General features: G+C 38.1%; 2 long non-coding RNA genes across 2 annotated transcripts; one reads left to right on the top strand and one right to left on the bottom strand.

The window, feature by feature from the left end:
- Positions 1 to 9855: 9855 nt before the first annotated feature.
- LOC103552028 (uncharacterized) lies at positions 9856 to 88550 on the bottom strand. The gene is made up of 4 exons (XR_545146.2): positions 88192 to 88550; positions 77934 to 78076; positions 67594 to 67687; positions 9856 to 11339 (listed from the first exon to the last, which is right to left on the bottom strand). It is a non-coding gene; the product is annotated as an uncharacterized lncRNA (long non-coding RNA).
- LOC139083336 (uncharacterized) lies at positions 63670 to 69852 on the top strand. The gene is made up of 3 exons (XR_011539976.1): positions 63670 to 63803; positions 65047 to 65186; positions 67521 to 69852. It is a non-coding gene; the product is annotated as an uncharacterized lncRNA (long non-coding RNA).
- Positions 88551 to 144179: the final 55629 nt, after the last annotated feature.

Consider the following 144179-nt stretch of genomic DNA (forward strand, 5'->3'; position numbering starts at 1 on the left):
CATATTAATGTATGAGACCCCAGATCCCACTGGTGTTGGTAGATAACATATGGACACATGTGCAACGTCACCTTCCAAAATACTAACAGTTCTGAGTGATAAAACACGTTTTACCCCAAGAATTTTGGACACAGGATTGTGGACCAAATATATTGGAAGATAGGAAGTCAGAAAGGAAGAAACAATTAGAACAATAAACAGTCGAGTTCTATTTTATCTCTTCCCTGATTTCTTGGGAGATTCTAGATCTAGACTTGCATGCAGATCCCCATTATCATTTTTTATTGAAGTTTACTGTCAGTAGTAAAGTGCAAAATCTTAGTAACATAATTGTGATTTCTACTCAGATATATCTTAAAGGTTTTTATATAAAACCTATAGCCTACATTTTGTTTCTGTATCCAGAAACATGCCTCTCTTCCCTCTATACCACTGATGACTATGACAGCACAATTCAAAGCTTTAGAATAATAGGACAACAAATATGTTTGAAAACCAAGTGTACATTCAGTTTTAGCAAACTTAGATCCCAGAAAATAGCCTGACTAATTATATCTTCTAGGTTTCAATTTTAAACATTACATTTATGCTCTATGCATTTACCTCAACATGTTAAGATCTCATTAAAATAAAGAAGCAAGGCATTTAATTGTTCTTTTTGAAGATTTCCAAGCAATACTGCCAGCCAGCAGATGGAGGTCCCAGAAACTTACTTATACCTGTAACTCTCAAATAGCGTCCTAGATATACAGGCATTCAAACATAAAGTGTGGCAAGCTATACTCATTTAATTTTTAGAAATATTTTCTCTTCTCTCATTTTGGTTGCTTAGTCTCAATCTTCAGTTTAAATATCTCCTGTATTCTCTTTGCCCACCTTTGCATTCTTCTACACACATGTACACACGTGCCTCATACACAGCGAATAAAGCTTGAGGGGTGAGACAGATGTCTTCATTCTCCAATGCTCACCCAATGCAAGACGAAGGGTATTTTAATTGAAAAACATACTGGAAAAGTATACAATATTTTTAAAGATATTAGATTTTTTTACCAGATAATCTAGATGTTTAAAGAAATTCATTTTTTATTTACTTAATCGTACTGAATATTATGGTTAATAATTTCTTTTTTGAATGTAAAAATCACAGCACTATGAGCAAATGTACTCAAAGATGCAGTGGTACGTTTTATGGCCATTAGTGATTAGCCTTCAGTCATTATTTCTGTGTGTCCTGGTTTTTGACATAGACCCAAAGTGTGTGTATGGTGAGAACATCAAGCAGAAACAGAACATAGGCAAGTTCCAGACCATCCTAAATCTCAGTGTCCTTTTCTGTAATGTGGCAGTCACAATACCTACCTCATAGAATTGATGGGAAGACTGTAGGAATTTAGGCAAAGTTCCTGGAGATCTCCATCCATGGTAGCCTCTGCACAATAGCAATTGCAAGATTAGCAGAGGCCAATATTTTTGACAACCAGTTAATCTCATCAAATCTCGCCATGCTAATTTTCTCTACAAATATCATGGCTTATATGTCAGTTCTTTCAGAGGGCCTAAATCAGGTGTGAGTGAGACAGTTTTGGATAAAGTATTGTTGGAGGCTTTGAGATGTTTTGGTGTAAGCAAACTGCTTTCATCATAAAATGCTTAATTGTCTAATTCTGTGTGAAAAAGTAAGAAATGTGAGGTTAAGAATAAATTAGGAGATTATAAGGAAAGAAGGAAGGAAGGAAGGAGAAAGGGAAGGAAGGAAAACCAAGGAAAGACATTTCAGTCTGCAGGAGCCCCCATTAAAATGTTGAATGCTTGAGAATTGAAAGAAGAGACGTCGGGCGCAGATTCCGAGATTCTAAAGCTGCAATCCAATTACATAAAAGCATAAATTTAAGTCTAAATCACTTGGGAGAAAATATTTAAATATCCCATATTTTTGTTTAGAGCTGACATCTATAAAAATCTGTTATGTTACACCGATCCATATTATAGAGATTATATATACAAATATTTTATTACTTATGCATAAAACATGATTTGTTGGGGGATATAAACTATAGCTTTCTCAGGTATCACTGCTACTTGATTGTTCTGAGTATTGGCTTTCCGACAGGGTTTGGAATGAAGCCATTTTTATTAATTTAGTTATTTTTGCTGATATAAAAGGCCGTCTATCATGTTAATGATGTATCGGTCTGCGGTCCCACCGAACAATAATTACAGAATGTTCCTAATAGTAAATCATTTGTCACAATCACAGCTCAGTACAACAACCTTTTGTTGAGCAGTGGAAGACATTATCTGAATAGCAATACACCTTTATGGGAACCCCTTAGCTGGGCCTGCACCCAACAGCCCAGCAAAACCCAGAAAGTATCAAGTCTGAAATGTCCTTCCCCAAATCTCATCTCGGAGATGTTCACTGTGGCCTGCTGAATTTTCGGCGGTATTAGCCTATCAGATTAGATGGAACCAAAACATTCTGAGGAGAGAATAGACTAGATTTCGCAAGAACCTAAAAAATAAAACCCTCCTCTGAAAAGCGGGCCAAACAAAATGATCAGAAAAAGAAAAATGTTAAAGGTTTTACTAAATCTTCTTTATTTTCAGTAAGAACTAGACAAAGAAAGCATACAATACCAAAAAAGAAAAATTGGGATTAACAGAAATGCATCAATATCTAAATTAAGTGAAAATTGCATCATCAGAATAATGAGGAGGCTCTCCTTTGTAAAGATTCACACTTGATTCAGCTTTCTTGAGCAATATTGGTAAATAATAAAAGCAAACATTCTTGAATGTTTCTATGTGTAGGAACTCTTTTTTTTGTTGTGTTCTTTCTTTTTTTTAGTAGACTTTATTTTTTGAAGTTGCTAGCAAAATTGAGGGGAAGGTACAGAGATTTCCCACATACCTCCTGCCCCCACACATGCACAATCTCCCCCATTATCAACATCCCCCACCAGAGTGGTACATTTTTTACAACTGATGAAGCTACACTGACACATCATTATCACCCAAAGTGCATAGTTTACCTCAGGAACTCTTTTAAGCACTTAATATGCATTAAGTCCTTTCATAGTTTCAAAAACTTTGATATTAGCTCCATTTTAGAAATGAGGAAACTGAGGCACAAAAGAGTTAAGTCAGAGAGCTGGAAGAAAAATGGGCGAGTCCTGCAATTGGGCCAATTTCAAACCCTAATCCCATTGATCAACCACTGTTCATTATCGAGGTACCTCAGTGAAATAAATCACATCATTTGTTGAGCACCCATATGTTTATTGATTTTTGCCAAGGTGCTGTCACCCAGCCTCCTCCCGCAATAGTATCCCCATTTCATAGACAAGGTAACCAAACCTCAGAAGAGGGAAAGCCAAGATTTCAATAACGGTCCTTTGAGATGAAGCCTGCATGCACTATGTCATACTGCTTCTGTCCCCATATTTTGAAGGAATAACTGCCCTGGAGCTGCTAATGAATAACTGAGTGTTGTGTAGCTTTGCTTGAGTGACTGTAGTTTATATAACGTTGATATCCAAACTTGAGATCCATGGACTTTGTTTAAAAACAAAACCAAAAAAACCCTTCACTTTAAAGGAAGATTTCTATTCTTCACGTTTCTAAATATGTGGGTTCTTGGTTAGAAATTTTATTGAGAATGGAATAGAATGAGTGTATATATAGGAAAAAGTTCAAAAATACTTTCTCATTAAGCCCAGTGATTTGAAAATATCCTCACGATCAATTAAAATGAAGAGGGCAGAGGGAGCCATGAGCTGTCAAATGCTTCTAAAAGACCAGGTAGCAGAATAAAGACGTTTTCTTAAGCATCAACAACGAAAATTATTCTAGAAGTTTATGCAGAAGAAAATGGTGAGGGGTGCAAAGCCCAAGCTTTCCAGTTTTCTTTGGGTTTTAAAAAGCCACAGATGAAGCTGTTTGATGGCCCAAAAGTCAATTGTAAGCCTCAAATCATCATTAAATGGAATATCTTGTGTGTGCCTGCCCTCTCCCCTCAGGTGTTCACCACTTCTTTTAACATCTAGAATTCTGTGAAATGTATCTGAGGACTCCAACAGGCATGTCATGCTTGCATTTCTAGTTTCAAATGCAAAATAGTGATTAAATAGTATAGCAAAATGCATATTCCTATATATTGTTGACAGCCACTGATAACAACGAGGAAGTCCTTAGCCAAACTTGAAATCAGGTGTCAGGGGACACCAGAGGACCAGAAACTTGGATTTTGCCAAGACTTTGCATCCTCCTTTCCTCACGTTCTCCAGATAGCCTGCATGCAGAACTTAGGGTTGCTTCTGGAAGGAACCGGGTTCAAACACACAGGCATCCTTGACATGGCACTGCTTTTCCAAATGGGAGAAAGTCCCGTTAAAAAAAAGAAAATCAAATGGCTTCCTCTTGCCCCAACCCCACTGTCCCCTACCCCTATGTTCTGTCCAGAAGAAAAATCCCTCAGCCGCAATGGTTGTTTTTATTAAATTCTCCTCAATAAAAAGCTCAGGCAGGATTTATTAGGTACTCAGGGCGGACGTTTAGTATTTCGCCAGTTATTAAGTGAAAATCAATAGAAAGCAAAGAAAATGGAAGTCACTGCACTGTTAGCGCACCGTTGTCGCCCAGATATTATGTCGGCTGTCTCGTAGATTCATGACAGACGAAAGAGGCCGGGAGAGAACTTTCTGCTTACATAGCACGAGCCAAAGTGGGGTTATTCATTAGAGCAGGCAGCCGGCCAGATGGATTTCCAGTTCAGTTTTACCATTTATCTTTAAAACGCCTGTATCGAGTGAGAAAGAACACTGATATTATGTGATATCAATGGCAGGTTTATGTATCTAAATCAGGATTTATTGTTATTTTGTTCCAAAGACCTTTTTTTCTCCAGAAATACCATTTCACTGGAAGAAAATAATAGCTAAAACCTTGTCAAAGATAACCTTTCATGCTGTCCGTGCACCACTAGCTGTAAAACAAATAGAACCCAGTATATAAATAGTTTTAACCACATCCTTACAATTCATTTCTTCTGAATCCGTTTACCCCATTTCAATATTTTTTTTTTAACGTCGTAAACATGATTTTTGGTCATTTGATGTTTTCTTTGCCAGTAGTTTAACTCCAAATAATGTCAGCAATTGTTTTAATTGCTTTTAAAGGGTTTAGCTGTTTTACGTCCTTCCGGGGAATGCTACGTTTTTCAAAAAGCATTCTTTCGAAAGGCTGTTGTTGTTTTCTTCCTCCGCCTTAGAATGAGCTTGGGGTCAAAAGCAGCCATCACCTTTATTTCAACAACTTCGGGGTCTTCAAAAGCAAACACCTGTTTTCCTTTCACTTGAATGGACTTTTTCCAGAGATTCCGGTTTTTCCATTCTGTCTCATCTAAAGGACGGATTACAGCCGACCGGATCAGATGGGACCTACAGTCAGTCCTGCTAAGTAACTAAGATGGCCAAAGACCAGGATGAACAACTGTGCGCTCTTTATAAATAGCTCTTCAGAAAGAATACAATCCATATATTTGTAAAATGTCATTAGCAACACTTTATGATTAGGAGAAAAATCTGAGTTTGGATTGAAGCTGTTGCTAATAAGAAATTGTGAACATATTTTTAAGCTGCTGTATTTTTACTCTTTTTTTCCTTTATGTTTAGGAAGAAAGAGACTGTAACTTTAGCTTTATGTGGACCAATATTAAACAGCAGCCAGATACACATGGTTATTTAAGGATTGAAATTCACTAAGTGACACCAACTTAGAAAAATTCTATAAACAGCAAGTGAAGCTTTTTGGTCCCATGGAACAAAGTGATATATTGTAGAGTAAGAAAATAGAAGTATAAAAAGGATTACAAAATATTTGTTCCTTGGGGCTGGCCCCGTGGCCGAGCGGTTAAGTTCGCGCGCTCCGCTGCAGGCGGCCCAGTGTTTCGTTAGTTCGAATCCTGGGCGCGGACATGGCACTGCTCATCAGACCACGCTGAGGCAGCGTCCCACATGCCACAACTAGAAGAACCCGCAACGAAGAATACACAACTATGTACCGGGGGGCTTTGGGGAGAAAAAGGAAAAAATAAAAATCTTTAAAAAAAAAAAAAAAAAAAAAAATATTTGTTCCTTGATATCCTTCTTTATTGAACAAAGTAAATTTGTCAAATTGAAGGGCTCAGTTTTCCTGGAAATCTCTTCTTGTATATTCCTATTTAGACATGGACACAAGTTTTTCTCTTTTTAAATGTGTTGACACTCCAAACTGCTTTTGGCACATAGATGCTACCCTCAAAAACACAGGAGAATCTTTCCACTTTCCTTGTTTCTTTAGAAATGTGATTCTAAACTTCTTGTGTATGTATAAACTTCTGTGTATACGTATTTATGTGTCTGTGCCTGGACCTCTTGATGGGGAGGCGATAAACAGCATGGGTTTAAGAAATGGGCTCTGAAACTGGATTGCATAAGCTCAAATCCCAGGTCTGTCATTCGCTGGCTATATGATTTGGATAAGTAATTAGTCCTGTGACTCAATTTCCTTATCTGCATAATAAGGATAATAATCTTAGAGGTTTCTTACCAGGAACAAATGAGTCAATGTACATAAAGGTCATAGAATATTGCTTGCCTGATATTGAATCCCCTGAATGTACAAAATCCAGAACGTAAAGTTTCCTATTTTGGTATGTTAGTTTTTTTAACAAAATGGAATATAGTCTCATTGGGGATTCGATTAATCCTCTATTTTCGTATGTGCCTGTGTATTTGGACACTGCAGAAAGACATAAAATCTTGTTTTAGTTATACTGAGATTCTCACTTAACTAAAATTTTGTATTATATATGTTTACTTTAAAAAAAAATCTCTTTTTTGTGATAACATTCAATCTGAAATAATAACAATTATAACAATAATAACAGTCTATGAGGATAACCTCAGTATTGATTTATTAATAGCTATAGTAGTACAGTAGTAAGGAGGCTTAATGTCTGAGTGGGGACCTATTTATAGACACCATCTTAATTTGTTGAAAACAATGTCTAGTTATTTCATTATCTAACAATTAACATCAGTAACACATGCCGCTATAGAAAGAAACGATACTGCTAATTAATATGACTTGGGTGTTCAGAAAACTAAAACATTAAAGCTAAGAAAAATCAAAGTCGATGACACAGATTCCTTGCCCGTATGCATCATGTCACTTGAATTCTTGCCAAGACTGCCTCACTCGGACTTTACAGTGTGAAGCCACTGGCCTCTCACCTTCCTTCGCTGCTCTGCACATCAGCTTTCTTAACCGTAGAGCGTGTAGTACCTTCTTTATTCACACTCCAGTTGAGAGCTGAAGGGAGAGAGTGGAAATCACTGATTAAAAGAAAACAATGTTATATAGTCAGGCTGGCGGGAAAACTGCTACAATTTTAAAACGCAGTGATGTTATGGGAGAGTACCTACTGTCTACCTTAATGCTTGAGACGCGACATTTTTTCAGCAAAATTGTGTGAGCGCTAACAACAGGTAGGGTCAGAGCCTAAGCATTGGCGTCTGGATGCCTGGCCTTGCAGCCACTCTTCCTCTTAAATCTGCAAGACCTGAGTTAGTGGGTTACCTCTCTGTGCCTCAGGCTCTTCGTTTATAGTATTGAGATAACAAACAGTAGCCACTTATGGACTAACAGAGATAAATAGTACTTACTTACGTATTAAGTGAGATCATACATATAAAGTGCATAGAATGGGGCCCAGTAAACGCTCAATGAATGTTTTTGCTATGATTTACTTTCTATGGGCACAGTATGATGCTGATCGATACTGTAGACGAATTTCTGACCTCACTGAGCTCATGGTTGATCAGGAAATTCAGAGAAGCACAAAGGCAACTTTCATGTGGTGGGATATTAAAGAGGACAATCAAACTCTTCTTTAAGGCCTGGGGTGGGGTTAGGCAAGACTTCCTGTGGAAGTGACGTCTAAGCTGAAAGGTTAACGAAGTCAGAAGGTGGTGATCTTCTGATCATGGTAGACCTATGGTGTCCAAGAGAACTCTCTTGCAGCGATGGACCTCTGTAGCTGTGCTGTCCAATATGATGGCCACTAGCCACATACAACAAGTGAGTGCTTGAAATATGGCTAACGCACAGGAGAAACTAAATTTTTGGTGTTATTTGCTTTTATTTTTTATTTAGGTTTAAATAGCCACGTGAGCCCAGTGGCTAATATGTTGGGCAGCACAGCACTAGACAGAGAGAAAAACACATGTGAGGATCCAGAGGTGAGGGGGTTCTTAAATATTGAAGACCTGATATTTTGAAGAGCAGATTTATGAAGGATGAGACTTTGGAAATTAGCAGAGGCAATGCATGGCTTACTAAAATGTTCAGGCTTTTCCTGAGGGCAGTGAAAGCTGTTGAACAATAGTAAGAAGGGTGAAATGATGTGATTTGCGCGTTACTAAAATCACTCCAGCTGTAGCATAATAATAGCTTGAATTATCAGCGCCTTATTATTTAGAAACTTTTCCAATAACCTGACCTCATTTAATCTTGCAATCAACTATATAAGATATATTTCTATCTTCTTTTATATATCTTTACTTACTTTATCTTCACCTCAGCAACCTATGTGCGTACACTACACCCTCACAGAAGACAAACTTGATAAAAGTACGACATTCACATGATATTTGTGCACAGATTCACGTGTGAGAACCTTCCATAAATCAGTTTGGAAAACAGCAGCAGGTTACTTCCAAAGAAATGTTTGAGAATCTTTTTCCCAAATGTGACCTGCCTTTGGAGGTCCAAATCCATCTGGCCGTGGTCCCATGGGCCACCCACCACTCCCAGCACATTAGTTATCTTCTCTTGCCATTGGTGGTGATGGCGCTGAGCTTCCTCCTGCACACAGGGGGAGTGATGAGGGATGAGCCTGCTCACCCCGCTTCACAAGTACTTCCTTTCACTCACACATCCATATGCATCCTCTCCTCCCAGATGAGCTGAAACGAGAACTGGGCTCGACAAGCAAGGATATCCACAGCAATATGCTGACAGTCCGCGCTTGCTGACCTGACTCGCCATGTCAGGTCTGAGAAGATAAAAGATGGCGTCTTTCCAAGTGGAAATGAGGAATGAGCACAGCCACTCCACGCTGGAGCCAGCTCCTCTTTCTGTGACACACATGCAACTCTCACTCGGCAATTCCCTCAGTAAGAACATTTCAAAAAAACACCAACATCTAATTTGATTAGATCAAGTCATTTTCTTTTTTAAAGAAGGATTATTAATAAAATCACACTTCCTTAAAAAAAAAAGACAGGGAATGTAAATGCTGCGCTAATTTAATTACACTCTGGCTCTGTAAGACACTAATGTAAATATTCTGGTGAGTAGGCCTAAGACACTTGAAGCAATTACTTAAGGACTCCCTTTCAAAGAATCTCTCCCTTTTTTATTAAATGCCTTTTAACATTAGCACTTTCTTCCTGACAAATTAAATGAAATTTCATTACTCTCCCTGACTTAATGGCGTGAGGCTCCCGCTGAGGTGTGAGTTAACCCTCCCCGGACAGCTGACAAGGGCTCCTCGTTCAGTCAAAATGCCAGTGTCCTGTCGCACAAGAGAACGGAGGCCTCGAAGAATCCTTTGTGTGTTTACCAGAGCGTCCAGATTCCTTCATTTTGTTGATGTTATTTCAGGTGCGATCCTTACAAAAACCTAAGAAACCAGTAGTATGGTTGTTTTCCAGTGTTCTCAAGTTCATAGCAAGAAAAAAAAAAAGTGTCATCCACCAAGACCCTAATAATGGCCAAAACGAGGACAATAACAAAATAACAATAGCAAACAGTTATATAGTATTTATTAAATATCTTCTAAGCAATTTACCTCTTTTAACTCATTTAAGCCCTCACAAAATTACTCTATGGGAAATACTATTATATTCCCACTCTGAGATGAGAAAATTAAAATGCGGAGTAGTTAAGCAATTTACCCAGGGTCACACAGCTGATAAGCAGCAGAGCTGCGATGCAACTCACTCAGCCAGCCATTATCACACACTTTTATATACACAGTTACTGAATCCTCAAGCCAGAATAGACACAGAATTACTTCCAGATCGCTTTTTGCTTTTGTGCAAACTGAGACTCAGAGATATTATGAAAAAAGTCCAAGATCCTGCAGCTCGTCTGGATCCATGATGTCTTCTCAGGCAGGTCTTTGAAAGAATTGAGTTTCAGAACTAAGTCCCAAAAGGTGGTCCCTGAAAAATTTTATTTCTAGACCTGCATATTAAACCTATTAAGGAAAAAAAAATAATATAGTAATTTAATTCTGAAAGACAAAAAAAGAAACAAATTACTTATAAGGTTGAATTTATTTTTGATATCTTAGGAATCAAGTTAGAAAATTACAGAATAACCACTCAGGAACTGTGGAGCTGAGGTCCTTGTCCTAAAGGTCTCAATATGAACTAAGGATAAATTTTTGTTCATTTTTGTGGAAACAATCAAGAAAGGCTTTTCAGAACTAACCGTGCCGAAGTGGCTCTGTTTTGAGAGAGAAATTGTGGTCGAGGCTACGCCAGAGGGAGAATCCTGAGATCAGCTTGATGCTGATAAGAATGATTAGGGATGGGCTCCTTAATGGGTGTCTCCCGCATTTTTTATTTTGCTCTGTTTTTCAGAAGAAATGGTCATATTTTCTGCCCACCAAGTTTTGCCTCTAATCTTTTTGAAGACTACTTGTTTTTTCTTGTTTAGACCTAACTTTTGCTTCTCAGCTTTATTTTGGGTTTCAGCATATTCTATCTTCCATAGTGTCAACACATTCTGAGGTCTGACTGCACAGATTCATGAGGAGAGAACATTCTATCTGGTCAACTTTGAATTGTAAGAGACTTGGCCAATTTTTAATGAGAACGCATTATGATTTGGTTTCCTTTCTCTATTTGACCCCCTGATATTTCTCTTTGGCTGAAACTGCTTTCTCTAAGCACAATCCTTTTTCCTGTCCATGTCACCAGTAGCTCGAACTTGCCGATGTCATGTTCCATCTTACCAAAAGGGTGTCCTTTCTAAGACCCCAGGCCATGTGGAAGAAAAATAATCAGCTCAAAGTTCAGAAGACAAATGTTGCAGGGGGATTTTTTCCTCCTCTTGGTTGTTCTTAAACACATGTCGTTCGAAGGATCAGTATGTCAGTGTTTTGAAAGAAGCAAAGACTTGAATTTATTTTGGTGCCGCTATCAGATTTTGAGGAGCTGGATCATTTGTTTTCCTCTTGTGAGGTCCAGGTAAAAGTTCATTCCCTCCATGGCCGGGTGCTTCTGACAAACAAAAATCAAGGACCCAAAATAAGTATTTTATCTAAAAAATGTGAACTATCCCAAAACAAACATGAAAAGGCACAGCTGCCAAATTCCACAAGTAAAAAGAGTTGGAGGTTGAGACAGCTCAGAAACTCGCTGGGGAGTAATGGGTAAAGTTTGGCCAGCTGCCCTCAAGGCCTTGAGGGACACTCAATCCAATTGCCGTGTCTTAGCGGATGTGAATTTCAAGGTTACACCTGGGTGTTCAAGGGCAGGGCCAAGTGTAATCGGCACTTAGATCATAGATTAATCTTATTTGCCATCTATTAGGTTTGATTCTTCTTCCCTCTCTCCCTCCCTAAAGCCAGGATTATTGTGATAGTTTAAGATAATGGATTCTAACGGAAGAAAGGTCACGCAGGCATGGAGATTTGGAACCTTAAGATAATATGATTAATCTAAAAGCTTCTTTCTCAAAGGAGGGGGGGCACACTCTTCATATGTCTAATTGAGAGAGGAGAGCTGAAAGACTGAGAAAGAGCTACAGAAAAGGGAGCACAGAGGAACCGAGTCCTTGTCAACAACTGCAATTAATTATCATTGTCAGGATGATCTTTCATTAGTTTTCACACTAATAAGATAGAATTGCCTCATGCTTGAAGCTGATAAAACCTTATTGGCAATGTTGATAAGACGATGTCAGTATGGAGAGCCATTCACGGACATCTTCATTTTATTTTATTTTTCTAATTTTCTGAAACTAAATGACTTGATGGATATTGCTAAAAGTAACTCAATCTCGGTGGTTGGGACCATGGTAGGCAGGAAAAGTCCTTAACCCAGTGGTCAGCTAATGTAAGCAGTAGGTAAATGTTAACTGTTATAAATGCTACAAACACATGAGTACACGTGATTTTAAGATGTTTAATCCTATCCCTTTTAGATATTTCAAGATACCCTAACCAACATGGAGAGGTCCATAGAAAGAAAGTAAGAATGGTATTTATTTATTAATCATGATGACTCAAGAAAAGAAACTATTAGTCTTGATCCATCTGCAAGAAAATTGGAACTCAAATGTGGATTTTTCTACTCTTATTTTTTCCCATTCTTCTAGGACAGAAACTGTTTTGTTTTAGTCTTTATTTATTGTAACCGCCAAATAGTTTCATCATTGTGGCTCACTGTTATTTCTGGGTTATTTAAAATGTGTAGAAACATTTACATATTCCTTTGCTTTATATATATAATTTGCTTGATATTCACGTATATATAATTTTCGGCATATACATATATATCATAAAACCACTTCTACTAAATTCAACTTACCCTGTTTTCCTCATTTCTTTTAACTAAGTAAAAAATGTGCTGTTAGATTGTTTAAGGCAAATAACAGAGGAGAAGGATAGCCCTCTAGCGGGGCTGACTCCCTCCAATAGGCTCAGATTTGTAGCCCTAGGGAGAGTAATAAGAGATTTTAATTTGTAATTTCATAAACAGTGTCTTCCTTTTACCAAATGGAGCTTCCTTGATTCATTCAGAAGGAAAAAAAGCAGGCAATGTGGTGTTTCTTTAACCAAGATGACAGACGGAATAGGAGAGGAAACCATTCGTGGACATAAGGGACCCAAAGCAAGGAAGGCGTGCACAGTGGCACTGCAATTAGGATGTGAGATATGGCCGCTTAATACAACCTGTGAGATAATAATATACGTCCATCATCATTCGTTGGGATTCTCAAGACTCTGAAGAGTATTAAAGCTGTATGAAATAATTACTTGATACGTAACATGTAGCCTAGCATCAAAACCAGATGCAACATGAGTGGAAGTGTTTGTGTTCAAATCAGACTAACAGACAATCATTTCAAGATGAAGTAGAGAGAAGCTAGAATAAATTGATGTCGAACATATGGAAAAATAAAACAGATCCCTCTGGGTGAAACTTCCTTTTACTGAAATTTTGAAACTTCTCACTAAATACTGCTGTAATTCATTGACTTCCCAACTTAAAAACATAGCAGTCACTAATTCATTCTGTAGCTCCGGGAGAGAAAAAGCTATTTGTAATTTCTGGAACAAAAAATCACTTTTCCGTTCTCTAAAACAAAAGTTGATTTTTTTCTAAAAATCTACTTTTAAAAATGTGTAAAACAGATCATTTGAGAGTATGAAAAGATGGAATATGTGGATTCAAATACTGACTCAGAGAAACTAGTCAATTCTCAACCATTTGTTAAGAGTAGTTGAGACTGAAATGTTCCAAATTAACTTGCGATATCAGTTCTTAAATGTTTTGTTCAATTTCAGGTTTAATAATTGGAAAGAGAAATAAATAATGTGTGCCCTATCCTATTTCTCTTTTCAGAGTGACCATCACAAACACACCAAAGCAAAAATGAAACCAATACCGCCTTTGCCCACTCAGTTTATTCTGAGCTGGAGTATTCCAGGAAAACTAGCTGGACCCCTGTCCTTAATAATCCTTCCTACCCTAATCTCATTCCCACTTTCTGATCTTCTGTATCCTCAGAAAGAGGTGTTGGCATTCGGCAAGCCCCATACATCAAAGCTTTACCTAATATATGATGTGTTTATTCTTCCCAGGCCACAGGCCAGCTCACTCTCAAATGACTGACAACAAGTCTAAAATGAAGTGGGCCTGAGGTGGGCTCTAATAGTTATGGGAAGCTTCTCTAGTCAAACATAAAGCAAATTAATGTGAGCCCCTCCTGCACCTTCAGCCTGGAAATGTCATAAAGTAATAAGCGGGGAGACCCTCGCAGTGTGGAGGGCTGGATTTCAATAGATTTACATATTAAAGGTACAGGACGCATTTCACATGCTTTAACATCAAACGTAGAAGTTTCTAAATCCTAAATTCTATATTTTAAAAGTCAGGCCTTACTGTAGGCTGAAGGTACAGATGAGTAATGACACAAATGCAATTATGCATCCATCTCATTCACTATAATGTAGTTTTAAAGAATGAAATAAAGCGAAGACTTAGGAATAATTTGTATGGTTATGCGTTACCAGCATTTATATGGTGTCAGAAGGTGTGTATGTGTGTATGTATGTCTTAAGAAAGTGGTGTAGAAAAACAGAAAAACAAAGAAGAGAATACAGAAAGGTACAGTGTGAATTGACAATACGTTTTTAGATTTTTATATAATTCTAATTTTACCTCACTCCACCAGTGCTGGGGAGAGTGCTCCCCTCCCCACCAAATGTGATGGACTCAATGATTGATATCGTTTAGGAGACTTACAAAAACAAACTTGTAATTTTTATTAATCTTTGAACCTCTAATATCCTCAATGTAGCACAAAGCCATCTATTCTGTGATGAGATGGCTACAGAACGAATACAACTTCTTATCCCTGATTCTCAGCTTTCTCTGGTAAATTCCCTTGTTCCCCGGTTATGTTTGGTCTGGCTTTCCTATCATGTCCGCAATCAGACCAACCAGGTGAGTTAGCAGTATGCAAAGCGAACCCAAGACATACATACACATACACACATGCATTCTTTCTCTCTCTTTCATACACACGCAGACACACGCACACAATTTTTGATTATTTCTTCTGGAAGCAATAAAAACATACCTGAGCACTGCGCTTAAAATTGGTAATTCAAAGGAGCACACAACCAAATTTTTCTGTTCTTTTGTTTTTCAGTTGCGACTAGGATGTCCTAGAAGAATTATTTATGTCAAATGTTTTGAGTCAGTTTGCAAATAAATTGCAATGTAAGGTTTCTTCTGAATGAAAATAAGGCCATTTATTTCTTATTGAAGAAACCGAGAAGGGTTTTCAAACCCTGATCATTTTAAGGAAGAAAAGAAAGAGCTGTGGAACATATATTCTTTTAAAAAGTTTTAAACACTTAGTAATTTATCCCCAGAAGCTTTCATTATTTGGGATTTTTTTCCCTTTTTCTTTCTTTATTTCTACTTTTTTTCCCAATTCCCTCAGAGCTTAGGCTTAATAAGAAGCAAAAGGAAGTAAAATGCAGTTTCTAAGAAAACCTTTCAAAACTCAAAGCCAAACAGTTGCATCAAAGTATGAAAACAAAACAAAACTGCACCTGGCATAGAATATATTTTAATAAAGGATTACTCCTATTTTCTTAATTTTTCTTCTTTTTTAGATGATTAGCTTTACTTAAAAGCTTATGAGATTATTGTTTATGAAATTCAAAGAAAACCTCTCTCTCATTTCTGACATTTTTAGAAACTGAAAGATTTTACTATCATTTGTGTGTGTTCATTGTGTATGTGTGTTTGGTCAAGCGATAATTTTGATCCCCGGAACCCAGTATATTCGTTCTTTTGTAGGACGATACGTCGGCATCCTGTTAATTACACATTTAAACGAGTGTTTTCTATAAAATAGTTTCTCATTTTCTTTATAGAAAATAAAATAAAAATAGAAAACAGTTCCTTCCATATGCCACAATAAGTAAACTCTGCTGTTGTCACTTGGCTTACGATTTTTGTGTTTACATTAATTTTATTAATTTTGTATTTCTTTGAGAAAGCATTTCTGCTGTTATATTTAATAAGAACTTTCCCTGTGAAAAGAACGTTTATTTAAGATCTTAATAAAAACTTGGCCTGACAAAGGGAACATGTGTTAAATATTTATGCCTTTAAAACAAAACTCATCTTGTCTTGTTTGTGAGTCATCTTAAAAATTTAGAACACCAAGAGGGTTAAACAAAAGAAAATCTTTTCAATACACCAAATTGTTTAACGAAGCGTTCCTGAAGTGTCACTGCAATAATATTTAATGGCATGCATGGTCGTTCTAAGGTGCTGTGCTGTATACATCTAGTTTCAAAATGTCCTAATTAGATGAAATCCTAGAATTGATATTTGAAAAGAAATTCGTAAGACTTTGCCTATTAATAGAAATAAAAGCCTGGAGCTGAACACTAAGGAACCTTAAAAGTCAAAAGATCCTTCTACCTTCAAGCCCCACAAGGAGAAAAATGATCAGAATCCAAGATGACCTTTTGAAAAGGAGAAAAAGACACACGTACGTTACAGAACATCTTATTTTTAATGCATTTTATACTGAAGTATATCCGAAAAATGTAATGAGAAAATATAGATGAGTTGGCGTGCCTTATGTAGGGGATTGTCATGAGGTTTTTTGAGAGAGAAATTATATCTCCCATTATTTCTGTGGACACACAAATAGAAAATTAGCTTTTAATAAAGAGATACAACATTTTAAGTGTATATCTATTTTTAATCAGTCACTCTTTGCAAGTTAAAGCTTTATTACTTCTGAGTTCTTGACAGGTGCTTGAAGAAAGGTCACATAATAAACTGTGCTTATTTCTCATTGCAGAAAAACAATAAGTCATCTCTGCATCCATTATTTACCAAATTGTCTTCATTTTTCTTCACCTGCTGGGTTTTCAGCAATAAAGATAAATAATGTTATAAAACTAGCCTACATATTTTCACAATTATCCAGAATTTGACAGTGAGCTAGTCTTTTGGAGTTGAGGAGAGTAAAGGAATTAGGAAGAATTTGCTATCCAAGTCGTTTACTAGAAATATATTAAAGGCTATTTTTCACGGAAAGATACATCTGGAACCACAAATATACATATTGGAAAAAAACACTTTTAAATAGAAAGTGATGCAAAAAGTTTTCATTATACTATTTTCTTTCAGAGATTCTATTTTTATAGGTAAAGTACCTTCTTTTCCAACTCTTTCTCCCTCACTGCTCTATCATTAACTTACCAGCCTGACTGCAGTCCTCTTTAGATAGCAAAGAAATATTTTTAAATGTCTTAGCAAAGCAAATAAAGTATTTAAATGTGTTCCCTTACAATTGGAATAACAGTGGTTACGAGCCTGTGCTCAAGCGCTGGACTGCAAAGCTATGCCCTTATCCATGCATACACCGAACTGGTTATTTAACTTCTCTGTGCCTCAGTGGTCCTATCCAAGTAAAATGGTGGTAATGTGGTTTATAACAACTGGTGTCAAGTAGATTGCCCAAGGTCGCGTAACAAGCAAGTTGAAGTTGGGATTTGAATGTAGACAATTTGGATTCAGCATCTGTGCTTTTAACCAAGATCTAGCATGCCCCATGTCCCTTCAACTATAGCAAAGAGCCTCGAAAAACAATCTTGTTCCACGCCCTGCCACAAAACATTATTCCATTTGGCTAGTGCAACCTAGCTCAGTCAGAGTATCTCATCACAAATCACACTGCACAGACCTCAAATTAAGAGCACATGCAAACTCAGGAGTGTGGAGCATCCATTGTCTGCCATGGTCAAGGAGACAATTTGTGGAGAAAGAGAACAAAGTGGTTAGCAGATCTGTAAACAGAGAGACCCACAAGGCCCAAAGAGAGAAAGGAACGGAAGTCTCCTGGGTCCCTGAGAGCCTTCCAGGCTTCTTTCTTCCATGATGTTTGTGAGTTTTCCTGAGTGTACTTCCTGGCCTTGGCCACTAGGAAAAGCTTGTGCCCTTGGGTGGTGTGTGTGTGTGTGTGTGTGTGTGTGTGTGTTGGGGAAGATCATGAGATTTAAGTTAGTTTCATTGAGTTTCTATTCTTCATATACATAAAATATCTTAAAGCATCTTGGTAATACTTTTCTATTCTGATTGAATTTCATTGTTTACTTTTTTCTTTGATGGTTTCACAATTCACGTGACATAAACTTAATAATTTCTAGCTTCTCCTTTCAAGTTTCTTATTCCCTGCCCCCAAACCTCCCTCTGCCCCCAATTCCTCTCTCACTCTCTGACCCTCCTTGGTGGGCTCCAGCATCTCTGGCTCTGCTCCACTACTTCTTTCACTGGCATTTCCTGCTCCCAGATTTGTTGGCAGTCTCCTACTCAGCTCAAAACTCAACAAACAAAATATTCTGTCCTCTGCAATGTCCTCCTGAAGAATTCAGGACGAATTAATAATTTTGCGGTTGCTCTTCCCACAGCACTTTATATTTGCTTTGTACTATCTTATCATTAGTGGTTAAAGTGTCTCCCTCCCAAGGGCAGAGACTGGGCAGTCTGTGTATTATTTATCTTTTTAACTCCATCACTTAGGATGGCGCCTGGGACATAATAGGTACTCAAAAAAACCAAAATGTGTTTCTGTATGACTGAACTCAGCAAACATCATGGGAAATTTACTTATGTATACGTAAGATTTTGTGAACTCTGGAAACAAAGTGCGTCTCCCTGAAGTAGTGTAAATAGATATTATAAGAACTCTATACAGCACATGGTACTTAGGATAATCAGCATATCTAGTGATTAATGAAAACGGAGGAATATGTTAAAAGGAAGTTTTTTAAAAAACAAAAGGCAAGCTAGTGTATACTCTCCTTTTTTCTTATAAAACTAGAATATTAATTAAAAATACACAGCTTAAAAAAGTAACTGTTTGAACTAGACTTACTTATTCAAATCAGAAGATGGATTCATTCTTCATACTATTAAGAAATATGCTTATTTGGATGTGCACGTGTGTATTAAGGTTTTAAAATATGAAGTGTACATTATTTTCCTCAGTTCAGGTAAAAATGTTCTTAAAGACTTACTTTCCCTTATTTTATTATTATGAACACATTGGATTTGGCAATATATTAATATTTTATCACTGGATACACATCCTGGTAAGAAACTCTTTTTCCATTAGCACTTTCTCTATCAGACTATTCCTGGCCAGTGGGAATATCACAGAACATTCCAGACTAGCAGCCGGAAGATCTAACCCTGGCCCAACAGGTCGCTCTGTGAAAAGTTATTTCACATCTTAGTTCTTCAGGCTGGAGTACGGCCCTCCTCTTAGCTCTTCTCTACTTAAGTCTGAAGGTTGTTTTGAAGATAAAATAGGATAATGTGCATGCTAGTGCTTCAGAAAGTATAAACCGCTATATAAATGTAAGATGTTATTGTAAAAAGCGGTTTAAAACTATAGCATAAAAAGACTTGTTATAAAAATAAAATAAAAGTGACTCTAGTCACTTATTTTTATGAGGTACTTTTCTCTCTTTGGAAAAATATAATTTACTAATTCAAGAGAGAGCTATTAATTTCTCAGTCCTTCACAGCCATTAAAGCAAGGATGATGACTTCAATTCAGTTTACAAATGGAGTGGGCATACTGCAGGGGAATGGTACTCTCAGGTTACATATAAATGGAATTAAATTAAATTAATGAAAAGAGAAGAAAAGCATGTGTAGATAAACAACACATCCCCTCTGAGGTTCAATGGATGTCTAAGACACCAGTTAAAATATATTAACTTTTGCACATCTCCTTCCCATGCTCCTTCAGATCTCATTTGGAAATTGCATCTAGAATACTAAATATTAATAAAAATAATATCTGTACGGCACCTGTAACACTCATGAGTAAAATTATCATCAGGTTTTAAATCCAATGGGGCATAATGAGCCTCTCACTCACCTACAATGATATATTGATGGGGGGACTTAACGATTTTGTGCAGTGTTTCTAGAATCCACAGCACAAATCACCCAATGTCAGAAAGTCATTTGAAGACTCTTGTAACAAACTGCTTTGAATTTTTTTTACAATTTCCAAAACAAGATGACAGATCGAAAGTGTGGAATGTAAGAATAGGGAAGTAATTCTCTAAAGGACTCGAGTCTTCGTTTGTTTGTTTCGTAAGTCATCGTCTGATGCAGCCTTCCCAGTGATAATTGGCTGTTGGCAATAAATCCTGATGAGTTAGAGAAGCATGAGGTCTCTGAGTGACCTTGGGAAAATCTGTGAGCCTCTCTGTGACTCAGTTTCCTTATTAGCAAAATGAGGACATTGATCATTTTCAAGCTCTTTGTAATGCTTGAAAGTGTTAATTGTTATAAACCAAATTATGCAATGCCTCAAAAAGAGTAAGCTCTAAAAAATGTAACTTTTATTACTCTGCACTGATGTTGTGTAAATATATGTTAAGTGACAGGTTCACCGGGGTACTTGGGGCATGTCATAGGACTCTCTATAAATAGCTATCTGTCGTGTTTTTGTCAATTACTTGTAGCAAGATACAAGACATTAATAGAATCTGCTGATGGCATAAAAAGAATAGTATCAAAAATTAGATAGCTGGTTGATACCCCAAATTAACTCAAACTAAGAAGACAAAATTTACAAAAATGTAAGGCCTTGTACTTGGGTTTCAAAATCCAAATTCTGAAAAATAGGTTGGAGAGAATGTGGCTTAGCAATAGTAAGACTATCTATATCTGTCTATTTATCTATCTATAAGCTAAAAGAGAAAAATATTTAAGGGCTTAAATTAAGAGTAAGCATTATTTAAGTTATCAGAAAGATGTGGTTACAAAAGTACTACGATTTTTTGGAGAGGTAATAAAGTATTTATATCTGGAATAGTCCCACTGTATTCAAAACTAATCAGACAAACCTGGGAATATTTTGTACAGTTCTCGGTACTAGGGTTTTGGAGGAAAAAAGACAAACTAAAATATTTTAAAAGAGTAAAAAGAACATTAGTAATAACTGCCATAAATTACGTATCAAACCTCTACTAAATCTTTATACAGATTATTCCATTCATCCTTCACATCAGCCCACTGTGGATGGTATCACTTTTAGCCTCAGGTTTGGAGAGGTAAATAACATTCTCATAGCCATATAGTTAGCAAGTGCTGGTGCCAAGTTTCAAGCTAGGATGTGTACCATCAGAAGTGATGCTGTCAGCTTCCAGGTCATTCTCCCTGTTGCATGTGATGGTATACTATAGAGACTCACCTGTGGAAGATAGTTAAGAAATGAGGAGTCATTTAGCTTGGAATAGAAAAGGCCCAGGGTGGGGAGAGGGGGTGCTGAACATCATCAAATATGTAAAGGTCTGTTAAGATCAAGGGGATGAAGCTGAGGATGGATTCCTGTTAAATATAAAGTGGCCAGTCACAGGTGAGAGAGAGATTGATTCCATGGGGGAGGTTCAGCATCAGATCGGAGGCACAACATAAAGACTCTCAGCTTGGGTTTTAGCATCAAAAGACCCATAAAAAATTCCAATATTATCATTTACTAGTCTTGAGATCTTAGTCAAGAGATTTTAAGTCATTAAGCTCAATGTTTTCTTCTCTAAAATGAAAGTAAAATACTATATGTCTGAGATAATGCATAAAAAAATGGAGACTTGTTCAATAAGTGTTAATCCAACAACAGCATTTGGATGCAAGAGTTCATAACAAGTGGGAGATTTTTATCATTCCTCAGAAGCAATGGCAGAGCGTCTTCTTTCATTAAAATTAATTTAGCTAAACTGGACGAATGTAAAATTTTGATTCTCCTCAGCTGCATGGACAAGGTCAGCAATGTGTGACTGATGGATTGAAGAGAATGAATGCCTCTTGGCGCTTCTGAACGAGTCATTTGTTTATTGTGGCATGTTCAGATGTACTAGGAAGGTTCTCTCGATGGCATAACATGTTCATGACCAGCACAGTTTTCAGATAATGATATTATCTATAGCTTCTGCTGAGGAATCAATTGCTTCTAAGTCCTCCTTGTCTTTTCTGAAGATAAACCTGATTTCTTGAAATGGACCATTTCAACTTACCTTTCATATAATCTACCTCTAGCATCTACTGAAAATAGTCTCTAAGCAAAAGTAGCTGTGTACAGTCTCAGAAATAATTGAGAACAATCACGACTGAGGAAAGCTTTAACTTTCAACAAACTTCATATACTCTTAGTTGTCTGTCTCTTTTTTTATTCTTAATATTTTGATTACAGAAAGTTAAACATCTCCCTTTATAAAAACAAGCAGGCCATGACAGTGGGAAAGCCTGTCAGTCTCTACATTGTTTAGTTTTAGCTTGAGTAAAATCTATTGGCTTAGTGATTTTATTTTCAAATCTGATAACACTTTCAAGCTACTGTAACTTGCTTTTTGTTTCATTTAATTTAGTGTTCTGGCTTATCCACCCATCTGTCTAAGGCTTTCAGCAATGTGACAGCTTAAAAATACATAGAACAAAATGGTAGACTAGGAATCTCCGAGCTTTTTTCCCCCCAAAAGAAATATCAAAAAATAAAACTAGTGGAAACTGTCTGAATTGACTTTGTCATAACTCTAGAAAACTGTCAAAGCTTTCCAGCAACCAAGTGAACAGCCAATCAAGAAAAAGACATCTTTAAATGGGAGGAAAATTCTGTGGCATTCTAATTCACCCTTGCCCCACTCTCTCCCCTGCACAACAGTGGTCTTGATTTTGAAGTGGCATCAGCCTGGTTCTCAGTTCCCTCTTCAAACTAGAGGGAGCAGAGCAGACCTTATCTGCAAATTATTATGGACATCTGTTCTAATCTCTTCAGGGGATACCCAAAGGACTAACACAATGCGCTTATTTCTATTTTGCCTAATCTAGAATTCAGGCAGAAAAGCAGCAGGGATTGCTTGTAAAAGCTACAGACCCACAGATACCTGGAACAAAAGATTCTGAATGGACTATAGACCATCTAGGGCCTGGAGGAGAAGCTGGAGTAAAATTAGGGAAGACAGAACCTTCAAAAGAAGCTGTGCTAAAAGGGTAACTTAGAAGGCCAAGCACACGTCAAGGCAAAATGAATGCTCAGAAAAGTCTTATGAAGACCTTAAGATTTAACCTTGGGCTGATTGTTAGTTTCATGGCAGGCCTAAGTAAGTGTTGATGGAGTGGCCCAGAGCAGAGTCAATCTGCAAAGACTAGAAGAGCTCCTGGCATTTAAGGAAATCTCTGTCAAAACATTAGCTGAACATAAGCCAAAGGAACAGAGACTTTAGTGATCATACAGGACAAGCAATAGTCTTTGAAAAAATAATTTGGAAAAGTCTCAAACAAGTAGACTATTACAGCCTTCAACAATCAAACACACACACACACATGCTAACAAAAACAGCAAACTCTGTGGAAGAGGGAGAATCTGATTTCCAGAATTAACACATTATAATAGTCAAATGTCCAATTTTCAGCAACACCAAAATCACAAGGCATATGAAGAAACAGGAAAACATAGCCCATTCAAAGGAACAAAATTAAATGACTGAAATCATCCCCAAAGAAGTTCAGACATTGGAATTACTAGAAAAAGACTTTAAATTAACTATCTATATGCTCAAATAGCTAAAGAAAAATACAGACAAGTAACTAAAGCAAATGATGAAAATAACATATGAACAAAATGAGAATATCAATAAACAGAAATTCTAAAAAAGAATCAAACAGAAATTCTGGAGCTGAAAATTACTATAACTAAATAAAAAATTCACTAAAGAGTTTCAATACCAGATTTGAGCAATCAGAAGAAAGGATCAGTGAACTTGAAGATACGACAATTGAAATTATTGAGTCTAGGATCAGAAACAAAAGGAATGAAGAAAAGTGAACAAAGTCTAATGGGCTTGTGAGACACCACCAAGAAAACTGACATATGTACTATGGGAGTCCCAGAAAGAGAAGAGAGAGGGAAAGGGGAAGAAAGATTATTTGAAAAAATAATGGTGGAAAACTTACCAAACTTGATGAAAAACATGAACCTACAAGTCTAAAAAGCTCAATAAACTCCAAGTAGGAGGAACTAAATAGACATACACAGAGACGCATTATAATCAAATTGTCAAAAGACAAAGAAACAATCTTGAAAGCAGTGAGAGAGAAGTGACACGTCACATACTATATCCAGCAAAATAGTCCTGCAAAAATGGGGAGGAAATTAAGACATTCTGTGAGAAACAAAAGCCGAGGGAGTTTATCACCACTAGATCTGCCCTACAAGAAAGTCTAAAAGGCATCTTTCAGGTTGAAATGAAATGAGGCTAGCTAGTAATTCAAAGCCGTGTAAAGTTATCAAGATCCCTGATAAAGGTAAATAGAAGAGCAAACATAAAAGCCAGTATCATTGTAATTTTGGTTTGCAACTCTACTTTTTATTTACTACAGGGTTTAAGAAAAAAATACATAAAGAATATAAATCTATTCTTTGGGCCACACAATTGTATAAAAATGTAATGTTTGTGACATCGGTAACCTAAAGAAAGGGGCATGGAGCTGAATAAGAGTAGAATTTTTGTTTGCAATGGGAGTTAAGTTGGAATCAATTAAAATTAGAGTGTTATGCCTTTAAATTGTTATATGTAATCCCCATGCAAACCACAAAGAAAATATCAATAGAATTTACACAAAAAGAAATGAGGAGGGAATGAAAACATGTCATTACAAAAAACGAACTAAACACAAAAGAAGGCAATAATGGAAGAAATAAGGGACTAACAAGTGATGAAATATATAGGTAACAAATAGCAGAAAAGTGAAAGTAAGCCCTCCCTTATTAGTAGCTACCTTAAACATAAATGGATTTAACTTTCCAATCAAAAGGCAGAGATTGGCAGAATGAATAACAAACAAGCATGTGGGCTAAACTCTATGTGGTCTACATAAGACTTCTTTCTTCAAAGACGCAAAGAAGTTGAAGGGGAAAGAATGGAAAAGGATTTTTCCATGCAAATAGTAACAAAGGAAGCTGATGTGGCTATAACAATATCAGACAAAATAGACTTTAAACCAAAACTATTCTAAGAAATGAAAAAGAAAATTATATATTGACAAAAGGGTCATCATGAAGATATATCAATTATAAGCATATATGCACCAACAACAGAAGCAAACATTGGCAGAATTGAAGGGAGAATTAGACAGTTGTACAATAATGGTTGGAAACTTCTATACCCTACTTTCAATAAAAGTCCTCTCTTTCTAACTGCCAAATTATGGAAATCCATCTATGTTCTTCATTCAAAGTGAATGAAACTTTGAAGAGTCTTCAAAGTGAAGACTCCTTCCTCTTGTTATTATTGAGAAATGCTCTTATCACATATTTGTGAATTATCCAGTTCTCCTTCTGCTATTGATTTTGGTTTCATTCCATTGTGATTGGAAAAGATACTTTTTATGATGTCAATCTTTTAAAATTTATTAAGACTTGTTTTACGGCCTAACGTATGGTCTATACTGTAGAATGTTCCATATGCACTTGAGAAAAATGTATATTCTGTTCACATAGGGTAGAGTATTTTATATGTCTGTTAAGTCTAACTGGTCTATAATGTTGTTCAAGGCCTTTTTTTTCTTATAGATCTCTACTGGAAAATAAAATAAAATACAAATACAATCCAAATTCCACGTCCTCCTCCAGATTCCCTTCCTTTCACATGTAACTTTTGAAAGGATAGAGATGGAAAATCTAAGTGACTTTACCTAACTGGTAGTGAGGCAAAGAAGGCATTTCTTTGCAAAGCTTATTTTTCTGAGGAGGATGTGAAATCGTCTGCTATAAATGAGAAAGAAGTTGGGGTGTTACAGATGCTAGAGGAGAGAGAAAAAAGTCTTCAAGAGTTGTACAATGTAATGTTTGACCAGTATTGACAGTAATTGGAAGTTAGAATGTGTTTCCCTGATTATAATAAGTGAAAACTCAATATAATATGCTGTAGGCCCTGAATACATGATTTAGAGGCCGTTCTCCTGGATGAATTATGGCACTATATCAAATTTATGGCTTATTATTTGTTTACTATACACTTTCATATAGTACAGTTCTACAAAATTTTAGCTTAAAATATCAAGCATCTTTTTTTATTTTAATTGCCCTATTTCTCTAAAATCCCAAAATTAAATTTTAAAAATAAAACAAATTTAAACATTATGAATACCATAAAAATATATATTCATATATCTGGAATCAGTTAGTTAATTAATAAATTTAGCCAGAGTCTTCCTGACAGACAAAGCAAAAGGGATATATATTGAAATATAGGTTTCTTGTCATCAAATAAAGGAAATCACCTGAGAAAAAATTATTTTTCTGGTGCCAAATGTCTAGCACAAAACATATCCTATAAATCTTCATCTAAGGGACATTAGTAATATAGTGGGCAATATCTTCAACTCTGATCTTCCAAAAGCACAGAACATTCTTCAAAAAACATTTGCTACAATATCCTTCAATGAAAGCTCAGATCATAATATTAAATCTCAACTTAGAGAAGGCATTGCTCTGGAAAATTAACATGTTTTTCCCTGGTAATTGCAGTCTGACATTTACTTTAATCTGGGAATAAAGCTTGAGGATTCTAGAGGGGTAAGGGGATGGCTTATTTGTGCCCTCAACCACTCTTCTGAACTACCATGTCTCAAGATTGTCCTTGGCAAAAGTTAGTGTAAGATCAGTTTCTAGTTGAATACTCTGACAGGGGCTTATACAGTCATGCCTCACTTAATGACAGGGATACGTTCTGAGAAATGTGTCATTAGATAATTTCCACATTGTGTGAACATCATAGAGTGTACCAAAGGGGAACAAAATTTGCCACCCCAAAATGCATTTCTTTAACATGAGGATTATTTTAGGCTGATTATTTTTAAGAAACAAAAGACCCAGAAAGTTTTTCTTGTTACCTCCTCCTAAACTGCCTAAAAGGATTCAGATTAAAAAAACAATCTCAGGAAGCAAGCGAGCTATCACCTTAGCATAACATGAACTAGGTGGTAGACAGGGAGGAACCTAGAAAAGACTGTTTGTTGGGCTCTCATCTGTGTCCTTCTGTTTCTGTGTGGCCAAACACTTGTTTTTCAAACTTTTGCTTCTTTTCACCTACCTATGAATTGCCTTCCTTCCCTTTGAAGTCTCTGATTCTCCCCACCTTCCACATTTTCTTTTGTCTTTAGCTGAGGGTGGTATTTAAGGCAGGGGCTTCAGCCATCTTGGCGAGTTGCTCACTTTTGCTGAGGTTCTCCCAAGTGTACATTATTAAACTTTTGTTTGTTTTTCTCTTGTTAATCTGTCTCATGTAAACTTAATTCTCAGACCAGCCAGGAAAACTTTAGAAGGGTAGAGGAAAATTTCTCCCTCCCTTATAGTGCTTATACAAACCTAGATGGTACAGCCTAGCACACACCTAGGCTATATGGTGCTAATCTTATGGGACCACCATTGTCTATGTGGTCCATCATTGACTGAAAAGTCATTATGTGGAGCATGACTATATAAGTATTAGACAGTCTTTAGATCACTAAATGTGTTCTTTAGTTGTGCTTAGTCTGTTATTTGCTCATTGGATTGAAACTGTATTACTTTATTTGTAGTATTAATAATAACAATATTTTTATCATCAGGATTTTCATTTCCAAAATCTTTAATTGCTTTTTTAGTGGATTACATAGCTTCTTACGTCTCTTTTAGGATTTTAACAGTGCTTATTTTAATACGTTGATCTGTTTTCTCTTTTAACTCTCTTTCTTTCCCAAAGTGTACTTTGTGGAGGTAGGTGCCCTCCTTGCCTTTGCACAACCGTGTTTGTTTCTTGGACATGTGCACAAGTTTATGTATCTAATTACAGAGGTATTCCTCCAGCAATGGTGTGGATACATATTATGAGTTGCCCGATGACGAGGAAACACTAATACTTAGTCTTCTGAGTATGGAGGGGTCTCTTTCAGCCTAGGTGTCACCATACTTTGTTTTTTGATGCCGTCGCAAAGGTTGAGAGTTGGAGTGGGCTAGGTTCCCTGAATCCTTCTGATGTGGTAACCAAAGTGTCACTCCATGGGGTGACCCTTCTGCCATCTCTCTTTGCAGTACTTGAGGAGATAATTCCACCTTCTACAGTAGTTCTTTCCTGTTAAATTTCTGGTTCTTGCCTCATTCTTCAGTCCAGTTCCACATCCCTTTCATCTTTGAGATTTATTTTTAATTTCTGATGCGCTATGAGTTTCCCCTCTTTTTTTCAGGGGGAGTTACTATTTTTTAAAATATATATATTTATTTTGTGTAATTGCTAGGTATTTGGGGAAGGATAGGATGAGGACATTGCCTCATGGGTTAAGTCTGCCATATTGTTCAAATCCTTCATGATTCCCGTGGGGTTTAGAATATTAAACAAATAAACACTTAATTAAATGGCTCCCTGAAAAGATATTTCTGATGCGTAGAAGCACCAAAATCTGATTTTAAACATGACCAGATTTTAGTTACAGAATAATATAAAGGATTTACTCTATTGATTCATGAAGCTGAAAATGAACAAACCTAACATTTAAATTATGATTTTCTGTAGCTGAGATGTCTCTTTCATAGCTCATTGAGTATTTTGTAGAGTATAACTGCCTGCACAGAAAATCCTCATTCAGTGATATTTATATGGATCTTTCCATGTAGAAAAATAGTCTTCAACTGTTTTTATATTCAAACCTTCTGACAATTAAGTTTTATTTTTCAGATAATCTAAATTCTTTTTCTCTTTTACAGTACTTCTCATAACAATGATGCTTACAGTAATTTAACAGGAATTTTACATTTGTAAACTATAAAATGCTGTTAAGAGATGACACGCCATTTTAGTTTCACGGGCTGCAATTGGAAAATTTGATAAATCTGTTTTTTGATCAATTGTAAAGCTTAAAGAAAACAGGCAAATTCTTTCCTTTCACAGGTAATATGGAAATACTTATTGAAGATACCAGCAGTTTTCAAGCATTTCCAAGAGCATCTGGGTCACCACACCCACAGCAGAGAATGAGGAGCAATAGGGTTACTCTCTCCCTGTCCGCTGTCTCAGGGATGGGTAACTTGGTTTCAGCCATGTTTTTCCTCTAATCTTTCTCTACCAAGTTCATTTTAAACACACAAACTTTCCTACGCACATTAAGGAAAATGATGTCAATCACATTAATACCTTTTTCTTTTCCCCGGTATAAAGGATCAGAAACCTGAATGAAGAATATTCACAAGACAGATCTCATGTTAAACAGGAATGTATGCTTTCAATATGAATAATGGTTTCTAAAGCTGGAAAAGAGTGCCTGCTTTCAAACACAGGTGACCTAGTCAGCACTTTATAAATGACTTGGGGAACTCAGTTTCTTCTTCTGGAAAATGGAATTGATAATATTAAATATTTGGTGAAGGGCTACTTGGATGTGGAACTGCATAAATGATATCCATGATATTGGTATCTGATAATTGCATTTCCAACAGGAATTACAATTAAGACCCTTGCAATATGACATACTTTTGATCATTTTAATTTCCTTTGTGATTGCAGAGAATGATAATTCTTTGGGGGACCTGACTCCAATTTTCATGTTACAAAAGAAAAGTATGGATAATAGAATAATGCAGAGATGAAGGAAGTCTTGATCTCCAATCTCTTATTTCTCCCATTCCTATTTCTGCCGTAGAGATGCCACCTGTGTTCTGCTCATTATAAAACTTTTAGCAAGAGGCTAATGAAATGCAAAGCTTTCTATAAGACCAGCACTAGCCTTCCTATCAAATCATCTGAAATATTTATTTGCCCTCTTGAATAATTGATAGGGGCATCAGCTCTCCCGGTCAATTGATTTATTAAGGGACTGTTTGGAATTAAACAGCTTAAAGATATTAGATTTAGCAGTGATCTTGCTTGTTAGCATATTCATTTACCTACGGGAGCCCCCATTAGATATTGTTAATACATGACGTTTCCAGTCACGGCCTGGATCTCCTCAAATTGCATTAACGCCAGACTGTTTAGCCACAGAATAACAGGTTTGATTGAGTGCTTGGGTTTGGTGTAATTAGATTTTCCTAGAAAAGGGGGGACTACTTTAATGCCATGTGCATTAAACTAGATATGTCATCAGCATTACTGTAATTGGTGAACAGGAACGCCGGAGACCTGGCTGCGTCTGAATGTTTGTGTTTATGGCTCACCCGTCCATTCTCATAGATGGCACATAATAGCCGAGCTTACTTACATATGCATGACCCTGAAAAAAAAAAAAGAGCTGACCTCTTTAATAAGCATCTCTTTTGAAAAAGGTGGAAAATTCTATCCTGAGTAATGGGATCAATTTTTCGTTTGTTAAAACTGCCAATTATTTCCCTTACTGAAAAGGTCATGTGGCTGGTTAATCAATGACCAAAATAGTATGTGGATATATGTGGGTATATTCATGCATTTGATTTGCATTTCACTCTGAGACTATCTGCTCCAGTTTCAAACTGCTCTTCTGATTAAGGGCCACAACCACACCAGGAGAATTCTCTTCCACCAATGCTTTCTCCTAGGAATTATATCTTATTATTAACAAAGGTGCACATAGGGAGTAAAATCATTTTTGATCACTTTTTCGTAATGGAACGGATTCATTTTGTATGCAGAACAGCACTAACTTTGTCTATTAAAGGACAGTGAGCCACCATGTGACAATCTGTATAGTGGGATAATTTAGGAATTTGGGTGAAGTTGGTGCGAGAAATTGGGAAGTAAGCCAATTTTTCTTGTCGATTTCCATTTCTATTTACCTTCTCTCTTCTCCAAGATTAAAGTGCCCTTGGATAACATCTTAGTTGTCCGAAACTTAAACTGGGCTGCTCCACTTGGCTCTGCCTTCCTCTTTTTCTAAATCCCAACTTAAATCTATAAAAATATTCTGGCTTTCTTTTCCATTTCCTTAGGTTTTTGACCATGGAAAAAATATAACGCTATTTTGTTTTATGTACTTTTATACTAAGTAATAGTCAAACATGTATGTCAGTTTGTAACTTACAAAGCATGGATACACAGGTATGTCATTTATTGTTCTCACTTCCATATTTGGTTAAAGAACCTAAGGATCAGGGACATCAAACTACTGCTCTAAATTCACACGGCTGATAGAATTAGAATCAGCATTTGAGTCACTTAATGTCTATGCCCTTTCCACTGTAACATGATGTCACCTTAATGACATTGACAGTCATTGGGTATTTTTGTCGTCGTCCTTTGTTTGTTTGTCTTTTTAATTATATAAGTGCTTTTTCAAGATGCTAAATTGTTTTCCTAAAAACATTTTATCTTTTTTGAGGAAGGTTAGCCCTGAGCTAACATCTGCCACCCATCCTCCTCCTTTCACTGAGGAAGACTGCCCTGAGCCAACATCTGTGCCCATCTTCTTCTACTTTATATGTGGGACACTGCCACAACATGGCTTGACAAGTGGTACTTAGGTCCGTACCTGGGATCTGAACCCACGAACCCCAGGCCGCTGAAGTGGAGGGTGCGAACTTAACCGCTGCACCACCGGGCTGGCCCCTCATTGGGTATTTTTTTAAGACGACTCTTTAATGCAAAAGAGGAACTCAGATGGGTTAATTTTGGGGAAAAGATAAGCTAATATAAAATGGCCCTTCCCTTGGCTGGTGTGAAAGATTGACTTCTAGGGTAAAGAGGTGTTTAGAGAGGGATCATCATAGCTGGTTCTTTTGATTAATGTCTGATATTTTTGGGTGGGGAGAGGTGTTTACTTTGAAGGCTTGGTAGGTGGCCTAATGTCCTTTCAATTCTGTATTAACAACTTTGACTCTCTTAACATTAGAAGTTGTTGATGGGGAACAGTGGCAGCTCCAAATGTCTACATGGGAGGGAATTGGGGTAGCAATCATTGGAAGGAGGTTTGTTTTGAAACCATGTTTACACAGCAAGGACCCTGCTTCTGCTTGGACTTGGGATTACATGGCAGAGTTGAAAGACTACCTGCCACCTCCACCCCTGATCATACTCACACTTTGAGAGAGAAAGAAGCTTGGCAAGAAGGCAAGAGTTGCCTCAATTTACTGCCACTGACCTTTTGTAGGATTGATATTATCCTGCCTGGTTGTAAACAGTATTAACGTAAATATATTTGCAAAAGGAGTCTTCAGTTAATTTGTGATGGCATTCTAGATCTCCAAATGAACTTCTCAAAAGCAAAATGATTCCTAAATTTTTTTTAAAAAGCTTATAAACAATGAGCTACATCAGTGATTATCCGTGAGTAAGGGAGAAATCAAATGAGAGTAAAGAGGTGTTTGAAGCTATTATATTCCATTATGTTATCAAATTATGATGGTTTCAAACTTATTTACCATTTCTCAAAAATATAATTTTAATGGGACACGTTCTCCCTAATAATTGCTGTGTAGTGTGTTACTGGGTTTGTCTATTAATATAAAGACTAATGAAGATGCCACTTCCTAGAAAGGTAGTCTTCTGCGAATTAGAACTCAAAATTGATATAAGCTACTTCTTTTAGTAAAATATATATATTTAAATACATATATCTATAATACTATATATATATACTATTAATAATTAATAATACTCTTACTGTATGTAAAGGAAAGCAATGACTTTCAGGGATGAGCCTATAAACTGGCTCCCAAACGTTGATATGAGGCAGCCTTGACCTATTCTGAGTATTGCTGGAAATAGTTCATAGCCTCATAAAAGGCCTAACATTCAGGGTAGCATTTACTTGGGACAACTCTGCAATGTTTATTTTATCTCAAAATAAAAATATTTTTTAAACTTTCCAGAAAAGTTACTGTACCATATCTTACACAGACAGACACACACACACACCTCTGCAACACACACAGCCGGCCTCATGGGCAGAGCAGGTCTCCATCCCAGCATAGTCCTCCACCTCCCGAGAGCCTGGGCGCAGGTTTGGGGAGGGTCGGGATAGGAGCATGACCAGCGAATTCCAGGGACCTGTTCTGGCCGCATTAGGGTGAATTTCCCTGGCAAATGGGCATGGGCCAATCTGGAAACCAAGTGCATCCCAGCACAGAGGTTGCAATCCATTGAGGATAGGCGTGAGAGTCGAGGGCTGTCCTCTGTGTACTAGGTGGCCCATGTGCCCTTGGGTAGAGGACTTCTAGGTCCTCAGTCAAGCCTCGTATTTTCATTTTTCACCAGACTCTACAAATTAAATAGCCAGTCCCACAAGTACACACTGGCACAAAGGCACAAGATGATGGCTGCCGTCAAACATTAACTAGCCTCACCACGTCAAAGGGCTTCAGTAATTGCTGATGCTCTAACCACCGCTCCCAACGTAGACACGAACCCAATTTAGACTGAGAAATAATAAACCTTGTAATGGTTTGGTGATTTGCCTATGTTTACAGAATTTTCCTAATACATTTGTTGTTAACAGGGAAGCGATTAAATGCTAGTCAAAAATCCCTAGAGATAGTGGGTTAGTAAGTTAGTTCAGCACTCTTCTGGGGCTGAGATTTCTCATGACCAAATTGGAGATATGAATGATTGTTAAGGATCAACAGAGTTTTTAACATTTTTGTGAATATTATTATTTTTATTATTTCTGCTATTACTATTACACCACACTGACAATTCTGGATCAAATAAAAGAAATCAAGATCCCCTCGTTCATTCATAGCCCCATCGCCCACATCACACCCTGGAAGTGTCATGATTAAACATCCATAAGTGTGCTTAAACTCTTGTTCTTTCTTCCTTCTCCCTCTTGGCCTTTCTTTCCCATCTCTTTATTCCTCTTTCCTCTACCCTCTGGTTTCCAGCACTCAGTGCCATGTATGAACAGTGTCAGCATTACTGTAGGGACCACAAACGAAGATGCTGGGCGCCCCTGATTTTGACAGTTCCTCCGACAAGACAGAGTTGCTTTTCCTAAACTGCCATTTCTAGAGGAGTTTAGTAAAGAATCTGTGCAAATATTTGGTAATTTCCTTCAAGGACTATCATCTACATATGTGAAGACATTCAGTTTTTGAGATGTCGTTGTCCTTGTTTTTCCCTTTTGATTAAAAAGTCCTTCTTCCTCAACTCTTTGTAAGTCACCCTGGACCATCCCGCTCTGAACCAAGATCAGGATTACATCCCAAGCTGATAGTCTAGGGCTAGAGCCAATCCCTCCAAGGGCCTAGCAGGGTGCAGAAATTTCTTGTGAGGCCACTAAGCTATACAGGTTCATACTTCTGATTCACGGGCAGCTGGTCAGTGACTATGAGCCTTAGCTCCCAGATTTGTGTAGTTCATTTTTTTTCCTCTCTGATGTATGACTCTCCACTCAGAAGACCTCATTCTGCTTGTTTCTGACCATTTCTCCGAGTTGTCAGAGTCTTTTTGAATTATACTCCTGTGTTCTAGAGTTCCAGTCAGCCTTCTCTGTTTGGTTCAAAGCACAGGTACAATGAGTATGCTCCAGGTAAAAACATTTTTATGATGAAAACCAAACATGTTTTCAATTATTCTGGTTATATCATTATAAAAAAGATTAAAAAGTAAGATATATGTTTGTGTATATATATATGCGTAAAATCTATCTATGTCTGTAAATAGAAAGATGGCTTGATATGAATGTATATTTGTGCATATGGAATTCATTCTTCTGACCTAAGAAAGCAATTCAATGAAGTGACATGTTTCTACTAAACAGCACACATCAAGGCTTGTCCTGCTGCTTCTGATTTCTCCCACCTATTCAAGGGATTGAGATTATGTTGTGCATATTACTGAGCCAGACAAATAAGGGAGTGGGTGTTGAATTGAACAGACTACTGCTTCCATTCATTGCTTGATGTTTTATTTAGAAAGGCAATTCTCATCACAAGTCCAAAAAAACAAAGTGAGGGAATTGAATATCCTGAAATCTTTATTTTATTTTTCAAGAACACAAAACATCTCACCTCCAAGGAACATGAATTCTTTTCTCTCCCTAACTTCTCACCCTACGCCCTCTAGATCTCAGCTTTGGCTAGACTGAGATTTTTCCTTTCGTTTCTTTGTGTGTGTGTGTGTGTGGAAGGAGGAGAAGCCATGTGTCTGAGGTGGTGACAACAGTCAGTGGAGCCAGAGCCTTAATCACTGTTTACTGATTTAGTCCATTTTACTAGCAGGCAGTGCTTTTCCAGAGAGCTGTTTTCCTGGCAGGGTGCAAAGACTGCTTTCCAGGGCAAAAGTGCGTGTCTCGATGCTGTCTCGCTCACCATCCCTGGCACTGTCTTGCCACCACTGGCAGGGCCACTGCACCCAGGCAATGGGCCGGCATGTCAGCCTCTGCCTCTGACGGTGCTCATCTGGTGGTGGTGTTAATGAGAGCTAGATAAAAGGGGGAGGGAGGGCACAAAGGACCCGATGGGGCATCAAAACAATACCGATGGCAGGCAGAGCCAACACATTTCACACCGCGTCTCCGCTCATGGGGTGAAAAGAATTGAAAATGACAGATTGAGGATTTTACCTTCCCCTCTGATAGGCTTTTTTGTTTGGTTTGTTTACACTGTTCTGGGGTTGCGTGGCTGTTATTGTCGTTGCTGTCTCTCCTCTCTGTGTGTTCTTACAATCATGTACATGTTACACTTAAAATAACAGATTCGACACAAAAAAGAAAGAGGGCCAGTTAGGAATTGCTGGTCCTTCTCAAATAGTTTTTCATCACCTTTAAGATTCCCCTTCCCTATTCCCCCATTGCTGTGTTCCACTCTTGGACTCCTCTGTCTATTGGCAAATCCAGATAATTGTAGAGGTGGGTGGGCTGACCTGTGAAATTAGGGCTGCAGGTAAAACAGGAATTGAGTGGCAGGAGCCTTGGAAACACTGACGGTATTTAGTAGCCGAGCGAACATCTAAGGTGTCCCTGAGCTCTTCTAGTTAACTCCTCTGAGTGCTAAGCACATGGCTGCAATTCATCCCCATTCACGCATGTCATCTTAGAATCTGTTCAGGATGCAAGGACCAATCAGTGGTCAGATGTGGGGGCTTTCACTGGTCTTGGACATGAGAAAATTCAAGGGCATGTAGTTAAGCCAGAGATGGGACCCAGAGCTTTGTCTAAAAGGAGACATGCCAGTCCCATGAGGTTCACTGTTATAATAATCCTCAAAATGAAAATGTCCCCTCCCTCTCAGGCTCCTCAGTCTTCTGCTGTCTAGTCTAGATGCTTTGAAGGTGGTTTCCAGTCCAGCCCTCCTTTCATTTATTTACTTAAAGGAGCTATTTACTCATCCCAAATAAAATGTTCAGCATTCGGTTGAAAAGCCGTCAGTCAGGATCCACAGTAGTGACTGATGTGAGATGCTGAGTACTTTGGGACTTCCTAACATGACGTCTCCATTCTCTTGCCGTCCAGGAGACCTTCTCACAGAAGCACTGGACCTCCTCTGTCACACTCACTCCCCAGTCACTGTCCTCCCCCTCCCACCAACAGGACCTAACACATACACAATATAGGAAGTCCATTATTCCTTTCCAACAGACAGCCTCCTAGGCCACCTAAGAACTATCTCTACAGTCTCCCCGTCTCCCATTAACTCACAGGACTCAACGAGATTTGGGAATGACGTGAATGCCTATGGAGCATCTTGAAGACATTCATTGCAAAGCGCACTTGCTGTCTTAAAACATTCTTTACATTCTTAAAGCATCAGTTTAAGAAAGTGTGCTGCTTTTAATTCACTGGCATTTATCATAGCCTATGCTAGTGATGTACTCCTTTCCAACTTCAATAAAAGGCCCTCTGATTTCCATAGTATCATCATTATTAATATTAATATAAATAAAATATTCCTAATGTCTCTGTAAATAACCATCAAGTGATGTTATTTCTAAGGACTAAGTTTTGGAAAAATCAGAGAAACATCTGGTAAAGTGAAGTCTCTAGTCTTGCTTTAACCAGACTAATCACTACCCTCACCTGTGTGCACAGGCATTGATTTCATAAGTGTTAATATGAAATGCAGTTGAACATCCACCAGATGTATATGGTTAGAGACCTGAGTGGTCCAGAGGCAGACACTGGAACTCTATTTCTGCTCTCTCGATTGTGCAGGTAAGTGACACGGACAACAACATAAAGGGCTCTGATTAGCCGGGGACGTTGTTACGGATGTTAACCTCTTTGCTCGAAAATTCAAAGCAATAGCTGATCTAAAACAAACCAGAAAGATCTCTCAAAAGTATCCACCTTCTCTAAATGAAGCATAGCAGTGACATGACACCACTCTGGATTTTTCCAGGACTGAACTATCACGAGGATGTCCTTGTCTTCATGAGTATCCACAAAAATGTCTCAGGTTTAAAGTTTTTATTTTCTTGTTTTCCTACACAAAGTAGATAATATTTGAGGTGGAGGGCAGAGAGAGAGAGAAAGAGAGAGAGAGAGACGAGAAAAAAAATGAAGTGAGGAAAAGAAAGGAAGAGAGAGATCACCTTTAAGTCTTTTCTTTTCTCTTTCTTTCAAATGACACAATAGAATTTTTTTCCTAAAGTTGTATTAGGGATTCACTTAAGCAGAAATGAACTGTAATATGCAAATAGTTCTAATTGGACTGCTAATAGAGCGTGTCTCTGTTGTTTTTTTGTAGGGAGTTTTATGCCTATGTAATCAGTGCAGACAGCCGTTAAGTAAATGAAGAGGCAACTAACAATGTCAGAAAAGAGACCGGGCGGTTCCGGCTGACACTACCCTAATCTTCCAGGACCCATTAAATGGCAGTTTCAACGCATTACCTACCATAACATCCTTGAATATCACTGATTTTATTTGCAGTATCAAACATTCCATTTCATGCCCCATTAACAGTGGGAGCCTGAGCTTTTTGACGCAGCTAAACATTTTACTAACTACCTGGACTAAGTAACCAATTAACTTTTGGAGACAATACGGCCAATTAAGCGCGAAAAGGTAAGGCTGTCATCCCCCACGAAAATTGAATTTCCTTTTCCTGATGGCACTTATTGTCGCCACTCAATTGTTAATGGGGATTCGGTCCCTATTAAAGTATGAAGGCAGAGCGGAATGGAAAAGTTCAGAGGACTTAGTTCCTAAAGAGTAGGTCACCAAGTGTCCCAATTGGCCACTAATTCAGTTAACTTTTCTTCATGCCAGATTACTTATTGGATGCGACTATAGCAGAGCTCTAATATGACATTCTGTGATAGTACATTGCACAATCTGGTAGCTTCTGAGGAACCCACAGGCCCAGGGCTGTAGTTTGGGACCTTATATGGGAGGTTTAGGGGAAAAAAAAAAACAACTATGGTTTTTTGTTTTGTTTTTTTGACAGCAGAAATATCAGTGTCGGACAAGATATTGCCCTGGTTATCACCGGCTTGGACTCTTCAGAGATAAAAACAAACCCTTGTATGGAGAAGTGTGCCCCGAATTAACCCTCTGTGGTTTGGGAAATCATTTTCTAAATGGCAGGCAAGGTCGCGGGTGATGATTCTGCTTGGATTTCGCTCCAGTTGACTGGAATGGCGCACAAGTAATGAAGGTGGATATCACATTTTGAAAGCTTGAGGCAAATTTCTTCCCTTTGGTAGGAGTCTTTCATCTTTGGAGGTAAAGAAGAAAATCTGTGCTGAAGGGCATCTTCCATGGGCCCTGTCTGGTGAAAATGTGAAGCTCATATGAGAGTCATAGCCCAAACCGTGGACTCAGATTCACCTGTTTCTTAAAAGAAAGAATCGGATCACATCAGCTTTGTGAAAATGCAACTGTTCTAAATGTGAAGAAAATCAAGGATTTTGAAAAATGGGGAAAGAATAGAATTCCAGTGATGATTATTGGAATCTGTGTTATGAAAAATTTAAGGCTTGCATATTCAGCGTTGTCAAACCATTCCTGCAGTAATACAACTTTTTGACATTTGTTTAAAGCCTGTTCACCTACGTTTAAAATCTGTTTTGAGCCTGAAAACTCGTAAGCAAAGCAGTGATCTAAATTGTGCTCAGAATTATTAGTTTCCCATATTGCTTCAATGTTAAAGGGGTTTGGTCCCCATAGAACAGCTGTTGAATTGCCATGGGAAAAAATACATGGATTCCATTGTTACATTAGTATTGTAAGTTCATAATTTTTTATTTTTTCCGCCAGATTCTACAGTGATAAAAAGCAGGAGCAAAAAGAATTAATGTTGTATCCTTTCAAGTTTAAGTGCCTTTTGAAGAATTTGGTAAAAATTGTTACTTCCAAAGAAGATTTGAATAAGAAATGGATCTCCTATATGAGTATGGATCAATTAATAACATTGATCAAAATTTCCTTTTGAACATTTCCTGGGATTTTAATATCTTTTCTCAAGAGACACAATTTTCTTTACAGAAGCCATCTCTGGGAGCTATTTATTTTAGCCATTTTCCCATGGCCGTGGATGATTTAAAAATGATTACAATAGTTTGAACTTCCTGTTATTTAAGATAGAGGAGTAAAACCAGATCTCAAATGCTTCCCACTCCCACCCTCCAACATCGCTATATGAGAATAATGAAAACAAACAAGCAATGACAAAATGACGTCAGCAGCACTCAAACCTTAGAAAGGGCTGCTGGCCAGAAGTTTCCAATAATCCTCATCACTAAGTAAAGGTGGCAGGAAGCACTGGGGGGAGCCGCCCGGCATCCACTGGAGCCAGGACACACTGCTGGAGCTTTCTGCTTTTCTGAGGCAAGGAAGGGGCAGAGAGGCATTTTGGGAGACCCAGGTGCTGTTCCTTGCAGCCCTCTCCATTGGTAAGGGAGAGGTCAAAAGTCTTTTGCCTTTTGGGTTTAAGAGGAGTGAAAAATGAAGAGAAGATTGAGCAGTCCATGCTATCTCGGATGCAGATAAGTCTCCAGGTCCTACACTATGTGTGTCTCTTACTAGAGTAAGATACATCCTTGAGACACCAGCCTTGGTGCTGGACATTTAACAAGATGAGAAGGAAGATAGCAAGTCTAGCAACCGCAGTTACATAGAAATCCTATCCCTAATTTTCAGGCTACAGAAACCCGGCCCTCAAACTGTATCTCCTAGGAGAGGATATATGGAGTGTTGAGAATAGTGGGTGTGGTGGGGGGTGTGGGAGGGGTGAGAAGGGAGTAGGTAGGGAGGACACTGGCTAAATATATGGAAAAACAAAGCTAGGACCTCACATTATATACACCAAAAATATGAATATAAGTAAAATTAAATTTCTTTTTAAAATCTGGATGCATCAATCAATCAATAAACCATTCAGAAAAAAGCGTGGGTAAATTTGTTTATCATTTTGGAGTAGGTAGGTCTTTCTAATAAACGTAAAATTCAGATGTTATACATATACTTGACTAAAAGTATTCTGGATAACAACAACAAAACAGACACCACAATTTTTAAAAGTCTAAAGATCAAAGCCAACCTAGGAAAAGAATATGTTCATCATTTGACAAAGGTCTATTTTTTTAATTAATAAAAGCTTAAATAAATAGATTTAAAAAATGGAAAACTGGCAGTTTACAGAGAAACAAATACATGTGACCAATAAATAGATGTAATTTCTCAGTTTCACTTACAATTTAAAAAATTACAAACCAAAATAACAACAGGTTACCATTTTCCATCTCTCTGGCAAACCAAATGCCAAGGTTGGTTTCTCCCCAGAGCTAGAAAGGGTGAAGACAGACTACCAGCTCCTCTAAACTTTCCAGAGAGCAATTTACTATCCATTTCCAGATTCAAAATAAAACTCTGCTAGGAGTCGTACAAGTTATACACACATACAAACACATACACACACATATATACATACACATACATATAAATATATCTTCCGTATATAATTTTGACAACAATCAGGGAATCTATCAATAGAAGAGTGTTAAATTACGATAAACTCCATTGGATAGAAAGATCCTTTGACATATTAAGTTAAAAAATCAAATGCACCATGAGGTATATGATTTCTTATGTGTGCATTCTTCATCAGGCATGCATATAAACGCAGACACAAATATCGTATTTCTACTATTATGTATAAATGTAAACACATATATATATACATGCATATATTGCATAAAATAATATGTTCACAAATGTTGCTATCTTCTGGAAGAAATCACCAGAAATTACGGGCACTAGTTGGAACTAGGGTTTGGTGGGATTGGTTGAGAGGGAAGTTTTCACTTTCTACTTCGGTTGTTTTGCATTTTTTAATCATGCACATGTATTCTTTTATCTTATAAATTAACATCAACATGGTTAGAGTAATAAGCTTATGGAGATGTGGCTTATTTGACTGTTTTCTTCTTTAGTCTCTTTCTTACTAGAAACAATCAAAATTGTTTTTTTAAAATAATAGCTGTTTTCTTGCTCCCTATGTGGTCATATATTCATTGTGGAAAATTTAGAAAACACAAACTTTTCCCACCATCACAGCCCAAGATTATTTGTCCTTATGGATGTCCCTTGAAGGCCTGGTATGCCCAGCACTGCATTAAAACACAAAAAGATCTCCGTCCTCATGAAACTTACATTTCAGTAAGGAATACATATTCTAGTAAATGATACAGGTGATGATAACAGGGTTTGGTTAATAATCCTTTAAGGGCATTTGCAAGATTGCTGTGACAAGAGATAAATGAGGTGCCTAATCGTGTGTGGACTTGAATTAATATTTAGCTTTTTGAAATAATAATTGCATGATTAATAAACTAACACAGTGCTCATTTACAAAATTTAGAAAAATGCACATGGGTCAAAAAATGTCCAATTTTAAGCGGTTTTATATCTTGCTGTTGCAGTGAACGTTTGAAAAAGGAATGTGGGTAAAGGGCCGAGCATTCAAAGAAAGCTCAGTACTCATATGACTATTCCTATTAATATCATTTTAAAAGCATTGTATCATGAACTTTTCCTCATAGCAGTAAATCATCTTCAGAAGCGTAATATGCATGATTCAGTGATGTAATATAACTTATTTGAACAGCTCACGGTTGCTAGACCACATTTTGAACTTTATTTTTTCGTAGACAAGAGACTTTTTTTAACTGTAGCTTGCACAAGATCTTTACTTTATAGAAACTTACTTACTTAGTGCCTCTTTAATGAGGCTGTACCACTTCTGAGAAGGTAAATAACAAGACAGAGGTGGCCATGTGGTAGAATAGGATGAGGCTGTCCTGGCAGGCCTCGACTTGTGTGTGGTCCATACACTCCTCTGTGACTTCCCAAACAAGCTTGCCCCACCTGTGGCACTCACAGAGTCTTATATATACATTGCAGGTGGGAAAACCTACATTATAAAAATAATGTAAGAAAGCGCTGTTTAAACTGAATGCTTTAAAACTTTAGCGTTGTTTGTTTTTTTGAGGAAGTTTGGACGGATAACAGTATGCAATTAGGAGAAGACAGACAAGTCTGAAAGGTCATTCCAGAAATGACTACAGTTTATATAGGCGTAAAGTGGAGCAGGTTTGAAGCGATGGGAACAAAATAGGAAGGAAAAGACAGAGTCAAGTGTGAAGGAGCACCGTGTGGGACTGGCTGGCTAGGTCATAAAGGATGGGCATGAAGGAAAAGTTCACATGGGACTCCTGGATTTCCGGTCTGGGTAACTTTCTAACATGATCTTGACAGATATGGAGAAATGGGAAGGGAAAGTAGGGTTAACAAAGCATGTAATCACAAACACGAAGTTAACTCCTTATTCAGAGAAGTTGATGAGTTACAATTTGATGTAAGAGGGAATTGAGTCTCTAAGATTTTTAAGCCCCAAAGGAAAAGGAATTTGACCATCATGACTGAAGAATCTAGAGTCCAGGGTCTGCAATCTTAGACAGCAAGCTTCTAGTTTCCATCAGGAGTAAGATGACGAAGCTTAAAGCAGATCTGTAACTGTGGAAGTGGATAGAAAAGAGTTGATATGAAAGGAGCTGTGGGAATACTGAGAACTGGGCTAGCCTGAGCCTTTACAGGGAAGAGTGGAATATGAGATAACTTGAAGTTCTGAGGATGAGCATAGGGTTATAGGACCATAGACGAAATGGGAGCAACGGAAGAAAAGACTTGGGCATTTTTTTGCTATGGTATTGAATTCATTCAAAGTCACTTAGGTTGTAATAATGAGTTTCATTTAAGACCTGGGACTTGCTGAAATAATATGGTTAAAGCCATGAAACATTAAGAAGGTACTTGCCATAACAGAACCCGTTTGGGCTATTATTAATCTAATCTCATAAGTGCACATAATACCCAAGCAAGCAAACCAAAGATTTGAATTTGGTTTACACTAATAGTAAGACTGTCTTGTGGGCTTTTCACCGGGATTCTCTGTCCCATTAAGCAATTACTAGTGGCTAGAACACTAGCCCACATGTCGCTATTTCTGGTTAGGGGATTTTCCTGCCTGCCTGACTAAATCTTCCAATTAAATGCAATGGTACTACATTCATTTCAGGTCTTCATTTACAATGCACAGTGGAGAGTATTGTTACTTTAAGTAAGTAGTTTTAGAAGCTGTTGAGCCACACACATAGAATTGCTGAGTTTCACCATCCACCGTGATAGGATACCATTGTGTAACAGATGAAAAGCAAGACCTAGAGACAAAGAGAAATCTTTTTTATTGAAATAACAGCAACATCTTTATTAACCAAGATACTCCATCCAATGACACCGTCCAACTATTTCTTTGCATTCATCTCTGTTCATTTCATCAGCAGAGTTATATTTCTATTTAACTTGTTCTATTCAATTAAATTTAATTTGTTCTATTTAAAATTCCATTTAATTTTGAAGCCCAACACAGCACAAAGGAGTATAGCTAAAATTCCTTCTACAATGTTCATCATAAATAAATTTACAAGTTCTAAACAAATCATGATGATAACAATAATAGTTTATGTTTATATGGAGATGCAAATTAAAAAAAACAGGATTTTTTTTCCATAAACAGATAGATCCATGCCTGAAAATTAATATAGTTAGTGGTAGAATCAATTCTTGAGTCATTTTTGGTTATTTATAGTGAGGATCTTTCTTTCCATAAAGTCATAATGATATATTAGATCAATATATAACTTTCCTTCAAATCTCAGAAAACCAGTACCAAGAGATAATTTTTGAAACACAGGGTAATAATTAAGCATGGGGACTATTAAAATCTTAATGTCTGAATTCATAACATAATCTAGCATCAACTAATTTTGTAACCCTGGGATATTTACTTATTCTGTCAATGCCTCAGATTTGTCTGTAAAAAGAGAACAGTAAGAGTATTTACCATACAGAGTTATTGTGAGAATTAAATGAGATCCTAAATTAAAGAGCTCACCATATTAGTTTAATCATTTATAAGCAAGTACATTTTTTTTTAATCCTAGGTACTATACTAACGGTGTAAGATAAGATAATGAATATATAAATATTCAAGGGGATTTAGATAAAATCATAGATAATAGTAGCTCCTCATGGTTTTACTAGATGAAGTCAAGGATATATGAGACGTATTTTTGGGTTTTAATGATATAATCATGGAAGTTACTAGAATCCCCGAGAAAATGTCTCATGGTGTTACAACCTGAGAGGAACAACGAATTTAAGACCCATTGATCCTATCCAGAAAGATGTGTCTTAGATACCGGTAGAAAGATTTATTCATCAAAATTTGAATTGGATGAGTATATATTTATATGTTAAAAACATCCTCCTTGCCCCACCACTGTACTAAGAATGTCTCTACTTCTCATTTTAAATGGACAGAAATACTTTTCTCTGTCTGACTTCTGACAATTTAATAATACTAGGAGCATTCTGGGTAAAATTTGTGGTATTTTCAAACTTTTGATAAAGTAAATGATATTCTGAGTGTTAAAAATTAAATATAACCCAAATTCTTTATTGTGGTGCATCTAATGCCTCTAGAATTCCACATTGGGCTACTGCTTTATTCGATTACCTCTAAGAATCACTCTTTTGGCTGTACGAAAGTGGATGGAGGGAAGAGAGAGAGAGAGAGATTCAACCAAAAGTATTTCTTGAGCTTCCTGGCAGTCTTTCTTACAGTTAACTCTTCTCTTCAGACACACCAATCTAATGCAATTAACCACAGTTAACTCACATTTTTGCTCTCCTTTCTTTTGCTACAGAGACTTTATTATCTGACGGTTTAAATTTTCAGAGACTTTCTCTCTGCTCTACAACGTTTTTTTTTGGTTCAATCTTTGACTTTAAAAAGAGAAGCCCCAGATAATTATTTTAGTTTTGCTTTTCACATTCAGGAGTGATGCCCAGTGATAAAGTTTTGGGAGTTTAATAAGATAAGAGGAACACTGTTTCTCATTATGAAATTTTATAACTGTTTCTTCCTACTTCTTTCCCAAACTAAAAACCTTATTCTTTCCCTTAGAGCCTGGCCAGAATGGAAAACTGGAAGGCCCAAGCCCCGGCGTACAGAAGCATTGGGCATTGACCCTGTGGCTTCCTAATAGATCTGCAAAGTGCTTTGTTCCTGGAAATCATCCGATGAGTAGTTCAGGGCTATTGTATATCTTGTTAGAGCAGCAGAAGTGCCACAAAATGAACTAAAATCTCCCTGCAGAGTTGCTGCATCATATGCTGAGAACATTCTGAACTTTCAAGAAATTCATGTTACGATCCTGGGTAGGCACGGTTAAGTCTGTACAGGGGTTAAATGAGAAATATGGGTCTGCTGTTAAGTGTCTTTTCAGAGTGACAAAGCTCTGGGCGTAAGGGGTAGGAGAGGAGGGATTCCCTCTCAGCCCTTTCCAGCCCTTTCCAATTGTATCACAGCCAGAAGGAATAACGCGAAGGGACTCTGGTACTGACCTCTCTGTAGCCTCACAGCCTCAGGCAGGACCAATGACCCTCTCTACCTTGGCATGCCCCCTTTGTAAAATGAGGACCCTTCTATATTATGGAGTTTACTGTGATAGCTAAATAGCTGAGAAGGAAGACAGCCCATTTGTTGTGGCTATAGTCTCCTCTCTGTCTGTCTATCTATCTATCTATCTATCTTCTCCCTTCACCTTACCCCTTTGCCCACAGGGAGTTGCTGGGGAGGGAGCTTGGGTGGGCTCCAGGAGGCGCTTAGCATCCAGAGCCTGCCCCAATGCCAGGGCTGCCTGTCTTCACCCACGACAAGGACGTCCAAGGTGGTACAGGGCATGTCCTGGTGAGGGGGCTGCTGAGGGCGGGCTACAGCTTGCTCCTCATCTGGTCCCCAAGAAGACTCTGGGGCCACCAGGTGATGACAGCTGGAAAAACAGGTGACAGGGTGTGGAAGTGAGGCTGAGTTGGCTGGGCTCCCCAGGCCCCTAACAGGGCATCCTTGAAAAGATGGTCTGGAGCAAAAGCTGTCAGTGCCTCTGCTTGCAAGATGTGCAGAAGTGTGACAGACCCAGGGGAAATTGTGGCAGTGTGGAGATATGAAAAGAATATGGGTCTTTAATGACATCACAAAGCCAGGGAATCAAGTCAAGCAGGATCCTGCCCATATCTGAACTTCCATCTGGGGAGAGGTTGGGACCTGGATTCATTTCCTGAGGGCTTTGTTATAAGGGCTGAGATCAGTGCAAGTTTAGGAAGGAGGAGCCTCTACCTTACACCCCATCCCATCTTTGAGCCATGGGCCTCTTCAGACGCTGTGAGGTGTGCCGCAGGCCCAGAACATGCCTGCAGGCTCCCGGTTGTGCTCTATCCTTGGGGAGCCATGTGCACACGTCCTGAGATTCATTATTGACATCACCGACTCTCTTTTGATGAGACCTGGGACCTGAGGAAAAGATTGGCCTCCCCAAGACTCAAACACAGGAGGTTGATGGGGATGCTCATCCTCGGGACATCTGATCAGTGGTTCTGCCAGGTGTCTGGCAGTGGCTCTGGCCCAGTTCCACGGGGTGGTTGCTGGTCACAGAGTCACCTGCGGAGGCTTCGGCTCAGCACAGGGCAGGGCTTAAACACGGCCCCATGGGGCCCCCAGCCCCAGGCAGGTGCAGAGGAGACAGCAGGGTGGCAGAGGGGCTCCATGATTTGTCCAGGGCCATTCAGCCAGCCCTGCTGGTCTCGTGGTTAAGATTTCGCACTCTCACCGCCCATACCTGGGCTCCTTTCCCAGTCAGGGAACCACACCACCTGTCGGTTGTCACACTGTGGATGTTGTGTGCTGCTGTGATGCTAAAAGCTATGCTGCCGGTATTTCATATACCAGCAGGATCATCCCTGGTGAACAATCGTCAGCAGAGCTTCCAGACTAAGATAGACTATGAAGAAGGCCCTGGCCACCCACTTCTAAAAACCTCGGTAGTGAACACCCTATGAAGAGCAGCAGAGCATTGTCTGATATAGCACCGCTGCAAGGTGAGAGGATGGTGCAAAAAAAACAGACAGTGCTCCGCTCTGCAGGACACAGTGTCGCCAGCAGCAGAAATCCACCCCAGGGCACTAGCAACGAAAATCTATCATCAAGAGCAACAGATTTCTTCCCTTTTAAAACATTTAATTGCCAGTTGCTCCATTTTTTTTTTCTTTTTCAGTTTTGGGGACTATCAGGCTTTGGAGTCCAACCCATCCCAATACAACTAGTGCTCCTTGCATATCTCTAAATAATCGTTTTATTGAGGCATAAAGTGGCCATAATCAAAGGACACGTTTTGATACATTTTGACATACAGATACACCTGTGAAATCATCGCCACAGCCAGCACCTCCAAAAGTTTACTTGTACCTCTGAACTTTTTCCTTCTGTCCGTCGCTGCCCGTCCCTCACCTTCAAGCAACTGCTTGTTTGCTTTCTGTCATTTTCGATTAATTTAAATATTCTACAGATTTACATAAATAAAATCACTCAATGTGTGTCCCCTTTTCTCCGGATTATTTCACTCAGCACAATTATTTTGAGGTTTAGCCATGTTGTTGCATGCATTGATGCTTCATTCTTTTTTGTTGCATATTCTTTATGCTTTTTTGTACTAATCCATTTTATGGATACATCAAATTTTATTTATGCAATCCCATATTGATAGGCATTTGGATTGTTCCTAAGTTTGGCCTATTACAAATAAAGCTGCTATGAACATTTGTATACAGTTATTTTTATGGAATGGCTGGGTCAGATGGGAGATGGATGTTTAACTTTTTAAGAAAATGCCAAACTGTTTTCCAAAGTGGTTGTACCATTTTATATCCCCACCAGGAATGGATGAGAGTTCCAGTTCCTCCATATCCACAAAAACACTTCCTATGATCAATTTTTTTGGCTCCATGGTATTAGACATTTGAATTGGAATGTAGTGGTATTTCATTGCTGTTTTAACTTTATTTCCCTGATGACTAATGATGCCAAATATTTTGATATGTTCATTTGTCATCTTTATACTTTCTTCGAAGTGTTGGTTCACCGTTTTTGCACATTTTTTAATGAGTTCTTTATTTTCTTATTGTGAAACTTGAAAATTCTTCCTATATTCTAGATACAAGTCCTTCGCTAGTCTGTGGCTTGTCTTTTAAATTTTTCAACAGTGTATTTAGAAGAACACAGTTTTAAATTTTGATGAAGCTAAATTGTCTTTTATTTCATCTTTATGGATCATGCTTTTGGTTTTATTTTGAAGAAATCATTTCTAACTCAAAGTCACAAAGATTTTCTTTCTCTCCTCAGGCCACCTGGAGTCTCTGAACTACCTAGGATGGCCATTAGTTGCTCAGGGGCTTCTAGTACAAGAAACTGTTCCTCTTGGCTTTATGCAACGTACCATTAAAACAGTTGGTAGCTTCATACTGGGCTCTCCTGGAAATGGAAACTCTTACAGACCCTGAACCTGTGACTCTCCATACTCAGCTGCCCATTATACTTTGGGTCACGGAAGGAGCACCTCACAAACTCAGCATGGCTATAGAGGCCTCCTCAAGACAGGATGGAGTCATATCTGAGCCCTCTGGCATATTCCACCTATGGGAGGGGGTGGCTTCTCCTGTCCTCAGTCCCTTGGCAGATGCCTTGGTGGTGAAGGAGGTTACCCCTCCCCCAGACAGCTTAGCTACCTAAGAAGCCCCTTGGGATTAACCCAGCAAATAGCAATGGGAGTTCTTAGACTATGTGATTCGTACTATTGACTATCATATGTGATGGAGCTCATGGAATGTTGTGGCTTTCCATTGATTGGCCAAGATATCCCTGATAAAGGATAGGACCCAAAAGGCAACATATTTAGTTAAGTTCAGGCAGTCATCTTAACACTGGATGCCCTGGCCGATTAATGGTTCCATTTTCACATTTATTATAAGCTATTTGGCCATTACCGAAAAATTGTCCCTTTTGAGGTAAAAGACTCTGGGAACCTTGCCTCACACATACCCAAAATGTAAATCAAAATCTTACACGTCTCTTCATATGCTAAGGCCACAATACAAGGCCTTGTCAGGACATTCCTTATTTCTTTTAGGATTAGAGACATCATTGGTAGTACAAACACACATTTCACTTTTCAAAATATACAATGCAGGGCTCTTAGAAAAGGTCTTCAAAACTCACATGTCCCTAGTAGGTCCCAAATAGTGGGTTTAACTGAGGGACATAGGAGTCTCCTCAAAAACTCTTTTTGAAATCCAGACCATCAGAGAAACCCCTAAACAAGTCTTTATGTTGCTCAGACTTTAACTTATCTTTACAAATTTTTGAACCTGCCTGGATCTCATCAGGGCTGGAGGCCAGACTGAGGGCACATGCTCTGCTGGGATATATTAGCCATAGATTGTGCCATGAGCCAGGTAGCTATTTATCTGACAGGCGACCCATTTGAACCTAAATTTCGACCAAAACAAAAGAAATCCTGTCAGGCACAGCCACACACCATTCCCATGACTGCTGGTCTTACTACTCCCAGTCTGGGTGTTTCATTGATTTACAATCTGGAGGCCCAAATCCTCCAAATAAGCTGTTGTTTCAACCAAACATGGCAAATGCTGAGACCCACATCAACCCAAGTGGGTATTCACTTAAAAAAGAAAACTCCAGTCCCACCTCACAGATGGACTCTCCCTGGCCCGGAAGCTCACCACTGGCGACGACACCAGCTGAACTCAAGATCTCGCCACTGGAGATGCCTTTTTCCTCTGCACTGGAGACAAATTCATTCTAGATGCTAAAACCTCTGTCGCAGAGATACCCATGGGCTGCGTCTCCTAAGGCACAAATTGGACACGGGACATTTTTGCATTTCTTCCTTTGATCTCAGCAATTCTATTATGTTTCTGAGCTTGCTGACCGCTTATCCTGTGATCCTTGCTCTTTGCCAAAACATGCACCCTATACTACCAAGTCTAAAGAGAAATCTGGTAGACAGTACTACTATCTGTATCATTCTAAAACTTAATGGGGATTATTATTTTCCCCAGAAGGCACCTGCCTCATACCAGTCAACCCCTCAACTTCCTGGGAGAGGACCACTCACTCCCCAGGGCCTTCTCCTACTCTCTTTTCTTCCGTCAACTCTTGTCCTGCATCTCAAAATATAACCACTCCTTTCCCTTGGTAAGATCCAAATATCACTACCACTAACATTTACATATACTTTTCTAACATCAGTTAATACCCTCCAACAACATAACTGTCAGACCTGTCACTTTGACCTGAATGTAGTTAGAACATACTTTAAAACTCCACTAAAATATGGTTAGAGGCAAAAATTCCAAGTCTATTTTCCTGGCTAATGCCATATAAATGGAAAACTTTAGATTTTCTCAAATTTTAGATTTGTTTTTTGTGGTAAAAACAGACTCCTTTCTGTTTGCAAGGTCATTTCTAAGTTACAAAATTATCCCCCTCCCATGGTTTTAGAATTCCTATATTCCCCCTTTCAATCTTGGCTGCTGCACTCAGAGACAGGAAGCTCACAGACACTTTTTTCTTGCATCTGTAGTGAAAACCTTAGCAGCAGAGAGTAACTTCTCTGGCTCTGTCAGATAAATGCCTTCATTTTTCTCTTTTAAGAGTCTTTTTTCTCAGTGTGTTTTATTTTGGAGTGTTTCTACTGCCATGTATTAAAATTCACTAATTGTTTCCTCTGCTATGTCTAATCTGCTGCTAATTCCACTACTATGGACTAGATGTTTGTCAAACATTTATATTTCGAAATCCTAACCCCCAATGTTTTGGTGTTAAGAAATGAAGCCTTTGGGAGATAATTCGATTTAGATACGATCATGAGGATGGTCTCTTCATGATGGTATTAGTGCCCTTATAAAAAGAGACCAGAGAACTAGATCTCTCTCTCTACCATGTGAGGATACACCCAGAAGACAACGTCTGCAAAGAAGGAAGAGGATAGTCACCAGACACTGAATCCACCGGTACCTTGATCTTGGACTTCTCCACTTCCAGAATTGTGAGAAATAAGTGTATGTTGCTTAAGCCATGAATCTATGGTAATTTGTTATAGCAGCCCAAGCTGAGTCAGATACCCATCCAGTGTGTTGTTTTTTTTTTTTTTGGTGAGGAAAATTGGCTCTGAGCTAACATCTGTGCCAATCTTCCTCTATTTTTTGTATGTGGGACACCACCACAGCATGGCTTGATGAGTGGTGTGTATGTCCGCATGCCTGGGATCCAAACCCATGAACCCTGGGCCACCAAAGTGGAGTGCACAAACTTAACCACTATGCCACCAGGCCAGCCCCCATCCAGTGTGTATTTTATCTCAGACTTTATAGAATTTTGTGCCCATATTCCTCTATTTTCTATGTGGGATGCCTGCCACAGCATGGCTTGACAAGCAGTGCATAGGTCCACACCCGAGATCCAAACCTGTGAACCCCAGGCCGCCAATGCAGAGCATACGAACTTAACCTCTGCACCACTGAGCTGGCCCCTAGAATTTAGATTTGGGACTTTGTTATATCTCCATGTTAATACTTACCATTTGAACATATGAAATACAGTATATTTGTTTTAATGTCTGTGTCTGAAAATTCTAAAATAGGTGTCAGTTCTAGGTTAGTTTTAATTGATCGATTTTTCTCAGGAAAAGGATTCCTATTTTCTGGTTTGCTTGCCTTTTGAGGAATGTTTGGTTAGATGCCAGACATTGTGAATTTTACCTTGTTGAGTCATTTTGTATTCCTATAAATATTCTTGAGGTCTTGTTCTAGGATGCAGTTAAATTACTTGGAAACAGTCTCATCTTTTTGAGTCTTACTTTTAATGCTTGCCAGGCAAGGCCAGAACAGTATCTAGGGCCAATTATTCCTCACTACTAAGGCAAGCCTCTTCCAAGTACTCTATCCAATAATTTATGAATTATGAAGTTTCCCAGCCTGGTAATAGGGAGCAAGCACAATTTTCAACCCTGGATGAAAGGGTGCCATGTTGGATACTGTTCCCTCTGTTCCTTTCAGGTGGTTCTCAGCATTGGGTAGTTTCTTCACACACATGTGCTGATCAATATTCTGCTAAATGCTCGGGGAGCCCTCTGCAGATCTCTGGAATTCTCTCTTCGTATAGCTCTCTACTTTATGGTTCCTGTCCTGTGAACTCTCAACAAACTAGTCTCTCCAGACGTTCATCTCTGTCTCCTCAGCTCTGGAAGTCAGCCATGCTCTGCCTGGCTTCCTCTCGCTGTCCACAGCCTGGAAACTCCCTCAAGGCAGTAAGCTGAGGCAGGCGGAGGATTCACCGTGTTTGTTTCCTATCTCTTAGACATTACTGTTCTTCTGTCTGGCATCCAATATTATGGAAACCATTGCTTTCATCAATTCTGTCTGGATTTTTTGGTTGTTTCAGGCAAGAGAGTAAATCTGTCCCCTGTTACATCCCCTTGGTTAGAAACCAAAGTCCTCCCTCACCTTCCCTCTAGCATAACTCCTAGTACTGTTCCTGTTTGAATACTGTTACCCTGCTATCTCTTCTCTTTTCTCTGGGTTTAATTACACCATCACCCTCTTTTATGGAATTCCATCAAATACAATGTTCTGTCTTTAATTTCCATGTGTTTGAGCCAATTGACTTCTTTCTTTCTTTGTATTTTGTCTCTTTAGCTTCCAAAGTAAAAATTTTACTTGTCTAGTGCCAATTCTCTACTTCTTTTATTACGTAGCCAGTTGGCAAGTTAATACATCAATTAAGGCAGCCCGTTCTTTCTTTATTCCCAGTGTACATGCACAAAGAAGAGAATATTTGTACTTGATATAAAGTTATGTTATCAATCAGGAATATCTGTTGATTCTACCATGTGCATCACACTAGCCAAGAGGATGGCTGGCATACAGATACCATCTTCTAGGAATTTAGACTCATGTGAAGAGCGACAACCCTTCAAGTTTCTTCATATTTCTGATACAACATTAATTTTTTGTCACTGCTCTAGTAATTATATATATATAATAGCAATTTAATATAGTAAATAACTATGGTATTATAATATAGATGCGTGAGGTGGGAAAATACTTTTAAAATCAGAGATTGCTGGAATTAAATGAGATAATTTAAGAGTTCCTAGTAGATTAGTTAAATAAATGATGGCATATCCATAAAACGGAATGTTTTAGAGATTTACAATAATATCATAGAAAAATATTTAATGACTTGGAAAAGTGCTCTTGATATTGTTAAGTGAAAACTTCAGTTAAATTGCTTATGTGATATGATTGATATATATTGATATGCAATTATCATAGATAATTCTGGAAGAAATGCCATACATTAAGATTTTAATGTTGGTAAATAGTGAATTTACAGGAGATTTTCAATTCCTTTATTCCCACATATTTTCCGAATTTTAGAATATGTAGCAAAAATTATTTTCATTACTTTTTTTGGTAGAAAAATAATGAAATTGTTTTTTTAGTTAGAACTTTTAGCACAAGGTCTGTCATAAAGTAAGCAGTGAATAATTTTAGTTGTCTCATCTCTTTCATATCCTCCTCCCTTTCACTGCATAAGTTGTTTATTACATGCTGCCTTTATTTTTAAGTGTTGTCTATGTACACATCTTGAATAACGAACAAGACTATAAACTACCTGAGTAGAAGATCATAGCCCTCCTAGTATTCTTGACTTCAACTAGTACAGTGTTGGGCTTCACATATGAATTCAAAATATATTTATAGATCGTTTGGGTTTTTTTTTTTTCTTATTTTGCCTTTAAATTGTTTTGTACATTAGGTATTAAGAATCGAACAAGAAACTGATTTTTCTTCAATATTTTATAAACTTTAAAAAGATGGGGAAGTTTATGATACTTCTCTTTGACAACCAAATTCATCCATTTATATGCCTGATACTTTTTATGCAAAGAAAATGTGATCTTAACCACATATCAGAAAGTTGCAAGAAGCTCTCCATTGGGAGTGAATTACTTTTGATTCTATGTGATTATTTGTTTATTTCCCGTTCCTTTTTTACACAAGTCATCAGATTTGTTTGAAGTCATTCCAGGCATAAGGCTTTTTTTAATCTACTGACAAAATTCAATTTCTGCCTGCCGTAATCCGGATGAAGGGAGAAAAAAGCACATGAGGAACTTGCCACTTCATGAAATAATTTCATTCTGCAGCCTAAAAATGTTACTAACGTCTGCAACACTTAATTAATTGAAATGACTCTGGCCGTGGGATTCTGTGGTGGAGAGGTTCCTAGCAGTTACATGTGATTCAACCTGAAATTTACTTAAAACCGAAAGACACTTAAACATACATTAATGAGTGAAAAACGAAGACCCTGTTGAATTTAATCAATCAGTTGCCTATTTTTTCTTCTTCTCCTATATGTTGTTTTCCTTTGGGATTTAATAAATTTGTTTATTTTCTTTTGCTAAATGAAGATCCAAAATACGTTTGGTTTGCAGACGTTAAAGATGGTAGTAAATGTCGATAAATCTTTGTTATAAGATAACTTTTCTCAGTTAAAAAATACCAAAGTACGTATCCAATTCATGTCATCAAAATGATATCTTTTAGATCAATGCTCAACTGGTCTGATAAATGTGGCTATGGAGAGTGGCATCCATACCACTGATATGAAATTCTCGTTTAAATAGCTCTGTCAACTAAAGAACAAACCCATTGCCACATATTCATATCTAGTTCATCAAGATTTCTAGAACTTAGACCAAGTCCAGTGTAACTAAAGCTAACAAAATAGGCTTCACCTTTGAAATCTTACCATAGCACCTGAAAAAGAACGGCTGACATTTAAAGATGGAATCACAATGGTAATTTGATGTTTCTTCGGTAACATCTTTTTTCTCTTTCCCTGAATTTTTATTCCCACATCTACAATTGGAGTTGAGGCTCCTATTAATTTGCACAATATCTCCTGGCTTCCTTCCTTATCCAGGACTTGTACTGCTTTCCACCTGATTAGTCTTCATAAAACCCTTCTTCCACCAATCTCAATAAATATTTATTGTTTTCGGATAAAGTCTGAAGAATTTGACCATCTATTTAAGGCCTTCTCTCATCTCCACCAATCTTCAATTTATATCCAGTGTTTCTTGTTCCAATTCATTTGGTCAACTATCTCCTCAAAAGACTTTGCAGAAATATTCCTCAATTGCTTAGAATCAGCTGGAAACCATGCTGGGTCCTGGAATTGTATACTTGAAAAAAAATGGTCCCTGCTATCAAGAAACTTAAAGTGAGGACAGAGAAGAAAAACACTGGATTGTTTCAGCATAGGCTCCAAAGTTTTATGGGTGAGGAGTGTGTGCAGCCTGCTGTCAAAGCACAGAAAATGGACAAATAAGCAAGGTTTTGGCAATGGCAGCACACATCGAATCTGACAAGATTTTGTCATTTTGCTTGATCAATGAAAGTAACTACAACAAGTACATGAAGATGGGTGTAAACCCTTAGATGTGAAAGCAAAAATGACGCTTCAAACATGTAGGAGGTATGGTTTGTAAACTCATAAACATGAAACACACCTTTTTTGTGTTCTCTTTTAATTGTTACTATTTTGTTGAATCCAGAGAGTGAGTTGGGGGTCACGGAATTTCTCTGGATGGCCTCTTCCCACTCTCAGAAACCCTAAAAATGTGATAAAATTATAAAATTAACAAAACAAAAAAATGAAGAAAAAGCAATGGGGAAAAAAAACAGTGCAAAAAAATTTAAACTGAATTCCATCTTCCTGAGTTCAATAAGAAAAGTGACTCCTTACATTTGTATTTCACACTTTTTTTGTTGTTTCTTTTTGTGAGGAAGATAAACCCTGAGCTAACATCTGTTGCCGATCTTTCTCTTTTTGCTGAGGAAGATGGTCCTGGAGCTAACATCTGTGCCCATCTTCCTCTGTTTCGTATGTGGGACGCCACCACAGCATGGCTTGATATGCAGTGTGTGGGTCTGCATCCAGGATCTGGGCCCATGAACCCCAGGCCACCAAAGAAGAGCAGGTGAACTTAATGACTATGCCACCAGGCTGGCCCCTGTCTCTCACAATTTTTAGTTTGCTTTCCCCACTATGAACTCAAATGAGTACAAAACATGCACAAGTTTTTATAATCCATTTTTTTTAAGTGAAGAAAAGGAGAAATTGGGACATGTCTAAGGGCACCCAACTTTACACGTGATTGTCCAAACATGCTTCACATCCAATTTTTCCTGCCAGGAACCCAGTATTTTTCTATCCCATCCTCAGGTGTGATTGGAGAGACTCCTTTGGACAGTGTCAGCTGTAGAGTTCCAAGATTTAGTGGTCATACTTTCATTAAGTTCAACCCATAATTGAGATGTAAAATAAAAGGCATATGGGACTTCGAATCAAAATTTAATAACAATTGACTGAATTTATATGATTAGTGTGATCTTGATTTGAGACATAGATTCAGTAGCCTAGAAAGATCTGAATCTATTGATTGCCTCAATGGATTTTAGCTATGTATTTATCTAGCTATGTATTTATCTCTATCTGTGTGTATTTAATGAGCTTCAATGAAAAACACAACTGTGTTCCACTTCATTCCGTCTCTAAGATGCAGTTGTATAAACAAGCAATAATAGCACTTGCTTTTCAGCAAGAGTTGTCCCAGACAAATGGAGTCAAGAAAGGTTCACATAGTGGGCAGTGTAAGTGTCACACAGTGGATGAGCTGCTCAGAAGGAGGGAAACTGTGGAAGTGGCCATGCAAAGCAAAAGTGCAAGTGTTTGTAAGAGAGCTCAGAGTGGTTCTTTTTTTTTTGCTTTTAATTCAGGTAGTATTCTCAGACTATAAAAAATGAAGTGATGAACAATTATAATAAAGAAATGGTCAACATATTTCAACCATTCTTATACCAGGGCCATTTTGAATGGTTTGAGTAATTTTTTTCCTTTCTTTTTCTTTTTGGTGAGGAAGATTTGCCCTGAGCTAACATCCATTGCCAATCTTCCTCTTTTTTTGCTTGAGGAAGATTAGCCTTGGGCTAATGTCTGTGCCTATCTTCCTCTATTTTGTATGTGGGTCAACACCACAGCATGCCTGATGAGTGTTGTAATGCTGTGCCCTGAATCTGAACCCACGAACCTGGACCACCAAAGTGGAGCACACTGAACTTAACCGCTATGCCACAGGGCTGACTCTTTTAAATAATTTTATCAAAATTGTAAAAGTAATATGATAGCATTACAGATACTTTGATAAACCAAAAAAACTTTTTTGTACCATTAGCCTACAAATACAATCATTCATGTTTATCATCTGAAATATTTTTATCATAGGCATATGTATTTTAAATTGTAATATGGTGTATATACAACTTTGTGTTGTGCTTTTACACATTTAATTATATAAGTACTTTTTCAAGATGCTAAACTATTTTCCTAATTACATATTTAAATACTGCATTTTATTCACTTTATTCATCCCACTTTGTTGACTTTAGGATTATAGGTCTCAGTTTTTGTTTTTGTCACTTTTTTTTGCTTTTAAAAATAATATTGCTGTGTTGTATACAAAGGTTTTTTCCAAATTCGTGAGTATTTCTTTAGGATAGACTCTCAGAAATATATGTTCTCTGCCAAAGAGCCTGAATATTTTACAAACATTTTTAACATATGTTGCCAAAATGACGCCTGAAGAGTTGTTGGTTTAGAATGTATTTATATGAATGGGTTGTTTACTTATAGTACAGATGTTTTACAGTAAAATCCCAGAAACATTGAAATGAAAACCATTATCAAAGCTAAAATACAATAAGCAGCAAAGAGAGAGAAGAAAAGAAAATAATCGTATATGCAAAAAACAAAACAATGTTGGTTTAGCAGGAAGCCAGGGAATTATCAAAGACCAGTGAAATTATATCAAAAACACTCAAAGATCTAGCCTGAAGAGGTCAAAGATGGGACAATTGGAGCACTAATAAAAGTGCAATGGGTTTTCACGTCCTTCCTTGGATGTATCCAATCTAAGATCACTTATTTCATTTAGGTATGACATCTCTTTTTAATCTCTGACACTTTTGAGGAGCCCTGACCACTAATTGCATGACTTATATTTAAAATAAAAGATAAACTGATTAAAAATTCCGACGAGGATTTAGAATTTAGTGTATAAAAGTCACCTTATAAATTTGAAAATACAGGGCAGAGCAATAGCTATCTTGAGGAAACAATAGCTTTTACTGCTCTGAGATAAACACCATTGGTTGCCTGTCTTAGATTGTCTCTCTTAGTTAATCTAATCTGCATATGATTTTATTATGTTTCAGCTGATAATGAAGAACTATGCCTAATCCCATAATATCAAAGTGTCTTCTCCTAAGGAATTCAAATTGTTCTGCACTTGACCTAGTGGCACTAAAGACATGGATAGCATTTGTGTGTGGAGATCTTGCCAGGTCCTACACTGTGTCCTGTTCTCCTAGTTTATATACCAGGATCCCAGAATGATTCTGAAGACTGTAAGTTCTGCAGAGCTGGTTGGATGGAGTGTGTGGTTCTCAGACTTTAGTGTGCATCAGAAACAGCTGGAAGTCTTACTAAAACACAGATTGTTGGACTCCCTGCCCAGAGATTCTGGTTCAGTAGATCTGTGGTGACCTCAAAAGTCTATTGGGCAGAGCATAGCCTGAAAAGATGAGGCTAATCATTTGTTCATATTTCTGCAAAGCCTCCTATGTAAGAATGTGCATTTCTAACAAGCTCCCAGAGGATGCTGAGCCTATCAGACCAGGGATCATACTCTAAGAACCAACAATGGGGTAGTACAAAGAGCCTCAAAGTCAAATGAGCCGGAGTTCAAACCCATATTCCACTACTTAAAATTTACATGAGCCCAGCTTCCCCTTCCCATCTGTAAGTGGGGATTCTCGTGCAAACTTTGTTGAGAGTATTATGATGAGTCAGCTGAATCCAGTTTCTAAATCTCATGGATCTCTGAAAGCAACCAATACTTCTGCCTGCCTGTCAATCTTACAGCCAACCTGGGGCTACAGGAGGCATGACCTGCAGAATTCAGTCCAAAATCTGAACATTTAGCATGACCACAGGTGATGACCTGAGTTTGATTTGTGTTTCAAAAAAAAACCAGTTCTCGAGTGGAATCAGCTTCCTATCCATACCAACCTTGAAGACCATCTTACCTCAGTTCACTTGGGGGCCTCACCTCCTGAAACTCGGGGTAAGTTCATGCTCCCAGAGGTTTCAGAGGGTCCCTGAGTATCCCAAGGATGCAGAGACCCAAGCTCAAGTTCAAGAAACCCAAGCGGACATTTGCAAGTCTCCTAATTAAGCAAAAGTAGCTGACATTTGGCCATTTGCATTATAACGAAGGGTAAGGAGTGGTCACTCCCATAACATTTGGTCTTTAAATCAACTGCGATAAAACTATCCTCTTGCCTATATGCCTTTTATGTCTTTCAGTGAGTCTCAGAGTTTTAGGTCCAATAGTCGCTTTGATTTTTTAAAAATGTTGTTGAATCCTCCATTAAACTCAAACAATAACATGTTTGCAATAACACATCCTTCTCCACTTTCAAAAACCTCCTCCATGCCCACCTGTTCTTCAAAGCGCTTCCTCTTACAGTAATCACCTAACCCTTTGTGTACGACTACCGTGCATCCGTCCCTATTGTTTTGGCCTGTGCTGTCCCATATCAAGTCTTTCATCTGGAAGTTCCCCGTTGAGTTTTTGTTCTTTGGGCACATTATAATACCCCTTACATAGCCCCCGGAACATTGCTCTGGTGGATAATAACAGTGATCTTAATAAGGACCAACAGAAAATAACAAACACGACAATAGATACAATATCATATGACAACTCAGATCACAAAATCAGCCTTGCAACCGGAGTCCTTCGGGACTGGTCCAAAGCACTTTGTGAGAAATGGCAGCAGTGGGCTCTCTGCAGGAGGGGTCCCCGACCTAGTCTGTGATGTGGCAGAAGTGCTTGGCTCTGCGGAAGACAAATGCAAGGCCACACTCTGTGTTAGGAAACACTTTGGGCTTGGTGCTATAAATAATAATAAAGATAAATAATAAAAAAAGTGAAATGTTTTAAATGAAAGGTGATGCACTGTGAACTTAACACACTGGCCCTTTAGCCTTTCTGTTAACAAGGTAATCTGATTGCCATTGATTTTTTTCACCTCTGTTACTAAGAAGGTGATGAAATGGTGTCCCCACAGATGTATTGAATCAGATACTAAACAAAGAGCAACATAAAGAACAATTATCAGCAACCTTGCTTTCAGCCTGCTGATTATGACATTACTGGGAAGACAAGGTCTGGGTGACTTAAAAAATAAAGCAGGGGGAGGGGTGCGTAGATAAAAGGGACAAATGCAGGTAAGTTTCTTCTGAATAGACAAGTGTTCATTTCAGAAGAATTTCACAAGGAGCTTTTTCTCTGCTCCACAGCTTTAAAAGGGGCCATTTCTACTTCTGCAGTTTACTGATAGGCATTCTAGTGTGATCTAATTAACTACTTTTATTACGCCACAGAGAAAATAGCACAGTAGAGATGAGTGACTAATGCACATGTTTATGCTGTATAGATTGTGGCTGAGTATTGTAAAGAAATAATTGTTTATTGGCCTATTGGGGTTCTCTGAGTAGCCCCCAAGAGTGAAGTAAGACCCTAAAATACTCTGCAAGAAAGGCCACACTTCTGACCTGTCAATGAACCTCATAGATGATATGTGATGAATGATTAAGAGATCTTGTTTGAAATGTATGGCAAGGGTGGAATTGCTTATGAATGCTGACTTCATGGCCTCTGCTGAATTAATTTCCTAATCTCAAATGTTTTCAGGTTTTATTGTTTATTTCATTCTCATTAGCCCAGTTGCTAAAGTCCGTGGTAAAGATATGTATGTCTAAGCAATTTTCAAACCTTTGAGCGTTTGCTTTTGCTTCCATAAGAATGCCTCCCTTATCTTATTACCTTTGATGACGTATGCTTCTATGGCAATCTCTCATCATGGCATTTTCTCAAGGGCAGTGCTCCAATTCTTCTGCCCTGCCCAACGTTGGCAGCCATTACTAATTGACTGTGAAAGTGGAAAATGCAGTGGTGTGAAGAGATCTCTTTTTGGAAACTCCAGTACAGTTTGGGAAAGGTAGTCAACTGAAGCGAAACAAGTTCAATAGTGCTATCAGGCCATATGGTGGTTCTAAAACAATATAGAAAAACTTGCAAAGGAAACAACTGGTCACCACAACTGATGACTACAATTTCAATGCAAGGACTGAGTGAGTCAATGAAAAGAGCAGAATTAGAATTGTTGGCCCTATCCCATCATTCTCTTCAATCTCTGCAAGGCAACAGTCTTGTAGATATCAGACTTAACAATAGGGGAAAATATAGAAAGAGGTGTAAGAAGTCAGAAGATATACTCCAAGTAGGACAGACAAGGAGAAAAGAAGAAAACTGGAAGTCGTAAACAATTCATGTACTATGACTCAGAAATTTCGGCTTGGGAAACATAGCATAAGGAAAATGATAAAGCTAGAAGAAAAGAAGATTATGCATAAAGATAATTGTTCAGTCTTGTTTGCATTATCCAAAAAAAGGAACGCTGAGTAAAAAGAAATGATAACATCCATTACAACACGTGTTAAACGAGAAAAATAAAATGTATTTGGAATAAGATTACAACTATGAAGAGAGAGAGAAGTGGTTTTGGTTTTGCCTCTATCACTGACTAAGAGAATGACCTTGAATCAGTGGTTCTTCACTCTGGATGATTTTGCTGCACAAGCGACATTTGGTGATACCTAGAGAAATTTTTGGTTGTTACAACCGGGGAGGGAGTGCTCCAGCACCTAGTGGCATGGAGATGCTGCTAACCACCCTTCAAGGCACAGGGCCACCCCCACAACAAAGGATTATTTAGCTCAAAATGTCAATAGGGCTGAGAATTGGAAACTGCCATAAACAAATTCCGTAACTTCTCTAAATGTGTTTTTTGTTTAAATCTAAACATCAAAAACAATAATACTTACTGAACAGGATTGTTTGGGGAAGTAAATGAGATGATCTATACAGAAGATCTGGTTTGGCTTTTAGTGAATTCGCAACGCAGTTATAGGATTTATCTATTACTATCATTCCCATTTTTCGGAGTAGAAAAAGGAATGCGGGTAATTAAATGACTTTTATTCTTCCCTCAACTGTTTAATTTTTTCCAAACTTTCTCCAACGAGCATAATTAATTTTATAAAGGACAAAATATTTTAAATATTGTTTTTAAAAGAAGAAAGACTTTGTTGCAAAGACAGTAACCATATGTCCATTTTTGTTATTATTAAGGAAGTGGGGAATTTGAGGACTTGCATGGCAAAGGAAACTCAGCCAATATCTTTTTCATTTTGGAAATCATCCAACTGTTACAATATAGCCAGTGAAGTCTGCCAGCATCTCATACTCAACCGCAGCGATTTATTTTCGAGTTAAACTTTGAGATAATGAAGGTTCTGAGCATGTCAAAGAGATATTCTTAGGCATCGTTTTATGCAAAAGCATTCTTGTTACAAGAAGAGTGATTGGTTAATACATAGTTCCAAACAGATAATGGCCACTTTATTGAGAATTTGCAATGTTTATGGGGGCCGATGGTGAAAAAAAGTGAAGTAGCGCTTATTATTATTTTTTTATTATTATTATTATTATTGAAGAGAGACAAAGAACTACATGTGGAGGAAAAGTCTTTAAATCTTAACTCTAATGCTACAGAGTCTAATTACGGTTAAGAATGGAATTGTGGGGGAGAAAAAATAATTTTCCCTCTACCCTTCTGAGTTCTTAACTGAGGTCCCAGCAATAAAAGACTGATTTATAAGAGAAAAGTGAACAGAAGTTCAGTAGCACGTATACCTCATGTAAACAATGAACATAACCCGGAAAAATGAGTAACTCAAAGAAGTGGCTTTGGAATTCAGGATTGTATACCATCGTGTAGAGAAAGGGAGATATAGGCCTCTTAGGAGAGAGTAAATGATATTTAGGAAGGATAAATGGACCCATAGACGACTAGGTGAGAGTATGATAGTTTGCGACAAACTTGGAGTGTAACGTAGACTTCTAGTCTCCTCTCCTGTGGTAAGGGTCAATCCTCCCTAATTGATGAAACTGCCCAGGAGGGGCTTCATGACAATGGAGTTCCTTTTGGAGGATTTATCTTTAGGCAGATGAGGGGAGTTCAGAGAAAGCCTCTCCCTGCATTTGCTGTTTTTCCGGTGCCTACAGCTCAAAATGATCAATAACCGAAGCAGAATGTTTGGGGGTGACACATTCCGCTACCCTTCAGAATCCTGCCATAAGCCTCTGTCCAGTTGGCAGTGTTCCTAACGCAGCTCAGGTCATGGCAACAGCCCTACCAAGTTGGCTGGTAGTGACCACAGTTAAGTTTTGGGCTAGGAAAGAGAAATATTTGGCTAGTCAATTAAAACCGAGAAAGCTGGTAGGTAGAGTAATAGAAGCTTCTGGGGATTATTTCAAGGAAAGAACTCCCCAGATTAAAGACAAGTGGGCTGGAGACCCTTGGCGGGTGGCTGTATGGACCTGGCAAGTGTGCACTAGAACAGGCTGTGTACTTGCTCTCCCCGTTCTCCTCACGTGGGCCTGAAGGGTCAGCTCAAAACAAAATACGCTGGAGGAGCAGGGCCATTGACCAAACTTCTTACCTGAGTATATTACGCCTCTGTGCATTTCCATATTAGCTTTTTTGTATTAGTTATAGAGGAGGTAGGGAGAAATATTTTTAGAAAATGTTCTCTTGGTATTTTTCAAGCGGACAAAAAAAGCAAATAACACCAAGTTTAAAAGAAATTGTACTTGTGGGAGTTCCAGACCATTTTGGTCAAGCTAACCAGGCCTGATATTTTGGACACGGTTAAGACACGTACTTGAACTTCTGGGTGGCTATCTAATTCAAACCTTCAGCCTTATGGAAGTTCCTTACTAAATATTAGTGTTAGAAATGCCTTGTCTTACGAGAGCCTCTGATAGGAAAGCTCTGGAAAAATGCAGGTCTAAACTGGGAAAGGCTTTTCGTTATTTTTTTTTAAGCAAATAAAACCCCAGAATGGATTTTCTTTCCAAGATGTGTTTTGTTTTATCACAATGACCTTTCTAAAGAAAGATGAAGCCAGCCTCAGGTAAAAAGAAATGGCCACATTTCATCTACAGTTAGCCTCCGTGACCCCTGAACTTGGTTTTTCTATCTGAACCTCTTTTCATGCACCATTTCTCCTGGTGTCTGATAAGGGACACTCAAGTGCTCAAGCAAGCTCAGACTGGAACTTTGACTTTCATAAAATAGCCAGCAAACAAATTCTCTCCCACTTTAATTGGTGATATTATTCCTCTGTTTTTTTAATACCACAAGGCATTGATAAATTTCAGAATTCAGGAAAGTAAAATGGAACCAGTAAATCAGGCTCCATAACCACTTGGAGATCCCCAGTTATCATGCATGATATTATATAAGTATTTATATATAATGTGCAGATATATAAATACACACCACCACACTTCTGTGTGTTTACACACACAAGCTATATCATCTCATCTTTTTTTTTTTTTTCCCCTATCTCTAACACAAAAGTCAAGGGGTTTGGGAGCACGCACAAAAAAAGAGATTTCTAAGAGAGCAGGCGATTGGGCCAGGGTCATTCGAAAGGGTAATTATTGTTAAATGTCAGGTTAACTCTGAAGGCCTCAGCTCATCCAACTGAGAGCAGATTAGCCCAGATGGAGACATTTTCAACACGGTGCTGTCTGGCCAATCAGAGACAGCTGGGATTAGCCAAATACCTTCTCTCATCTGCTTGCTCACAGAAAGGTCAGTTTCTGCTCATTGCTTCTCTTTTAAGATGTGCTTTTTTTTATTTATGGCAGCCGTGTGCAGGAAATCAGGTCCCTTTTATCAGTGAATTAAATATTCAACATCTAAAATGCACTTTTTGAGAGTCAACTTCATTCACTTTCAAGACCACTTTTATCTTTTTTTAAGTGCCGAAGATATACTGGACGCGTGTACGCGGTGCATATTTCACCTCCAGCCCTCCCGCTAAGCTGGAGGTCTGCCTGTCGTGTTTTGCGTATTTTTGAAAGCCTACTTGTTTCATTTCATGCATTTTCTTCTTTAAGGGCGCTGGTTTATGTTTCCTATCATTTTCTTCATAAAAAGAAGAGGGGAAAATGAAACTAACCCTGGAGTGCTCTAAAAGATAATCTGTTTTTATGTACAGCTTTTTCTCCCCCTAAGCAACGTAAATGAGCATATGCATAAAAATCAGTGACAAAATGAACAGTAAGAAAAACAAAGATCACGGACTTCTGATTCTTTCAATTGTGTATGTATGTGCATATGTGCATTGCGGGACGCACACACACACACACACACACACAATCTGTAAATTATCCATAGGAGGCACATCAAAATTTGCTGACTATATTATATAATATATTCATATACGAATATGTGTGTATTCTTAGAAAGAAATATGGGTGCCGCTTCTACATGCATCTTAAAATGTATTTTCCCATTTCAGAATGCAATCAATGTGAGACACTAGAGCACCCATCTTATGAAGAATTTGTTATAAAAGCTGAATAAGGACATTGCGAGGAAACCCTTGCCTCGCTGCTAACACAAACCTGTTTTCATTATGCCACTTCCACACCATGGTGTTTTATTCACCCCTGCCCCAACTCCTCCCATTGTCTTTATGAAAGTGAAGATATTTTTAACAATAAGACAAAAAGGATAGGTAAAACGGAGTCTCTTATCTGGAAAATTTACTACAATTTTACATAATATAGTTGCTTTAAATAAATACTGAATAAAATGCGGAAGGCAATATTAACAATGATTCATTCCTTTTAAGAATATCTGCTTTGGTTAAGCTGCATTAAGCATTTATTCTACAGTAATATACAAAGCAGTATTTCTAAAACCCTAGGACGTAGCACCAGCACTTGGTTTTTAATACCATTCTCCAGTACGAGGAACGAGGGCTCCTTAGAGAAATGGTTGATTTGAGGACTAGCACAGATACAAGCTGAGCCTGTAGGGCTAGAAAGGAAGTACTCAAAAAACAACCCCATTTGGTGGGAGTACATCAAAGGGACATGAGCGTCACCCGAAAGAGTGTCAGTGAAGTCATACTGGATTATAGCTCAAAGTAGAAAATGAATATCCATGAGCCCATATTGATATAAATACATTTTGAATAAATAAAAGAGGGAGAATAGACAAATCTCGCACACACAAGAATTCCAAATAACTTATGTAGATGCTTTGCCCTCAAGAGGAGAAGCATAACTCGTCATCCTTAAGTGTGGGCTGTTACGTGGTGACTTCCTTCCACAAGCATAGTATGGAAAGCAGGGCAAATGAGTGACTTCACAGTGGAGAAGGCTGACAAACACTACCTCAGCCAAGTGGTCAAGGTTAACAACAGTGATAAGGTCATATGGATAATTTGTACCCTTGATATGATATGATGAGAATGGCACTTTACTGCTGTGTCCTTCTTACCTAAAACACATAACCCATGTCTAATCATGAGGAAAAAAAATCAGACAATCCCAGTTGAAGAAAATTCTACAAAATACTTGACTAATACTCCCCAAAATGTCCAAGGTCATCACAAGCAAGGGAAGTCTGAGAAATTGTCACAAGTAAAAGGAGCCTATGTAGCCACAACAGCTAAATGTAATGTTGTGTCCTGCATAGGATCCTAGAACAGAATAAGGATATTAGGAGAAAAATGGGAAAATCTGAATAAAGTATAGATTTTAGTTAATAATGCATATATCAATATTCTTCACAAATTGTGACAAATGTACCATACTAATGTAAGATGTTAATTAATAGGGGAAACTGAGTTTCCGTAAATCTGTAATTTTGTAAATCTAAAACTGTTTTAAAATAAAAAGTGTATTAAACAAAACTTAGGTCAATATCTTGAAAAATTAACTCAAATTATGTCAAATATCTACATTTTTCAGTATTTCAAAATACTTAAATATTCAATTGCAGTTATAACGAAATAGCTTATTAGTGTTGTTGAAAGAAAAATGGAGGGTTGAAACTCTATCTCAAGAATTCAAAGAAGGATATGACACTTCTTTTAAAAAATCAGCTCATAAATCTTAAATCTCTTCTTAGGCCAACATATTCAAAGTCCAAATAATGTATTTCTTCAAAAGTGACCATTCTGGCTAATATGATCCACTCTTACCTGGCGCCCACGAATTGGCCTTCTCTCTTCACCTCCACTCTGGATTTCGACCTGAAGTTTGACCTCCATGGGTCTTCAGTTTAAAGGGCAAGCCCTAGGAAATGCAGAAAGAGTTCAGATAAGTACAAAAATTACCTGTTAAATACTAACTAATTGCCCTTTTCCAGCTTAGCACTAACAGTACAGACTCCATAATGCCTGGAGATCATTCAGCTAATAACATCAATAAAACATTCCACCAGATTTTGCCTTAATTATCTAAGTAGTACAGGTAGAAACATTAAATTCAGGGGATGTGAATATTTATATCAATGCTTTATCCATTCAGGATTACACATAACTTTCATACCAAACTTCAGCCAATTATTTCTCATTTTGTTAATAACAATTGTGCTTCCAATTGCCACACTGGCTAATTACAAGTCCATATGTATTTTGATGAACTGTACATGTAATTTTCTAAATAGTTTCAGGTTTTTGATTCTCAAGAATGATCAAATGTGAATAAATTTTAATGTCCATAAGACAAATTCATTTCTAGTTCTAAATAGTAGGAGATATACTGGTCTGTTAAATTACATTGTGTTTTGGAGCTAAAATACATTTGACTGTTTTGGATTTTTGGGGAGAGACGAGCTTTGTTGCCAATTTGACATCTAGAGATTAAACCAGATAATGGCTATGATGCTGGGAAACTTACAGTCTTTAAGACTTTTCTTTTAACAACCTTTGGGTCGCAGTAGGAAAACAAAATCTCAGAATATTGGTTTACTTATATAATCCCTATAAGAGAGCGGGCTAGTTTAGGTTCACAAAAGAAATAGAAAATTCCTGAGTTTGCCCATTGCTGTCTTGTAGCAAAATAAAGCCACAGAGAAATATCCTTTAAGGCAATAAAAGGAAGGTGTCTTCTGGTACAGACATATTTCAATTGTTATTGTTTTTTGAACTGACTGGATGGTACTGGATAATAATGGGGCTATTTTTGACAGTCTCTTATTTATGTGTCTCTGGATGTGTTTGTATATGTGTGTGGGTAAGTTTCAGTGCTACATACATCAGAATAATATTTAAGGTTAATATGGTTGAAATGAATTTTTTTATCCCCCAAATGCATTGATTTCTAGATTCCTCTAAAACAATTTTAAATTGTATACCCACTACAAGAGCTTGTTTACATAAGAAGTAGGAGATAAATGGAAAAAATTCTTATAAAAATAAGATTCTAGAGGAACAATTGAGTTCGGGTTTGTTTTTTGAGATGCCCAAGTTGTAAAGTTGTCGAGAAAAATTCATATTAACTTACTGGGAAGATAACTTAATAAATAAAATCTTTGAGCAGTTGACCTTTGTGGTGCAAACATCAATGGAGATGAATTCACTTAATATGGGGATAGAATTTCTGCAGGACTTTACCTAAGATGGTATGTTTTGCAACCTGGGCTTAGAAAACAATCTGTGAAACTAAAATAAAGTGGAAATGGACTGACTTTGACTTGTATAGCTATGCTATTATTTTGATTTCAGAAATTTATATGAGGACAATTTACATAAATGTTTGCCTCAGCCTGATGAGCCCCAGATCAGACAGTCCCCAGATCTATCCCCAGTACTCACTGAGCACATATATATGCCAAACTATGTACAGGTACTGAAGAAACACGAAAACCTATTTTGCCTCTAAAAGTCTTAGAGTATCTTCTATGTTTCTGTAGCATTTATAACAGTTGCAGTTTATTGATTAATTACTTAATGAATCATGTAATATTTTCCTATTTCTATAGATTATATGCTCCCAGATAGCAAAGTTTATTCTTTGTTATCTCCAGTGCCTAGCAGTATCTAGCACATAGAAAATATTTAAGAAGCATTTGCCTAAATACAAAAAAGTATAAATGAATAGGAGACCCTGTTAGTTATGAACCCAATATACATTCTCCTTTTTTTCTTGCTATCAAAATATTAGACAATAGTTCAGCTGAAAAATATGTCTTAACCTTCCTTCCATCTTCCAGGTAGTTGTGGGCCTTCTTTGGTTCTTTTTGCCCTATGAGTTCCTGCTCCTGCTTTCAGTTTTGGACTGGAGCAACCAGCTGGCGCTCTACCAGTATCTGGGAGCTGTATTATGAAAGCCAAGCTTTGGGGATGATAAAGCAAAAAGGCCCCTGATAGTACCATGGAACTCCCTGACCAGCAATGAAGGGGCTCCTTCCAGACTCCTTTAGCACAACAGAAAAATAAACTTCTATCTTATTTAAACTACTGCCATTTCCTGTCTCTGATACTAGTAGCTCAACATACTTTTTCTAAGTGATTCAGACCATTATAAATTTCTGTTGCCGGTAATTGGACATATGTAGCAGACAAACTAATCCCATTAAGACTAGTGTGTTATTTTTTACCCCACAATTGAAGACTCTTTTTGATTGGCTTAAATCAGTGGTTCTCCACTGAGGGTGGTTTTCTCCCCCTCCCCCCAGGATATCTGACAACATCTGGAGACACTTTGGTGGTCACAGCTGGGGGAGGGGGGGCATGTACTGGCATCTAGTGGGTAGAGGCCAGACATGCTGCTATTGTCTTATGGTGCACAGGACGCAGCCCTGCAACAAAAAATTATCCAGACCAAAATATTAATGGTGCCAAGGTTAAGACGCCCTGGGTTAAATCTTTATTAATTAAGTTGCTTACGCAGCCCACCTAACCATTAACTGTTGATTAATGTTTTTTTTTTGTAATGTGAGCCTACTTTTTGACTTTGCCTACACAGAAAATGGTCATTTTTCCTTACATCATAAGGTAAAGTTTATTAAATAAAGGTGTGTTTTACTTTTGTGACTAGATGGCGGAAGTGGGTAATGAACCAGGTATCGGCCCGATGAATTCTCCTACAGAAAAGTAGAATAATACGAAGAAACACAAGAAAGCACCAAGTAATGAAAAGGCTCATTGTTACAGACACAACCGTTAAGACAATGATGCTGGAGAGTGAAATAAAGATGGTGATGCAGCTCAGTGAACGTTTGATTGGAAATGAAGCTGTAGTTGAATTGGGAATTGAGACACTGGAATAAGATTCCTACTATGGGAAAGTGGGTAAAGTTGAAAGAAGTCCTTTTCTCAAACCCCATCTCTAAGAATTCCTCACTTTCCTCTTGGAAAGAAGAAAAAAAGGAAAGAGGGAAGGAAGGGAGGAAAGAAGGAGAATGAAGGAAGGAAGAGAGGGAGAGAAGGAGGGAGGGAAGAAATGAACAATTGTCTGGCACTAAAATGTAATTGAACCTATGAGTGATAATTTAAAACTAGCCAAAATTAAACTAAGTAAAAACAAAATGCACACAGCCTCCCTAAAGTACGGAATGACTCTGTACTTGTCAGCAAAGTAAACCTCATCTAGCATTAAACAGTATTTATAGGTAACTTTACAATCATTGCTATCAACCGAAAAAAGCTACAATAATCCGATTGCCATCACTTTAACCAAAGCCCGTGTTGTAAACCTTGTAATTTTCTGCTGTCATGCTCAGCCACTTTCAACACATTTAAATTAGAAAGGACTATGCTAATTTTGCTTCAGAGCCAGAGTAATCATTGCAAGACATAATTATCCTTTTTTTCCCAATCGTTTTATTCTCCAGTGTTGTCTAAATTCAGCCTCAGTTACCCCATGTGCTTTTAAGCTTGTGCCATCTCTAGCCCCTACCCTGCTGGAAATATTCCTTTCATCTTCCTTAGCTTTAAAGAGCTTAGATGTCCTTTTCCAATAGCCATGTTATTCCTCTGTGATCTTCCCGAGGAATAGTGTGTGAGTCTAAGTTGGTGAGTTAACTCTATATTTAATTAAAAAGGACTGCCCTTTATTTTCCTTATATTAATGCTTAACATACCATAGAACTGACTCAAAAAGAAGTAATAAAGGGATGGCAGTTGAAACATTTGAAAAGAGATGCTGGGGAGGCATCATGTCTGCTTTTAAATACTTGAAAGAGAGAAGAGACTTATATTGATTAGAAGACTAAACTGGGACAAAAGAGTAGAAGTGACAGAGAAGGAGATTTGGTGTCCAAATAAGAAAGAATTTTCCAGCAGTTGAAGTGCAGTGGTTTCCTTGTGAAGTGGTGAGCTCCTGAGCCACAAGCGTTCACCTTGAGTTCAGAGACCCCCAAACTGAGAGAGAAGCGTATTGGCAATCTCCTTTCTCTGTATAGGGCAGAGATTTTTAACTCTAACAAACTGTATAAAAATGAGTTTGATATTGATTAGATGGTATCCAACTGGTCAAAAGGGGCAAAAAGATCCAGGAAGGAATAAATAATATTTTCCTGGCTGATTGAGTGGGCATCTTCTCACTGTTTAAGTACTAGACATGGGAGATAAGATGACTCTTTAAATGCTCAATCATCTGAGGAATCTATACCCGTTGAATTCACCTCTATTTATCCAGTGTCCTTCAAATTCTTCCTAATGATCTGTGTTGTCACTAGCCTAAGGCATCCTGAGCTACCTGTCTCCTGATAAGTAAGCCACCAGGAGCTTGGTTCTTCTTCCCTCCAGCAATAAGAAGGGTATCATTAATTACATTGCTTTAAGAGTTGAATGGGTTGACTCATGGAGAGTCATAAGTTAATCATTTATATTACTGTTCAAGACAATCACCATGCTTTAAGCCTAACCACAAGATGTCCAAGTCTAAGCGTTACGTTGTCTGCTTTGTAAAAGGCTGGAACCAAAGGCGGAGGGGCGCTAATGTCAAGGAATGTGCCTGTGATATTCCTGCTGAGAGAGCCTGCTTCTCAGGGAGCCTGAACCTTTCTTGAGTGAGAATTCGAATGCTGCAGGAGCTGGAGTTTGAAGGAAAGGGTGACAAATGTAAGGACAGAGAGCCACCGATTAGTCACCGAGGTCTCAATTGCATCACTTATGGCCCTGAATATCCTAACATCTGCAACTTGTTTTGTGTAGGTATCAAAGGAGAGACCTCCATAAGGAGGAAATTCAGCTCAGTCTAGAGGCCAACAGATTTCAGTAGGCTCTTGTCTTTCAAAACACTCTAAAAATGGGTTCAGGTAAATTCCAGGACCCAAGACAATGTTCCTTATACATATGGAACCAGCATCAATGTGCACACATTCATATGCATTTATTTAATGCAATCTGCATCATTGGCAACTATTTAGATAATTTAGTTGTCACTAGTATAAGGCACTAACAAAAAAAGGAAAGTGGAGACATTTTCTGGAATCTTCAAATGAGTACTCTATGCCTATGGATATTGGCATCAAAGACGCCTTAATAAGGAAGGCATGCCTGCACTCAGCGGACTGATTTAGGAAAGATAAGATCAGCTATTTTCAAGCTCCATCATTAAAAGCTCACTCACTACACCTCCGTTTCCTCACCTGTAAAATGGAGGTGAGACTGTTGCTTTCCACCTCTCAAGGGTGTTTTAAAGATTTATGAGATCAGTTTTCTAAAGCATTGTGAACTTCTTGGGAAAAAGGTACTATGAAAAATAAAGCATCATTATTCATTTCATTCTGGGACAGGACCCTTGGGGGGGGGGGTCCCTGAAAAAGAACAAATAGAGTCATTTTTACTGGAGACAAGAGAGAAATGTTCTCATCTGAAATTCCAAATTCAGCGGAAAACAAGGTTGCTGAAAAACCTAGTTGAGTTCTATCTTTAAAACACTCTTTGCATTCCTGTACATTTTTCCCTCTCTCTGGCATGGTTGGTTATTATAATATCAGCTCTGTAGGTGACTGTGTGTGTGTGTCTGTGTATGTGTGTGCGTGTAAGAGAGAGAGAGAGAAAGAGAGAGACAGAGACAGAGAAGAAGGAATTAAAAGGTTTTTATAAATGAACACGTTCAGAGAAATTCACTTTGGGTTATCTGAAACCCCCTTGAATACCTGTTTGTAATAGCTCCTGGGCGGCCTAACTGGTAATCTACCTGAAATTTAGATAAGCTGCTTGCTTTGGATGGTTTTCCTTAATTTTCTCTTCTTCGTCATCTTCTTCTTTTGGTAGAATGAAAACCAGTTACATGGACCACCAGGCAATCATCATTATGAATTATATTTCCAATCATAGTAATGGACTACAATTGTATGGAAATAAACTTTTTTCTTTTTTGTCTGAGGATGTGATTGGAGGGCACCACTAGTAAGCACTTTGGAAAGAAAATATAGCTTTGCAAAGGAATAGTTTTGATAGGATTTTGAATTCTCAATTATTTTTATCTTCCTCCCCTCTCCTGAAATAAAACACCCCAAGGCTGATGAAAAGAACTTCCACGCTGCCATGTCTTTCCTGGGCCCCTCCTTGGTGGATTGCCACATTTTCTTTTATACTCTTTACCTCACTATCTAACTGCTTAACTCTGAAGCCTCAATTGTAACTCACCTTTGACCTGAAATGAGCAAAAGAAACATTAAGCGTTCTTTTTATTTGACATTACAAGTACTGTACTGCCCCTTGGTTATTATCCAATCGTGTAATAGAGCCTTCAATGTTTGGTTTTCTTTCTTAATTTAAGGGATTCCAACGCTGGACAACTTGACAGTTCTGAGCCTGGAGCTGCCCTGTTTAACCGTGGCCGGGTCCGGGCTCCAGCTCCCTCTCCCGTGGCAGGGAATCAGTGGTGCTATTTTATAGACTTTGAACTCTACATGGGGCCTTATAGGATATTGATAGCAATAGTCTGATTCTGCCTGCCCGCCTCCTAGTCTGAGGAAGGAGCTCAACTGCATAATTTACAGTTGGCAGCCTCACAGCGAGGACCCAGCTGCCTTGAGTGAGCCACTTGTCTTTCCTCCTTCCAGGGCTCGCCAGTCTTGTCATCACTCTGCTGCATTCTCATTCTCCCTCCAGCAGCACTAGACTCTGGTGAGCAGGCCAGGAGTCTGATTTCCTGCCCAGATCTAGAATTGCAGAATTTAAAGATTCAAAGCAACCACAAAGACCGTCTAACCCCTTCCTCCTCAAAGTGTGGGCGTTGGACGAGCTGCGTCAACATAATCCGGGAACTTGTTAGAAATGCTGAATCCTGGGTCTCGTCCCAGACCTGGTAAATTAGTATCTGCTTTTTCTCAAGCTCTCCAGGTGATTCATAAGCACGTTACAGTTTGACAAGCACTCACCTAATTTCACATGCTCCCTGATTTAAGAATTGTATTGAATTCTTGGCTATATAAAGAAATGACTTGGAGCTTTAAAAATTCTGGTTTAGTTTTTCTGAGGCATAGCCTGGGCATCAATCCCACATGTGATTTCCATGTTCACCTAGAATTGAGAACCATGGGTGGCTCCAAAGCAGTGGTTCTCAAAGTCTGGTCCCTGGGCCAGCAACATCAGCATTACCTGTTAAAATGCAAATTCTCAGGCCATACCCATGACACACAATCAACAAATCTAGGATTGGAGCCTAACAAATCTTCCAGGTGTTCTGATGAGAGTTCTAAAACTACAGGTTTAAAGAATAAGATGGCCCAACTCACTCCAGAAAATTGAGTCTAGACTTATACTATCCTGTGGTTGTTCTGATGGAAATTCATTTAAATTAAATACAATTAAAAACTTTGTTCCTTATTTGAACTAGCCACATTTTAAGTACTCGATAGCCACAGGTATCTAATGGCCACATAAGAGACACCACAGATATAGAACATTTCCATCATTGCAGAAAGTTCTACTGGATAGTGCTGACCTAGACTTTGGACTAGAGGGAGACATATTAATATCAATAATAATAATAGCAAGAACAATAATGGCAAAAATAACAATTTTCATATATTACGTGATTACTACATCCCCGGTATTGAGCTAAGACACCAAGTAATCTTTTTCCCTTACAGACTCCCAAATTATTATTTAATTATTGTGTGTGAGTCTATGAAGGATTTTAGTAGGAGGGGGAAGAACGAAGAAGAGCAGAGAAAAGAGAAGCAAGAGGAAGAGTTGTTTTCTCCATCAATAAAGGATTTCATTTGAAGAATGGGGTTCACTTTAATGCAAGAGAATCATTGATGGGATACAAAGAAAATGTCAACGCATGAGGGAGATACAGCAGTAAGATATCATTTCTAGAGCTTGTCTATCTCCCAAACTAGAACATGCTATGTAGTACTAGAATCTAAGAGTGATTAAATTGTCCATTTGGAGTTCTGTTGGCTGGGTGTTTTTATAGCTTTGCATCCAAGATTGAATCTTTCCTCGATCTCCTGTAATAAATGTATCATTGGTTCCATCATCCCATAACTACAGAATAAGGTCGCCCTCCCTTTTTGCAGAATATTTTATTGTAAAACCCACCTGCATAATTTCTGGACATTAGCTCCCCTCCACTTGTCCCTAGCTCCTTCTGCAGGCTCCCTTGTGACTGCCTTACCATGCCCTGTGACAAGTCCATTCCACCCTCCAATTCTTGCCACCACTCTCCCAGCTTCTGTACGCAGGCAGTCAGTGCATGCTCTCTGAGACCTGCTAGGGCTAAGGATGCAACTTTGAACATGGCAACTCTTTGTCTCCTGGAGCTTACACTCTACTAATGACCCTTCTGAGAGCAGAGTTCCCTGGGCACAGTTGGTCTTCTCTTTGGTCTCTTGGAAGGCACGTATACTGGTTTCCCTAATTTCTCACATCGCCTTTGAGACTCGGTTAGACTTTTACAAGCACTTTAATGAAGCTCTGAGAGTATGGGAAGTACCACACTGTAGACGCGACAACTATGAATGGAAATGGTGAACCACTTGGGTTTCTGCTGGGACACAGCTTTATCAAACCCTTTGATGTTCACTACTAACCAGCTTTGAAGCACTGAAACTTCCCCAGGGAACAAAAGGTTAGTTAAAAGGTCTCACCAAAGGGACCCCTCCCATTATAAAGAGGGTTGGTCTGAGAGGCAAATTCCAGTCTCCACCTAGAAGACAGAAACTGCTTGAAAGCCCCCAAGGTGCAGTTTTCCCAACTTCCAAAAATTAAAGATTGGTCTTGATTCCACTAGCATTTTATCTTTTCCCTTCCACTTGCCAACCTTTCTTCTCCATTTCTTCCCCTCACGATGAGAAGTAAGAACACACAGAGGGAGTGTGTCCTGCAGTAAGCCAGCCTGGGGGCTCCAAGGGGAACTTTATTGCTTCTACTTGTGAATAGGAGTCAAGCCGCCCCACCCCCCACACACGTTTTTATATGCATTTTATCTTCTGTTCAATGTACCCGTATCTGGGTGCTTAGTAACAGACACACAGATGTTTCAAGCTGAAAGGAATTTAGAGTTCACCTAGTCCAGTGGATTTTCAAATGTATTTTAATGACAAACATCTCTCCTCAAACAAAACCTTATGTGGAAGTTCAATATGTGAAGCCCAATAAAACAATGCCTCTCCGGTTGAAACAAGGAGAATCAATGGGACCCTCCCCTCTCACCCATGGGACAGGCTATTGAGCTCTCTTTGAAATCACATATCTGGCCCAGCCCCTCATTTTACAGAAGGAGAAGCTAAAGCCAGGAAAAGTTAGACCATTTTCAGAAGATATGTTTTTGGTGAGCCTACAACCGAGACCCAGGCCCTTGGTTATCCATCCTGCTTTCATTTGATTACCCCACGATGCTTTTAACAAACTGGTTGTTCAAGTCCTCAATTAGAAGTGTGCATAAATGAATAGTTCCTTGGGGCATGAAACTGATCATACCATTCTTTTGCTTAAAATCATCAATTGGCTTCTCATATAACTAAAAATAAAATCCAAAGTCCGTACCGTGGTCTCTAAGGTTGTCCATTTTCTGTCCCCTCACTCCCTTTCTAACTTAATTCCTAATTCTCACCACTAAACTTTATTTTACTCCAGCCACTCTGGTCTCCCGGCTTTCCTCAAATGCATCACGGTTACTCCTGCCTCAGGATTCTGTACATGCTGTTCACCCTGCATGGAAATCTCTTCCTACAGATGTCACATGGCTTACTCCCTCACTTCCCCTAGAGCTCTGCTCAAATATCACTTTATCTGTGAAGCCATCCCTTTATCAATTGTGGCAGCCAGTTTCCAAAGATGCCCCCCCAAGGAACCAAATCTTCTGTTATTCTGCCCTTTTTATCTGAGGGGCACTGGGACTTGTTTTTGACCAACAAAACTTGGGAGAAGTGAGGCTTCATGACTTTCAAGGTGAGGTCATAAGAAACCTTGCCATTTTCATTTGGATTTCTTGTAATACTAGCTCTAGGGGGAGCTGGCCAACACTTGAGAAGGCTGACTATCTGAGCTCACTATGCTGTGAGGAAGCCCAGGATAGCCACATGGAGATGTCATGTGGGGCAAAGCGACGCCCAGCCAGACTCTACCTGTTGGCCCAGTGATGTGAGTAAAGTAGCTCTCTTGAACACGCAGCCCATCCAATTCTTCAGGTGACTCCAGGTCTGGTTGCCAAATGACTGTAACTTCATGAAGATCCCAATCGAGAACTACCCAGCTGAGTCCAGTCAAGCTACAGAATCACGAGAAGTGAAACATGTTTTTCAGCCAATAGGTTTTATGGTATTTCATTGTGCAGCAATAGATATCTGTAAGAGAAATCAGTATACACTGTATCCCTCCCTCGCCCCTACGTATACAGCGATGTTCCGTATCCTGCTTCCCCTGCTTTATTTTCTTCCATAGCTCCCTTATCACCATCTGGCTTACTGTGTATTTATTCATTTGTTATCATGGCCTTACCCCACTGAAATAAAAGCTCTGGGAAGGCAGGGCTTTGTCTTAGTCACTATCATACCTTTTCTGCCTGGAACATGTCATAAGGCAGGTGCTCAATACATATATGTTGAATGAATGAATACATTTAATTCAATTTAATTTACTGATCTTGCTTTTTCTCAGTATAATAAGCCCACAACAAGAAAAGATTGAAATTACTTAAAATACTCTCATGACTATGGACTCCCCTCTGATGGACACAACATCCAAGGGGCCCCAATGCCTCAGTCTTCACCTTTTCATTGAAGCACACCTGCTAAAGGTCTTAATACATACTGACTCCAAGGGAAAGGTACTTGAAGGAAAAGGAGTGAGGCAAATTCCACGAGAAGAGCTCCAAACAAAATGCAGATGGTTATCAGAATCAAGTCGTACCCCATGAGGAGGGCACAGCACTCACTTCTCCCTCCACTCATTTCTGGAAGGACTTAACAATTCCCCTTCATTCCATAAACACTGGTGGAGGGCCTGCTCGCTCTCTCTCACTAGCATTGCAAGTACAGAGAGTAAAGGATATATTCCCTACTTTTGGTGCTGGGAAAATAAAGAGAGAGAGAAAATGAAGAGAATGAAGAAAAACACTCCAAACTTTGACATAAAATGTTTTAAGTGATTTAAAAGTTTGCAAACAGGAAGTTTCATTTGTGTTGAAATACTGCTCCAACTGTCTTTTCTCGTCTCAACAACCTTGTGGAGAAACGAAGGGTACAAAGATGTTTCCGCTGCTAGCTTCATTTACTTTTTTTTCTGTCGGTACTTTGGAGAAAGGAAGAAGGAGCTGAATGTGTATCTTCAAGCAGAAGAGATCCCTCGAGGTCTTTTTAAAAACAGTTCTGTTGATATGGACCAAAAGGAGTATAATTTTACTGAGGTGGCCCAGGAATACACCCATGAAAACCCATGAAGAGGTATAATGATGTCACCAGCATGCAAAATAACTGGATACTTCTTCAGCACTTTTATATTTGTGAATAATGTGTGTGTGATCCCAGCCTTTTACTAGTTAGGAATGACATGGCTTACCAATAATTCCAACTGCCTTTCATTTCCTGTTCTCCAGAACAGGATATGTCAGTAAGCAATAACTCAGGTGCAGCTGCCAAGAAATGCATCCCTTCTCCCCACCGCTCACCCACAGCCCCACCCGGGGAAGTTTTCCTACACCAATTATACCCGCTAGAAAGCAGCCAGTGATCACCGATGTTTTCCTTCTTCCTGGGACTAAGAAAGTTGAATGAAGAACAGAGTTTTGTATTTCTATCCCTCAGGTTCCTATGGTAATTAGTGGGCCCAATCACCCATGAAAGGGAAATATATACAGTCTGAAGTTTTTTCCCTCCATCCTGCAAGGGAAACAGGTGGTGGCTCACCCACACCATGCACAAGCTGCTCCGGCTGTGAGTTAACAATGCTCAACTCCTTGACAACTTGGATGGTCTGGATTAGCGCACCGTGTATGGAGGGGTCTGCCTGTGGGCTGGGCAGCCTTGCATTGGGCTCTGGAGTCTCCGAAGGAAATTTACACCACACAAGCCAACGCCCAGACAAGCTCTTAACAAGCGGTTACAAATGTAGGATAAACAGGATGATAGAGCCACATTCTAGCGATGTACCTGCCACCTTAACTGCTCTACCGTCTAAAGTTACATTTTCACGCAGGGGTGCATTAAAACCACCCATTGATTCATTTCCTTCCCTTGAGATGCTTATGACCCTTCCTCTACGGAAAGGGAGTGAGAATGAAACAGAGGGGCTGTCCGGAGACACAGCAGGGGAATTTTTATTGCTGAAAATAGGAAGATGATGCTGATTTTTATTTTACCTTTGTGTGGCCCTTGCTTCACCTCGTGCTGCCTTTCCTGTGTTTGAACAAGAAGGCTCTTTCTGGTGCTGCTGCCCCACCGGCCACGGCTTCTTGCTTGCTTTTAACCTTAATGGGTTAACTTCATAAAACGGCAGCTCTTTATTCCAGCCTGAGATTTCCCATCATACTTTAGGACCAGCGAACCGTCCCTTCTTTGATGGCACCTTTTGGCTCCACAATAGAAGCCAATTTGTTAGACTTCTTTACAGGTCAGGGGCTGCGTGAAGATGTGGAGGGCGCAGCAGTGGGCACTGGAAAATGAAGTTGTATTCGCTTGGCAAATTATACGTCTGCTGCACTTTATGGGCCCTGATTTCCTTCCCTCTCCTTTTCCCTCACTCTCTCTGCCCCCTCCCCATTTTCTCGCCTTTTCTTTAAACTGAGGAAGCGTGTATGTGAGATATCGTCACATATCCAGTTAATGTAGGTTAATAGATTGATTCCAGTGACACGGATCATAATGAACAGTAAATTGTTTTATCTCTTAAGTCTTATTTGGTCAGCCAGGAAAACATATGAGGTAATATGGCTCGGACTAAATGGACCGTATAATAGATCTCCTTCGAAAGAATAAGGACAGGGGTGACAGCGCCTCTTATGATTAATGAAAATAATAATGGTCCTGAAATTGAAATTTTTCTAATTTTTTTCCCTTCTCCTCTCTTGGCTGCCACCAAAAACTTCAGCCAGGAGATGATTTGTGTACAATAACTGGCTCTGACTTCTTCCTGGGCTAAGAATACACACTTAGAAGGTGGAGACAGAGGAGAAGGAAGTAAAGGAATAAATTGGTTTATAGAATTCTATGTGTGCGATGTGGAGAGAAAGGAAGGCGTTAATGCAAATTTCTTTTCCATAAAATTCTGATGTAGAGACTTTACACAGTGCATGAAAATTTGGGTAAATGTCTTTGGCATCAGATGTTTTATATAGATCAATCTTATTGTTTACCTGGATTCAGGTATATTCTGTCTTTAGATGTATTTTTAAATCGTGTCATTTTCCCCTTTCCCCTTCCATTTTTCCACTGAGCAAAGGAGTTTTCTTTTCTTCCTTATCTCTACCTCAAGGCCTATATCTTCTCACTGGCTATCAGTAAAAAAAGCAAATGCATGTCTCAATTTTTCACAGAGCAGTACCTGGAAACTCTTTGGGAAGAAAAGGAAAAGAGGAGAATTTTGATTAATTGTTTAACAGTCACAAAGGCATCACCACTTTTGAAGGGAAAAATGGCAACAAGTTATGATGGTAGGTTCTGTCCTGGGGGCTTGCTCTGCTTGCAAATGATGGTGAATCATGAGATCATAGTGCAATTAGAGAAGGCTGGGTCCTTGGGATATGGTGAGAGGAAGAAATAAGGAGATCCAGCAAATGGGATAAGGGCCTTCAGCTTCCGCTAGAATAAGGACCATTACTTTCGAGCCATTTCTTCCACACTGCGGGCCACACATCATTTGGACAGCAGCCTGAGAAATGTGTTCAGTCTGCTCAGGGTAGAAGAGACATACATAACTGAGGTGACCCATCTTTCTCTCAGATTCTGTCCAAATTGATTTCTCAAGAGTTTGTCTTCTGCAGTCTTAAGTAATTCCTTCTAGACAATCTTCATGGCAATTATAATCTTTCGATCTGTTTTTTGTCAAAGCAAAATAGACAGTTGTGGAATCACGCAGACCAACAAATAATCCTTGATTGGAAATTATTGGGTAAGTTTTTCTTACCTCCATAGAACACAATTCAAAGAGTATCATTAATCCAACTACACAATCATTTAGCCTCCCTCTGAAATCAAAATTCCTCCAAAGCACCCCCAAATTATTTCACTGAAATTTTTGTTTTCAACCAGTTATCATAGCAAGATGTAAAAACAAAGTCCCCATTCACTGATAAATAAAAATGCTAATAAAAAATTAAAACTGTTGATATTGAAAAGGAAAAGTTTTTAATATAATGATAATTTTTAAGAACAAATTACAAAATAATATGTATGACATGATTCTGCTTCGTGTTTACAAGTTTATGCATAATTTTATCTAAATTATATATATATGCTTATGTTTGTTATGCTATGAAGTGAATAACCAAATGTTTAACTTTTGTCGTTTTCTAAGAGATGAAATATTTAGAAGTTAAAATAAGGAAAAAACTATAGAATTTTTTGGCAATTTTTAACATGTCTGAATAAGCAATCTTTACTTTGGAAATAAAATAGAACAGTATCTACATCTTGTCTCACATTGCTCTAGAAAAGTGAACAATAAATCAAAAAGAACCATTTGAATAGTGTTTGAAAAATCCTTACTTTTTCATGCCCATTTGATAAATTTCCCTTTCCAGGGCATTTCTTGATATTCAAAGATTGCCAAGTAATAATAAGTGTTTCTTTAAAATGATAATAAGAGCACATTGTGGTTACAAAATATATTTGTTCTAAACTCAAGAAAAGGGATGATCCATCAAGCATTCTATTGTGCATATCTACTATTGTGTTTCATCTTTTTATTTTGTCTTTACAAATATTTGAGAGTTTTATTCTTAACCTCTCTTTTTACCAAAAAGGGTTTTTTTTCAATTTTATTATTATGTAGACAAAATCCATACTACCTGAATTTGAAAAAACCCAAATTGTATTTAGAATACTACATACACTTAGGAAATGACTGATACTTAAATGACCGCTAAAGATGCATACATAAATGTTTATCGATTTTTGGAAATTAGAACTCACTTATATTGGTCTGAAATGCTCAGTGTTCAGCCTCCTTAAAACTATAATGAGAGCTACCCCCTTTGAGAAATAACGTTGAATCCTAGGAATTGGGAAGAAGTCTTAAATTAAAAGGTTTGCAATCTTAAAACTGAGATTAAATATCATAAATATTCCTAATCTCAAGTAGACCTGATAGAATGTTTTATAATTCATGATGCTTCATGACGTTGAACAGTGTGGAACACACCTCAGCCCAGAAGTCATTATATGACACAGCAGAAAATGTCATTGTGTGTCCAAAATCAAAGTAGGTTGTTTGAGGGGCAGACTCTATCCATTTTAGTTCATGCTACTTTTACGTTGTATAAATGGAGCTTGCAAACAAACTTGTACATTGTTTATTCAATTGAGATGTCTACATCTTTCATTTTTTGTTATCAAATCAAACTGCTCATATTAGTTTTTAATTAAGCTTACATATGTTAATGTGTACAAATCTTTCTAACCTAGGTTTTCAGTAATTTATTTGGTGAATTTCAAGAAATCCAGAGGATTGATTTTTGAGGGAGTGATGAGGCAGAAGTAATAGATACCTTGATCTTCCTAAATTTGAACAGAGACCTTAAGGAGTTCAACTTCTGCTGTGTTCCTGCTTTCAAAGTTGAAACCAGTTAATGACCATTCTCTTTTATTTTGGCATCCCTCACATAGTAGAACAATATTTATTTTTAATCACCCAAAATATACAGGAAAAACAGGAATGAGTTTGTATCAAAGATGTTCAGTGCAGCATTATTTATGATGATATATATTTCTAAAGCATCCAGACATCCAGGTGATTTGATTAAATAAACTTCATTACATCTATGAGATAATATTATCTATTTATCTATCTTTCTATCTATGATATTTAATGAGAAAGAGAATGAAATAAATAAATAAAAGCATTCATACACTGTAATTCCAATTTTGTAAAAAAACATCCAACAACCAAACACACAGAATAAGTAGGGAAGGAGTGATTATTCCCCAGTTGTCAAGCACAAGAGTTTTTTTTTAAAATACGTTACTGCATCCTACAAAATTTTGACCATGTACATATTACTTTTACAATTAAAAAATAGTAATGAGTCATTGTTACTATGTGCTAGGCACTGTTTTAAATACTTTACATAAACTAACTAATTTAATCCTCATAACCACCCTTTGAGATAAGCACTACTTTTACTCCATTCTATAAATGATGAAATTGATATTCACAGAGGTTAAGCAATTTGCTCAAATCATGCAGTTGGTACCTGATGATGCCAAGATTTGAACCCAGGCTGCGTGACTCCAGACCCATGCTTTTAGTACACATTCTAAAGAAAACCAGTTGTCCAAACAGCATATTTGTGATTACATAGTTACTTAAACTAAACCTTATTACCCAAGAGGATAACATTAGCTCAGGCAAACCCAAGTATATAATATCTAAATCTGAATAAAAACAAGCACGTGAACATATTTCTGATGTCAAGGTTCAGAGTTGTTTAATTTTATATAATTCAATTTTCTTTATTCTAATTGTAGACTCTGCTAACAATTTTATCATAGACAATTTTGACCTTCCACTTTCATGCTCAAAGAAAGCATGATATTAAAGACTGGGCTCTTGTAGCTATGTCTGTGTGTTGCCAGATAAAGGGGTGGTCTTCTGCAATAGGTCAACATGGATAGACTAAATATGCCAAAAGCCCAAAAGAAACAATTTCTTAGCTCATGTTCTCAAATTGATTACAAAATTGTTGAATCTGCACTTCACTTTGAAATGTGTATGGTCACGAAAAAAAAAATTACCTGCATTACATATGTTTGTTCTTATGAAAACAGCTTCGTTCAAAGAACAAAGTTCTAGCCATATAGGAAAGTAATTCCATGAGCCTATTGGCCCCCGTTTCTCTTGGCAGGGTCTCATAGTTCTTTAAAACGCTAAATTTAAATATGCTTAAGAGACATTCTCCAGGGTTCTAAGCAAATAGAACAGGGAATGGTTGCAAATCCTGCTCTCACCTGCTACGTGCCTCAAGACTATGCTCTTACTTGCTTGTCTTCCACACCAGTGCCTCTCATCACCTGTCTCTGTGGACCTTTGATCCTCAAATGGCCTTGAAGAGCTCCTGAGCCCTACGTGCTTAGGCTAATTCTCAGGGCTTGCACTTTGTCCCAGCCTTGTTTCCTGGTCTACCTGCCCAGAGGATGGGAAGACAAGCACCTCAGCCTGTTCTGTCTTCCATTCCTTACAGTCACTTCATTTCACCCTGGGCTATTTTGTTCTGACTTCTGCCCTCCCAGTCTCATTTCTTCTCTAGCTTCTTCCAGATCATGCCCATTTATGCCTCTGTCCCATTTTCCTTCCTCTTGGGGAGAAAAAAGTAAATATTAAAAAAAATAAACTAACGATGCCCGGCACCACTAGTTTAATTAGTGTTCTTAGCATAAATGCAGTTCTCCTCTGAATCAGTGAAAAAAAAGACATGAATCTTAAAATTAAGCTGATCATCATGCAAACTAGTGTCAGTAAGCATTGAAGCTCATAAATGTACTGAAAGAGCCCTTCAAAATCTCCAAAGAACTTTTCTCCTCCTGTAATTCTGATGCGGGGTCGGTGAGCCGAGGAGTCGAAAGAAAGATTTCTTAGACTCTTAAGATCTGGCAGTAGTGCTCTTTTATTTAGAGAATAGAATAGCATGGGGACAGGACCCATGGGCAGTCAGAGCTTCTGCTGCCCCCACTGGCATGGGGACAGGGCCCATGGGCAGGCAGAGCTGCTGCTGCTGCCCCGAGTTGAGGGTTAGGGCTAATTTTATAAGGCATGGGTATGTGAGTTATCTCTTTACAAGACAAAGGAAAGAACATGAAAAAAAATTAAAATGGTATCAGTGCAGGTGGGGTCTGGTCATTGGGTGATCCCATGACTTTTAGACAAGAATCAAATCGGATTAAATAAAGGTTAGAAAGGTTAGAAGCTACCACCCTAAATCAGTTACATGAGATTGCCAGACAGCAACCAACTTAAGTTCTTGCCTTCCCCATTAAGAGTTTCTAGGGACAAGGTCATCTCTCTTCTTCTTCCTGGTACAGAGAGGGAGGCACCTTTTACAGATAGAGATTTACCTTACAAATGTAAATGTGTCCCAACAAGGGCAAGTTCCATTCCCCAGAGCCTCCTTCCCTGTCCCAGTTTATCGAAAGCAATCAGCCCCAAACAATCCCGATGCCAAAGAGACACATCCTGGGGTGGCCAATTTCAGGTCCCTACAAGGTTATCCCCCCTTCCTTCACAAACGCAAATGTCTCTCAAAAGGGCAAGCAAATTCCAGTCCTCGGAGCCTGCTTCTCATCTGCAGTTTTCCTCATCAATTCTACTTATTTTCTTTAAATACCAAATGCACACATAACTACATAAATTCTTCTTATTACACGTTTTATCAAGGTTCCAACAAAATTGTTCGGAATTTCGACCATTTTATAGGTTTTGTTTTGAGTGAGCCTGGAGGTCTAAGCAACATTTAAGCATTTCTCTATGCAATTCTCTGTTCTAGATTTGAAAGACACAGATAAACTCTCTGAGTCCTTCCTAAATCTTCGTTAATAAACTCACGGCCTCGTAGACTCCCTCATTTCTGGTTCTTGTAGAGAATGTATGTCTTTACATATTTGCAGATTCATCTGTGAAACTTGAGATTAGCCTTTGGGAGCTTTGTGTTAATTAAAAAAGGGAAATCAATGGGCCTGTGAATCTACCTTTTCCTGGGGTTGATTAAAATCCAAGAAGAAATTAAGACCAAGTTAAACAGAAAAACTATATAGGTGGGAGAAATATTTACTGTGTACACACAACTCTCTCACAAGCACATACAAAATATGTTATTTTATTTTTTTATTGAAGAAAAAAGATATTAAAAAATCCAGTGACTGATTTTGCTTCTTGAACCAAATCAAATATTTTCTTGTCAGAGCACTCATAACTGCAGCCTGCAGAGGTCATGGCCTTAACTTTCTCCTTCAGATGGTCTGTGAGTGGAATGTCCTTACGATTAAGGCTCCTTTTGTTTTCCTTGGGAGGGTTTTGCTTACACTGGCAAGCGCCTGAGACGCACCAAGGTTCTCGAGACTCTGTTTATTAGATTTTTATCTTCTTATCAGAGTCTTCCTTCTTAAATCATGTCAGCATTTTACCACTCTTCTGGGATTCCTGGTGTTTTATTGTCTATGAACTGCTTGGGGGGTGGTCAAGGAGGGAGCTAGCCTAACAAATATAACATTTATATAATAGTAGGAATGGGGAGGATGCTATCTTCTCTTATTATTCCCACACTCACGGATGCTTCCTCTCTGCCTGCCTGAGGGCCCCCGGGAAGCCCATCGTTTGCTCTGCCCATGCTTATTTGTCAACGAAGTGACATGGCTTCTCTGTGGACGGCCTGCTTTTCAGTCATTTTGAGTGGCTCTTTAAACCCACGTGTACTTGCTTAGACCATTTTTAATCATCCAGAGAGACCGTTGCGTGAGTGGGTGATTGCTTTGAACCTAAGAATGTTATTGGGTTTTAGTCACAGAGAGAGTCTGGATGTCAAAAGTCCATTCCCTCTCCTGTTCTAGCCCTTTCTTACCACATTGGTCTGAAACTTTAAACCAACCTCATGCTAAAGTGTCCAAACTTTGTAGCCTAAATAGCAAGCGTTGTCCAGCTTTCGCTAAGGGTGGGGTTTTATGGGACAGTGGAGGGAGGTGGCGGGAAACCAGGAAACGCAGAGGAAGGCTCAGTGCTGGGAAAGTGAATCACCTCCTTTCCCTTTCACTGCGCCCCACATGACTCATACGAGTAGCATTTTTTTTAATCATAAGCTGATCTTTCTCAGTTACACACATTTTTTAAAACATAAGTTTTAACCAGTAAGTTTAACTAGAAAGAAAATCTTATCAGAGAAAAGATCCATATCTTTCCATTGAGGCCATAAAGCTTGTTGCTGTGTTGTTGCATACTGCTTTCAGAATTCGTTAAAAACTGTAATCCTAATAGAATAAAACACGAACTCCTAAACAGGTTCCAGGACAGGAGATTCCACTGATATGCAAATCCTCTTGGATATGAATTGGTTTTTATTTATTTCCCATACGCTCATACACGGGAAGAATTTGATCTACGCCGGGGAAATACAGTCATCAAAGAGCATTAATGTGTTTTCTAATGTTCATCCACCCCTTCAAAAAATATTTATTGAGTGCTTACCTGCGTGAGGCGTTGTTTATCTTGGAATCCCCAGTCCACGGGGATATTGGAAGTACTGCCGGGTATACACACTTTCATCATTCTGTGCTGTGCCTGAGAACATAAAATTCTCTTTCCGCTGGTGAGTGGCTGTCTCACTCTGACTCCTTGCTAGGACCTCAGGGTATGTGCAGCATTCCACAGCAAGGAAACTGTGAATTCCATGGAGAATCAAGTAGGTTTTTTTTTCTTCCTCTAATGAATCTTCAACGACTATTTTTTTTCTTCAAGAGCATTCTCCCAACTTATTAAAGCAATAAGTTCCTGTGGAAAAGTGCTTAACATAACAGTTTTGTGGCCAGATTTCCCTTCCAAATGATAACATCGCAGCGAAGGAGGAGCACAAGGTTTGGAAATTTGGGACTGAATACTACCAACATGTTTTTTAAGATAAAAATGAATAATTATGAAAGAGGTTTGAAATTTTGTCGTGAAGACTCATGTCCATTTTTCAACTGTTTCTACTTAATTGGGTTTTTTTCTCAAATTCTCTTCTCACCCAAGTGCCGATTTGAGCACTCAGTCTCTTGACTAACCCACATACTCAGACTTCATTTGCAAGATTTTCTGTGATTTGAGTATTCTAACTATTTAGGATTTTCCTTACTTCTTCAGCATCATCATAGTTTTCACCTTTGTAATTAATTTACCCTTTACAAAAAATATATAGTTATGGATAAAATCCTGATCTTTAATGGAACGTGACACATAATTGTTAATACTGTATTGTATTAAAACACGCAGTAGGACTATCGGTATCCGTGAAGCTTAAGTTTCCAGGCTTTCTGAAACTAGTGAAATTAAATCAGTTATCTCCTTGTTGGTGCCATTATAATAATCTTTCAGAGATACTATGGTTGACCCCAGGTCATTCATTCATTCATCATTCATTCATTCATCATTCATTCAGCCAAGATTTATTTATCAGCCTTTATCTTCCAGACCTAGTGTTAGGTATTAGGGGGAGGAAAAATCAGACATAATGATTGTTTTTAATATGAGCTCCTACTTGAGTTCCTTTGAGTTTTACTGAAATATAAACAAATATTTATAATATAGTAGGTAAGTGTTATTTGATGTCACAAGGAGAGAGTCACTGATGGCCTGGAGAAGACCCAACCAAGTTCTGAGTCAGGTCCCTAAGGAAGAGTAGGAATTTGGGGGAGGGATTTATATTGCAGACAGAGAAGTATTAGGCAAGGGCAAAGGGAAGAGAATAAGCACAAATCAGCCTGGGAAAGCCACACGGACGGGAGTGATGGGAAGTGATAATCAAAGTTAAAATAGCATTTGCTTATGAAGGGCTCCTGTGCATATTGAGGAGTTTGGTGATGTTTCCCCCACTCCCTGCCCCCTATTTAAAGTAAAAAAGTTAATTTTCCGATAGTATGTGGTCAATCAGCCTTATTAGTCCTAACGTAAGCAGTATTAGCCTTACTAACTGCAAACTTTTCATTATATTTTGTGAGTTCAGCAGGAGACATTATTGTATTCATTTTATCTATGACTATTTTGTCAAACCATTGCTTTTCATCCATCTTATAACAATAAAACAACAGGTACTCCACATCCACAACGATGTCCAGGCAATCATGTACACCTTACTCCTCTGACACACATGTTCCAGCAAAGTTTTCAAATATTCACTGCTTGGAACCCTAATTTACTCTGCACACGTGGGAAAACATAAAGAAAAACAAAGGTGACATGGTCAACAGACCACATATGTCTAATTTCCTACTTAAGAGCCACTGGAAGAGACGAGATGTACCAGTGGCGGGAAATAACTAAGTAGGATCGGAGATGTATTTATGTGTGAAGTCTTTAAAGCTAATTCTACAGCTATATAAGAATATGTATTTGTTCCTGGAAATATAACCCACGTCCTCCAAACTGTGTGGTGTGTTGAAGGTATCCAACCTATGGCAAAGCCTTGTCCCAGTTAAGAAACAGATTGCCATTAAATTGCTGTATGTGTGTATGTGTGTGTGATCTACAATGCGTAGTTTTTTGTTCTTATTTTACATATACAAAGTGTCATTTTCCTGTAAAACTACAGGTGATCCATACTCAATTATCATTTATTTTAGAGATTAAAAATAAAATGGAATATTTTACATGATATGAAAGTAAACTTGAAGACAGAAGCAACTGAAGACTCAGAAAACAATGCAGAATGCTGTGCACTAAGGAGATGGGGACTCTGGAAGAGAAACACCTCAGAGCACAAACATCCAGATTTCAAAATATCAGATAGATTTCACTCACGCCTGAAAGTCACAGAAAACCTTTGGTGACATGAAGTTTTTCACATGTGCTACGAATGCAGCTATCTAAGCAAAGTATTATGATTCTAAGTGAGATTAAGAGAAATAAAAAACGTGTAGATAACTAGAAATACAACTATTTAAAGATTATAGAACAAAAAGTCAGCTATGACAAACTGACCTTCTAGATACTAAATTCAAGGGAAACTTGTTTATTTCATAGCTCAAGGCAAACAAGCCAGAAATTTTCTAAGCTATAGGTTAATGATTTTTCTTTACCAATGAGCATGTGCACACGGTCAACTGTACTTTTGTAACTTTTCTGGCAAAATCTTCAAACAGCCATATCTTTCAGTTTTTACTGAACAGATAATTATGCAAACTTGGGTAAGTGACCCTTCTCAATAATAGAATTTATTTGGAGGAAAGACCATATGGAAAGGCTAATGTTGTATCTCGTATTGCATTAGACCTGCTGTAGTCAAATTCTACATTTAAAATAGTTTCCAAGGGATCACCCACTTTAGCTTCAGGTAAAATAATTGATGTGTCATATCTCATGGCTTATTTTGTTTTTTTTCTTTCTCCCCCATTTCTGCCTCTTTCCCAGTAATCCCACATTTCCCCTACCCACTCCTTCACACACACACACACCACTCCACACACATATACACAAACACAAACTGACACACACACACCACTACTTTATACATACACACTGACCTTCTGGATCTATTTTTAACTATTTTCTCTGCTCCTGCAGGATTATGGCAATGGTTATCAGTAGTGTTTGGAATTGGAAGTGTGTGGAGAAGGAAATCATAACACAGAGAGAAAAGTTGAAGGACAAAATTATTGACAACATGCGTCCCTCTAACTCTGCTTCTTTCCTCCCATGCTTGATGATTTCAGGTAGCCAAGCAAAGGTGGGTCTCGCTTAAGACCATATCCGCAGAGAGATTCATGCCAAGGACTCCCTCCCTCAGCCTTGAAACTGAAGCAAAGGCAACATGATGCTGAAAGGAGAGGACGCCTGACCATCTGTAGAAACTGGTTTAATTGCAGCTTCTCTACAAAACGGCACATTGGAACTTCCTAATAAGTGGTTTTTTTTGTTGTTGTTTTTTAATTCTAGATGTAGAAAATATAGCTTGGAAACCAAAGAAGACAAATAACTAGTATACGTGTAAACTGACACTGTTTTTTTTATAAAACATATTGACAATCTGTATCAGAAGCTTTTAAAATATGATGCCCACTGATCCAGTAACTCAAGGTTTTAGAATATAGACCAAGAAAGTTATCTGAAGCAAAGAAATGAAGTTTTATGCCTGATGCCCCATAGGGATCAATATTGTGTTATTGATAGTGGCAAAAACTTGGATATGAGAAAATATCCAACAGGGAAGTGGTTAGTAAATTAGAAAGTATCCTCATAGTAAAGTGATAAATTAAATTTCTATTCATGAATTCTTTGTAGTAACAAGGAAAATATACATGATAAATTGCTAAGTGCTAAGGGACAAAGCAGAATTCAAAATCCTGTATATAGGATGATCTCAATGATGAAACAAGGAATAAATAAACAAATAAATACTTAAAAGACTGATATTAAAATACCAGTAGAAGTCATCTGTAGATAGTATGATTGTGATAGTATTTTCTTTGATACTTTTAAGTATTTTCCATTTTTTCACAACAAAAATGTGATTTTATAATAAAAATTTAAACTTCATTTCAAAAATATAATGGCTTTGATTAGCTGTATTTAATTAGCTTTATCAGTTTCTATTTTCCCAGTGGTTTTATTACTTCAACTACATTATGAGTGGGGTGGAATTCTAAGAGACAATGCAGGTTCTCTTGATACATTAAAAACATATTTCCTTAAAAAGTCTAGATGGTAAGAGAAAGTAGATCAAGTATTATCTAAAGCTTATGAATAGTGAGGCTAATACCAATATCTCATAGCTGGCATCCAATTACTAGAACATGTGGGATGTTTGTATTATTGTTTACAAATTACAGACAATCTGGAATATTACCGAAGTTACCAAAAACAACTCCGATAGTAGAAACTTAAAGTATACTATTACTCAGTTTATTTTTATAGGAAATCTGAAATATGGCTGATGGGAATGGATTAATCTCCTACTTATAAATCACTACAATTAAAAGAAATTTATATTTCAGTGATGGAGGAGACAAATATTTATTAAGTGTCTGTTGTTCCAGAACAAATTAGAGCTGCTTTAAATTCCGAGGCTGCAGCCCAGCGATAAAGAGCTCAGCCTCTGGAGTGATACAAATGGGTTTAATTCTCAACTCTGGCACTCACTGTGTGACCTTGGGAGATTCACATAACCAAACATCACATTCCTTATCTACAAAATGGGCATCATAATGGCAGCCATTTCGTTTGAGCCAGATAGACACTGAGGAAGCCATTTGTGCAAAGCTTCCCCAGAAACAGTGTGGCCCATTCCTGGACCTGTGAATCATCCAGTGAGAATGGAGGTTAGGGTACAAATGGGAACAGAAGAGACAAGTAGGTGAGGTTAAGCAGGCCAGATGCCAGAGGGCACTAGATTTAATGCCTACAGGTTTTGACTTTATCCTGAGGGCAATAGGGAACCACTGACTGGATGGAGCGAAAAGGGATATGCTCTTTAAACATTTCCAGAATTACAGGATAGGGACTTAAAAACTGCTCTGCCTAAATGGCCAGTAACTCGTGTATCTTGTTCTTGATCATATTTGTGTAGAATGGCATCGCTTATAAAAGGTACAAAAAGTCTTTAAGCTAGTCTTCTCTCACCTCCTGGGTGTTGGCCATGAGGGAGAAGCATCCTGTCCCTGGCTTAAGGTTTTCCTTAAGGAGTGAGGCTATGTGGCAAAACTATCTAGTCCTTTTCCTTTCCCTCACTCACTCCACCCTAGGGGCGAAGCGGACTCACCTGATGGATGACTTTGGAGGGATGAACTGAGCCCACCCTGGCCCAGCTGCTTCCCTGCCTGTCTGCGGGGTTGTAGTCTCTCTTGATCTACAAGTTGGCTTAGCAGAGAATGCCTCGCCCCGCGATGGAGAGCTCCCTGGTTTCCAGTGCTGTCTGTCACAGGACAGTAAACCGAATTCAACAGCGTACTATGGGAAAAACCACTTGGCTCCCAGACCTAAAGCAATACTCTCCAACCCAACCTGAATAAACATATTTTGATCTCAAGGTACATGACTCTTATCTTTCCCGGCTAGCTCAGAATTAGCCCTCTACAAACCTCAACAATAATTCTAGGAGGAAACTGTATCAGCACTTCAGTTTTTAAGGTACTCAGCACAGAATGAATATGTTTAGCCAGTAAAGTAGAACAGCTTTATAATACCAGTAATGAAGAACCTAACAGCTGCCTCATATGTTAGACGTGTTACCGGATGGTCATGTAATTATATTACAAGGGACAAGATAGGATTCATTTTCCATCTAAATCCATGTAATGACGAGCTGCGCTAGCATACGGTTCTTCTGAATATAGGAAAATATTACTGGGCAGACCTATCTTGTTCTTGCATGCCATTAAAATTCTGTCAGTTGGTAACAACACGATTGCTAAAAGCCCTTCATGTCATCAGACATTATGGTAGCGTCAGCCAAGGAATGTCACCATTTTGGCCATAATGGCTGCAGTGTGTTTGCTACTGTAGAAAGATGTGCTGGGGCTTATGGAATTTTCACTAACATATTTATATGGTTTGCTATGAATTAATACCCTGTGGATGAACAAAAGATCAAGTTACTTTGCCAAATTCATAATCAACAATGAAAATGTTACCACCATTTTGAGACTGTTAACCAAAGTTAACCAGCAAAACATGACATTAGTTCTTAATATTTGTTCAACCCTATGGCATTTCACCCATATAGAACGACGACGTCCATTTTATAAAGTTACATTGCAATCATCATAATAAGGAATTTGGGGATCATTTAGAGAATTGGAAATCACTGAAGGGAGTTTGTTCTGCAGAATTAGTTTAGCAGCATCATAGGAAGAAATGGACTGAACAAATGGCTTCTAAAACAGGATACTGACACCAAATTTCTAAACTATTTGAATCTGTCACATTGAATTTCTCTGCTAAATAGCAAACAACTAAACCAACCACTAAGGTTTCAATGATTAAGGAATGTACACTTTCTAATTCCCTGAGCTTACATGGCAAATTCTGTCTCTTTTCACATTAATGGGTTTTATATTTCTATGTGACATCATGAAGCACATTAAATTGTCATTATGCTCCTGGCTTCAATCCACCAAAACTGGGGAGAAAAAAATGTATCCTTTTTTCTGCCCATCTTGCTTACGGATTTCTTAAAAAGTCAATTGCTCCTCTATCGAGAGTAACAATAATACATGTATACGTACTTTAAACCCATACATGCACAAGAAAAGACATATTTTTAAAGGAGCAGCCGGAAAAGTTATCTTTTTCCCATCCTCTATCAATTCTTTAATTTTGCCATTACAAGGCTAAAATACTTCATAGTAAAAACGGCTGCAAAAAATGAGGACACCTACAAAAGCATAACACTGTGTTTCAGTAATTCATCAAGGGTATGATTAATTCAGCAGTGAAACTACCAAAAGAAGATGAGCAACGATTATTCTTTTGTTGCGAATACAAATGGTTGTCTATCAATCATCCTTATTAATTATTGTTATTATATTATAATAAGAATACCTGATGGGGACTGGATTGTTAGACAGTGAGCTGTACCCTTTTTCCTCAGTCAAATACACTGGCTTTCTTTCTCCCATAGATAACATACATAAAGGTTATTTCTACAAAATGCGTTTGGTATGCCTCTTTTGTGCTAAATGAATTTGCTTGCAAGCAGAAAAATTTTCATCATTACACATACAGTCCACATGTTTTGGACAGAGCTATTGTACCCTTTTACGTTTCCCCCAAATTATGGTCACTCTTACCTGTGATTTTGTACGTTCTGTTCCCTCACTCTAAAACACTCTTCCCTCTGTCCTCTATCTGATCTCTTTTGGACTAGTTAACTCCCTTCTTACCTTCAGATATTAGTTTAGATATCACTTTCCCTCCTTTCAACAAACTGTAATAATTTGCCCACATACGTAGTCTCATAGCATCACTGTTGTGGAAATTATGTAGCCATTGTAGTTTTTTGTTGCTGTTGTTGGTATGCATATTGAATCATTAGCCTCCTTGGAAGGAGAAAAACTTCATGGTTGTCTTAGCATGTATATCAGATCCTCGCAGGCTCACTTGTGCCCCAGGCCTTTGGCTATTCATTCGCATCTCAGCTAATGCTAGAAAGCCCAGTTCTGCAAGGACTCTACCCAGTGTCGTAGATACACAGCCCTACAGCACCTCACTTCTTACTCATCTTTCCCCAAGGCTTGATGACTCAAGTCAAAAATGCAGGGGAATTAGTGGTCTGTATGGCAAACCTTTGACCAATAGAAGATCAGAGCCAGTAGATAAAGTCTTCTTCCTTCCTCCTCCAGGATGCTCTGTCCTGAGGCTCAGCCATTTAAATGATGTCTTGGAAAGCAGTGATGTGAGCGCTATTATACTGTGGTAGCTGGCTCCATAACAAACTTCATAGGAACTATTCCTTTTTCCCTTTCTTACTCTCCTTTTCCCTCCATTTTGCTTTCCTGGGACTGTACTCCCTACCAAACAAGTAGCATGTAGGCTGTTTTCTAAGGCTCTGTCTCCTGGAGAACTCAGGCTAAGACAGACAGTAACGAGCACATGGTAGTTGTTTAATAAATTGTTATTAGTTGAATGAATAAGAACTTTTAGAATTAAAATGTTAAAGACACACCCCCTCAAATATTTTCTGCCAGTTCAAAATCTGGTATACACAGGGGAAAAGTAATTCAGATTTAGAGTGAACTAACATCCAATCTACAATCGTTAGAACTAAATTTCAAACAGGAGGACTATATAGCTACAGATGTTTTATCCATTGGTAATTTCCAAAGAAAAAATAGTTATTAACTCTGAACTTCCTCTAATATTTTCCCAAAAGGCTTGAAGTGCTATTTAGCATAACACTTGGCTATCACTCGTAAGATAGAGAGCAGTTTAATGGCAAGAGAAGAGGCTGGGAGACAAACAACCATGTTTTAGTCACATGTCAACTCACTATCAGCATGAACTTAGTTAAGCCAACTAAATATTTTGAAATGTGGTGTCCTCACCTATAAAGTGAGATACCCAACTATACCGTGTACTTACAAACTAGATCCACTACCAAAGTCCCCAGTCTAGAATGAGAAGGGGAGAAAGAGAATAAGAAGGACCATGACTGAGCTGTAAATTGAAGAAGTCAGATGAAAGAACAGTCACAGAGCAGTACGAATGTGCTGTGTCAATTTGTAGATCTTTGCCTGGAAACATCAGATAGGAGGATGACAGCCGTTCCTTTCGGATTCAAGATTCCACAATTCATTGACTAATTCAAAAATGTACTATTGCAGGCCATAGGAGGAACAAGCTGGATAGAAGACTAAAGAGGGAGATGTCCAGGAGAAAAAAATGAACTGGCGGTTTATCTGTTGATTTGGGGGAAAGGAGGCACTTTTTGCTGCCAACATAGGAGCCATTTCTCTCTTTGTCTATGCTACTAGGTTTTATTTGGGCTGCAATCTGCCCAACTCCAAGGATGAATGGCCTAAACCAACCATGGAGTCCCATTCTCAACTGCCAACAATTCATCTAATACAGACGTGTGAGCAGTTCTGGCTTATGAGATATAAGTGCAAGGCTTCAGGGAGATTCTAAGAATTTGTTCCCTGGTAAAAGAAAGCAACCAAAGGTAAAGGACATTTGGGCTCCCGTCATCTTCCTTCCTGCTCCTGCCTGTATGGTAAAGGACATGCTTCTTGAAGCTGCAGCAGTGGTCTTGGGACCATGGAAGAGATATGGCCAACACTCTGAGGATGACGGAGGAGAAAGACAGAGAGAGCCAGGTCTAAACTACCTCTACTAGAACCACCTACTGCTATAATTTTTTGTTACATGAGATTATTAAAAGTTTTTTTATGAAAAAAATGCTATTTACCTTAATTGGGGAGAGTAAATCTATATCAATAAAAATAATTTTAAAGTGTTACATGAATAAGCACAGAAAGGAAACAGTCAAAATGAATGTATATAGGTGAACAGAACACAAACCATAGAAGTCTAATGTGTCACAAGGAGTGTTGCAAATGCCTATTACATGATCACACACACACACATGTTCTTAAAGATTTGGTGTTCTTACCAAGCCCCTGTAAGAGGAAAAACCACAAAAGATGGCTAGAACAGTAAAGTAGACACTGTATGAAAGAAAATTAACAATTTGGAAGATAGAAAAATATCACAGAGACATAAAGTGATAGAAATTCTGGATGAGGGAAAAATAGACTTGGAAGGTAGAAACAGAAGGTCTAATGTACATCTGAGAGGGGGCACAGAAATAGAAACTAGAGAGAAGAGTAGAAAGTCAATATTCGAAAGATAAAAGACGAGAAATTTTCAGAAAAGAGAAAGAATTCAGGTAGTTAAAAGTTCTAAGTACTAATTAAGATAAATTTACTTAAGCCCCTACCCAGGTATTTTGTATAGACTTCACAAAATCTGCAGGATGTTTGTATAGACTTCACCAAATCTGGAAGAGAAAGTCAGATCACGTATAAAGGCATGACAATCAGATAACAGCTGACTTCAGGCACCCCTGGTCATTTTGGGGGCTAAAGTCATTGAGTATCAGATTGAAAAAGAATCATGGGAATACAGCTTCATGCAATAGAAGGACTACATTAGAATTAGAAATCCTGTGGTCTACTATCAATTCAGCCCCTAACTTCCCATACTGTTTCTGTGTTTGTTTTCTGGAGAATGGAAGGGAGAGGTTGGGGGTCAAGGGTTCTGCAATTTAGTGGGCTCCTGGACCATTCCCTTGATGTGTATCCTGCTCAGTTCAGACCCTCAGCCTCCCTGATCCTCTTCAACAGCATCTTACTGGTCTCATGTTTTCCACTCACATCCTCAAAGAGCTCCAGGCTCTTGGCTGTGCCTTTTCCATGTCTGGGCCATAGGGGAAATAAACGAACCTTTGATATTCTAGAACAAGTGCTGGTCTTTAAATCACTCCCAAAGTGTTTGCATCCCTGACCCTTATCACTGACAAAAGAAAAACATTTATAATTTCACAAACAAGACTTTATTCAAAGATTGGACTTACATAGTGAATGCAGAATTGAGAGTTTTATGTCTTAGATACCCACTATGGAAAGGCCTAAAAATGAATACATACACATACATAGATAAATACATACATAGGAATTTAAATTCATTCTAAAGTCAGAAGGATTTGGTGTGTGCAAAACTTGGTATAAGTGTGTATGGATGCATGTTAATTTATGGATTTTTCTGGTGAAAACATCTCTAGGTTTCATCAGCCAGTTAAGGCAATATATTGGTTATATCAAAATATATACAATATCCCAAATATCTCTATTTGTACAATTAATGGATAACTTGGCAATTAGTTTTTATAATTCTTATTTATTATCTCCCAAGTGTAATCAGAATATCTAGTTTGTTCCATAATTTGTTACAGCATAAATAGAGATCCTCTAAGCTTTAGAATTCATGAAAAGCTCATCCTGAGTTGGAAATGGCTCACATTTTTCTTTCTTTACCTACACTAGAAATCTCCAGCTTTACCAAAAAAAGAAGTTTTAAATAAGAGGAGCTGTTGGTTAGCTTCATTGAATGATAGCCATTTTAATTTTAAAAAAATACCAAAATTAAAATATTAAAATTTTCCGATTAGAAGTGAGGATGCTTTGAGTTAATTAACAGATTGTTGCGAGGAGTTTAAAAATTCCTATATATTATGAAAATCCATGAAAATTGCAGAAGCATAGAATCTTACTCTAGAAAAGTCAGGCAGCAGGAAACCAGGTATTTTGGACACCCGTGTTCAAATAGCTAGTGTGAGTCCCACAACCTCCCAACAAGGGCTTCGTAACCTACCTCGGAGTCACAGCCTTCTTGTTTGGTGTGTAAGGAAAGTAGGAAAATCAGACTTCTCAAAGACGGAGTAGACTGTTGGCTTGTTTGTTTAAACCTGCTTTCCAGGATTAGCCGTATCTTACTTTGTGCGTTTGAGGCTGAAGGTTAGACAAGGGTCAAGTAGGAGATTTCAACACATCTGATAGAGGTTTGTTCTTCGTGAGAAGAGGAAAGCTTTTCACCAGTCGGGCCCGATGCCCCCTGTCTCAAACTCTTTGTATTATTTGTATGTGTAAGGAGGCCCAGGGCAGCACAGGGCAATTTTAAACCCCAATGCGCAAATCCATAACATTCATCATTATCTATCTTTGGGAACTATTACACAGCCTCAAAGCTCGCTGTTCAAATATGGCTGTTGCATTAGCATTGACAAGGTCACACTGGATTGCATTAGTGGATTAGAAACCAATTGAAGCCTTTTCTGTCAAGAGAAATTATCAAGGCTAAATATTTGTGAAAGCAAAACAAAAGAGTATCCTCAGATATTTAAGAGCTATATTTACTCTCTATTCTTTCTAAAAAAAAGTCTGCAGTGATCTTAAATATTTTTTCACAAGTGACTGTTCATTCTTTAAACATATTACTCTTTGTTCATGGGGGTAGATTTCAATTTCAAGTACTTTTATAAATCTCCGAGAATGGAACTAAAAGTTCCACCTACCTCAGTGACGTCACTGTTTTCACAGCTATATTTTAGCAGAGAGAGAGAGAATAAAGAATAAGAAAAGCTGTAAAGACAGAGCATGGCTGACCCCTGCCTCACACCCTCAAAGTTCACACTGTGAACTGAAGCCACACAAAACTATTTGTGACATCTCAAGGGGTTTAGGGGCTCGGGGAATGGGATGGGGAGATGATCCCTGCTCCCATCCCCAAACCTTTGCACTGACTTCTACTCCTGCCTCTGGGTCTTGGTTGGAAGACTTTCTCTGAAAGTTTGCTGCATATTTCTAACAGTAGCCTTATCGCCCTATATTTAATCATCTGTTTCCTTGCCTATCTTACTTGCTAGACTACAGTAAACTTCCGTCTCATTTGCCTCTGTGTCTGTAGAGTTTGACACAGTTCTGAGAACAGAGTACGTGCTCAATATATGTTTAACACTAAAGTCACACCTACTTGTTGTAAAAAGATGCACCCTTCACCCCCCTAGACACACTTAGATATACATAACATTCAATGTCCGTGTGACTGAATTCACTATATTTAACTAGCTGTGTTGTCTTTTAGACACATCTCTTCTGTCCTTCAACTGTCATGGTTGCGTGCTGCCTGGCTCTGCTTTCCTAACTTCTCTGCTACTTCTTCTGAATTATGTAAGGCATCTTAAACACCTGGCAATAAAATCTTTATATGCTTCTTTGCGCTCCTCATATAAGAGCCATAAATGAAAGAGGAAACTATTTTAAAATAATGCAATAATATCATAAATAAGATCAAATAGCATCCTGTGGACAAAACAGTAAATAAAAAGCAAGGTTGCTGTTGAAGTTGCCCAAGCCCCAATATAGAAAGAAAACAAGACAAATATATTTGAATTACATTGCAAGTCAAATTTAGTGCAACTGTATTATAATTTAATAATTAAGCATTTTTTTACATTGATTTCTAATTAAACCTCAAAGCCTTTCAGCTTTCAAATAATATTCCACCAATGTTCCCTAGTATGGAGGCCTGCACTAGCAAACAGCTCATAATGCTCTTAACCTCAGCATCCTGTGTTTTATTTTAAAGTTGAAATGACCATATGTAAAACTGCTCATTGCATTTTTCTCATACCCTGTGATTTTATTAGATAATTGTTTGGAATTAACCATGTAATTAAAATTATAGCGGTCACCTCATCCTATTCAAGAGTAGTTACAGAAAAATGACCCAAATGCCGCATGAAATATGGTGGGTGTGCTCCCATGGTTTTCATCCTAGGATTCTAACACCTTCTTACCTTACATTGTCAATAAATAAGATCCTCATTGCTCCTGAGGATCACAAATGTCTCTTCTTAGAGACTTACTCTTGCCAAGTCAGATCTCATCTTTGTTCCCATGTCTTCCCTACCTGGAATGTCCTTCCCACTACTGCATACCCATCCAAAACTCGCTCTCTTTTAAAGTGTGCTGCTGTCTTTTTTCACTTCTTGAGGGCTTCTTCAAACAAAACAATCCTCAGTGATACATACCTTTCCAGGTTAAATATGGCAATTTTCCACAACCTCCCAATTTATCAGTTGGTAATATACTGTATTTCTTTGCTCACTCATTATTTTATGGTTATTAGAAGTGGCTCCCCAATGAGCCCATAATAGAGGTTGTAAACTCTTTCTGTAAAGGGCCAGACAGTAAATATTTTAGATGTTGCAGGTCATACAATCTCTGTAGCAACTACTAAACTCTGCCACTGTAGGGTGAAAACACCCATAGACCATCTGTAAATGAAAGAGAATGTGTGTGTTTCAATAAAACTTTATTAACTGGCACTGAAATTTGAATTTTACATACGTGACACCACGCATTATTCTTGTTTTGAATTTTTTCAACCATTTAAAAATGTAAAGACCATTCTTAGCTCACAGATCACACAAAAACAGGTGGCGGGCTGGATTTGGCCCACGGGCCATAGTTTCCTGACCCCAGGATTATAAACGTCTTGAAGGGAGAAACAGGTCTTACAATTTTGTGTGTCTTCCATGGTAACCAGAACTGCAACAGTCTCTTCTAGAGCCCAACAGTTGTTCATCATTCACATAGCTTAAAGCTTAAGTTGCTCATCATTCACATAACAATTTTAGCTGTCTAATTTGGGAATGTTAGGAGGGCACGTAGGGACTCTAAAAAAACCAGAGAGATTTTAGAGGTTGAAATTCCCAATGAAAAGGGAAGCAAAGCCTCAACTTCCCTCGCAACTTTGCCAAGTTATCTGGATGTCTATGTTCAAACACAGTATTTCTTTGAACTAAGCAGAATCGCAGAAAGGGCAGAAGGCAGGCTCAGAGCTGCAGATGCCATTTTGAATGCAAGCTTCATATGGTCTCCGTGGGAGTCTGTAAAACCCAGCGCTCTGCTCTGTGGGAGTTCTTCACTTTTAGTGTGATGGCTCTGTATTTAATTACACTGTATATTTTCTTCTTTAGAGCTGTGATACAGAAAGACAGAGATGCAGAGAGTGGAAGAGATAGAGACAGCAAGAGCTGTACTCCAGCCCTGTAGATAAGGAACATCCTCAACATCCAAACCACGAAGCACTTAAATACTCCCCCTCGACATTATTTATCTAGAATGCTCTCTTTGAGTTATAGTACCAAAGGGGGGAAATACCCATTTAATGAAGAGAGAGTTTGGTCCAGTTTAAAAGCCATAATTTTGTATGCATGTCAGAAAAACACATAATCTGAACAATAAATTCACCCAGCCAGACTGAGGGCCCACTTGCCACTGGAATCTGTTTTTCTTTTTAATATAATGAGGCGACATCCCTTTCCTTGGAGAGGAGAGTTCAATAGTTTAATTTTTGTTAACTGAGATCCCTTGTACGAAGGTAAATTACATTGCCTTTTCTATTACTAGCTCTGTTAATTGTCAAGCAATCAGAGTTTATGCACTCATCCAAGACAGCGGAGAATTTCCCATAATGTTACAAAATAAAACCTGACAAAGCACAATAATCTTTAGTTTATTGATGTGCTACCAGGCTGTTGAAAGCATCAGATCAGTAATGTGCTTTGGTTAGGAAATTGGGGTCTAGGGAGAAATATTGGGAGTAACAGAGAGAACATCAGGGCTTGCAGAAAAAATATATTAGGAGTTAAAAGGAAAAAAAAAAATGTTTGTGGTGGGATTTTAGATTTCACGAAGAAAACACTGAGAACTTATAGGGATTCTGAAGGAAAACACATCTGGGGTGGACAGATGAACTTTGGCCCCAGCGGCCAAAAGAGATTTAGTTTTTTGGTGGGGGGAGGTGCCGCATATCATAATATAAATAACACACACAAATGCCAGACTTCCAGAAAAAGCACACTCTGATGATATTTATTGCAAATTATGAGAGCTCCTACATTATGGTTTAATGAAAAGCTGGCCAGGATGCCAAAGCTGAATCTAGATTTGGCTTAAAAAGGTTAAAAGTAGGGGCTAAACAAAATCTCCCAGTTGCTCTTCTGGATTCCTTAGAAATCTGAATTTCCGATGCTGAGAAAAAGAATTCAGTGTTTGCTTTGAGCCTTGGGGACTTCTACGACCAGCAAAATTTATTTTTGGAGTTTGATTGCCATCTCATCACGCTGTTTCCTGTGCTGGTCAGTTTGTTCCCTATTCCATGTCCAATAAGGGGTCTCACCTTGGACTCGCCATGCCAGACGCCCCAAGGACCCGCAGGTGTAGGTCGAGGTGAGGCGCTCTGGCTGTGTCAGTGGGAGCAACAAGCGTGTGGGCCCACAGACTTTCAGGCTGTGCTTCCTTCTAAGCAGTCGGACAGTTTGCGTCTCTGTTTTGAAGTCTGACTTTTGTAGGCATATTGATTCTAGGAATTAAGATTTGGGCCGCTTTATTAAATTGTTCCCTCAGATTGGGATTTTCAGCTCTAAGAAACTAAATACTTTGCTTACTGACAGAAAGCGTATTTTGGAAGCAGGCTTATGTTAATATTGTAATCATCCTCAAACTTATTTTAGGAGTCACAGGAAAATAATGTAAATACCCTCCAATATGTGCAAGGAAAATGTTGATTAAGCTACTATCTTCACAACCCCAAATCCAAGTGAACTAAAGGCAAAAAAGTATTATAAATTTCTGGTTTGGCAGTTTGATATTTAAGAAAAAGGATGAGTCGAGTGAAGAGTTTGTGAGCACATACAAGAGGTGGGTGTGTGTATGTGTGTGGGCGTGAGAGAGAGAGAGAGAGCAGGAGAACAAGAGATTGAGATCTCTACCTTGCCATAAAAGATGGCAAGGTGATAAATCGGCGCTCTCAACTGAAATTGATTACTTTGTGTTCCCATCCAGTTCACACGGCAGCCACACAGATGCTCTGAAACACCTTAATGACACATTGGAGAAAACTTCTCAAGTGGGCCTCGTGCACTATTCTTTCCCTTCCTCCCCCCGTTGGCGCCGAGAGAACTGCTGTGTGTGCTTCATACATTAGGGAAAGTGCCATGCAAACATCCCCCGACTCCCTCTTGCACAGAGATGTCTTTATTTTATATTTCCGAATCCTTTACACCATCCTAGGAGCCTAAATGCTAAGATGACAAATGTAAGTGATTTTGTCTTTTCAATGCTTGGATATATCTATCCCCCGCTCTCTGGAGAGGCGGCACATATAGCAGAAAGATGAAGCAGCATCGAGCCACCTAAAGGCAATCTTATCCAAGCTTGCCTAGCAAAGCAAAGCAAAGCTATGAGGCTTATTGCCATAATTGTAGATTAAATGAAACTGCCTAGTTTACTCATAGAGATTAAAAGGAACAGGTTACTAAAATATTTGAATTAAAGGAGTACTACACAAGATGGAATAATTTCAATCAAGCCCTCAGTTTTAAACAATTTAAGAAATCTCCCTATAGTCAAATTCCTAGTGGGCTGTATTGATAGCTGTTGAAATGCAGTCAATTCCTTCCTGTTGCAACTGTGAAAATAGGTGAGGATCTCAGAAATGTCAGAAATATTCAGATAGGTATAAAGATTCCAGAGTTTTCAATAAAAATTGAATTCTCTGTTACTATAAGGATTTTTGTAAGTACAGAAGAAAATTTAAAAGTACTGTTTTAACACTTGAGGATCTTACAGCTTTGAGGAACACCCAGGTTTTAATGTTTTTGGTTGTTTTTTTTAAGCTTGGCACCTGAGCTAACATCTGTTGCCAATCTTCTTGTTTTGCTTTTTTTTTTCCCCTTTCTTCTCTCCCCAAAGCCCCCCAGCACATAGTTGTATATTCCAGTTGTAGGTCCTTCTAGTTGTGGCATGTGGGATGCCACCTCAGCGTGGCCTGATGAATGGTGCCATGTCTGCACCCAGGATCCAAACTGGAAAAACCCTGGGCCAGAGAAGCAGAGTGCGTGAACTTAACTACTGGACCACGGGGCCAGCCCCTCAGATTTGAACGTTTGTGTTAAGTGTGTAACTGGCTCTACTGAGTGCTGCAAAGATTGATCAGATAGTCTATGAGTTATTCATACATTATTTTCTATAGGCTTAAAAGCTGTATTTATATGTTTGATAATTCTAGATACATAATAATTCTGAATCTGTATTAACAATTTTTTAGTGTTCTATAGAATCTCAACCTCATGCACATATAATTTCCATTTGGTGATCTTAGACATTGAGCAGTTGTCACAAGAGGGATGATGATTTGATTGACTGTAGTCAATGTAGGACACTTCGGCGGCCTTTATATAAATAAAGCATATAGTTTACTACCCAAATGAACACAAACTTCCCCAAGTCCCTATCAAGATGCTCTTGGGTCCGCCCCGTGGCCTAGTGGTTAAGTTTGGCGTGCTCCGCTTCAGTGGCTTGGATTTGGTTCCTGGGCACAAACTTACACCATTTGACAGCAGCCATGGTGTGGCAGAGACCTACATGCAAAATAGAGGAAGACCGGCACTGATGTTAATTCAGGGTGAGTCTTCCTCAAGCGAAAAGAGGAAGATTGGCAATGGATGTTAGCTCAGAGCAGATTGTCCTCAGCAAAAAACAAAAAAGAAAAGAGAAGAAAGAAAAAGGTGCTCTGCTGCCAATAGAGTACCTCCCTCCAACAGTATCCTATTATTTTCCTCAAGACACGCAATGCTCTCATTTTCAGAAAGGTCTTTTCGTCTTCTGGCCTCTTCCCAAACTTTTCTGAGCCCTAGTTCTGTTTCTTCCTGTTCACCTGCTGCAAGCCACAATCCTCAGAACATTCCTGAGTATGAGACTATGTGAAATAAAGGTCAGTGGCCTGGTGACACCACTTCTAGCACAGCTGGACTGGAGGCATGCCTTAGTCCTGTTACTGCAAACATAGTGCAATAGTTTGCCTAATGATGTCCACACAAGCTAGTGATCCAGAAATGTATATATTTCCCAAAGAAAATCTTAAAGCATATATTGACAAAAACATGGGTTGTTTGCAAAGCAGAGGTAGTCTCTTATTAAGTAAAGCAGCTTTGAAACTTTTTCCACTCTTATTATAAAGAAATCACTGTTCAAGATTGTAATGTTTTAAAGCTACACTGTTAATGCCTTCTAACATAGGGGATCTGCGAGTTTAAAATCTCTAACAAAAAGTCTCCAAAAATGTAAAAGGATTAATTGTGTCTGAGTTTACATACCAGAGACTTGATTTGCATAAGAAAAGTAACTGTAACATGGTTAGTACTATACTTTTTGCTTTTCAGAATTTGATCTCTGTTGATTTTCTCCAGGCAAGCAGCCTAGTACATTTTCTATATGAAGATACTGAAATAACAGGAGCTCAAAGAATTTGCCCAAATTGACTGGTAACTGAGCCTGACCAGGTACGACTAGACTAAACCATAAGGGATGGAGGAGTGGGAGATTTGGCTGTGGTATAACTTGTGTCTCCAAGAGAGCTTTTCAATCCTACACATTTTCCACTACAACAGAACAAATAAAGCTGTGACCTATCTAATAGAGTTGACACAGAGCTGTTTTCAAGTAATTCGGACTGTCTCAGTACATTTCTAAAGTTCTGTGCTTCCCTCCCTCTGGGAAGCGGGAGTCAGATGGAGCCTCCAGGCCCCTTGGTGTACTTCCTAGAGCCAGAAGAAGGCCCTAGGCCTCTGGCTCCCAGAGATCACTGTTGCCAGCAAAATACGCATTTGGAGATTTTTGAGGGATGGTAGGAACAAGATTGATGGGAAAAGAAGGCACATATCTTTTTATCTCCCACCTCATTTTGTTGATTGAAATAAGTACATCCTCTTTTACCTAAAAGAATCATCATATTCTAAACAAATGATTGTCAGATCTTTTTTTTTAGCAATAGAATCTTTTCATAAATAAAATCTTATGTTGAGCTCCTTTTATATAAACAAACAAATGCTGAGCTTTCCTGAATGAAGACTCCTGGCCCCATTTTCGTGCCTCTTGAGATACCCCCTGAGAACCCTAGAACTCTGGACAACCTAGGTTGAAGGTAATTCTCCTACACGATTGAATTAGAAACACACTGCCTTGAGCAGAGGCCTCTTCCTAACTCTGTGTTGTTGGGGAGTTGATTCCATCTCCCTTGCCTCATTCACTCCCCTTGCAACATTTCTGTCCTTGAGCCAAGCATAAAACTCTGTTTCTTGCAATTTGATTAAATATTCCCTCATAATGTTGACAGAATTCCCTAGCAAACGCCTGTTACCTTCATCTTAGTTCAACGTCCAAGAACATCCTTACATCCTTACCATTTCATAATTATTTATACAGTATCTTCTGTATGCCAGATACTGCGAAATCTGAAGATTTGTGTTTGGGAGTCAGGAGATTCAATTCCATTGTACATAACTCTGCCTTACTTTGCCTCCTACTTAACAAACCTCAAAATTTTCAGAGATATTTAACCAAAAATGGAGAAATTCAAGTAGATAGGAAGAATTGTAATTTCGATGGGAATCTTCAATTTAATAGTAAAAGCACGATTAAGATAAGTGGGAAGTCATATACGATTACACTCAGGGAAGTGTAAGCAGATTTTGTAAAATAGTTGTTGCATTTCCTTGTATTGAATAAAATAATAAATTATTTGAATAGTTCCATTATCTATCCTTAACTGAAACATACAGTGCCTGTCCTATTTCTTCAAAAAGCTTGTTAATATGCAATCACCTAGTACAAGTGCTAAGTTTTTAAAGGTCACCCATGTTTTATTCATAAAGGGTGGTTTTCTGGAGGGGAAAAAGGTTACAATGTCATGTAATACCATATTCTGATGGAGGCTTTGCTTTCCAAGATATGTTCTAATGGATCAGATGGGGAAAGCCTGAGATTTGGGTGACAGAAAAGTGAATTGTTTTAGAGGTATCAATAAAACTTCATTTAGAGCCAGGAAAACTTTCAAACAGAGCAGAAAGATTTCTTCTACTTTTTAGCTATCAAGTAAGCATGGTAGCCTTTATTATTTATGTTGACAAATATTGTTTTCCCTGCAGGCAAGGTACATGAAAGTAAATATTTCCCAGCCCCCTTGAAGGTAAGCGGCCATGTGGCTAATTCTGTCCAGTGAAATGTAAGTACAAACTACAGCATTTAATTGACAGTGTGTGAGCCACCCACTCCCTCTTCTTCTGTCATGGCAACTGGGGAGGACAGTGTATGAAATGCATAGATTATTGTCTGGGTCACTGAGTTACTGCTTACAGAACCGTTGCCCAGAGTTTCGTCCAAATGCAAATTTGATTGGAAGGGTTTTTCATGGCTGAGAAATGAACATTTCTTGTGTTAAGTCACTAAAATTTTGAGGTTGTTATCTGTACGAATCTGGGTTCTCCAGAGAGACAGAACCAATAGGATACATATTAATATACACATATCAGAGGAGATTTATTATAGGAATTGGCTCACACCATTATCGAGGCTGAGAATTCCATGATCCGCCATCTGCAACTAGAGAATCAGGAAAGCCTGTGGTGTAATTTACTCTGAGTCCAGGAGCCCATGGCCCAAACACCCAGAGCACCGATGTCTAAGGACAGGAGAAGATGGATGTCCCAGCTTAAGTGAAGAGCAAATATGCTTTTCCTCCACCTTTTTGTTCTATTCAAGACTTTAATGGATTGGAGGATGCTCATGGACATTGGTGAGAGCAAACTTGGATTCAAATGCTAATCTGTAAACACTCTCACAGAAACACCCAGAAATAATGTTTTACGAGCTATCTGGCATCCCTTAGTCCAATCAAGTTGACACAAAATTAACTGTCACCACAGTGTACTATAGTCTTTTCCTGACTAAGACATGACCAAAAATATCATATAAAATCTCATAAACATATGAAATATGGTGTAATAAATATTATACACATATGAAAATTTGAGTCTCTTCTTTCACAGCTAAGCTTAATCACCAAAAGAGGCTCTAAAATTTACCTAGTCTATCATCCTTTTATAGATGTTAATCCAATTTTCCAAGGTCATAAAAATTTTCTAGAGACAGAGAATAAAAAATAATTCAGATATTTGATTCCCAGTCCAAAGGTCTTTGTATAGCATATAACCTGTATTTTAAGAGGAAATAAAAAGAGCTAGTACTTCCATCCTCGAAAATTTTATCTTTCCATTACTTTAATCTGCACTTTTATGTAGAAGGCCACAAAATTATCACCTTTAAGTCTTTTCCCTTAAATTTCTCAAAGTATCTTAAATTCCACCACAGAAACATGATATCACTCTATCTTTCTAGGGGCCATGTGTTATTCATCATCACATCCTCCACAATGTCAAACACATTTATTTGTATTAGAGCTCAATAAATGTTTGACTTTAATTGAATGATAATTTAATTTCTATTTTTTTCACCTTGATTAATTTGCACTATATCTTTCTAATCATTAGAATTAAAAACCTCAAGGTCATCTTTGATTTCTCCCTCTTTCTCAACACCAAGAGCCAAATGGCCACCAAGAACTTTCATGCCATCTTTACTCTGTCTCCAAAATCTATACTCTCTTTTCTTGACTAATAGTTCAGCTCTTCATCTCTCAACTGTGACCTATCTTTCTCATTTTAATCTCTGATTATCCAAACTTCCATACTGGTTCTGGAATTTAATCATATTTCCTATCCTCCTCTCTATTTTATTTGTGCTTCTCTCTTGAAATTTTCCTCCTGGTCAAAAAGGACAGTTTTTCTGGAAAGAGAGAGAGAGAGACATGATGTAGTGGATTGGTTAAGGAAATAGTTCTTGGAACCCAACAGATCAGCGTTTGCATTTAGAAGTCTAGCTTTAAAGTATAATAGATACATGCCTGTGGACGAATGAGTTAGGATTTCTGTGCTTCAGTTTAATCATACATATAATTGGGGCCTGACCTTAGCGATTACCTTTTTCGTGTTCTTAGAGGTCTCCTAAAATCTACTTATACACAAACACGCTTCTACACATACACACACAACATTGCTGAGAAGTGTGGAAAGCATTAAATATTCCTTAGAGAAAGTGAAGGAAAGGCCCTACATCACACGGTTTCCAGCAAATCCCTTACTCTTCTACCAATGTGCACTCACCTCTCTCTGCTGTCTTACTTATTCTGTGTTTCAAATTCCTTGGCTTCTTCTTTATGTAGAGCAAATTAGTAACCAAAATTTTCTTGAGATTTCACTCTCACCTTCAAACAGCTTATAGAAGTGTATTTTCCAAACGTATGGATTGCTTACCCAATAGCTGTTCTTATTTTAGGTTTTCTCTCCATCTTTAACTTGGGATAATATCGTTATCCTGCAATGGTTAAATGTACGTGAATGCTTAGGACAGAATCTATTACATCCAAATACTCAGTAAATATTTGGTATCAGTAACATTATTATAGAGATGTGAGTGCCTCAGTTGGTCTGGTTTTTGCAGATGACAATTACTACTGGTGCTTCTGGAGTCTATTTGAATCAGAATAAATATCAGCAGCTTAACACAAGAAAGATTAATTGCTAGCTCAAGTCATATTCTGATGTACATTGGGGGCCTCTTGGGGTCTCTCCTTTGAGCAATAACTGAGGGACCTGGGTTTCTTTCATCCATGTCATCATGGAAGGAAAAGAGCATAGGAGCTGTTCAGTCAAGCTAAAAGAGTCAGACAGCACTTCTGCCCACATTCCATTGGCTGTAATTTGCCATAAGGTCTGTATTATTTCTAAAGTAAAAATTATGGCTAAGCAAATCTCAAATAATATGTATGAGCAATATGTAGATAAACACTTGGTATGATTAAGTTAAAATAAGATTTACTGACATGATTAGAGAAGATGCATAACTTTGCTCTATCATTTTCTTGCCTACTCTTTTAGGTGGGCTGACACTAAGATGGTCCCCCATCATTTTCACCTCTTGATAGTCACCCCCTTGCTTCTAATCAATCAAATGTGGCAAAATGTAATGGGACTTCATGTCTGTGATTAGATTGCAAAAGACAGAACCTCCCTTTTGCTATCAGACTCTCTTGACTTCTGGCCTTGTAAGACTGAATAAAATAAGCAGCCATGTTGCAGAGGCGTCTGGTGGCAAGGAACTGAGGTTCATGGTCAAACAGCTCTCCAGATACTGCATTCTGCCAGCAGCCTGAGTGGGCTAAGAAGGGGATCATTCCTCTGAAGTGTGGCTTTCAGATGAGACGCCAGCCCAGACAACACTGTGCAGCCTGGTGAGATACTCTGAAATAGAGGACCCACCCAGTTAAGCTGTGCCAAGAGCCTGACCCATGGAAACTGTGAGAGAATAAATATGTGTGATTTCATTATTTATTTATTTTTACGTGAATCACTTTTGTTGTTGTTGTTATATAAAAACTGCACATATTTAACATGGGTTAGAACATATTCATACACACATGAAACCATCACCATGATCAAGGTTGTTTTTAAGTCACTAAGTTTGTGGTAATTTGTTATACAATAATAGATAGCTAATATACCATTGTAGTTAGTGTTAAAATTGCCTGGCTTTTATATATATATATGAATATATATATACTTATATATATATATTTATTTATAAATAAATTCCATATATATATTCCAGTTTGAATTCAACTTAACAGTTTTAGAATTTATCCATAATTTACAGAGACGAACAGAAGTTTCTAGATTATCATAGAACACTCATCATGAAATTTGAACCAATATGAGGCAACATGGATGCTGAAAAACACAGGTTTATGTGAAATGGAGAAAGTTAAGCTTAGAAAAAATGGAAACCTTAAAATCTGTAAATATTAGTAATGCTAAACAAGAAAGGTGAAGCTGTATTAAACTTTAGGAAATATGTGAAATATTAGTAAAACTCTGAAGGTTAAAATGCTTGTTTGTTTGTTTTCCCTTAAAGAAGCTTAAAAAATAAACCTAACAGTTTTGGTAAGTTGTGTTTTTTTAATCTACATATATTTCTATCCCTTTTTAGCCAAAGTCACACTTTTCTGCAATTTGTGTTTTAAAAAACCAGGTTCATTTTTTCAAAAATGACCCCTTCCCACACTGACCCCTTTTCTCACTCTTCGAATAGATTCAAAAAGAGCCCCACTATTCTATCATAGATCATGAGGTAAAACTTAAATTTTAAGGAAGTTGTTCAAAGTAAAGTGTACCAGATGAAGTAATAACATAAAATACATTGGTTTAGGGACTGGGTTTTATTTCTTAATATTGCTGCTGTTATATTTTAAGAATATATTGTAATGAGTGATTTAATTATACTCCTACCCAGAGGCTTTGCACAAAGGATGCAATTTTACAATGCAAGAAATGGATTAAATGGCTTGTGTGTGTGTATAATACACACTCATTACGTGTCCGTGTGTGAAAAGAACAGTAAGATCAATGATTTGATGGTTGATACTCAAATGTTCAACTTGACCTCATTCTATTTTTTCCTCCTTAGAATCAGAAGACGATGCCAAAAAATTTAAATGAAACCTCAAGAAGTTTCAGGATTTTTATTTTGCCTTATTAATAACAGACAGAACTTTCAAAGTAGCTATTTTTCAAGTTTAATGTCAGAGTCCACCACCAAAATTACCGATGTGTTCTCAACTCTTGCCCCATGTAATAACAACAAAAAGGCCAATTTTAACATGAACATTTAGTTCTGTGGCAAATAGGTACTTCTAAACTGCTTTTACATACACTTTTGTGTATAAATGCCTTTCCCTGTGTAAACGGAAAAGAGGAAGAAGGTCTCCAACCCACAAGTACTCAAATGCCTGTATCCAGGAGTCTTGGCTTGATTACTTCAATTTCCAATTTAGAAATGCAGATGTACCCAGGAGAGAGGAAATGTTCATTCACACTTTAATACGGATGAATTTAATCTAAGATGCATTTCACCATGTGTTAGGTGAGATAGGTAAGGCTGGGAAGAATGGAGCTTGAGCTAGAGTGGGATAATAAGGCCAGAAGACTCTAGAAGTCTAGAGGAGTCCTACCCAATATGCACTGCGGTAAGTGGAGGTGCATGGCTTGGAACAGTTTTAAAGCAAAAAATAGCAAAGAAGGGCTGAGATCAGGCCCACTGGCACATACAGTTACATGTTGGAATCTCTAATTACAGTCTTCCCAGACAAAGAAAAAAAAAAAATAATTGAGGAGGGGTGTCCAAATTAAACTTCCCACACTTTCAGATGAAATTCAAAGTAAAATATTATTTTATGTATGTGTGTATATGTAATATTAACTATATATTATTATAATTAGTATCGTTATATTTATTATATATTATACATTAATATATATTTAGGAGATTATATATAATCTTATGTATTATATAAATCTCCTGGAATTCAAATAGTTCCTGCCTTAAGAGATTTTTCTGACTGCAAAATTGCTGGTAAGTTTTGTAAAGCTGATCTTTCTCTCTCTCCTCTATTTTGCTGGTGCTTGAAGCATATGCTTTGGCCAACTCTGGCTACAAATATGTTATTGTTTACAGTCTTTGACAGCAAAACAGCAAAAGAATTTTTCCTGACAATTTGTTATTCTTCCAACTACTAGGTTAGTCATCTTCACGTGACATGCTCTTTAAAATGCGGTCTATACAAAATGACCCAATTTCTTTACCAAATAGAGTCAAGCAAATTCACTATTTTCAAGCAAACCTCCACCCTTGCAACTTCCCCACCATGTAGGGTTGCTAGATAAAATATAGGACATCCAGGTAGATTTGGATGTCAGATAAATGACAATTTTTTTAGTATAAGTGTGTGCCAAATATTTGCTCAATTTGGCAACCCAACCACCTCAGACCTATAAGTGTCTGTCACAAGCCATTACAAAGATCCCATGCAATGACATGACCAGAAGTGGACCATGACCACGACACGAAACCTGGACTCCCATCTGTTCGACTTAGCGATTTTGGAGACATTAAACGTTTTTGAACAAATTGGTGGAGCATCTTACGTGCTCAATAAATGCTTGGCATTGGGCTAGTGCTGGGTATAGCAAAATAAACAAAGCAGTGTTTTGGGACTCCAAAAAAAAAGAATTTTCAATCTTTATGATTTTCAAGCAATGGACATTTATTTTTCTCTATGAAAACTTAAAGTGGCTGTCTAATACATCCAGGGTATAAAAACAGAACCGCTGTGACTAAGAGCAGAGACTTGACTTCATTGAAGACTGTGGTTGTCCCTGGGGATCTAGAGGAGGAACATATGCCTGCAATCTACACAGCATCCAAACCACTGCTCTGAGCCACCATCTTGAGCGTCATGCTGCCAACAAGAGAAGACGCTAAAGAGAAAAGAAGTGGTGACAGTCATATTCTGGTGTTTGGGCATCTTTTGCCACTTTCTCTGTTAAAGGCCAAAGTAGTTTACTTCAGCATGAGTGCCATCTAAAGAAAAGCTTTTGTTTTGTTTTATTTTTGTTTTCTTTTTCTTCCTAGTTAGCAATATAAGGAATTCATTTTGCTTTTAAATGATTTATTATGTAGAAAATTCTCATGCTCAGATTTGGAAAAACAGTCCATCTGAGAGCATCCTTGGAACATAAATAACATCTTTTGGCAGATACAATACCAGAGTAAAATATCTTAATATGGTTGGCCAGGTGTGTAAATTTCCTGAAGGAATATACACAAGGGGTATGTTATTTTAAGAAAGAAGGCAACTAATGGGCCACTGGGAGAGCTATTTTGTTTTGGCCAGGCTTCACTGGGGACAATTTTTCAAGCTTACTTGGCTGAAGGAAAGCTAAAAGCCACTCACTCAATGATCTGCCTGTGTGTGTGTAGGTGTTTTATTGTTACCACTTTATTCGAGCTGAAGAAACGTGACTCTGAATCGTGAGTGAACGGAGCAATTCTTTACCTTTTAATGGTAGCAAGGTCTTTGGAGTTATTAAACCAGTGAAGAAACAGTTTGTTCCAGTGTTTAGACTCCAAGAGCACTTACTGAATAAATCTCAGCATCAATAAGGTTCCAAATCTATGCGTTCATTAGGACTGTTGACCAGCAGTGACATTTCTTTGGCATCTCTTGGAGTTTTGATTTGACTCTTTTAGTTGAGACCCTGACACCAGGAGAAAATATAGAGTCAGCAGTCTCTACTCTTCACAGTATCCACCTTTTATACCAGTGGGACCTGGTAAGTCTCGGGAATATGTGGATCACAATGGGATGGAGGAGGCAAGAATTGAGAACATTTAGGGAAGGAAATCTTTTGCTGTGCTGTGTGTTGATAAGTCACTCTACAGTGTCATCACTTTGCCTATAGATAAACTTCAGCCACCTAAGTTGAAAAGAGCAAATTTCCACACCTAACCCCATTCTCAGTTCTCATTATCTTAAAGCTGTCAAATATGCATTTATTTTACTGAAAACTCAGTAAGTCAGTGCCAGAGCTTCTCTTCCCATTTTTACAAATGGAATCAACTTTCAATGACCAGAGATACCTGGTAAAAGAGAGAAATTCACAGATGAATTCACAGAATCAGAATTTGGCAGTTGCTTCATCCTTCCTTCTTCAGCATGATTCTCAATGAGCAGCTAGAAGATGTGAAAAGTGAGTGAACTGAGTAATAATAGGATTAATATTAATAAGATGACTTTACAGTTTTCAGTGTTTTCACATTCATCATATCACTTCGTTTTCGTAAATTCTCTGTGATGGAGCAGGAAAATGTGCGTGTTTATCCCTCTTTAATGATGAGGAAACAGAGAATGAAATTTAGATCACTTGCATATGTACTTGGTTAGTTAGTAGCTCTGATTCCCTCTCTCTACTACATGATATTAGACAGTACAAGAGTTAAGAATCACGTCACTTTGTTATCTGTACATGCATATTTGATGAACTGACAATGAGCTAATGAATTGGGGAGATAAAGAGAGCATATCTTGTTTTTAACCACGTGTTTTAAAACTTCCCCAGTTTCCTCCCCACGATTTTGGGAACTCAATTTTGTAGATTTCCTGATCACTGAATTTCCAAAGCCCACTTTTCCTCCCTCTATCTCTTTGTATGCGATTGTCTTATTCTAAGGAGTAGTCATGGCCTCTAGAGCAGTAAACCAGGTTTAATACTGCAAACAGGATGAAGTAGAAGGCATCATTTACCACGGAAAATGGGATAGCAAAGCTATTGTTCAAAGGAAAGTTTCCTGTTGATTTTGTGTATTGTTCTAGCCTGTGCTGTGAGTTTTATAATCTAGATTCCAGCATATGATCTAGGAATTGAAAAGTTCTTCAGAGAATCATATATCCCGCCTGAGGTCTTTTCACTTCTTCCTACCATGTGTAAATAAAAGAAGACATTTTTGAGGGATGAAACACTGAGTCACACTCATTTGTCCTCTTATGATCTCCCTAGTCTCTTCCTGGTCAAGATTCCAAAAAACAATCCCTATTCCTGGGGCTGGCAGAAGATGAGAAGCAGAGAAAAATGAAATGGAAATATCGGTCAGACAGTACGTGCCTTTATTATATTATTTTTCCTAAAACTAATTATTTTGGCTTGAGAAGGAAAAGAAAAGCTAATCAAACACTCTGTGAATCTTTACTTGGTGTCAAGTTTTGCTTAGAGCCAAAATATTAGGCAGAGCTTAGGTGAAAAGCCTATTAGTTTTCTTTATACTAGCCATAAGTTCAAACTCTATTATGTGGTCATTTTTCTATCAGATTTTTTCATGTAATATTTTACCCCTTTCAACTGAAAAGTAAATATTCTCATTTAGAAACATAAGTTTGATTTTCACTTTTAAAATAGAGCTAAATTTTAATTTGAAGGAACGTGTAAATTGATGTTACCAAAAATGCCAGCAGCCAAACTCACCAATTTATATCTCAGTCATTTATAAGAATGGCCAATAAACACATGAAAAAATGCTTAACATCATTAGTCGTTAAGTAAATGCAAATCAAAATCACAATGAGATACTATTTCATGCCCACTAGGATGGGTATAATCAAAAAGTCAGTAAAGTGTTTTAAGGATATAGACAAATTGGAACTCACACACACTGATGATAGGAATGTAAAATGGTGCCCCCAATCTGGAAAACAATCTGGCAGTTTCTCGAAAGGTTAAATATTAGTTTCCCTTGCCTCAGCAATCCACAAATAGATATATACCCAAGAGAAATGAAAACATACGTGCACACAAACAATTGTACTTGAATGTTCATAGCAGAATTACTCATAATAATCAAGAGGTAGAAACAACCCTGAAGCCCATCATCTGCTGAAGGGTAGACAAATGCAATATATCTAAACAATGGAATACTATTTGGTCATAAAAAAGAATGACATACTAATACATGCTACAACAAGGATGAACCTCAAAAACATTATGCTAAACTTGGCAATGCCTACTAGGAAAATGTTCTAGGCTAAAATATTTATTACTTGTGCTATGACTGCTCTTGAAAGCTACTTCAATGAGACATTTGGTGAAAAGAGGGACCTGTGAATGAATCAGCATCAAAAAACTCAACTACTCTTAGAGATTTGTAGCTTACAAGAGCCTAGGAAAGGCCTTGAGATGTCCTGCAAGAAAATAACTTGTTGAACCTTGTTTTTCCCATTGATTCCCAAACTTATTTGATCATGGAGTTTCCATATCATCCTTTAAGAATAATGCTTCCTGGAGAACACTGTTTTGCAGAGTAGAACCTGAAGGCATTGTGTACCCATTTTCCCATCTGTAGCAGAATAGGAACAGTTTCTGAGACAGAATCTCATCCTGCTGTGTTGAGGTGGGGAAAATATCTGCCATAAGGAAAAGGACTTCCACTTTCCACTGCCCAGAATTGGTTGTCAAAGCATTAGGATGCTACTTTAATTAGCTCTACATAATACCTGCATCTGAGATTCTTGCTGAAGATTGCCACTTTAAACTCTCTGCTCCCCACAACTAGAAGGACCTGCAACTAAGATATACAACTGTGTACAGGGGGGGTTTGGGGAGATAAAGCAGCAAAAAAACCCAAAAACTCTCTGCTCTTTTATTCACACTAGACATCTAAATATGAGATGCAGAACTCAGAAGTCTCATGTATAACACAGATCAAAGACAACAGTTCTCTGTGTCGGGAACGGGAGCATGAATGGCCACCCTCTGGATTTCACTAACCACCACCTCCCCCACCCATCAGAATGATCACCTCTATGTAGTTTGGTTTGAATGTCAGTTTTCTAAATTTTACTCTGGGTAAATGCAAGATCATAAGAGAGCTACATTTTTTTCCTGCAATATTGTACCTCTTCATAGACTTGCTTTTACTGTATTTTACACAGGTGTTGGATCACTGGTATACTTCAAGGACTATTTAGAAGAATTGTCACATCCAATTGAATATTTTAATTATTGTATGGATATTGACAAGCTTCTTCTCATCAGACAGTACAATGTTCTCTGAATGAGAATCCATGGGAAGATTTTCCCTCTCATCTTAATATCTGGAAAACCTCTCTTGTTTGGTTTCCACATATGGTCTATTATCTGGTAAGTCTTTATAACTGATCCTATTTCCTTCTTTGCTTTGATGACTGAGAAGTAAACTTGAAGTCAAAAGTTTGCCTTACTTCCAGCAGATCTACAACACTTTGTGGAAGATATGTCTGGTTTGTTCATCTCATCCTGCCCTTTATCCCTATCACTTTTTTCTTTGCCAGGCATCTCTCCATAATTTGTTTGCATCTGTATTTACACACACATATATACACACACATATGCACACATAAACATATTCCTCTGTGTAAATATGAACAATCACAAATTCTTTGTGGAATGAGGTGGGACATAGATAAAGATATAGCGGTGTGTGTGTGTGTGTGTGTGTGTGTGTGTGTGTGTCTATCTAACACAATGCCTTACACATAGATGGTGCTAGATAAATATTTCCATATTAGAACCTGAGAGATGAGATTTACTTGAAACATCTTCTATGTTAAATTCTCTGGTAGCTTTTTTAGTGGTATCCTTCCTATTAGATCCACACTGGAAAACGTTTCCAAGGCATATACTTTCCTATGACTTACCATAGGAACTTCAGAGAGGTTCTCCCTGGAGTATGCTCTCCCTGGTGACTATGCTCATCTGCTAATGGCTGCTGGGAGTACAGTGCTGAGAAGGAGTCTGGGGCTGATCCTGGTCTGCCAGAAAAGAACAAAGTTGGTTAGTGTTGTCTGTGGTGGATAAAGGAGGTGTGGGTGGTGGCACACGTGCCATACACATTCCATTCCTACCTAACAGGGAGAGCTCCAGCAAAACAATTTATTCTACTTTGCCTATATTTAATCAATGACTTACAAAAAAAACTAATTGCTTTCACTTTAACAAAGACATGTTTTGCCACCAAAGTGATCCCAGAATCTTCATTTGGTGTCAGAATCAACGGAGGAAATAGTCTTTAGCTTGGCATAGTTTTAACTCTGTTAGCACATTAATCTTCTCTTGCCCAAAAGGTTCAGAATCTCACTAAAATGCTTTCCTGTTGATTCCCACATGGGTTTTTCACACAAGGAAGATTGAAATATATGTACGCATGTTTCAGAACATGTTGGTATAAAAACAGGGATTAAATTTTACTCACCACACTCCTAACTAAATTTCACAGATGTTTTATGTGAATGAAGGATTGTAAAGCACTTAGAACAAAAGAGCAAGTGCAGTGATTACCTTAAACTCAGTTTTAATGCCAGACAAGATATTGCATCTGTTACCAAATGGAATTTCAAATTAACAAATCTCTACAACCTGTTCATCCCATTAAATGGAACTCTGATATTTAAATGTCTAAATTGTAAAAATTTCAAGTGATAGGCATGAATTAAATTGTTTTGAGATTTAATACTTGTATGGAACTTCTATATCAGGGAGAAAGTCTTTGTCTAAGACTAATTATTTTCCAGAATCCTAGCCTGACGTAGTCTTTAACGAAATCATGTGACTCTTCTAACTGACTGCCATATTTCGGTTCAGCACCCATAGAATAATCTGCACACCGCTGTTTCACATAAAGTTATTTGATTACCACCAAGAATTCATATAGGAAACTGTCTGAAATCCTAAATCTTAAAAAAAACAATTTAGAACATAGCTAAATAGCAATTGTTTTCCACAGGATGGTTGTATTTCTGGATTTTCACAGCACTACTTTTTCCAAATATATCCCACATAGCTATATTGCCTAAAAGATATAAAATGAGGTAGATTGAGATGAATTAGACTAATTAAAGGATATGAACTGAACTTCACCCTAACAGTCGTAGACAAGTTCAATCTAAGAACCTAAATCAGGGTCTGCTGTTCTATGCCCGAGTGGACATCAATTCACACCATATAATTTGGCAGAGTTGGCCCAGAAATGAACTTGCCATGGATTTGACCCTCCTAGTCATAGATGGGGCAGCACATGGAAAGGAAATAAAAACATACACGCACAGACACACCATACACCACCCCCTCCACAACACACACATACCCTCAAGAGTATTGTAGCTGTCGAGTTTTGTGAAAAAGATCTAAGGTCCCACTTTAAAGGGTTTCACTTGAATTCATTGGTTATCAATGAAAGTCACAAAAAATAATATCAATGTTCATCATTCTTCTCTTCATTGATTTAGATAGGATAATTCCAGTTAAGCCTCAAAAATAATCTGTTTATTTATATCCTCATTTAAGCCTACTGAATATTAGGCCTGTAAAACAAGTATAATTTTAGGCATAGAGTGATCATCAACATTTACATGAGTTCCTCTGCAACTTGATAAAAAAACCTCACAAAAAGAAACATTGCAGTGTTTCCCCAAGCAATACTCTTTTAAAGAAATATATTTCTTGCATTTATAAGCTATAAACTCTTTATAAAACAATGTAAATATATGTTTATATGTATATGTGTGTGTATTAGTGTTGTTTATACACTAGCACACAGGATTGCTTTTCTGTGAGTCCCTCACTTTCTGTCCAAAAAAATCATGGAGACTAGCCCCAGTGGTCAGAGCCACCATTCAGCCCAGGACAGAAGGTCCCCAGAGAAAGCCATTTCCTACTGAGGACGGCAGGGTTTGGGGCAATGGGTCAGCTAGCCAGTGTGGGCTCCAAGCTGGTTTGAATCAGAAAGCTGTGAATAACAGAAAGGTGGGTGGATTTCAGAGAAGCCTTCTGTCACGGTGGCCGTGCTAGCATGATGAAGCATTGCTCCGGGCCTTGGAGAATAACATTGCTGTTAGCGAATGTCTGTTCATTTGGCAGTAAGAATATTATTTTACTGTTAATGCAATTTTCTCAATGCTTGGTGGCTGAAATATACAGCACAACCTTTTCTTAAAGGTCACATATCCAAAAAAGAAAAACAAAGTAATGCAATGTTCTAAAGACAAAATCTTTTGTTAAAACAAACAAGAACAAAACTATGTGAAGTTCACGGCAAGGCTGATGGAATTTTAGCTAAAACACTTATTTGTCCACAAATACAAAATTTAAGTTATATATTTTTAAGCTCTAAATGCAGAATCCATTTGAATAGACATTAGGAGACTGTAACAGAAAAATCAACTCCTAGCAGTACAAAGTCACTGATTGACAAACATTACAGTGTCGTCCAGTCTGATTTCACTGTTAGGCCCTGGCTCATCTGTACATTCTGTTTTGAGGGCATTTGTAAATATGCTCCTTACCATAACAAATAAATGGTAGTAAAAGTATAATCATTGGACGTGGGGAATACTGGTTAACCTCCCTTATTAGTAACTTTAGGAACTTTCTTTGGATTTATAGTAGATGACTGATTTCGGAAGGGTAAGATAGAAACTATTAGGTGGTTTTCTAAGCTCTTAATTTTATGAAAAATCAAAGTATGCACACACAGCAATGAAATTTGGGCAGTACAAGTACAGTCCACCATTATATTATAATTATCAGGTAACTGTGCATTCTGTATCTGATCTGCAGTGGAGCCAAAATAAATAGTTTGCAAGCTTTTTCCCATTACCTCTTAGCAACCCTCAACCCATTATTTTTTCTTCCCCAAGCTGCAGTGGGATTTAAGTCATCTTTCTGTTGTTCTTACTGAGAGCGAGAATGAGAAATCATAAAGATTATAAAGAAGTATAATGATCAATCGTACAGATTCTTGTTCCTTTAACATATTGCTAAAAAGACTTTTCTGCTTCAAAGTGTATGATGAGTTCATTCTGATGAGAACAATTAGAAAGTTGGACGTATTTATACCAATCACGGGAATGCGCATATAGTTAAATAGGTCATTTCCAATTTTAACGATTCCACCTCCGATTTCATTCAGCATCTTTGACACAGAAACCCAGTTTAGCTCCTCCTGGGACAGGTGAGGCCCTTGAGCGGCAATTCCCCACGTGGGGCCGCACATCCCTGGGATTTCTCCTTTACTTAAGGAGAGCTGCTTCGACGTGCATGCTGCTCCCTCCAGACGTGCTGGTGGGACGCCAGCGAAGGGAAAATTATTTAAAACATAAAGGCAAATTCACAAAAGGTATTAACTGCTATAGATGTAGGAAGCTAGAAAGACACTAGTTAAAAGAAAAAATGAAATAAGGTCCCCAGATTTGAGCTCATATCTGTTCATTCATCTCTAAGAACGTTTAGCATCCTACCCATAATATTATTTTCTTTATCAATTTTATATTGAGTGTATAAGCTCCAGGGTTCCTTTGCAAAACAATGACGTTACCATTGGTAAGGATGCCAATGACTAAGTTTCTTCTCATTGGAGAAAATCAACGTCTTAGTTGTTGGCTTCTGCTTATGGAGGCAAAGATTATACTCAATATGCTTTTCCCTCCATTTACCAAAGGCCAGAGACTCCAAAACCTCTTGCCAAGGTTCTCTGAGTTGCAATCTGAAATCACCTTTAACTGCCTGCATGATTTGGGGGGACCACAAACCCTGGAAATAACATATCTAGTAAAAGCCATGTGAGGAATAACAATGGTTACCGATACAGCGGCTGATGGCAGAATAAATTGGGTCATTGACCTCGAACCTCTAAAGGCCTGAGGTTAGATCTGGATTAAATCACGAGTGAAATGATCACAGAGGTTTTGCTTCAAAAATTAGCACTCAGGTTGATTCACTATGACAGGAGGAGGCGAGGATGCCAGTGACTAAATTAAATAGAATTAGATTGTTATGCCTAAGTGGGGCATCTGTTGAGGATAAAGCTTTATTCTCATCCATCTTAACCTAATGAATACCCAAGTTGAATTTCTTTTTTTTTTGAATAATACGTGGTTTAAAATAGTTTTGAGATGGCATAAATGGTATCAAGATAGCACAGGAGGCTAAAAATGCACAGTGGCTGCACTAATTTGACAAAAATAGTTTTCTAATTAATTACAGTTGAGTTCCAGTCCTTGAAACCTAGTAGATACATCCGTGTTGCACTAAATTATCCTTTTAAGCTTATATTCAATCTCCCCCTTGATCAAAACTCTCCTCAGTATTTCAGAAAAGACCTACATTGTGATTGTATGGGATATAGTATCTCAAAAGAAAGATCTGTTTTTAAAAAGAAGAAAACCTGTACCTAATACCAGGCACCATTTATTTAATGAGGATTTTGAAAGTTCCAGAAACTATGTAAAATATTTTATATTCATTATTTCAAGGGCTTTCCCAAATACAGCATAAGATCATTTCCAGGGATACGAAGACAGAACAATGAATATCTTCAAACATGCAGTCATAAAGTCACTCCCTTTTCTATTATTTCATCTCAAAAAATTATATTTTATGTATTCTTTGAATAAGCTTCACATTCATTTGATTCGGAATTCAGAAGTTTATATTGTGAAAAATCTCCTCTCCATCCTTGTGTTCCAGTCATTCATTACTCATCCTGTAAGTTTCTTGTGTATCTTTCTAGAGATGTTTTATTCAGGTAAAATAAATATGTATAAAATAGAGATATGAGTATATATATTTACACAGATCTACGTATATCTCTATGGATATCTATTTTATACATATAGATGTATATAGATATATATCTACATCTATATGCATATATAGACATTTATATGGGTACAAACATACTGTACACATGGTTTTACTTTTAGCAATATATATTTTAAATAACGTTATGTCAATAATAAAGAGTTTTCTTATTGTTTTATTTAGCCACATAATATTCCACCCAGTTTCCTTTCAATTCTTAATTATACAAAGGAGAAAGTTTTGGTGTGATGCCAGTACTTCTGAAATGACTTTTTAAAATGTTCTAATCTCCTTTTTCTACAAAAAAGAGAACAGACCTCAGCTACATGTTCTTAAGCAAATTAAGGCAAAGCCATGCCATAGTATGAAAAGTAGGGGCCAAGGAATTCAATAACATAAAACGTGGAGCTTTATTACGGTGAGGACTTTGAATAGATCTGGGCTGGTAAGCTGAGTGATCCAGCCAGGAATTCTCAGGGTCTCAGTGCAGAATTCCAATCCTTCTAGGTCCTGGGTGTCATTTAGTATCCCCTGAGAGCAGTTGCCTACTTTGGTTTCAACATCAGTGAAGATGATCCTCCATCCTGGAGCTGACTGGAATTTCCAGGACAGTGACCATGATTCCAGAATTCTCCCACTTAGTTGGTGTCCATTTTGTCCACCCGATCCAGGGAGATTGGGTCAGAAGACTACCGGGGATATACGATGTACATTCTAGCTTTCCAAGACCAGATTATTTGCTATTTCCCTGCCTCGTCTCACCTTGGCTCCATGTTTTACTACCTCTGTTTTTAAGATAAGAACTCTTTGACGGCATCACGACCTACAATACCCATCAGCCCTGCACAAAAGCATATTCCCCATGTAATTTAACCGAGCATGCTCTGTTGATCATATATCCCTGGCGTAACTATCTGACTGCTATGCTCTTTAGTTCTGTCTGTGGAACTGCTTGAATAAGGACTGTAAGACAGAGGTGTGACAATGTTTATGAATGCAATGCTTCTAGATTTGGGGTATCCAGATCCCCAGTCCAGTGCCATTGCTCTCAGTCCCCATATCCTTAACACTGTTAGGTGTCTTTCCCTAACTAGATGATGAACTCCACGTGACCACGTCTTCTACTTTTGTAATCATATCCTGATGAGCTTGACCTAAACATAATGAAAAAATTATATCTTATCTAATCCTTTGAACATAGTTTGTGCAAAACAAATATTTGCCTCCTCTCCCCCTCCCTTCTTCCCAAAGCAAGGGCTCTGAAGTTAAATTCTCCTTGTCGGCAAGGATCAGGTGCCTGGCATAAGGCAGGCATTTCATACATGCTTACGGACCCCAACAACTTGAGGATTTTTTTTTTTTTTGAGAAAGATTAGCCCTGAGCTAACATCTGCCGCCAATCCTCTTCTTTCTTTCTTTCCTTTCTTTTTTTTTTTTTTTTGCTGAGGAACACTGGCCCTGAGCAAACATCTGTGCCTATCTTCCTCTATGTTTCTTTTAATACGTGGGATACCTGCCACAGGATGGCTTGACAAGTGGTACATAGGTCTGCACCTGGGATCCGAACAGACGAACCCTGGGCCACCAAAGCAGAACATGTGAACTTAACCACTGTGCCACCGGAAGGGCCCCACAACTTGCGTTTTAAACCACCGCTTACTAGTCTTTACTAAAACTCTAAATCTCAACTTCTCATCCTATAAAAAGGGTATTATAAATACTCATCTCACAGAGTTGTTGGAAGGAATGAGGAAGAAAATTTCCCATAGTAGCTGGTGGATAGTAGGTACTCACCTAATTTTGGTTCACACTTTCACTTTCTTCAATATCTCCTCTTTGTGTCAAGTTTTCTCTCTTTGCCCTTTCTGCTCTTTCATTCATGAGTTTGAATGATTACCCCCCAAAAGCCCCAGAGGCTTGTGAAGTCCCCCAGTTAATTAATAGTCAATATGTAGTAAGCTCAGATAAAGAGCTAGGTAGCAAAAGGAATAATGCATCAAGAACCCCAAGCTCAGGTGTCCCCTCCTTTTCAGTAGTACCTACGGACTCCATTTGCTACTGCACTCCTGCCCAAGAGAATCCCCAGACCTGGCACAACATTTTGGTTTATAATACACAGTAACACTGACACTCATAATCACCAACAGGGGAACATCTGCTTGTCTATTCTGTCTTCTGTAAATTAGAATTTGAAAAACTGTTATTGTTGCATCGATTACAAAGGAAGATATAAGAAAATCAGGAGATAGGAAAGTTGACTCCCTAGGTCACCTTAGGGGATTAGGATTGTGCTAGCATCCAAAGTGCACAGAAGTAACAATGCCCGATTTTCTATTTTAAAAAATATTCAAGCCTGTGGAAATGGTGAATAAGACAATGGACGCCTACGTACCCCTGCAGCTGGATTCACCAATTATTTGGCTGAATCATCTGAGAGTAAGCTGCAGATGTCAAGACCCCGAGCATCTAAACACTTCATCAGGCATCTCCAGGCATGCGGGCTTTCTCCTACATCATCACAAAAGTGGCTGTCCCACCGAAGAAAGCTAGCATTGATTGAAACTGCATTCGAACTGTGTTTTTAAACCAGATTCCTAAGTGGGCTTGACCTGCAGGATTTTACTCTTGGGAGCTCTGCTCTTTAAACTCTGACGACAGGTGCTCAGAATCCCACCCCTTAATGGACACAGATGGATAGGGAGTTTAGAAGGAAGAACAGTCTTTGGAGGTACACAAGTTTGGATTTGAATCTAAGCTCTGCCATTTACTATCCGTGTATTTAACTTAAAGGCAACTAAGCCCCCTTTCCGCACTGTGAAGGGGGATAAGAATACCTATGTCATTGGGCTGTTACGAGGTTAAATGAGATAAGATATGCAAACAGCCTGAACCAAAATTGATCCTCAGTAAACACTGGTTTTCCTTCTATATATTCCATATCAAAAAAATGCCTTGGAATTTTCATAGAAAAAGGAATCTCAAAAAAACAAAGACAAAAGCAAAAGAGAACGAAACAAATAAGCGACAACAATAAAAATAAACCCTTTCTGAAGTTTCAAATGCAGCACAAGAAAGACCCAGAAAGCGAGAAAACTCAAGACTTCCCCACTGGCTTTGCCCAGCTTGTCTGAATTACGTGACAGCAATGGTGCCTGATCTCCACTGGGAGACCAGATCAGGATTTTAGGAGTAAACTTAGGGATTATTGTTTATTTGACTCAAGCAGTTTATGTAAATTTAAAAAATGTGTATTAATAATGTAACTGGTACGAGTTAGCAGGAAAACTTGAATTTTGCTTATATCTGTTTCAGTCTGAATCTTACTGGCCAACAGAACTGGTTTCAGCCTAGGAGAGGGGCATTATTGATGGATGCAGCTGTGTCTCTGAAAATCCCAGCTTGTTACGCAGTGTCAGGCCGACATTCTGAGGGGAGAACAGAAAAGGAAAGAGCGTCAGCAAAGGGGTTCACGTTTTTTAGCACCTTTTAGGGGCCAGACACCATCTAAGCACTTTGTACATATTTTTAGTTAATCCTCATAGACATCCTGTGCACAAGGGTATGATGCCATTTGGCAGATAAGCAGAACAAAGCTCAGAGAACTGAGCATGTTTTTTAGAATGGCTTAGCAAAACAATGTTTAGAATTCACCTTTAAGCCTTTTGAGGAGACTTGAGTTTTTAATCTTTGCTCTATTCCTCTATTTAAATACATTCATTAAAAGTCATAATGTGGTAGTTTTTTATTGGCCTAAGAAGTAACTGAGGCTAGTGACAATGCCTAATATTGTTTCAATTAAACTCTCAATTAAGTATTTTAAAAATTCCAACCCCATGTCTCTCTGTGACTGATTGTCTAACCTTGGGAAACCTCCTAGTCCCGTATAACCCTGTCCTTATTCTTTTCAATAAAAATGTATCTTGAATAAGGAACTGAAGTGGTAGCATACTTTTAAGTAGATAATAAATGATACAGGGGTTTTTTTTCCTTCAAGACCACCAGAAAATTAAATATTTTCGAAAGTTGAAAAAGTGCTGCTGTGACTTTCAATAATTTTCCATTTCCATGCTGCCTCCAAACTTCCTGATTCCAGCTGGGATTGTGATCAAAAATGCAAAAACATATGTAGCAAAGTTATTCTTGTGAAACATTTGACCGGAAGCAGGAAAGGCAAGAGGTCTCCTGGGATCGCCTATTATCAAAATATACCCTGTCCAGCAGGGCAAAGACAAGAGGAGTCAGCTTGTCACCCAGCTAAAGAGAATCCTAGAGAATGCTGTTATAGAGACATCACTGTGAAATGATCGCGGGCAGAAACGCCCCTCATGGGTTCCAGTGCCTGGTCCACTGATGTATCACCATGTGACCTTGCAAAGTCTCACTTGACCTCTGCCAGCCTCATGAAATACATCAACAACACAATTATTACTAATGATAACTTTAAAGCAGATATCCCTCAAAAAGTTGTATATATGGGGAAAGTCCTACAATTATTACCCAAAGATAAATAGGAGACAATTTATACTCAGACCAGTAACTGCTAAAGATTATCACAGGAACTTACTCCATTGCAATGCACGAAAGAAAACTGACTGCTAATTGAATTTAAAATTAAACATTTAGTTTTTCCTGTAAGTCTTGAAAATATTTATTTGAACTTTCCCAGCGAAATTAAATTTCATGAAAACATGCATTTTAATTACATGGTGATTAAGTTTTATCCTCTTTTTTTAAAAAAAAAAAATTAGAATAAATAGAAGAGAAACACTCTTTAAGAATTCTAGCCAGGTATTCTAAACCCATCCATGATAAAATCATTGGGACACAGCAGGCAACTTGGGAAAAGGATACCTTTTAACCTCAACTGGCATAAATGTGTGTATTTATTTTTAAGAAGTGGAATATAAACAGACATGCTGAGAGCCAAGTGTTTTATGAATAAAAAAAGATTTCATACACATAGTGACACACACACACACACACACATAAAACTTTCCCCAATGGGCCACTGAGGATTTATGTGGATGTGAACTCTATTTACTGTTAGTATTAAGGAAATAGTGGCTTTTTAACAAGTTACTCATGCCTGGAAAAAATCCCAGTTTTGCAAGTTATCCAAGATTCTTTGCCAACTGTCCGTGGGAATCACTGGGATGGGAAAAGTTCAAATTTGTTTTAAAAGAACTTGCTTAATGGAAAATTAAAAAAAAAAAAAAGTAGAAGAAAACCAGCAGCACACTGCGCTAATCTTTTGGTTAAATAAGAATAAAGTATGGCCTGTTTGCTTTATTTTTCTTTCGTGCTATTTTAAGAAAAGGAAAAAAATAAAATAAAAATTTTCCATTTTTATGTTACCCGTAAAGTCACATTTAGGACTTTATTTTGGTTATCCAAGGGCATGATGACTTGCTGGCTTTGGTTAGCCTAAATCTGTACCCAAAGGGGCATGAGGGCCTCTGTCAGGGCCATTAAATCAGAGACTTGACTTGGCTCCTTATCTTCCATCATTTTCTTAAATCTCTTTTATTTTGTGTTTCCATCAAACAGCAAAGTCTGGTTACATTGTTGCTGTCAATTTCAAAACTGCAAAGGACTAAAAAAAGCCAACATGAAAAGCCATGAATTGTACAGTTAAAAAACAGTAACAATTTTACCTTTTCTGGAATCTAAGTAGTGCCAGACACTGTTCCAAGAGCTTTTATATATTCATTCCTTTCAAGTCACATAACAAGCTTACCAAACAGGCACCATTTTTCCTTTTTTTTGTCCTTTTACAGATGTGGAAACTGAGGCCCAGCGAGATTAAATAATTTCCCTGCATCGCGCGGACTCTAAGGGGCAAAGCTGGGGTCGCGACTGAGGTGGACAGGCTGGAGTTCTTGCTTTTTACCTCTTAAACTCCGTTACTTCTGAGAAAATGCATTCCATGAATTCTTTTACTGGGAGATTTTTATTAGAATACATCAAAAATTAATGTGGTTCTAATTTGCTATGACGAAATCTGCTTATCATACAAGAGGGAATGGGAAAATGAAAGCTTTGCTATTCCCTTTTGGGATAAAAAAGATGTAAAAGTTATCTTGTCATCATCTATCCAAAGTGTGTGCCTATCCTCGATTTATTCTTCAAAAGGACACTTGGGTAGAAGCATAGAACCAGGCCAATATCTAGAGACAGTGCTCATCTAAGCAAACAAACAAACAAACAAACAAAAAACCAACCCCTCTTCCTTCCCAAAATAAGCTTAGATAGTTTACTGTCTAGGAATGTAAGATGGTAAAAGGAAAAATCTAAATATTTTCTATTTCAACCAAATTGTCAATAATTGTTATGAAACCTGGATCTCCTGGGTAGACATTTCCTTAAAAAGTTTTTCACTGTCTTATTATTTATATTTTTAAAAAAGAGTAGTTGATCATGTTCTAGAGATTCTGCTCATTATTTATTTTTAGCATTCATACTCTTGTGGAAAAATAGTAGTTCAGTTTCCTTTTTTCCCCCTGCATTTACATTCCTTGATTTTTTTCAGTTTAATATCTAGGTGATTGCTTTTACTTGGCACGATTGGGAAACACTGCCAGTCCAGATCGAAATATTTTCACATGCGACAACAACAACAAAATTGTGCTCTGCTAAGCTCCGTTGATTTATAGAGCTTCAAAACATGGATTTCAGTTGTGATTTTGCCGAGTTGTAAACCAAGAAGTCTTAATTTAAAGTTTTCCTGACAGGAACACTAATTCTTCATCTGAGATAAAGTATTTTAGCATTTTCACACACATAAAATAAGGTTTCTAAATTGCATTCAAGCTGGTATTCTTCATACTATGGCTTTTTTTAATACCTTGATATGCAACATAAATGTACAATATTTTCACAGAGTAGAGTCCCATTGGAATGACTAGGATAAAGTTTATGCCACTGAATTTAGTTATAATTTTTATAGTAAAACTACTAGTCAGCATTATTTATATAGGAGTTGAGGATGCAACTTTAAGTTATGAAAGAAAATTGAACTTTCTAATTGACACGAAGGAAATTCTCTAAGGACCATACAATTCATGGTCATATTTTTAAGATGTGAAATTAACAATATCTTCTTCAGTCACAGAAGAATTTCATGTATGACACTGGATTGCCTTGCATGCTGCTGTTAAAATACCCGTGCTGAAGATGGCATTTCGAATCAGATGAGAAAGATTGAATAGTTCACTGAATCCTGTTGGACTGAATGGCTACTATTGGGCAAAATATAACGTTAGATTCCACCTTTACGTCATTTACCAAAATAAATTCCAGTTTTATTAAAATTTAAATGAAGAGAAGAAAAAGCAAAGAAGAAATAAATGAATAATTATTTTCATTTGATTAACATGTAGGCCTTCAATAAAAGGTTCAGTTGCAATTATTGCAAAGGTAAGCCTTTTCTAAGCAAGACACCAAAGGGACAATGGTTGATAGATAGCATTACATTAGGAAAAAAAGGTTTTGCAATAAAACTCACTATAAGCAAACATCCCGGCGGTCTAGTGGTTAATATTCAACGCTGTCACTGCCTCAGCCCAGGTTTGTTTTCCATCAGGGAACCACATCACCAGTCTGTCAGTTGTCATACTGTAGCGGCTGCATGTTGCTGTGATGCTGAAAGCTATGTCACCAGTGTTTCAAATACCAGCAGGGTCACCCCTGGTGGACAGATTTCAATGGAGCTTCCAGACTAAAACAGACTAGGAGGGAGGCACCTGGCCACCCACTTCTGAAAAAATTGGCCATGAAAATCCTATGACTAGCAGTGGAATATTGTCTGGTTAGTGCTGGAAGGTGAGAGAATGGCACAGAAAGATAGGGCAGGGTCACTAGGAAATGGAATCTGCTTGATGGTACTACAACAAAATAAACAAACATACGGCAAATAAAAACTTGGGTATATATTCAAAATATTTGACTCATCAAAAGGTAATCTCCTTGATAAATGAAATGGTCTTCCGATTCAATAGGAAAATGACCAGCCCCTTGAGGGAAAATTGGTCAGTACATTTACGCGTATACATACAAGTTAGCAGGTTAAGAAAAACGTGAATTAAAACAATTTGTTACCATTTTCACTTTCTGAGATTGGCATTAATTAGTGTAGTGAGTGATACCTTGTGTGTGGTGGGACAAAGTGAAATATATCCTCTGGAGGACAATATCTTTGAATCTAGAACTTTCACTTTTAGGAATTTGTCCTATGGAAAAAAGAATTAGGGATATCCACTGAGACATAAATTCAAGGATAATAATTGCAATAGTATGGATACTAGCGAAAGTTTGAAAACAACTTAGATTTAAGGAAAATAGTAGATTATTTGAAGTAATTATGGACTCATATAGTGAAATATTATCCAAACATAAAAAATAATATAAAAAGTATATTAAATGACATGAAAAGTTATCCTGATACAATGTTAAGTGAAAGATCTAGTTGCAAAACAACAGGAGTGATGTGATTTCATATTTCTGCATATATATGTGAGGAGGTAATGCCCCGGCACACATACAAATTGATATGAGAAACAAAGCCGAACGGTTGACTTCTTTGCTCTTCTCTCATCTTCCTTTCTTTCTTTCCCCTTTTTGCATTTTTTGTTTTTCTTCATATGATCACATATTGCCTTTGTAAATTTTAAAAAAGCTTTTGATGCTCTCATTTTATGGACACAGATCTTAAAACACTGTGTCATTGTTTGCTGTTTTCTAGAAACAAGTACCGGAATATTATGAAAGGTGAATAAGTGTGAAAAGTTTTGATCACATCTTTGGATCAAAACTCAAAAGAATAGAGAGATCTTCATTGGGTCCTACACATGATATTTTTATGTCCTCATCATAAAAGTCTTATAACAATTTTACATCATATGAATAACAACTTGATACACATGCGAGTGAATAGGCAAGAGTCCACTCTTTCTGAGCTCTGGGAAATTATAAGCTACTGGTAGTCTTAATGGTGTAAGTGACATATTTATGAAAACCCAGGGCATCCATTAAATTACCAACTACTACTTCTTTAGTGTTTTTCTTTAGAGGGTCACAATATTATTTTAACCAAGGTTAGCTGCTTTTTGTTGTTTTTTCTTCCTGTTATATTGTTGGTGTGGAAAGTAATTTAAACTTTATGGCCCATTTGAAGCAAGATTATTTACATCTGTGTGGCCAAGTCTGTGTGTGTGCATGTAATTTATACGCCACTGCTATTACTTCTCAAATTCCTCCTACTTGGTTGAAGTCATTTCCATTGTAAGCTTACGACTATTCACTTCGGTTAGTTCAAGATTTGAAAATGCTTTCTAAAAAAGTTTTTAACTAAGGACTAACAACTGTCTTTTGTGTGTGTGTGTGTGTGTGTGTGTGTGTTTCTTTAGTGTTTTAGTGTTTGAAACTTAGCTTTTCTTAGCTGGGAAATGAATAACTCCACAGTGAGCATTATGATGCTAGATAACGTTTTAATTAATCTGCTTGAACATTAGTTTGGAAAATTATACCAAAAATATTATTATGGAGGATACATGGGCAAAATATTCCTTTGAAAAAGTATATTTGTAATCAATAAGGCAGCCGGATATATATAATTCAGATTAGAGCTTTGCATCTTTAGTACAAATTAGAAATCCTTCCTATTAATTTTAGTTCCAGAACCTTGAGTTCTGGAATTCTAGCTTATCATTCTATGTAACAAAGGGAAATTTTCTCTCAGAGTTAATATTTCACCTTTAACCAGAGTGATATTTCTACACCTAAGACCATTAAAGATCCCTGACACTGTATTTGAGAAAAGGGATGTCTGTGTCAGAATGTTCACTGTGATCCTGGCATTCTGTCTGAATGCATCCTGACAAAATTGTGGGTCATTTCCTGGAGCTGGTCTATGTAGCCACGAAAGATGCTTTTAAATGTTTACCATCCTTTGCATCTGTGATTATGCAACATGCTTGTCTGAGGAAGAATTTTAAATGAGCCTTTAGTTGTTTAGGATGCACAGTATGACCTAAAAAACTCTTCCACACTTGTCTCCTCCCCACATCACAAATTTCTGTGTCTCTACATGGTGGCCTGGATGGAGGAGGTGTGCACGTTGATCCAGGTAGGCTTTTATTTCTTTAATTTTCACATTCCTAATTTTTCCATAATTTTAAAATTTCATGACACTGTTTCTCCATGCTCTTCTCGGCTCATGCCTAAGATTCTAATTTCACCCAGTAATGAAGTTTCCATTGCAAGTGCTCTCTCTCTTTTCTTGTTCATTAAATAAATAAAGAATAAAGGTTAACTATTCAAAAGGGAAGTTGAGGTAAATCCTAATATTCAAAGAAATTCCGAGAGAACAACCAAAAAGAATAGAAAGTTTATCCGCTTCCTCTCATCCTAAATCTCTAAGAAAATAGGATTACTCAAAAGTGGAGCGATTCCCATCTGAAGTCATTTCTTTCCATTAGGAAGGAGAAGATGAAGTTGAGTAGCTTGTGCAGAAAAATGACCAAGAGTGGGGTGCAGAGCTGGGGTAGTGGTGAAACAACGCCTTCCTTTCTTATCCAGAAATAATAAATGGTCCCGCTGCATGGTTTGAAACAGAATGCCTACTAGAAGAAATCTCTCTTTTATTCTTTTAAGTGGCATCTGATCCAGGTAAGAGAACAACTTAATCTAAACAAGTTTATTGAGAGTGGCACTAATTATTGGTTTTGGCTTTTTGATAAACTTACATGAAACTTGCGGCTTTATATGTTTTGTTCCTGTTGACAACCGAATCAGGCTAAATTTCTATAGAAAAAATGAAGAATAAAAATAGAATGCAGTCTGCAAAACAGTGAACATTCATCTTCTTGCTCTAGAGAAGTCATTTCTTCTCAGTTCTTGTAATACATGTGAGTGCATTTTATATAAATGTTCATGGTTTAGAGTTGTAATCTTGGGTTCTGAATCAGGGAATTTCTCCCCAAGCTTGATTCAAACCCTCAACTGTGTTGGTCATAATTGATTTTTTAAAAACTGAATAATTGTTCTTGCCTACTCCTTCTTGCTTTAAACTGTGCAATAGCATTTCCATAAGAAGACTTCATAAATAAGGTCACATAGCATTCTGTTTTCTAGAATAAGATATAACAATCATTTTATTATTCGGAGTGAGATAGGTTCCCAAAATAAATTCATTTGGAGTGGGGGGAGAAGAAGTCATCAGCTACAAACGCATTTATAAGACATTACGATTAAAATTGATATAATGCCTCTATATATCTACTTGGCACCTGTTGAATTGTTGTACTTACCCATTAGCACTCCATTTAATACCAGAAGGCAGTTAATAAATTCTTCCTTCCTGTGCAGGAAATTGACTAAAAGACACAAAATTAGCTTTTAAATTTTAAAGAATTAAGATCTGTGCTGCTGACTTCTTCCTTTATTCAGTTACCTTGAGAATGAGCTCTGAACCTTATTCTGCGCACAGCTAGAACCTGTTAGATCCTCAGACCTCAGACTTTTCTTCTAAAAGACACAAAATCTGTCCTTTCTCAGATCTTCCCTGTAGCAGTTCTCAGGAAAGATCCAGGCTTTGGGATTGTCTAGTCCTCAGGCCCCAGAGGCCAGAGAGGTCAAGCTTTTGTGTGGGATGTTGCCTAGACTTCTTTCCATTCTTTGTCTGATAAAAGATAGTGACAGCCTTTTGCACCATCCACAATCCACCCCCAACTGTATGCACAAAGGCCCACCATCCAGAAAGGGGATAAACCAAGGAGAGACGTCTTTATGGCTTCCGTGGAGATTTTATATGGCTATTTTAAGTTTAAGAAACATAAAGGCAAATTGTCCAAAAACTATAATACGAGAGTTTAGTTCTTTGCAACAAAGTTCCAAGGTGAGAAAAATGCATATATTGAAGTGAAAAAATAGAACCTCTCAGTTGTTAAAACCCTTCTATAGAATAACTTATGAAACCTTTTAGTAATAAGATCTGCGTCAATCTCTTGAATTTGTGTTATAGACACTAACAGGAAAACCTGCTAGGATCTAGAAGGACAATGTTAGGATGGTGATGGGTTTTCATTGTTAGTTTGTTTTCGTTTAACAGTTTAAGTATTCACTTGTTTACGATAACTGTTTTGTTAACAAGAAGAGAGAAATATTTAGTATTCTTATATGTATTCAAAGGAATTCCGAATTCTTTGTCTCCACTACCCCATCCTTCCTCAAAACTTTGGTAAAGAATGCATCTCCTTAGAAAATCCAACAGAACAAATCACAAATCACTATTTCTTCTTCAACATCAGGGGATCTCATCATCTTCCCCAGTGTCCTGCCACGACAGTGGAAATCTGCAAAAAACACTCACATCTACTTTAGAAAAAGAGAATTTATATCTCCCAAACAAGAATGCCCCATTGTCATCTGAGACAGCCATAAATTGCGGAAGCACCGCTGAAAAGAAGGGCAGGTTTACTTGGGCCTCCTCAAGGCAGTCTTTGTCCATCTGTTGAGTATCCGTGTACTCTGCTTTTGAAAAAAAATTATCTCTATATAGAGAATAGATGTAGGATGGAGGTAAAAAATAATAAATTTTAAAAACACTTTTTTCATTTTAGCTCCATTCATCTCTACCATACACTATTTTAGTGGAGTTGTTTTTATTTTGGGGGAGGACTCTTTAGCTAAAAATGACTGGTTGTGGGGCCAGCCTGGTGGCACAGTGGTTAAGTTTGCACATTCTGCTTCAGTGGCCTGTGGTTCACCGGTTTGAATCCCAGGTGTAGACCTATGCACTGCTTATCAAGCCATGCTGTGGCAGGTGTCCCACAAGTAAGTAGAGGAAGATGGGCACGGATATTAGCTCAAGGCCAATCTTCCTCAGCAAAAAGAGGAGGATTGGCAGCAGATACTAGCTCAGGGTTAATCTTCCTCAAAAAAAAAAAAAAATTACCGGTTGCTACCTCTACCACCCTTAGAACATTTCCTTTGACATCAGAGTGGGGCATACATAAGAAAGTTTATTTCTCTTTAGTAGTGAAAACACGCTTTTCAAATATTTAAGAATAATCCATTACCATTAATTGTCCTAAAATCCTTGCCTCATTGCATTAAATAGTATTCTAGCATGCCATTATTCCTTGTACCTTATTCCTTTGGTTTGGCTTTTGAATTCCATTCCTCCAAACTGGCTTTTTTTAATAAGGTAATGGGAAGTGCTGTTTTCAAAAGCTAGAACCACTTATTAATCTTCTAGTAAGTATAAGATTATAAGAATTTTGCTGAAGTTTTTGAGAAGTTTACCAAGGTACCCATACCATTGGGTAGCATTCCCCAGGTAATTACTGTCTGAGCAGGAGAGATAGTGATAGGGCAAAACCAGATATTCAAGAATGGTCCTCTAGAGGATGGTGCAAAGCTTTCTGCAGCTGCCACGAAGGCTTTGTGTTTGCCATTAGCACTGAGCCTTCTGTAGACTTTCTATCTGATTCCTTTAAGAAATCGGAGTGTCCAGGACTGAACTATTGCCTTGAGCTCATCCCAACTGCATCCTGGGAGTTGTTAGATGATGCATATCTAAAGGAAATTCTCATCTCAGTATTACAGCGCCTTTTGGGCAAGAGCCTAGTTAGCTCTGTGGGCATGCTCACAACTGCTCATATGCATCCATCATTAAGGTTTCCAATGTAAGTTGACTCATTTGAACCGGCCTGAAGAATCTCAGCCATTCATCCATTCAACAAACATATAGAGTTCCTGCTTTATTCGAAGTACTGTGTTAAATAATGGGACTACCATGCTTAACAAAATTGATAGACTTATTCCACCATTAAAGAGTATCAACCATAAGCCTAGCACTGTTATAAGGAGATACGAGATCATCAGAAGGATTTCTCTGCCTTTGTGGATTTTAGTCTGGTTGAGAAAAAAATGTTCACACTGAAAACTATGATGAATGATACAGTACAGTATTCTTTCCCCCATTCTACAAAATTCTCTCCCTAAGTTAAAAAAAATTGATTCAATTTCTGTGAAATTAAATGTTTCTTGGATGCTGATTCTCTCTAATGAACATATCACAGACCCAGTGAGATTTTCAGAACTTTCTCTTTTCCAGGAGCCCTGTGTTCCCTTGTGCAGCAGAGAGAGCAGAAAGCCTGCTCATACTCTGGCTATTTTGACTTTTCCTAAGTGGTTAAGCTAAACTGTAAATCAACATCGCCAGAACCGATGATTGTGTTTTAATGTTCTTTTTAAAATCATAGTTTCTGTGGATTGAATGTGTTTTGATAAGTCACTGAAACTCAGACTAGCTTAGTTTCTGGCCCAGAAAGAGGCCATTTCAAACAGTATGAGTTCTGTTCGATCAGACAAGTATTGGTTTACCGTTGAAACACAGGTAAGATTTGTTCCTTCCTGAAATGTTTTATTTTGTCCTTAGATTTAACACATATCCTATTGCTGAGCCTGTCTTTGACTTCACTGTTTCTTCAGAACATTTTGCTTACTTTCATCTGTATACCTCACAAGAGGACGTTTAATATTTTGTCCAATTCAGTTGCATTTGGAAGTTGAATTTTGGCCTATTCTGCAACAAAAGGCTGGGAGATTCAACTGCTAGGACCTCTTATCTTATAAGTCAAAGCTTATTGGACAAGATTATTCTCTCTACTATCTGTTTTCCTAGACACGGAGGACAGGAACACAGGAATCTTCTTCTGGCGGTCACGTGCATAGACAGGATTTCTTATTCTCTTGTGTTTAACCACTGAATTGCTGCCCACAGTCTACCCTTAGACTTGAGACAAATTTGAATCCAGAAAACATTGATTTTATCACTGCCATGTTGTTGAAATCATAAAACTGCATAACCAGAGTGCAGAAAGCCAAATTCTATAAACACCTTAATGTATAGCGCAGGACTAAGTGATAAATCTTGACACGTTTACCAAACAAAGTGAAAATCTTCATTTGTCTTACAGAAAGAGAGGTGCTCCCATGTGTTTGGACATCTGCAGAGTCAACATGTGGCAATTATTGTGCGAAAAATAGGATTACTGTAACTGCTGTTGCAAATTATGGCCTCATTGATTAGTATCTCACTCTCCCCCTCAGACTCTCCACCTCATCACAAATAAGGAGACAGACAAGCTCCAGGCTTTGAGGAGATTTTCCCAAAACCGTTTAAAATAGATTTGCTCCCAGCAGGCTCTTTCCTACACCGTTACACAGTCTTTGCTGTTGTTTAAGGATATCTTGAGTATTTCTCACATACCGTTAGTGTATGTTTACTTAAGCACTAAAATTAAATACACATAATGAAGCCATCTGTGGCAAAGAGAATTAATAAGTGGAATACCATATTGCTGTGAAGATGTATATTCAACAAACATGTAATGCACACCGTTCTCCATGGAACTTGGCATTTCTCATGCATCGCTGAGAATATTTGAATGGGTCCCAAGCTATTTTGGTGCCTGGGGATTGCATCCTGAGGCTGGAAACCTCTCCAATAAGTTCATCCCATAAAATGTTTCCAATTCCTTGTACAAGACTTCCGATCGTGAAATTGTAATGTGATACACACATGTTACGAAGTTCTGAAAATTGATCAAATGAGAATTATAAAATGCCAATTGTTACTTACTCTGAAGCCGATTCTGCTTAGATTTCTATTTTATTTTCCTTCCACGTTAACCAGACCTGATTTCAGGTTGATTATTTTTCACGAAATATATGAGGGACATTCCCAGATGATGTCAAGCTGTCCCACTACATCTATCAGAATTTCTTGGAAAAGCAAAGAAATAAAGTATGAAGCAATCATCTGTAAGCTGCACCTGGCTTCTATATAAATATGTGAAGGATTGATTATTTATGCCATTTCTGTCAAGCCCATGTTTGTCTTTATTTCACAAGCAAATTTCATATTATGCTGGCGGTGCTACAAAGCCTGCCTAAGGTAGAGAAATAGAATTTAGCCTTTAAACCTGTTGCAGGGGGAAGTTAAACTGAAGTTCAGATTCATTTCCTTCATGCCACTCTTAGATAAAAGAGGGCACAAGCTCTTCTGTGGGCAGCAGTGCTCCTGGTCTTAGAAAGCGAGAATGGCTCTGCAAAGCGGGGTGCCATACGGACCAGCTCTGGATAAACAAACTCCAACTTAACTAGAGCTGACTTTCTTCCCGCTTGCACAGTGTGGCTGTCCTAGCGCGGTGGCTCCACCAGAGGGTTTGTTTGGGAGAATTGCTAGGGCTGCTTTCCATTTTCAGGCAAATTTCGTCACCAAGCCATCCTTTGATTGGTACAGCAATAAATTCTGTAAGCAACATGCAAAGGGGAAATCCTGGACCAACCAGTAGCCAGTTTGGTTAGAAGCTGGCACAATCATTTTTCAGTTCTCTTAAGGATGTAGCCTGAGTTTCAGCATTTCCTTGGGGCAAGGCTTCAAGTTAAATTTCCAATGTCAATCTTCCTCTAGACATCTGGATAAAAATTCTATCCTCCAGCTCCCTTGTTTTCTCCGCTCCACAGAAGAATTCCTATGGACACAATGGATCAGACCAATTGAAAGTTGAGGCTGCTGTGGGAACTGCCCTCATCTCCTCCCGCTGTTGAAGTTTCTGCCCAGTTGGGATGGTTCCTGATAAAATTTCCCAATTTCTGGTTATTCCTGTGGGCCTGACCATAGGAAACACTGTAAGTGGTTTTCCTCTGGAGATAATAACTTATGTGAAGAATTAAAATGTTCATACTAATTACCGCTTATTAAAGAAAGGAAGGAGAAAGGGTAGGGAACAGACATTAGATGAGCCCTCACTATGTGCTATGCTAAGCTAGGCACTTACACAGACGTCCTCACGGAATCCCTCAGTAGCTGATAGTGAGAATGTTAAAGTGAGAGATGATGAAACTGAGGCTCATAGAGACAGCCAAGGCTCGTAGATTCCGCCTTGAACTGGAATCTTATGTGTGTCTAAATTTTTTTTAACAGCTCTGCGTTTAGCTCATCATTGGAGAGTCTTACCAACACAGTTGAAGGCTAATTATGTGGAAAATCTGCTGGAATATGACAAAATGCTGTAATGCCAGAAGTGATATTGGCAATCAGTGTACTGGGTGAAAGATCAGACTAGCTGGCAAAGAGGATACAAATTGATCCATAATTGTCCTTCTCCATGGCTCACCTCTTGTTGTATGATCTAAATATGATAAACTGAAGAAAGGGCTAAGCTGACAACCAGAAGATGCTTACTTTCCTGTAGTTAGGGTTCCAGACGTAGCAGGTAAAAATACAGGAGGACCAGTTAAATTTGAATTTCAGATAAACAAATTAATAACTTTTTCGAATAGGTATATCTCATGCAATATTCGAGATACACTTATACTAAAATATCATTCTTTTTTTTTAATCCAAAATTCAACTTTAATTGGACATCCTGTATTTTACCACCAACCATGAGTGAGATGAGTACTAAAGCCATTAGGCCCAGTATGGTAATCATACTCTCTCCAGAGAAAGACAGTTTCCTCTTTATAACAGCTGTAATTGCACCTACTTCATAGGTGGCCAAGAAAGTTGTAGGCGATTGTGTATGTAAAGTGCTTAGTATATGGTAGGGGATCAGTACAGAAACTAAAACATTTATTTCCCATTTGTTTATCGCATTTAATGTTTTGAAGTCTCCTAAAACTGTACCTAATTTGAGATCCAGAGGAAAGGAAAAGCCAGCCCTGTGGTCTAGTGATTAAGATTCAGCGCTCTCACCCCTGTGGCCAGGTTCATTTCCCAATCAGGGAACTACACCACCCGTCTGTGGGTTGTCATACTGTGGTGGCTGTGTGTTGCTGAGATGCTGAAAGCTATTCCACAGGTACTTCAAATATCAGCAGGGTCACCAAATGGTGGACAGGTTTCAGCAGAGCTTCTAGACTCGATAGACCAGGAAGAAAGACCTGACCACCCACTTCCAAAAAAATTGGCCATGAAAACCATATGACTAACAGCAGGGCATTGTCTGATACAATGCTGGAAGGTGAGAGGATGGCACAAAAAGATGGGCAGGGTTCCACTCTGCTGTACACAGATCATTAGGAGTTGGAATCAATTCAATGGCACTAACAACCACAAGGGAAAGAAAAAGAGAGCTAGCTATCACTCAAAATTGTTTCTGGTATACTCTATAAGCCCTCTGAGAACCTTTGTAGCAGCTCAAACCACAGTTCTTAATAACAGAAAACATGTATAGTCTGTGCCAGGCACTGTTTTAAACAAGTGATATGTATCAAATCATGTAATCCGCTCAACAACCCTATAAAGTTGTCACTCTCGGTTTGACACATTCGGAAGCTGAGGCACAGAGTAGTGAAGCGATGGGCTCAGGGAGTCACTCACCACACGAAACTTAGGCAGTCTGGGTCCAGGGTAGAAGCACTGGGGACTTGCTCAGTGCTTGACTGTATGGAGTTCCGTAATGGTCTGGCACTTGCTGTTTCCCAAAGTATCTGAAGATAAGAGTTACAAAACTGTGGATAGGAAGGGTGCAATTTTAGAACCGCGCATGGATGACAAATATTAAATCTTCATTGTAAAGCCTTCTTGAGCGGTTGGCCAGAGATCTATGTTCTGATTGCTGAAGTGAGTGTTGGTTGTGCTGGGAAAGCTGGCCTTGTATCTGGAAGATGGTGTGTCATGATGAAGCCTGTGCCATCACCAGTGCTTTGCAGCTCCTTGTGCAAGTGTTTCTTCCTGCCACTGAGAACATCCCGACATAGCAGGACTTGAGCATTACAGGTGGGCACTGGTTCAAAGCCAGAGCCATTCCAGTGGATACACTGGGAAGGAGCAGTCACAACCCACTGTGCCAACGATCAGCTGCTTAACTGAGCATTTGGGGTCTGAAGGGCCTCCTTGAGCCCAAATGGAATTCAATTAGACCTCTTCTTTAACACTATTAGAAAACAATGCTTGTTTTAAAACACCATTGAACTGCCAAAACTGCGAGAACATCAAACTAACTCTTGAAATACCCACGATACACAGAGAAGAGTTGATGGAGTTCTGGGGTACCACACTGTGTAAAATAGCCCGGATTCATTTCCCAGACAAAGCTCCACTTAGGCTTCCAGGCAGGAGGGTGATGCAGGATGCTTTCCCTGAAGGCAAATGAGGAAGAAATGGGACTAAGAAGCACAAGAAGGGACCTTGTCAAGGTCCTTCAACATAGTTTATGTTTCCTAATGTAAAGATTCCAAGATTATGAGTTGGAAAAGCTGGATTTGAGAAAAAATTTGCATGAGCTACCAGGTAGGGATACCTCGAGCTCACTTCCATTGAACACTTATGGAGAGCCCAGGAGGGAATGTTTGCAGAATGCACAGCTTATCCATCTCTCTCCAAACTCTAAATTCTATCTGCCCATAGATCAAGCCAAATCAAGGGAGGCTTAGTAATATAATTGCACCA

The sequence above is a fragment of the Equus przewalskii genome, chromosome 1, assembly GCF_037783145.1.
Source record: "Equus przewalskii isolate Varuska chromosome 1, EquPr2, whole genome shotgun sequence".
Taxonomy (NCBI): Eukaryota; Metazoa; Chordata; class Mammalia; order Perissodactyla; family Equidae; genus Equus; species Equus przewalskii.